At 51.5% G+C, this 113,393-nt stretch overlaps 4 protein-coding genes and 1 non-coding gene across 9 annotated transcripts; 3 read left to right on the top strand and 2 right to left on the bottom strand.

The window, feature by feature from the left end:
* Positions 1 to 15,479: 15,479 nt before the first annotated feature.
* Positions 15,480 to 26,256, bottom strand: LOC128335729 (ras-related GTP-binding protein A). Its single transcript, XM_053274426.1, has 10 exons — positions 26,011 to 26,256; positions 24,128 to 24,161; positions 23,733 to 23,832; positions 22,104 to 22,170; positions 21,177 to 21,399; positions 19,501 to 19,596; positions 18,767 to 18,889; positions 17,113 to 17,204; positions 16,270 to 16,385; positions 15,480 to 15,991 (listed from the first exon to the last, which is right to left on the bottom strand). Exons 2-10 carry the CDS (start codon positions 24,152 to 24,154, stop codon positions 15,894 to 15,896), a joined length of 942 nt encoding a protein of 313 aa, XP_053130401.1. The 5' UTR covers positions 24,155 to 24,161; positions 26,011 to 26,256; the 3' UTR covers positions 15,480 to 15,893.
* Positions 26,257 to 26,651: 395 nt separating this feature from the next.
* TRNAE-UUC (transfer RNA glutamic acid (anticodon UUC)) lies at positions 26,652 to 26,723 on the top strand. The gene has a single exon. It is a non-coding gene; the product is annotated as a tRNA-Glu (tRNA).
* Positions 26,724 to 27,745: 1,022 nt separating this feature from the next.
* On the top strand, positions 27,746 to 35,349 carry LOC128335306 (regulator of cell cycle RGCC-like). Its single transcript, XM_053273326.1, has 5 exons — positions 27,746 to 27,896; positions 32,878 to 33,036; positions 33,311 to 33,391; positions 33,906 to 33,968; positions 34,435 to 35,349. Exons 1-5 carry the CDS (start codon positions 27,869 to 27,871, stop codon positions 34,440 to 34,442), a joined length of 339 nt encoding a protein of 112 aa, XP_053129301.1. The 5' UTR covers positions 27,746 to 27,868; the 3' UTR covers positions 34,443 to 35,349.
* Positions 35,350 to 56,153: 20,804 nt separating this feature from the next.
* On the top strand, positions 56,154 to 97,575 carry CLCN5 (chloride voltage-gated channel 5). 5 transcript variants are annotated; one of them, XM_053273795.1, is made up of 13 exons: positions 56,154 to 56,335; positions 79,463 to 79,616; positions 86,728 to 86,879; positions 88,225 to 88,324; positions 88,512 to 88,699; positions 89,254 to 89,373; positions 90,609 to 90,815; positions 91,765 to 91,845; positions 92,583 to 93,110; positions 93,824 to 94,010; positions 95,141 to 95,539; positions 95,646 to 95,884; positions 97,169 to 97,575. In XM_053273795.1, exons 2-13 carry the CDS (start codon positions 79,481 to 79,483, stop codon positions 97,388 to 97,390), a joined length of 2,559 nt encoding a protein of 852 aa, XP_053129770.1. In that variant the 5' UTR covers positions 56,154 to 56,335; positions 79,463 to 79,480; the 3' UTR covers positions 97,391 to 97,575. The 5 variants fall into 5 exon arrangements, with proteins under 5 accessions (XP_053129770.1, XP_053129769.1, XP_053129771.1 ...); XM_053273794.1 differs by lacking the exon at positions 56,154 to 56,335 and adding an exon at positions 69,298 to 69,432; XM_053273796.1 differs by lacking the exon at positions 56,154 to 56,335 and adding an exon at positions 78,128 to 78,241.
* Positions 96,494 to 112,897, bottom strand: LOC128335472 (tumor necrosis factor ligand superfamily member 10-like). The gene is made up of 5 exons (XM_053273800.1): positions 112,441 to 112,897; positions 105,395 to 105,541; positions 103,751 to 103,787; positions 102,964 to 103,074; positions 96,494 to 101,349 (listed from the first exon to the last, which is right to left on the bottom strand). The coding sequence occupies exons 1-5, from the start codon at positions 112,654 to 112,656 to the stop codon at positions 100,910 to 100,912; spliced, it is 951 nt and encodes a 316-aa protein (XP_053129775.1). The 5' UTR covers positions 112,657 to 112,897; the 3' UTR covers positions 96,494 to 100,909.
* Between the last annotated feature and the right edge of the window lie 496 nt (positions 112,898 to 113,393).

Here is a 113,393-nt window from a genome sequence, read left to right as displayed (position 1 = left end):
CCTGGGCAGGACCCCGCAGGCATCTTGGGATGGAGTGCTGCAGCACAGTCTTGCAGCTTCCTGGCTTTGTTCTCAGGGCTTTCCTTCCAGCCTCTCCCCGGGCATTGTCTTGTGTGCACACACGAGAGACCCTGGCTGGGCAGCTCCTGTGCAGCTGGACGCACAGCATGAAGCTGAAGAGGATCGAGTCCATCCGCCATTCTAGAGGCGGGGGGACCTCGATGCAGAGACCTGCGTCTGCCCCTGCTGCAGGAGTCCCACTGCAGAATCCCAAAGCAGAGGTGCCCGCTTGCATCAGGCACACCAATACAGTGCAAGGAGAAGGCCAGCTAAGCAGTGCATGAGCGAGTGAGTCAAGCCACGCCGCAGGAGAAGGGAGGGGGCAGGAAGGCACCCCACCTTGCACCCGCCCCAGGAGGAAGCCCTTCCTCATCCTCAAGGTGATGCATTCCATTCTGAGCAAAGCCTACACACGCCTCCGGCTGACCCTCCTGCTAGACTGAAAGGCAGCCCACAGGTGCCGGGAGGAGGCCAGGAGGAGAGGGGTGTGTGGGCAGGAACCCCCTGATTCTGGTGGTCCAGCAGGACAGAAAGGTGACATCACCAGCAGCCAATCCAAGGCTTCGGATTCTGTCTAGGGTTGTCATGGCAACAGATGTGCCATTCCAAGTTCTGTACTGCTGGATCACTTGCACGCCAGAGATGGGTCAGGAAGCAAAGCAGCCCATTGGCCAAGTCCTGCTCAAAGCAGGAATGAAAAACACCTGGAAGGCAGGCGGGCCATGGGCGGGCAGCACAGCGCTCCCTGGGAGACAGGGCCTCTGGGAGGCTTGCTGCAAAGAATCGAGGTTCGCCCCAGCTACCCAGAAGCTTCCCCTCCCAGAGCATCCCTGCAGCTGCCACGTCCGTCCCCCCCACCAGTTCCAAACATCCATTTCTCTTATAACTAGGAGAGAGTGAGCATCTGCATCTGCTGCAGACACTCACGGGGCTCTGCTGCCTGTGTTCTCCCCACACAGAGTCCCCCCCCCCACCTGCTCCCATCCCGGCCTCCAGACTCCAACTACCAGCATTCAGCAATTACTCTTCCTGGCCAAGACCGGGGTTGCCGGCTTATAAATCGCCCCTTGTAGCTGTTGCCATTACGGCAGCTTAGCGCAAGGATGTTTAGTTTACTTGGTTGAAACATTTATTTTGTTGACAAGCGGCACATAAATATTCATAGAACTAGCAGGAGTTCCCTGCCCTGGAATTTGCTGGTTGCTGCCCCTCAAGGTGTTGCCAAGGCAGAGGAGCAGGCCGGCCTGTTTTTTTTTCCTGGTTCACTGGCAACCCTGTCCCTGAAGGGCACCAATGCCACCCCTGATCTTTTGCAGGTGGCTACAAAAGCACTTTTGAAGACACTGGGCCATTCTGCATGGGATCTTTGGTCTGGACAGGGGCCCTGCCATTTTTTATGTTTACAGCTACCCCTTGCTATTCTTCGGGGAATTGGGTACCCAAAGGACCACTTCTTCCTACACAAGCCTCCCCACCCTTCATGTTCTGAGATAGCATCAGAGGCCATTTTCCTGGGTGTCCCCTGTCCTGAAGCTGGGGTGTGTGTGACTGGAGAAAGGGCCTTCTCTGAGACCCCCATCAACCCCCCCCCCCACACAGAAGTCTTTTCCGTGCCAGGCAAAGACTTTGTTGTTTCCCTTGGCCTTTTGAACTGTCACCAGAATATTGGGGGCGGGGAGAGAAAATGGGAGAAAATAGCAGCAGGGGTACATGGGGGCAGAAGGCGGCAGGGGGAGAAAACAGCATCAGGTGGGCAAGAAAGAGGCAGCAGTGGGCTGGCAGGCAAAGAAAGCGGTGGTGGCGGTGGGTGGGCAAAACTAGAGTCTCTCATGCTCTGCACCCAGCCCAGCTAGTTGGTTTTATTCTGCCACTGCAATGCTCTCAAGTTTAAATGGCCTCTGCTGTTTTAATACTACTACTACACATTTATAAACTGCTTTTTAACCAAAGTTTTCATAGCAGTTTACATAGAAAAATATACAACAAATAAATAAGATGCTTCGTTCCCTGTCCCCAAAGAGTTCATAATCTTAAAAGCATAAACTCAACGTAAACACCGGCAACAGCCACTGGAGGGATGTTGTGCTGAGGGTGGATAAGGCCAGTTGCTCTCCTCTTGCTAAATATAAAGAGAATCCCCACTTTACAAGATAGGAAAAAAAACCCTAAGAGTTTGCGCACCACACAGGCATCTCCTCTGGTTTCTAGGACATTTGAGGAGGGGGAGAGAGAGGCTGAGATGGTGCATGCATGCAAGAAAGAGAGGAGCAAGACACACATACAGGCAGGCAGCAAGACGGAGAAAACCCCACCTTAAGCACTGGGATCTAGGATCCAGCCAGAAGCGTTGGCTCATCCTTGAGGCCTCTAGTCCTGTTATATCACTTTTACGGCCTCCTACTCAGCCAGCCCTGTGAGCACCAGATGGCCCTGGACACTCTTGGGAGCTTGTGTAGGGGACGAGGAGAGATGTTTAAGTACTTTGTCCTTGCTGCTTTCTTGTATGGACCAGGATTGCAAAAGAAGCTAACGACTCTGCATCTTCCCCGGACCTTGGTCATGCCCCTCAAGACCACTAGATGGCAGTGCTGCTTCAAAAGCAGAGACCGATGCTCATGAAGGGAGTCTTCTGTCTTCCTCTTCCCTCTCCTTCCTTTCACACAACCTTTTTACCTGCAGAGAGGGAATCACATACACCAGGCATGCAAAGACTTCAGGGGGCATTGGGGTCTACTATGGGAGGAAAGCTGGTCTTGTGGTAGCAAGCATGAATTGTCCCCTTTGCTCAGCAGGCTCCACCCTGGTTTGCATTCGGATGGGAGACTACATGTGTGAGCACTGAAAGATATTCTCCTTAGGGCATGGGGCTGCTCTGGGAAGAGCAAGAAGGTCTCGAGTTCCCTCCCTGGCATCTCCAGATAGGGCTGGGAGAGACTCCTGCCTGCAACCTTGGAGAAGCTGCTGCCAGTCTGCATAGACAATACTGAGCTAGATGGACCAAGGGTCTGACTCGGTATATGGCAGCTTCCTATGTCTCTTACACTTGATGGATGGCACAGAGTGTTTCTGAGGAGCGCCCCCCCCATATGTTACTGCCTCCCCCCAGAGGCAAATAGGGCCAGTTCAGGAGAAGCAACCCAAAGTCACCACCAGGCCTGAACACATTTGGGAGGACGATGCAGAAGTTCAGCACCAGAATGCACCAACTGAGCAAGGGCGTCCTGTCATACAGTCCTCGGCTATAACTCAACCAAGTTAAGAAAGAGCAGAGAAGCAAGCTGGGGCGGAGGCAACCGCAGCCCAACAACGCCCTGATCCTGGCTGCACTTGGCCTTTTCCCTCGGTTGCACTGAGCGTTTCAGGTCTTTCCAGCCTCCCACAGCAGGCCAGCAAGTGCAAATCTCCCCAAACCCAGCCGCTCTCAGGCTCAGGGTTGCTGTGACGGAGGGGGAGGAGACCGGAGACAGATGGGCTGGTGGCCTCATGCTGGCTGGGACATGTTGGGCTCATTCACATCACAGAAGGAAGCCTTGCCCATTTTTGCCAGGGTGGCTATAAGAGGCATCGTCTCTTCCTCCATTTGATCATTGCAACCTTGACGGGAAAGAAGTCTGAGCCCTGCCTCAGGGCAAATAGATTCATGCAAACTCCCCGAGTTAAATATGGGCTGGGAGGTCCAGGAAGCCTGCTGCCAGTCAGTGCAGACAATGTTCAGCTAGATAGGCAAATTGCCCGACTAAGAGATAGCAGCTGCCCCAGGGCCGGCCACATCCAAGTCTCCGATGCACAAAGATACAAACTGCAGCCCCCCATCATAGGAACATAGGAAGCTGCCATATACCGAGTCAAACCATCAGTCCATCTATTTATTTATTTATCAAAATCTATTTATTTATTTATCAATACTGCCCCAAACTTTCGTCTCTCAGTATTGTCTTCACAGGCTGGCAGCGGCTTCTCCAAGGTTGCAGGCAGGAAACTCTCTCAGCCCTATCTTGGAGATGCTGCCAGGGAGGGAACTTGGAACCTTCTGCTCTTCCCAGAACGGCTCCATCCCCTAAGAGGGATAGCTTACAGTGCTCACATGTGTAGTCTCCCATTCAAATGCAAACCAGGGTGGACTCTGCTTAGCAAAGAGGACAAGTCATGCTTGCTACCACAAGACCAGATCTTCTCTATATACTTCTCTAGTAGCAGCTGGAGACATGATGCCTGGTTGCTGGCAACTCATGACTATACTGGTCACAAAATGGTGGGGTTCCTGACCCCTATTTTATAGTGATCATACTGCGCGGGAGATGGCAATGGTAAACCCTTCCTGTACTCTACCAAAGACAACCGCAGGGCTCTGTTGGTGCCAGGAGGGGAAGGCTTCCTCACTCTTCCAGAGATAGACAGCTCTAGAATCTATCCAGTGGAAAGAGTCAGTGCATCTCTGCTGTGAGGCTGGTCTTAGGCCAATCCAGGGTAGAGGATTTCCCTCCGAACTGGAAGTTCCTCCTCTTTAATGAGTCTAAACTTACATGTCTAAAGGTGAGTCTGGTTAGAGCCTATAATTCACAATAGTTACCTATTGTGAAAAAGGGCTTTTAGGCCTGCAGCTGGAGGCTGTCCCCTCAATAACAAAAGTAAGAAACTGTCCCCACTTAGTAACAAAAGGGAGGAATGTCCCCCATTCAGAGCATTCAGGAAGTCTCAGGCAATTTTGAGCTAAGATGGAGATAAGAACATAAAAACAGCCCTGCTGGATCAGGCCCAAGGAGGCCCATCTAGTCCAGCATCCTGTTTCACACAGTGGCCCACCAGATGCCGCTGGAAGCCCACAGGCAGGAGCTGAGAGCGTGCCCTCTCTCCTGCTGTTACTCCCCTGCAACTGGTATTCAGAGGCATCCTGCCTTTGAGGCTGGAGGTGGCCTATAGCCCTCCAACTAGTAGCCGTTGATAGACCTCTCCTCCATGAAGTTATCCAAACCCCTCTTAAAGCCATCCAGGTTACTGGCTGTCACCACATCTCGTGGCAGAGAATTCCACAAGTGGATTATGCGTTGTGTGAAAAAGTACTTCCTCTTATTGGTCCTACATTTCCCGATCTTCAGTTTCATGGGGTGACCCCTGGTTCTAGTGTGATGTGAGAGGGAGAAGAATTTCTCTCTATCCACTTTCTCCACACCATGTATTATTTTATAGACCTCTATCATGTCTCCCTGCAGTCATCTTTTTTCTAAACTAAAAAGCCCCAGGTGTTGTAGCCTTGCCTCATAAGAAAGGTGCTCTAGGCTCCTGATCATCCTGGTTGCCCTCTTCTGCACCTTTTCCAGCTCTACAATGTCCTTTTTGAGATGTGGTGACCAGAATTGTACGCAGTGCTCCAGGTGTGGCCACACCATAGTTTTGTATAAGGGCATTATAATATAAGCAGTTTTATTTTCAGTCCCCTTCCTAATGATCCCTAGCATGGAATTGGCCTTCTTTACAGCTGCCGCACATTGAGTCGACACTTTCAACGAGCTGTCCATTACGAGACCCCAAGATCCCTCTCCTAGTAAGGCAGTGACAGCTCAGATCCCATCAATGTATACTTGAAATTGGGGTTTTTTGTCCCAGTGTGCATCACTTTACACTTGCCAACACTGAGATCTGAGTTTTTGTCACACCCTCCTCTCTGAGACCCTCCCATCCAAGGTGGCAGGGGACAGCCAGACACTGCCAGATGTGGCAGTCCAGCTCTCCAGCTCACACACTCACTCTCTCACTCTCTCTCTCTCTATGCTTCTGTGGCTGTGAATATCCCCTCCAGCTGTCAAGGTCAGTCTTTGCTGGGGGAACCGAGAAGCAGTCCCTTCCCAGGCCTGGCAGTGAGAAAATGCCAGTGAACAGAGGTCTTTCAGGAGCTGGTCCAGTGAGGAGGAGGGAGGATGCCTGGGGCTGAGGAACTTCCTCTCCCCACCGCCAGCAGCTGACTGTGACTCCTTTCCGCTGTGAAAGTCCCCAGTGAGACTTCCTGCTACTGCTGGGCACCCACGTGTGTGTCTGTGTGGGGAGGGTAGAGGAGGCTGAGCTGCTCCTCCAAAGCCTCCAGAAGTGCGTGTGGGCCCTGCTTCCACCCCAGAGCCAGCCGAAGAGCACCACCTGCCCCAAAGTGCCGCCCATTGCCATGGAGATGGGACCTTTCCTGATGGTCCAGCCCGGCAGAGAAGAGTCCCTGGTGGATCTGGAGTGGGTGTGGCCCTCTGTGGGCCTCACCCAGGATTTGGGAGATGAGGCCCCCGATGGGCTGGACGTGGAGAATTTGCCCAGGTGAGTTAAAGGGCAGCTCTGGAGGGAAATAGGAGCCAGACCCCGGGAGGAGTCTCCAAAGAAAACTCTCAGGGCTGGACCACCCACTAGGCAGATCTAGGCAGTCACCTACAACACCATTTGGGGGGGGGGGGCGGGTGCTACATGCCTCCCTTTCTCTCTCCAAGCAACCACTCACATATCTGACCTTCTAGGAGTAATCTCCTGTGGGTAGAGTTGCCATGCCCCCTGGAATTTTGGGTTTCACCCGGATTTTAAGCATCTCACCCAGATTGCTTTGCCCACCCAGATTTGCCCGGATTTCAGTTTTCATTAAAAAGAAGAAGGAAGGGATGAGGGAAGCTAAGCTCTAGCCCTTGTAGAAGCAGAGTTATGGAGCAAAACGTGCAGTCACTATTCTGCTCAAGCCAATTTACATAATATGCAACTTAGGCACCCGGATTTGGAAAGCCAGAATATGGCAACCCTAGGAGAGGAGGACACAGGGGGGAGAAGGAGCAAGTGAGTGAGCAAAGCCAAACTTGCCTTTCACTGCTTTGCGCTTGATGATTCTCCCATCCTGGTGAATGAGCAGCCTGCCTTGTGCAGCTCAAGTTAAAGCTAAGGTTCCACATTTCTTGCTGGCAGGATGTGTGTGCTGAAGACAAACTCTGCCCTGGCTACCAAAAACCCTAGGCCAGCCCTGAGAACACCCCTTTATTCCTCTGTATGCGAAAGAGAGATCCCCAAAGGACAAGCCGGTGAAATCCTTTGGGGTGAATCTGGTGATTTCCTGTGCTGCCCATACAGCAAAAGACGGAGGCTTGGCAGCAGTTTGATACTAGAACCCAGGGCCATCCAAAGCCTCATCTTAGGGGGTCTTGCCTGTACTGGTCACTGCAAGATTGTTAGATGTTACCTTAGACTGGGGGGCCCTGTATTCAAATCCCTGATCAGTCACAAAGGTTTGCTGGGAGCCCTTGACCAGCCACTAGAAACCTCAACCTGCCTTGCAGTGCTATACCATCCAAATGGTTCTTTTACTGGGTCAGTGAGCCAAAGAACATCACCAGTGGAGAAGTTTTTAAAAGGCTTTATTTGCTCTGCAGAAGCAAAGGTTCTGGCCGGCTAGTGCCCAAATTCCAGAACCCCGATCATCATTTACAACAGATTTTTATACATTACAGATCACATAGGCAAGTAATCTCTTTAATGCATGATAACAGTATCTTCTCATTTCAGTTCCTGTATAAACTTAATTGTACTTTGTTCCTACTTAAGTAACAGTTTCAGCTAGGGAGGAAATTCCTTCTTAACTTTTTATCATATTGTGTGTTTTAAACCTTTCAGCATGACTAGATTAGTTTTATAAGTTAATCAATTATATCAGCAGGATGTGGCTGTATTCATTTTACTAGCTCGTTAAAACCGAGCTTAGCGGCAGAAGCAAGAGGCAAATGCCCTCATATTTCCCCCGAAAAGTCTCCAGAAGTCCGGGAGAGGCCAATGCCTTTCAGAATGAAATTTGGAGAAAGAACCTGGGAAATGAAGGCTGGGGAATTCCCGGAGACGAGACGGGGAAATGAACACCAGTGATGTCTCTTAGCTTGTTTTGATTATGGTGAGATTTCAGGATGACTTCAAAGCGGACTTTTTTCAACACTGAGCTTAATCCTCTCTGTTTTGAGTCACCCTAGAAGGGAGGGCTGAGAACTGGGCCTCGGGGGTCCTTGGGTACGGGAATCCCGTCGACAGCCCCTCTCCTCTGAAAAATGCCTTGACGCCCTGCCGCACTCATAGGCAGGACCCTCCCCAAGCGCACAGTGGGCCAGCCGTGCTCAAAAGGAATGACTCCAAGGAGATTGTCACCTATATTTCGGAAAGCATGACAGTCACCTCGGCCGACGAGGAGAAGCTGCTCTTGCTCAACAAGAACACAGAGCTGCGGAAGATCAACAAGGAGGTGAGCGCGTTGTGGGGTGCATGGGGAGAAGCAGAGCCCTTCTGGAATGGAGCCAGGCCAGCATGCCCGGGAGCTGACGCTGGGCTTCCTGCATGCCATGCGGGTGCTCGGCTCCCCCTGCATGAAAGCAGCGGTTGCCCCCGGGAGACTGATCCTGGAGTCCTCGCTCCCCCCCCCCCTTCACCAGCTCCTCTTCCTTCCTCTTGTAGCTGATGAAGCTGAACCGGGACTGGGACTACATTTACCACGCCACCAACCTGGGGCTGAAGCACCAACTGGGCTCCCTGCAGGAAGAGGTGGCCATCCTCAAGATGCAAGCCCAGAAGCTCTCTGCTAAGCTTGAGCACGAACGGGTGAGCACGGAGGGGGCTGGCCCAGCACCCTCTCTCGGGGCTGCTGGAGGAAGGGATGGAAGGGGCAGGCAGCTGATAAGCAGGGGTGGAGATGGAGGCCCCGGAGCCAGGAAAGAAGGGCCCCGCGGAGAAGTAGGGCACACCCTACAGAGGGCCAGGGGCAGGAGGAGATCTTATTTTTATTTTTTATTTTATTTTTTATTTTTGCATTTATATACCGCCTTTCATTAAAAAGATAACCCCAAGGCTGATCATATGAAGCTGGACCCTCCTCAGTTATCTATGGAGAAATGAACTGGGGAGGAGACCTGGTCTTCTGGTAAGGTAAAGTGTGCAGTCGAGTCGCTGTGGTAGAATACAGGAGGGGTTGACCATTGCCTCCTCCCGCGCAGCATGAGATGATGCCTTTCAGCATCTTCCTAGATCGCTGCTGCCCGATAGAGGTGTTTCTCATAGTCTGGGAGACACACCCGCGGGGATTCAAACCAGGGACCTCTGGCTTGCTAGTCAAATCATTTCCCCACTGCGCCATTTGGTGCGGCAAGCATGAACTGTCCCTTATGCTAAGCAGGGTCTGCCTTGGTTTGCATTTGGATAGGAGACTACACATGAGGACTGTAAGAGAGGGGGATGGGGCTGTAGCTCAGCTACAGGAAAAGCAGCCCCGGTTCAGCCCCTGGCGGCAGCATCTCCAGACAGGACTGGGAGAGACTCCTGCCTGCAACCTTGGAGAAGCCGCTGCCAGCCAGTGTAGACAAGACTGAGCTGGATGGACCAGTGGTCTGACTAAGACAGCATCCTAAATTCCTAACTTGACTGACTTATCCCAAGACAATCTAGCCTAGATGATTTTACTGGAATTATACAGGAAGCTGCCGAGTCAGAGCCTTGGGCCATCAAGCGCATCGTTGCCAGAACCTAAGGGGTATACTTGTGGGTCAAATGGGCCAGAACCCAAAATTTGGCTTAAAATAAGCATGTCGACACACTGGCTAGCAGTGGCTCTCCAGGGTTACAGGCAGGAGTCTCTCCCAGCCGTACCAGGAGGAGATGCTGCTGCCAGGGAGTGAACCTGGGACCTTCTGCATGCAAGCAGACGCTCCACTGCTGAGCCCCAGCCCCGTCTCCTACAACGCCCCTTCCCCAGAGCTTTGTACCTTAGTAGGAACGGAGGGAAGAGGCGAGAGGGGTGGGGCTGGAATCCAAGGGGAACCAACGAGCCCTTCCCTTGGCTGCTGCAGAGGTAGGTCTCTCTCTCTCTCTCTCTCTCTCTCTCAGGCAGTCCTCTGATGCTTCCTTCCTTCTCCCCGCCCAGAGCAAGAGGGAATATTACGAGCAGAGCCTTTTCCAGGAGCTGAAGCACAGCCAGGCCTTGCAGGAGTACGTGAGGCAGCTGGAAGGCCAAAAGCATCACAACCAGAAGATGCAGCTAACCCCTGTGAGTTCTTGGCCAGGCGGTGGGAGGGGGGCAGGTCTGCTCTTGCAGAGGGGGCTGGGGAGGGGGGGGAGGGGGAGGGGGAGGGAAGGACCCTTCCAGCCAAGTGGTTTGTCCCCCCTCCACACACACACACACACACACACACACACACACACACTCTCCCCTATTTATGAACTCAACAGGATTCATTTCAGTGACAACATACATACATACACGCACAATATTTCTGTACCACCTGATATGTACGTTTCTATATTCTGGATGAGTGTGATAATGTGAAATATACTATTATTTCTGTCTCAGAAACTGAAAATGTGGGAGACACAGCTCACCCACCCAAAAATGCACTTTGCCCCTTCTGTGCCCACTCTCAATTGTTTTCCTGGTGCCACCATTCTGAGACAGAGAGACAGGCAGGCAGGCAGGCAGGCAGGCAGGCAGGCAGAGAGACTTTTGCAGGAACTTCTCAAGAATGAGGCACCTTTCCGGTCTGAAGAAATGGAGAGAGCTACTGGGGGTAGAATGGGGTCGTTACTTGGCTAGTCTAAGGACCCAGAGGACTGCCTTCTTCCCCCTCAGAAGAACCATGGCCCATAGCAGGGGTTCTAAACCTTGATCCCCAGGTGTTGTTGAAATACAACTCCCATCACCGCCAGCCACTATCCAACCACACCTGGGCACCCAAAGGTCCATCTGGTCCAGCAGAGACCGCCCCCTCCCCTCCCCTCCCCTCCCCCTGGAATGTTTTCTAGCTGGCAGCATCAGGGATTTGACCATGTGCAAAGCACAGTTATTGAAGATAATATTCTTCTGCCATACATAGGAACATAGGAACATAGGAAACTGCCATATACTGAGTCAGACCATTGGTCTATCTAGCTCAGGATTGTCTATACAGACTGGTAGCGGCTTCTCCAAGGTTGCAGGCAGGAATCTCTCTCAGCCCTGTCTTGGAGATGCTGCCAGGGATGGAACTGGGAACCTAGATGCTCTTCCCAGAGCGGCTTCATCCCCTAAAGGGAATCTCTTACAGTGCTGACACATGTGGTCTCCCATTCAAATGCAAACCAGGGCAGACCCTGCTTAGGTATGGGGACAAGACATGCTTGCTCTCTCCTCAAGACCAGCTCTCCTCTCCTCCTTCATTCTGGACTATGTTCCAGCCTACGCCAAAGTTCAGGGGACGTGGCACATATATGGGGTGGGGCAGGGCTGCTTCCGGCCTCCTTCATCTACCCGTCAAGAAGCCAGTAACTGCCCAGGGGTCAAGGGGATGTGGAGCGGGGCGCCTGGATTCTTCCCTGAAGGCTTCCTGTCCCTTTCTTAGGAATCCGACGCTCTTGCGCCCCTCCCTTGGGAGGAATTCACAGCCCCACAGCAGCCCATGCTGAGCAGAAGGAGCCTGAAGGAGAAGACGACAACCCAGAAGGAGGTCACAGACCTCAAGGTGCAGCTAGAGGCCCTGAAATGCCAGGTAAAGAGGCAGGATCTTGGCAGCAGCAGATGGAGGGACTTTTCTCCCTGGCTGCAACCTGCTGCATGAAGCCTCAGCCCAATTTCCCGCTTCCCCCAAGGGACAGCCAGAAAGCCCCCAAGCAGGCTCTGAAAGCAACAGCCCTCTCTCCAGCTCTTGCCTCCCAGCAACTAGTATCCAGATATGCTGCCTCTGAACATGGGGGCTCCACTTAAGCCACCATATTAGGTAGCCATGAATAGTCCGTGAACTCCTGTAAGCCCCTTTACAAGTCATCTAAGCTAATGGTCATTCTGGTCATGGTCTTGTGACTATAAACTCCAGAAGTCAATTTCATCTTTGGTGAAGTCCTTTCTTTGGATTATATTGCTGATAGGATCGCTCCGGGAAACCTAAGTTCTTGTCTTGTGTGAGAAGGAGGCCCAGCCAACCAACAGGCCAGGGGATTCCAGTAAAAACTGGGGCCAGGTGTGAAGAGCATTGGGTGGATTTCAGCAGATGTTGCCATGAGGACCTTCCTTATCTGGCCGGGTTCCCATGCTGCTAGCAGCTTGTGACACACCAGTTCAGGAGACAAAGTTTTCCCCAGGCGGAGTAATTTCTATCATGAAGCAGTTAGGGCAGGGCTGCTTAACATTGGCCCTCCTGCAGATGCTGGCCTACAACTCCCATAATGCCCAGCTATTGGCCAGTGTGGCTGGGGAGTATGGGACTTGTAACTTGCCTAGGGAGCAAGAGGTTGCTGGTTCAAATCCCCGCTGGTATGTTTCCCAGACTATGGGAAACTCCTATACTGGGCAGCAGCAACATAGGAAGATGCTGAAAGGCATCATCTCATGCTGCATGGGAGGAGGCAATGGTAAACCCTTCCTGTATTCTACCAAAGGCAACCACAGGGCTCTGTGGTCACCAAGAGCCAATGGCACACTTTACTTTAGTCCAAAACAGCTGGGGGGGGGGGCGCGCTAAGTTGAGCAGGCCTTGGTTAAGGGGGCAGCCTCGCCAGAGACAGCTTCAGCCCCAGGCAACAGTTTAGCTCCTGCCCCAGTGGCAGCACTTGGGCAGAAATCTCGCCCAGGGTGACACTGGCATCACATCTGGCTCTGCTCTGTGCTGTTTGCAGACGGAAATCTACAAGGCAGATTACAGGACTGAGCAAAAGGACCGGCAGCGGGTCAAAGCGGAGAACGCCAAGCTGCGGCAGAAGGAGGAGGAGATGAGGCAGCAGATGGCCTTGCTAGAAGAGCAGGTAGGCCCGCTTCTCCCTGCCCCTGTGAGCAGCAGCTGGGGGCATCTTCAGCGGGGAGAGAAGGACGACCTGGAGACGTCTGGGCCGCGGCCGGGCAGCTTCAGATGGGCCGATGACCACCTGACTGGCAGAAAGCTTCGTGAGAAGCAGCATGCCTCCCCAGGAACACATCAGTGCAACAGCCGGTGGAGAGACAGCTTACGGCAGGGCTTCTCAAACTCAGGCCCCCCAGCTGATGTTGGACTGCAATTCCCATCATTCCCTTTGGCCACTGCAGCTGGGAATGATGGGATTTGTAGTGCAGCAACCTCTGGGGGCCTGAGAACCACCGGTGTCTCCCGAGACAGTAGAGCAGCAGTTGTGGAGAGGCAGACATTCGTTCTAGAGCATTTCTGTACCGTCCAGAGGCTCTGGGCAGTGTACATTACGATGGCTGCAATCCCTGCACATAAGGATGCCCCACAAAGTCGAGTGGGACTCCCTCCCAGGCATTGGCTGCATCCTGCCTCCAGTGCACTGCTTAAGCACAGCTCAAGTTTCCTCTCCTTTCCCCAAGAATAATCAAGGTAGCTGGGCGAGGGCCAACGCAACCCTGCCCAGGAGAAGGAGCCCTGGCTGCATTTTACAGGCCTCCGCTCTGCCCTTTCCTGACTTTTCTTTCCTCCTTCCTGCAGCTGAAGATCTTTGAAGACGACTTCCGGAGGGAGCGTTCAGACAAGCAGGTGCTGCAGCGCCTGCTGAAGAGGAAGCCCGATGCCAGCGGGCCCACCCTGGCCCACCGCTGCAACAACCACAAGAAGCCCTCCGCCCCCAGCCCCGTCTCCCAGAGGCTTGCCTGCTGCAGCTGCCGCTGCAAGCCACAAGAGCTGCACCGGGAGAACCAGCACCGCCCAGGCGCTCCAGAGGCCAAGACATCAGCCTGCCGCTTCTGCAAGGGCTAAGAACCGGAGCAGCAGCTCAGCACAGGCCAGGCAAAGAGGCTGTTCCTTTGCTGGCGCCTCCCTCTTGCTTCTGGCACCCGAAGCAACCAGCACATTCTCCAGGCTACTAAATCGATACCTCCTGCAAGAACTGCATTCCATCCCTGGAGCAATCCACCCCAATCGGCCCCCTTAGAGGGGCACACTCTTGGCCCCATGCAGGCACCCCCCACAAAAGCTACTGCCGGCCATTCAATATTGACTTAGATGAACCAAGGATCTGATGGCACAAGGCAGCTTCGTACATTCAACGAAATAGTTTTAAGCAAGATCGATGCCAAGCAAAGGTCTTGCAATCCCTTACATACGACCAAGGTTGTTTTTATTGCAATAGGTCATGCCTACATCACTGGGGGTTATCCAGAAGATGAAGAGCTTGATGAGAAGTTATTTGTAAAGACTGTATTTTTGTATTTATTTTTCCACTTCTAGACAAGGCTCCCAGCCCCGTTCCTGCTCAGGTTCATATCCACCCAGCCTCGACAGCATCAGGAACTCCTTAAAGAGGAGAGCTGGTCTTGTGGTAGCAAGCATGACTTGTCCCCTTAGCTAAGCAGAGTCCACCCTGGTTGCATATGAACGGGACACTAGAAGTGTGAGCACTGTAAGATATTCCGTTTAGGGAATGGAGCCATCTTGGAAGAGAAGAAGGTTCCAAGTTCCCTCCCTGGCAGCATCTCCAAGATAGGGCTGAGAGAGATTCCTGCCTGCAACCCCGGAGAAGCCGCTGCCGGTCTGTGAAGACAATACTGAGCTAGATAGACCAATGGTCTGACTCGGTATATGGCAGCTTCCTATGTTCTCCTTAGATCCAATATCCTATTTTATCAAATGGTCATACTGTCAAGCTTAATAAAGTGAGCTGTGGATACATATATGTTTTGTCTTATTTTTCTGAATGGAATGGATTTTGTAATAGAACTATGACTGCAACACTAACAAAGAGAGAGAGGTACAACATACAGGATAATCCAGTACTAGCTAAGCCTCGCCAGCCTGGTGTGCTGAAGGGTGAATATTGTTCCTAAAGCCACCTTTGCCAGGGCAAGGGGTCTTCAGCTTAGGTCCCCAGATGTTTTGGACCATGATACGAGTTGTAGTCCCAACAACATTGAAGGACTCCAAGTTGAGAAACCCTGTCCTAAGATCTTCGCCAGGACAGCTGGATGGCTTTTAGAAACACTAGAGTCCCGCCAAGGCAATCCAGTGATCAGCACCTAACCTAGATGGAACAGAGCCCTTTAAGCCCCTGGTGGCGCAGTGGTAAAACTGCCGCCCTGTAACCAGAAGGTTACAAGTTCAATCTTGACCAGGGGCTCAAGGTTGACTCAGCTTTCCAGCCTTCCGAGGTCGGTAAAATGAGTACCCAGAATGTTGGGGGCAATATGCTAAATCATTGTAAACCGCTTAGAGAGCTTCGGCTATAGAGCGGTATATAAATGTAAGTGCTATTGCTATTGCTATTGCTAAGTCATTCCCAACACCCCTGGCAAACTAGCCTTCAACCGCTGGACTCAGAACCACAGTTCCTGCCCTCACTGCCTCTTCAAAGAGGAAAAGGGGTTAGCTACACCATTTGCAGACTCTGCAGGGCAGAACAGGAGTCATTCAAGTCTAAGCCGTGGAAGACCATCGTTACAAGAAGACGCGAAGAGATGCAGGTTTCCAGAACTCTGGAAACTGAAGTCCCTGGTAACAAAATTTATTGTCATGATTGAAGACAAGGAGAAGTTTATAAATGTACTCTAAGCAACTTGTTGATAAAATAGTAAATATCCCATCTTTGTAAGTTTATCATCATTTGGAACAGAGAGGGCGGTTAGGAGAGGCTTTGCAGTCTGCAACTCTCAGACCAAGAGCCGAGGCTGCCCCCCCTCGCAGGAGACCCTCCCCAACGCTCTGGGAAGAAGTTCCGAAAGGTCCACAGTGTATCCCAACGTCGCCTGGCACAGCAGCATCCGACGTTAAGAGAAAAAAGAACAAGATTGCGGTGGAAAGCAGCACACTCATGTCAAAGCCCACAAAATAGACACCCACAATGTTAGAGAGTCTCCTAGGAAAAACAGAGCCGTTCTCGCAGGCGTGCGCAGGGGAGAGGGCTCAGCGCATGAGCAGGCTGTGTTTGGGCCCATCCACCCTCTCCAGCTTCTCAAAGTGCTTCCTGGCATTTCTGATGTTGATCAGCGTTGCTGCCGAAGCTGCAAGAGAGGAGGATGCGAGTTGGGTGAGAGCAACGGCCGGGGGGGGGGGGCACCCAGGGCGGGGCTGTGGTGTACAGAAGCAGGGCTGGTCGAGTTGCCCTGCCTTAAGAAAACCCACTGATGACACCAAACAAAGCCCGCCCTCCCCAGCAGAGCTTCTTAGCAGACTCTGAACTGCTCTGTCAGGCTCCAGTCCCTGCTGAGCTGGCCTGCCCAGACCCGGCACAGCTTTTCATTCCGACCCAGGTCACGCAGAACCTTTGAGAACCACTTACGTATGGAAGGGTCTGACATGACGACCATCACGTAAGTGTTTGATGTAAAGATGTCAATGAAGGCTGCAAAGTTGGAGTTCCTGACCTCCATGCTCTGGAACGATGCGGCCAGTTTACTAGGGAGAGGAAGGCGGTTCGTTAGCTGACAATCCACAAAGGGCCCTTCGCGATTCTCACAGCCTGGAGCCCCCTATGCACCCCTCCCCAGGACTCCTGAGGCAGAAGAGACTGAGCAGCCACTCCACCCCAGGAAAATGCAAGCGCCGTCTGCCCCCCAATTCCAAACACAGCACAGAGTGGCTTTCTGTACAAAGCTTCTCCCTCCTCTCTTCAAGAAGGACTTAGAACAGCCCATCACACTGAGAACAGGAAGTTTGAGCCCGGTCACACAAGGAGCACTTCCCAAATACCTCTTGCCATCTGTGGACTGCAGAATTCCTGGTCCGTTACTGGGACTCACTCAACCCCCAGAAAGGTCTTTAACAGAGACAGCCGCTCCAAGAAGCTGACCTTAGATTTGGCTATGGAAAGGATTTCCGACCTGTGCGGCACTCCTCCTCCACATAAACCATCCCAGGGTAATTCAGGGAGAGATCACACCTTGCACCACACGAGGAGCACAAGGGCCACATTTAGGAGGCCCACTTTCCACACGGTTTGGAAACGAGACCTCCTAAGCAGTCAACAAGTCAACCCGTGGATGAATTTAGGCTGTCGTGGAAGTCAGTCCCCAAGCTAGCTGACGGGGTTAAGCTCCATCTGGGCAGAGCACCCAGCAGCAGTCCCTGACCCGAGGCAGAGCTTTCGCTACGTTCCCATCAGTCCCAGGAAAGACACTCTCACCTGCAGCTCAGCTTGAATTGCTTAATAATGTTGCTGATTTTCTCAAATCTGTGGATATCGCGCTGTTCTTTACACTGGTAGTGGGAAATGACCTGTAGAGGGGAAAGACATTTGCCATGAAAGGGTAGTATTGGACTCCTAGCCAAAAGGGCTGCCTGTATAATATTAGGCCCTTGGCCTGCATGGGGTGACACAAGAAGAAAATGAAACTACAAGTGGCCCTTGCTATCCATGGTTTCAGCAACCACGGTTTTGCGTATCCGTGGTGAGGTCGTAGAGACCAAGTTTCCTCAACCGCAGGGGCAAGAAATAGGTGATTTTCACCTATCGGCAGTTTCAGGGCCACCTGAAATAACTTCCAGTGGCATTTCCAGTCTGGAGACAGCATGGAGCCATTTTGTAACGCTTTAGAAAATTAAAAACTTTACCCCCAATGTTAAATGAAAAGCCAAAGGAACTGGGGGCTTGGGGGGCATTACTGGAGAGCTGGAGACCCGGAGGACAAGGTACAGTACTTTATTTCTCTTATTTCTCTCCCTCTGTCCCACTTTTATAGCCTTTTTTTGTGTGTGCATAGGAACCCAACCCCTGGATTCCCATAGGGGTTAATTCATGGGTGAATGGGGATCTGAACTTGGGTCTCCCCGGTCCTAATCCGGCACTCTAACCACTACACCACACTGGCTCTCAAAGGTTTCTTTAATCCCGGTTTCCATAGTCACGCCTATGACAGAACGGAGCCCCCGTGAATATAGAGGGCCTCCTGTATCTGGACGAATTCTAGGGCATCCAAGAGGGCACTTTCAACAACCTAGCCAGGAAACCTCCGGGGCAAAGACACAGGAAAGTGATGGCCAAGCCCAACTGGTTGCGGTTGCAATCCAAGGGCTGGGTGTGGGGCCTCTGCATTCACCCCAGCATACCACAGGGGACAAGCACTCTGCTGCTCCACAGCTCTGTGGGCACTCAATGCAGCTGTGTACCAAGACTGGGTTCAGGCCCTGTGGGTACTACACAGAAGAGCCAAAGCACCAGGCCTGATTCCAGAAGGAGAGTTCACAACCTGCCGCCACCCTATCTGTAAAAGGGAGAGGTGCAGCGAGGGATTCCCAGATGTTGCTGACTACAACCCCCAGCATCCCCAGCTGCAAAAGCCTTTGCTTGGGGATGATGGGCATTGTAGTCAGCAGCATCTGGGAATCCCCGTTACAGGGAAGACTGGAGAGGAGGCCAAGATTCTGGCTCCTTGCGAGAAGCAACAAGATCAGACCAAGGGATGCAGAGACTTGTGCTCTCTCCTGTGCTACAATGGCACCAGCCAGGGCCTTCTGCAACTAGCATTCAAGCAGTGCTGAAAGAGGGGTGCACCAGAAGCCACCGATTCCTTTAAAAGGCATCTGAAATGAGGCTGGAAAGACCGGACAAGTACTTGGATGGAAGAAGGAGTTATCATTATACTTTAAGACTCCAAACCTGACACATTTTCCCTTTCCCGGCACCCTGGAAACAACTATACTACCTTTTCGCCCAACAGCCCTCAGCCCAAACAGCGTGTGCACTGCCCAAGACTGACTGTGCCCGGGGCTAGAATGACTATGAAGACAGAAGAGAACGAAGGACACCCGTTCTCTTGCGCTCTCGCTCTCCCTCTCACCAGGAAAGTGGCTCTTTCAAACAGAAGAACTTCATCGGCTTCGATGATCTGCGCAAAGTTCCTGAGGTTCATCTCCAGTTGCTGGACATTGGGAATCAGCTGGTAGACTATACTGGACCAAGCCTGCCCAAGAGAAGAGACAGGAAAAAACTCAGTGTCTGGCTCCCTCCTGGATAGGGCAAAAGGTGCGGCAAAAGCCAGACCAAACATCTCAGAGCATGGCAGGGCTCCAGTTAGGCAGTCTGCTGGTGGAGTTGAGAGAGAGAGAGACACAGACAGACAAACTTGCTGCAGCCAAAGCTGTTTTCTTTTCGCTGCTGCTGCACCAGAGATCACAGGCGTTCAGGGCAGAACTCCTAGCAGGGAGCTCCCTATGACCCAAACAACTCCCACAGTTCTGCTCAGCACTGACCAATTCTGCTCTTTTCACCCCAAAAGAGCAGCCTGCTCATGTTGGGCCAGCTGGTCTCACATACATGTCTCACATACGAAGCATAAACTTGGAGAAGACAAAGAAATCCACAACTCTTTAGATGCTCATCCCTTGCTGCAGGCTTGTGAAAGCAGATCAGGCCGAGAGAGCACGTTGGCCCAAAGTCAGCCAGCGAGTTGACCAAACAGGGATTTGAACCCAGATCCTCCTGGAGCAAGTCCAGCAGCAAGACCACACTGGCTTTACAGGGCAAGGGAAAGGAACAGTTCTGACAGACAGAGATGGACACAGATGTACAAACCTTGTAAAGGGTTTCATCCCAGATGGACGTTCTAAAGCAGGCACACTCCAATGGGCGGGAGAGACGCTTCAAATCCTCTTCCCTCTCCTTGAAAATCTGAGGAGGCGGATTTGACACCCCCAGGTGAGGACAAATTTTACTGGTGCTCCAAGGCTGATTATTTTTTAAACTGCTCAATGCCCTTTTGGAAAACCAAGAATACAAAGTCATGCCTGCAGGCTCTGGGGAAGGGGAGAGCAGGTGTGAGGAGACAGTTCCCCTTGCCCAGTGGCCAAGCACAGGAACCCACAGGCCAGCAAATATCCTGCACTAGGAATTCCACACGTGAGCAAGAGGAGCAGGAGTCTCCTAGGAGAAGTCGAGATATCAGCTGCATAGGAACATAGGGACATAGGAAACTGCCATATACTGAATCAGACCATTGGTCCATCTAGCTCAGTATTGTCCACAGACTGGCAGCGGCTTCTCCAATGTTGCAGGCAGGAATCTCTCTCAGCCCTATCTTGGAGATGCTGCCAGGGAGGGAACTTGGAACCTTCTGCTCTTCTCAGAGCGGCTTCATCCCCTGAGGGAAATATCTTGCAGTGCTCACACATCATCTCCCATTCATATGCAACCAGGGCAGACCCTGCTTAGCTATGGGGACAAGTCATGCTTGCTACCACAAGACCAGCTCTCCTCTCCTAAAATCGAACTTGAAACCTTCTGCTCTTCCCAGAGCGGCTCCATCCCCTGAGGGGAATATCTTGCAGTGCTCACACTTCTAGTCTCCCTTTCATATGCAACCAGGGCAGACCCTGCTTGCTCAGGAGACAATTCATGCTTGCTACTACAAGACCAGCTCTCCTCTCCATAAAACTGATCCCATTCAACACAACCGACTTGTGAACCTACAAGAAACCATGTTTTCTGCCAAGATCACTCCCAATTCTGCCATTGAGAAATGTACCTAACCTGTATATCAATGTACCGGTATGTCTGTGTTTCTAGCACACAGGTTTGCAAAGAACACAGAGCTGAAAAGGTCTGGGAGGAGAGGGCAAGGAACAACAGAGGCAGCACTGAATTTTGCACAAGAGGACAATCTCGGTGCCACGTTCCACTTGTGGAAATAAGGCAACTGCTAACCAACAACATGCACCTTTAAAGGGGAGAGTGTTCAGACGGACAAGAAAAAAAAAGGACATCCATAGATTATTAAAAATAGCTACAGTTCCAGAGGCTGCTCTTTGAAATAAAGGCTGTTTCCTCATATTATAGGGTTGTTGTTTTAAAGTTCTTTTAAAAACCTGTGCACTGGGGACAAAAAAATCCATTCTTTGCATCTTTCATAGGACACTGCCTTATACTGAGTCAGACCATGGGTCTTTCTAGCTCAGTATTGTCTACCCAGACTGGCAGCGGCTTCTCCAAGGTTGCAGCAGGCAGGAGTCTCTCTCTCAGCCCTATGATGCCAGGGAGGGAACTTAGAACCTTCTGCATGCAAGCAGGCAGGTGCTCTTCCCAGAGCGGCCCCATTCCGAGGGGCATATCTTTCAGTGCTCACATATGTAGTCTCCCATTCAAATGCAAACCAGAGTGGAGCCTGCTGAGCAAAGGGGGGCCATTCATGCTTGCTATCACTAGACCAGCTCTCCTCCTTTTCCTTTGGGCACCAAGATGCTGCTGCTGCTCACCAGATCGCGCTGGTCCTCCTGCACCAAGTCCATCTTGTGCACGAGGCAGAAAATCTTGGCGTCGGATGAATTCTGGAGAATCGCCTCCAAGCATGACTGGTAGTAGTGCATGTCCTTCTCCAGCTCCCTGCTCTCCACATCAAAGACGTAGATGAGGACCTCCACGTTGCGGAAGATGTTGTCACGCTGGCTGGTGAAGTAGTTCTCCATGAAGGTGTCCTGCCTGGAAGGGAAAGCGGAGCCAAGAAGAGCCCTTTGAGCCACTCGTGCCGAGCTCCGGACCCATCAAGGCAGATCTGGGCATCTGACCAGTCAAGGACTGGCCGAATTCTCTCATCATGAGAGAGCAACAACAAAACAGGATACTTTATTCAAGCAGGTTTGCCATCTATGCAACTTACAAATTGGCTACATGTTTTTGTGAAACAATGAAATTAAAGAAAAATGTAGTGAATCGTCACTGTGAATGAGCCACTGAAATGTTTTCCCCTTTAGCTTTAATCTTGCAACACCACATTAGTCTAGAGGAGGAGGAGGATTTTTTTAATTAAATTAAAAATAAATATTGCAAAGTAACAGCAACTAGTAAAACAGGTTTTGAAGGCAGTGGTACTAAATAGACAGCAGGACAATTCTTGGGATATCATAAAGGGGTATCTGACTGAAGTGCCGTCCTGAGACAGAGTCAAGAAAGCCTCTGTGGAAACCTCAGTTCTCCAGACATTCGCTTCTTGGTAAGGGTGCTGCTTCTGCTCTGTCCCATCAGGTCTGTGGCCTCAGGACTGCCATTTCCAAGGCTACCAAACTGAGGCGAAGCACGTGCTCCGAAAGCATCAGTCTAAGTTCTGTTCAAGATCCAGGTTAGGCCAAGAAAGAGAGACTGGCCCATGGTTACCTGATCAAGGCAAGCAGGAAAGGACTACTCACCCTCCACAGTCCCACAAGTTCAAGACCAAGTTGCCCAGAAATCGAACATGTGAATGTTCCACATCAACTGAAAAAAACCCAGGAGAAACCTGGTCACTGGAGCACTAGAACAAACTTTGAGTAAGCTGCAGACCAACATGATAGCACACACATGCATGTGCTATCATGCATAGCGCATGGTACACACACACACACACACACACGGTTTTTAAAGTCCTGAAGAAAAAGGAGTGGTGCCAACACTTGCCTGGTTGCTAGGCACATGCAAGCACCTAGTGGTGTACACGGAACTGTGCCTCTGCGGTCCGGTGCCAGGCAGGGTGGTTTAAGGGCGGCGGGTGTGTGTGTGTGCACTTATCCCTCCCGCCACTTTCCCCCCACCGGTGCTCCTTTAAAAAAAAAAATCTTGGGGCAGCAGTGTACCTCCCTGCCACCCCTGCCCCTATTTTCAACTGGAAGTGGCCAGAAGTACTGCACCCGCAAGTCTGACGTACGCATGATACTTCCAGCCACTTCTGGGCAAAAATGGGGGCAGGGAGGTACACTGCCACCCCAAAAACCACAAGGTGTTTTTGTTTTTTTTTAAAAAGGCACGCCGGTGGGAGAAAAGTGGTGGGAGGGTTAAGTGCCCCCCCGCCTTTAAAGAACCACCACCACCCCCCGCACCGAACCTTCGAACTGCGCCACATTCTAACCGGTTCGGAGGCCTCTACAATGGCCTTTGGACCGGTTCGTGCACATCCCTACAAGCACCTTTTCATTGGCCCACTTGGAAGAGAGATGGACCAGACGGGAGATCCAGCCAGCCTGCTGACCAACCCTGACCTGTTCACCTACTCCAAAGAAGGCCTTTCCAGCTCCTAACTGTGACTGTGAAGCCCCCATAAAGCCAATGGAAGATCAGGAAGTCTCTCTGGCATGACCTTGAAGCTGTGCCACTTGCAGTTTTTCAGGGCAAGCCCTCTTCAGCCAATCAGGAGGTTTGTCCAGGAGGATTGCCAAAGGACAATCAGGGAGGTTTTCCTACTTCCCAGAAGCAGCCACCAGTTAAAAAAGTCTTGGGGCACTTCTAAGAAATGCTCAGGCTGATCTGCCCTGTCTCCACCACTGTTCCCTCTCACAGGGATTCCCAGATGTTGTTGACTACAACTCCCAACATCCCCAGCTACAGTGGCCTTTGGCTGGGGATTCTGGGAGTTGTAGTCAACAACACCTGGGAATCCCTGTGAGAGGGAACACTGGGTCTCCACTGGGTAGGGTACACACTGGCAGGCAGAGGCTACACTGGGGCACTCCTGTTTAATCTGGGAAGTCTCACTGGGACACAGCAAGGGAATGCTGGGTTATGGCAGGATCCAATGTCAGCCAAAGAGAACTAAGCAACAGAGGTCTCTGGCACCAGGATCCTGCAGGGAGAGCTCCCTTCTCCATCTGCTGAAGGGGCTTCCCAGTCCTTCCTTGCTGTCTCTGCCCAAACTGCCCAGCGAGGGGCTCCAGGAAAAACACACCCTGAGGAGAGATCTCATGTCACATCTTTATGCAAAGAGGGAAGGAAACCAGTTGCCTCTTGCCCTTAACAGCCATATGAGCTGAAAGCAAACCCCCAGGCCCAAGAAGCAGCCATCTTACTTGTCGCTCCGAGGCGCCGCGTGTCTCGTGCAATGTAGTTTGCAAAAATGATTGATCTCATGCTGGTCTTGCCAGACCCGCTTTTCCCCATCAGCAGCACCTGGTTCAGGGAAAGAGCAGAAGCCAACGCAACAAACGAGATTACTTCACAATACCTTTCTGAACAGCCCTTTTTTGGCACTGCTCTGAGAACAGAAAAGGAGCTTGGCTGAGAACCAACTCCAGTCATGCTGTCCCTGATCAAAGCTACAGGCAGCCACTGATTGCACCACTTTCCTGGTACAACACACTCACAGCAATGGTTGTGTGCGTGTGCATCACGAGGCCCTTGAACACCCTGCCAGGAAACCATCTCCCAGCTTTGCCCAAAACTGAAGCAGAGCTCCTGCTCTTACCTTCTTCTTCATGGCCGTGTTCGGCATCCCACACCTGTAAAGAAAGAGCAAGAGACAGTGTGCAGGGTGTCGGCCATTTGTTCAAAGTTCCTCAGTCACAAGGCTGGACTCTACACCCACGGCTGGGAAAATGCTAGCATGGCCCTTCCCTTTCATCCCAGGCAACACAAGAGAAAACTGTTGGGGCAAGAGCAGCCGTGCAAAATTGACCAACAGATCCTCTTAGACCAGGGGCTGGCAAACTTGGCCCTCCAGCTGTCATTGAACGACAACTCCCATAACTCCCAGCCACAATTTACTGTGGCTAGGAATTATAGGAGCTGTCGTTCAACAACAGCTGGAGGGCCAAGTTTGCCCACCCCTGCCTTAGACTTCCCTTAACTCACCGATTCAACTTGGAAGAGGGCCAATGAGAGGACCAAGAAGTTTACTCACCGTATTCCCAACAGGACACCTAAAAAAATGTTAAATAGGTATATCTGTCCCTCAATACAGTCACAAATATGGTGATGAAAGGATGAGTTCCCTGGCCATTCTTTCAAGGAATATTAAGCTTTCAAAGTGCATTTCCTTATCCAGATGTAATTAATTCAAACTGAATAAGGGGTGCAACCTGGAAATGCAAGTTGAAGGCTAGCCCCATTCGACAGACACACTTCCTCTGCCACCGGCTATCACCTCTTGAGACTCGCAAAGAGATGTGGCCACACAAACAGGGGAGCTGGGCCCTTTTGCATCTGAACCAGCAGAGCCATCCTGATGTTTGAGGCTTTGGGGGGTGGGCTTTTCAGCAGCATGCAGGTCGAGGCAGTTATTATGGGTCACTTATAACACATGGCTCAGTGGTCACCACGAGTCAACACTGTCTCGAGGACACAATCTAACCGTATCTATCTAGCTATCACATTTATATACCACCCCCATATACAAATCTCTGGACAGTTTACACATTAAAACACAAACAACTGAAACAACAGATCATTTAAAACCATTTAAAATAACTATCAACCAAACTTTAAAAAATGTTTAAGTTGGCATCCCAGGAGGTGTCCTGGGTGCAAATGCACATCTGGGGACCACCTGCAGCCCACATGAAGGCCAGTCTCCCAAATCCAAGCCTGTTTCAGGCTTGAGGGCATGTTCTCAGGACCAGGATTGAACTCTGAAGCACCTACAGCTGAGGTTCTTAGCCTTTTACGGACCCCCTAGATCCTCCTGTATACACATGGATGGGAATTATCCCTTTAATCATTAAAAATTATAACTGTATAATTGAAATGTAAGAAGGAAACACACACTCCCTATTTTCAAGTTTTGGGGAAGCTACCTATATATAACTACAGATTTAGCTTTCCATGGACCGTCTGGACCTACCCTATGGTGGTAGATCCCCTAATCACGCTACAGTATCAGAGAGATGGAGGAAGGGGAGCACCTTTTCCTCCACCCCTAGGGAGGGCCACTCGGCTCCTGCGCAGGGACGTTTACACGCACCCCAGGGGCATTCGGTACGCGCTGCGGGGTACCCACGGGCAAGGCAACCCGCATCTTACACGCGCACAGACCCTCCACACATGCCCCATCCGTCCCGACACGCGGAGACCGGGAGGAGCCCAGGCAAAGCCTGCCTGCACTAGTGGGGACCCGGTGAGGCTCCCCACGCACCCCGTCTTCCAAGGAAGCGAAGCCGGGCCCAGTCCCTGAGCAACCAGTCCCATGGCACCGCTTTTCACACCCAAGCGTGCCCCTGAGCAGGTGCAGAGTGCAGCAGAGAGAACAGCGGGGGCGCTCAGGCAGGCGTAAGCCCAGGCACATATCCCACCCTCACCCCCATAGAAGTTAAAGCCCCAGGGACGCCAGCGAGCCCGCCACCTCCGCCTCACCCCTGGTCCTGAGCGGGCAGCGACAGCTAGGAGGGCGGTCTCCGCACGCTACCCCTCCCTCCTCTTCCTGGGCCCCGAAGCCTCGGCCTCGCTTAATCCGCTCGCCCAAGGCGGGGGGTCCCCTGCTCCGGCTTGGCTGCGCGCGACAGCCCGGCCCCCAACAGCGCCTCGCAAAATCACGTGAACAGCCGCTCCCGCGGCTCCTGGGCGTGGCCTGCACTTCCCGGCCCTCTCTTCACGTGACTGAAAAGCCGCCGCGGTCATAGAGGCCTGGACGCCCAGAGCGGCCCCGCGACCGAAGCCAGAGAAGCCATGTTCCTTGAGGGCAGATTTCCAGCCTGCCCATACTGCCGGAGGCATAGGATTGCGTTGTGTCTGCGCGCTGAGCCGGTCGTTGCAAAAGCTCTGGGAGGGGGTGATGTGTTCTGCTTCCTCCCCTTTTTAGGGTTGCCAACTCCCCCCACCATCTGGCGGTTTGTCGTCATCATTCTCTTGAGTAACCTTGGCAGTCATTTGAAGTCCAGGTTGTTTCCACTGAGCTGATAGGTTTGGGAGTGTTTTTAAATGCCAGGTGTGAAGGACCGAATAGTTCAATCAATGCGTATGAGAAGAGCTCTAAATGAGAGGCTTGCATCACAGCCTCCCATATGGTCTAGCGGTTAGGATTCCTGGTTTTCACCCAGGCGGCCCGGGTTCGACTCCCGGTATGGGAAGCAATAATCATTTTTCCCCCCAAATTCCATTCAGTGCAAAATTTTGCAGATTTCTGTGGTTTTCTTTAGAAATATCGCCTGATGCACTCCAGCACCTTCCTGCTCGATATGAGGAAGGAAACCGGGAGAGCAGTCAACGCTGCAAAATGAAGGGCACGCTTGCGAAACAGAGAGCAAGGCAGCCGCGAGGAAATCTTCGGCCGCCAGGAGATGCTCCTGCTGCGTCCCGACCAAGCCCTTGATTCCCTATAAACTAGTGACTGGTCCTGTCGAGCCGGTCTTTCTCTCCTCTCCTGCTCTGCATGCAAGCCGGCTATTCGTCAGTTAGAGCTCTACCTGAGGACTGGCCAGCCTGCAGCCAACGCAGGAGAGAAAGGCACAAGCCGAGCTGGCTGCCGCGCTAAAGGACTTAGGACGAGCCGCTACTGAAAGCGCTCTTTAATCTACTGTTTTCCTAAATTGCAGGCTCAAGGCGGCTGCCTGCCATGGAAGCCCTTCGCCTTCATCCCTGCCTTGGGCGCTACGCTCTGCCCAGCACAACAGCGCCGGGAGCTGGTCTTGTTCAAGCATGCATTGAACCTTTGCTAAGCAGAGTCCACCCTGGTTCGCATTTGAATGAGACGACATGTGTGAGCACTGCGAGATATTGGGGCCGCTCTGGGAAGAGCAACTAGGTTCCAAGTTCCCTCTCTGGCGGCACCTCCAAGAGAGGGTTGAGAGAGACTCCTGCCTGCTGCAACCTTGGAGAAGTCGCTGCCAGCCTGGGTAGAAGATGACACTGAGCTAGATGGACCGGTGGTGCTGCTGGGTAGAAGGCAGCTTCCTATGGTCCTTGCTTCCTACGTCCCTCTCGCAGTGAAGCTCTACCGCCCTGGCAAGGGGGTACCGGCAGGAGCTACCACTTCTCAGCGGCCTTTCGGCCCGAGGGCGCTTCCCCTCCATTCACAAAAAAAAGTCCCCGCGAGAGACGCGTTGACAGTTGCAGAACCCGCCCACCTCGCCCAGCGATTGGCTGAGCCGGCTCCCGAAGGGGCGTGGCCTCAATAACAAAATGTCCCGCGCCGGAGATTTTCGCTACTTTGTAACAGAGGACGTTTCTCCGGCCTTTGAAGATCCTCGCGAGCGAGCTCAAGACACGAGCCAGGATGGACCGAGACGCGGCCAGCCAGACAGGTGAGTGCTGCCTTCCTTAACGGGCTCTCCGTGCTGAACATTTACCACGGTGTGTGCAATTAATGCGGATGCTTTTGTTCTTAAGTGTCTGTCCCCGCATGGGCGAATTGCACGGCGTGGCGGGGCTGAGGCAGGAATTCGTGCTCGTGGGAAAACGGTGTTTATTGTGTGTATGTTGTGCACTTATATCCTGACTCGTCCTCAGTGCTGTATATGGCTTTGTTTAGCCTCACAACAACCCTGTAAGGTAGAGTAGGCTGAGAGAGAAGTGACCGGCCCAAAGTCGCCCAGTTATTTTCAGGGCTGAATGGGGATTTGAACTGGGATGTCCCTGGCCCTAGTCCAGCACTCTCTCTAACCACTGAACCATGTTGGCTGCTCCCTAAGGAGGAACCCTCTCTGAAGAGGACTTCCCTCTGGAGAGGGGACGGACACGCTGCTGATCTCTCTGGTTTCCTTCTGGTTGTCTTATTAGAGGTGGCTCCGCTCGGTGAGCATCTCGCCCGTCGGCTTAAGACGGGTCTTCGCCGTCTTTGAGCACCCTCGTGGGCTTCCTTGACATTCGAAACCTATTCATTGCTCTTGCACTTATTTAGATATTTCTCATTTAATACGGTTCTCTTATCTCATCAGTATGCTCCGTATGTGTATGGGGCCCCGTTTTGTTACATTAAGGATATTTGTATGCTTACTTTACAAGGATTAAAAAAAAAGTTCACAAAACAGTCTATACCGCAAAAAGAGTGAGAAAATTGTTCCAAGGGACTCCTGGTCCCGAAAAAAAAGCTCAAGGGAGAAGGCGGCAGCAGCCACGGGGTGGCGGGGAGGGGAGCGCTGGTTGAATGCGGCAGTCAGTTCCTCGCCCCCTACTAAGGAAAAGAGAGCCCGCCCGCGAGAAGGGACTCCCTTGCCCAGCTAGCCAGCAGACAATTCATCGTACTTCATCAAGATAGCCGCAATTCAGCCCTTCAACTCTGGAGCTTTTTAAAAAAAATAAAATAAAATAAAGGGGTCTATTTGCAAGCCAAATCTAGCGTCGCTTTGAGAGAATTCGGTTTGTGAATGCAGACGAGCCTTCACAGAGGCATTCCTAGCCAGAATGGGCTGGTGGCGGCTGCTACTGCCACCTGGGAACTTTGCCCCCCCTTCCCTCCAGCTCCTCCAGCTTCTCCCCCAGTTGCATTGCTGACACACAGGCCCATAGCCAGACTAAATGTTTTGTGGCGGGGCAGGTCTTACCGCCCTAGTTACTTTCTGTCACATTACAATATAGCACTTCTACAATTATTTGTGAAAAGTGTAGAGGAGCAGATGAAAGGTTTAAGGGGGCCTGCCCAAAGGGCCACCGCCCCCCCCCCCCGGCTATTCCAGGGCTTCCTTTCTGACCTTCCAAGACTGGAAGAAAAACCATCCCTAGAACTGGAGCCTTGGCTTCCATGTGGACTGTGCGGCCATCCCGCCCTTGATGCCCAAGTTCTTCTGGGGAGGGGGATCCTGTGTAAGTTCACAAGAGGGTGCCAACCAAGGGTTGCCCCACAGAAGGTCCGTAGCGGGCCTCCTGCCCTCTGAGGCACCTACTCCATATCCTGACAGTCGTCTTGCAAAGAAGTGTGGGCTGGCTCCTCTGCATCACACCCCTGAGAGAGACAGAGGAACCATTCTCTGCAGGGACCAAAGGTACTCTTACCCCTGGACTTCAGGTCCAAAGTCCAAGGCCTCCCCACCCCCTGGGGGCCTCCAAATCATTTTTAGTCTGTCCTGGGTGGTGTGGTTTGTGCCCTCAAGAACCTACATGTTAAAAGAATGATGCTTAAATTGCGGGGGGGGGGGGCTCCAAAGGCCTTTAGGTCCAGGCTCCAAAATTACCTAGGTGGACCTCTGGCAGGGACAGTCAGTGGGCATGACACCCATCATGTTTTCGCTCTTGGCCTCTCTGACATTAACACGGGAGAGGCTGGGAAAACTCCTCTTCTCAGAAGCTGGGAAACTTCTTTTCAGTTCCCCCACCTGAGAAGGATGCAATGAATAAATGAAGAACTTTTGCCCTGTCCTTATTTCATGCCTTTGGGGGGTTGATAAATACAGGTTAGAGGATGGGTTTGTAGAGTGTGTGTGTGTGTGTGTGTGTGTGTGTGTGAGAGAGAGAGAGAGAGAGAGAGAGAGAGAGAGAGAGATCACCTGGTCATCGTTTTCTATGTGTCTGTTTCTAAACCCCTGTACAAAAAGAATTGCACCCAGTATTTCTACATGATGGTGTCCCTGGGGAGTGGAAAAGGAGACTGTACACCCCTCTCATGGGTGAGATGGAATAAAAGCCTCTGCAGTGAACAGTTTACCTATTTATTTTGCATTGTGGCTTGTGCAGAACAGTGTCTTTCCACAGTACCCAATGAAGATATTCATTCTTGGGCAGTATTTAAGATCTACAATATTGAAAGGAAATTGGCAGGGCAAATGGACAAGCTGTGTGCCTTTCTCTAGTACAGGGTTCTCAATTCTTGGGTCCCCAAATGTTGGACTACCAAAGGCCACTGTGGCTGGGGATGATGGGAGTTGTAGTCCAACAACATCTGGGGACCCAACTTTGAGAACCCCAGCTCTAGTCCATTCCCAAAAAGGTGCCTCTAACATTCCTTGCTGGGAGGAGGAGAGAGCCTGTCCACTGGCTCAGGTCGGTCCAGAAGGGCCGTCTTGACCCAACGGCTGCTGCTTCTCGCCCTCTTCAGAAGCACGCCAGGAGATGACTGCGTACACACACACCTCCCCAAAGGGAAATGAGCACATAAAGGCCCCATTGTTTTGGTGCACATCCACACTGTGCAGCCAACAAAACAAAGAGATGGAAAGATAAGCAGTGGGGGGGGGGCCTCCTTCCTTAGCATGTCTCTGGAAAGGGCTGGTATTCTGCTCAAGCTCCACTCTGCCCCGTGGAAGGGAGGCGGGATACCTCGCCCGACTGGGAGGTCCACAGACATGTCCCTCCTGGGTAGATCTGGTTTGGGTGGCTCACAAATTGGGCTGAGGCTGCCAGGCCCCACTCTACTACTACTACTACAACAAATATTTATATTTGGGAGCTTTTCAACAAAAGTTCACACAGCAGTTTACCGAGAGAAATAAAAATAAATAAATAAAGATGGCTTACAATTAAAAAAAAGAAACCTAAGATAGACACCAGACACCAGTTGCAGGGGAGTAACAGCAGGCAAGTGGGCCCTCAACTCCTGCCTGTGGGCTTCCCAGAAGAATCTGGTGGGCCACGGTGTGAAACAGGATGCTGGACTAGATGGGCATCCTTGGGCCTGATCCAGCAGGGCTGTTATGTTCTTATGTAACAGCCACTGGGGGGATGCTGTGCTGGGGTTGGATAGGGCCAGTTGCTCTCCCCTTGCTCAATAAAGGAAAAAGGTAAAGTGTGCCGTCAAGTCAGTATCGACTCCTGGCAAACACAGAGCCATGTGGTTTTCTTTGGCAGAATACAAGAGCGGGGTTTTTTGTTTTTTTTACATTTTACATTTTTTAACATTTTATATCCCACTCTTCCTCCAAGGAGCCCAGAGCTGTGTATTACATACTTGGGTTCCTCTTCACAACAACCCTGTGAAGTAGGTTAGGGTGAGAGAAAAGTGACTGGCCCAGAGTCACCCAGTTAGTATCATGGCTGAATGGGAATTTGAACTCAGGTCTCCCTGGTCCTAATCCAGCACTCTAACCACTACACCACGCTGGCTCTGGTTTACCATTTACCATTGCCATCTCCCACTCAGTATGAGATGATGCCTTTCAGCATTTTCCTATATCACTCCTGCCTGATATAGGTGTGTCCCATAGTCTGGGAAACATACCATTCAAACCAGCAACCTCTGGCTTGCTAGTCAAGTCGTTTCCCAGAAAATTACCACTTTAAAAAGGTGCCTCTTGGCTCAGTTAGCAGGGGAACCTCTGCCACTGGATTGCTCTGTGCGCTCCATGAAGCCACTTGTTCTCTTTGGCTGAAGGCCTCCTAGCCTCTGACAACCAAGCTGAGCTGGTACTGATGGTCTTCCCTTGTCCCTGTCCAGACCTGCAAAACTTGGTGGGTGAGCAGGTGTGGTCCTTGTTGGAGGCCCCTGTTGCTTGAAGATCTAGTTTAGAAGCTGTGGCAGCACCAGGGGGAAAAATGGAGGGGGGACATAGGAAGCTGCCATATACTGAGTCAGGCCATTGCACCATATCGCTCAGTATTGTCTACACAGACTGGCAGCAGCTTCTCCAAGGCTGCAGGCAGGAGTCTCTCTCAGCCCTATCTTGGAGATGCTGCCAGGGAGGGAACTTGGAACCTTCTGTATGCAAGCATGCCGGTGTTCTTTCCCCAGCTCCATCCCCTGAGGAGAATGCCTTATAGTGCTCACACATGTAGTCTCCATCCAAATGCAAACCAGAGTGGCCCCTGCTTAGCAATGGGGGCAACTGATGCTTGCTACCACAAGATCCGCTCTCCAGAGGCAAAGTGCATTTCTGGGTGAGCAATCTCTGTCCCACATGCTAGATGTCTGAAACAGAAAGGGGAGGCGGGCGGCAAACTTTGTCTGAGGGGTCCTTGCCCACCCACCCTTCCTAGAAGAGCTTCAAAGTCCCCCCCCCCGAGGGAGCTGGCAAGGAGGCTGCTCTCTTCTCTGAAGCCCTTTGACTCAAGAGCCCTTTGACTCAAAGGGCCGCCCAAGTCACCCTCCTGTTTCCCACCTTGGCCGCACAGATGCTTCTGGGATGCCCCAGGCAAGACATGAAGAGTCAAGAGCCCTCCCCTGCCTGTGGAAAGTGTCCCAAGCATTTTTGGAGGCTCTCTTCATCCCCGAGGAAGGCAGCACTGCTCATGAGAGACCAGCCAGGCAGAAGCAGTTGGGGTTGGGCACACTCCAAGCTTCCTAGTGAGTGTTGGGGGAGGCGTTCAAGGGCCTTCCTTCTGCTGAGCTCAGCCTGGGTATGTCTGTCCCCTCTGCAGCCTTGCCCACGGACGACCTCGACAACTTCCTGGCGGAGTTTGACCAAGTGGTGCAGGACTTTGACAAGGGCGAGCCCTGCCAGTATCAGCAGCACCTGGAGGAGCTGAAGAGGAGGACCCTGCCCAGCATCTATGACAGCGGCATCGACGACTCGGAAAGTGAGCCTGGCCGCAGATTGTTCCATTGGGAGGGAGGGTGGGGGGAGGCCTTGGCAGAGAGAGTGTGGTGTACGACTCCTTTGCATGCTGTCAGTGCTAAGCAGGTGGAAACCACAAGCAGCTGTGGTTAGCATGAGCTGCAGGGGGTGAAAAGGGGAGAAACGCTCAGGGAGCTGAGAAGTCTTTTGTGAGTTGTTGCTTCTCTCTCTCTTGCAACATACCTGTGGGATAGCCAGGTTGGGTTGAGCCTTACTGGGTTGTCTTCCTGCTGCAGGCAACAGCACCTCCCCTGGCAGCAGCCTGAACACCAGCGAGGAGGACCTCAACACTCCAGCTTCCGTGTCCTACTCCACAGGTAAGCTGAGAAGATGGGACAGCAGGTAAATTCCATGAAGCCACCCACATCCATCTGCTCAACATGCATTTTTAAGCTGACGTTCCTTAAGAAAAGTACACTTATGAGATCCCCCCGTTTTCTGTCCATGACCCTATCAAATTTGTAGTGCCTGGACCCATTTGGACCTGATTTGGTACTGTTGTAGGGACACATCAGGGCCCCTCAGCAGCGTAGTTTGTGATGATGTCATCCACCCTGATCCAAGATGGTGGATGTGTGAACATTTGAGGCACAAGTGGGCTACCTCGTGAGGATGGTAATTATCAGTTGAGATTCTAGTGGAAGGAAAGAGGAAGAACTTCTTGTTAAGAACTCGCATTGCCTTACTGGCAAGGCTTAAGATGTGCCTTCAAAATGGAATTTCAGGCCTGACCATGCAACTTCATTGACTTCCCCCCAGAAATGTAAGCTGGCTGGGCCTGGAGTGAGGGAAGCTGTCAAGTTCACAACATTGTGCTTCTTTGTCTTTTAGCCAAGCTTGGAGACACCCAAGAGCTAGAGGACTTCATTGCAGACCTGGACAGAGTCCTGGAGGGTACGTATGGCCACACGGTCTCTGTGGGCCTTCGGGAGCCCAGTGGAGCATCCTGCGTTTACTTCAAAGCCAACTGACCTGGCTTGTTGTCGTCAAAGATCCTGGTGTGCTGGGAGCAGTTCCTACTGGAAGAACGCTCTCCTCATGCACACACCCTTTGTTCTTTTGCCTTCTGGTATGAAATATGCCAGAGTGTCGGCATTCAAGCTAGCAACTGTGAATCTGGAATGCTGTGAACTTACTGCAAGACTCTGGGGATCCCACCTCTGAATAGGAATCTACAAGCTTTTCAGTCACACCACACTCTTCATCTGTCAAGAGTTTAGTGTAATACAAAAGCTTGTTTTAGGCACCAACGTCCTGCAAAGCAGGCATGGAAATAGGAGGGAGGATTGTTGTGCTTGCTCTGTATTTGTGTGGATTTTTTTCCTGACCACTTTATTTCCTCTCCTTTTTTGTCTTGCAGAGCTATGAGTTTCTGTCTTTTCATGAGGACTGTCCCAATTGAAGTATCTCCCGATGGCACCTTCTCAGGACAAATGGAGTAAAAGCAGGAAGACAGGAGGACTATTCTCATGACTCACCACTGGCTAGGACTCTTATTTGTCATCTGGCTATTTTTAAAACTCTGCCTTCGTAAGCCACAGACTATTCTTGAAATCTGCATGGTCTTCAAAGGAACTTGCATGTGAAAATGAGCCACAGGCCTTCCTCTCTTCCTCCACCCCCAGGAACATGGGTCCAAGCAGAAGTCTCTTGTTTCAGTTCAGGGGAGGCTCTGCAGGGAAGGACGGACAGTGGTCAGTGTGGCATTGTGGGATGCCCACCTTCGGCAGAGAGTGGCTCAACTGCACATCGCATGGCACTGATATTATCACATTCACTTGGCATATGGAAATTGTGGGATGAAGCTGCCAATGTTCAGCTGTTCAGTCCATAAAACTCAAGAATGGCTTCAAAACTAGATTTAGGGGTGTGTGCTCTAATGCACACTTGAGATACTTCAGAGTCTCATTCTTCATTCTCAGGGGAGTGTGTATGTGAGAGGGGATTCTAGTGGAGTGGGGACACACAGGAATGGAGTGCCAATGCTCTTCAGCTTCTCTGTCTGGCAGCATGGCTATGGCCATAGGGGCTATCATAGAGAATACCTGCACTTCTGAATTTGCAACGACACCACTGGGGTGTGTGCGCACACATATGCAGGCTCCCTCCACTTCATTCTTTGTAACCCCCCATGCCTGGCTGACAGGTGCTGTATTGGGGCAAGTGCTACCCCCACTCCTCCACTGTAACTATATTCCAATGTAAATACTGTAAAATCAAGTTATTTCTTTCTGGTTTTGTTCTTGTATGTTAATATTAAACAAGTGGAGCTTTTGCTGGTGGCTCTTGATTCTTGTGTATCTCGTCAGCTTCTATCCAGGATGCATCTGCTGCTCTATACGTCAAAACAGGATCTGAACTCCTCAGGACAGAGGTTCTCAACCTGTGGTACTCTAGATGTTGCTTGAACTACAGCTCCCACCGCACCATCCACAATGAATTGTAGTTGGATGATGGAGTATGTTGCTGTAGATCAGGGATTCTCAAGGTTGGGTCCTCAGATGTTATTGGACTTCAACTCCCATAATCTAAAACCAAAGGCCACTGGGGCTGGGGATTATGGGGGTTGAAGTCTATAACATCTACAGACCCAACATTGAGAATCCCTGCTGTAGCTGTTTGGCAACATCTGGAGTACCACACGTACTCAGTGTCATACCGTGGGAGCATTGTGGGGGGAGAAATGCAAAAGGCACAGCCAAGAGAAGAGCATGCAGGCCTTTCATTTAAGGAAGCTTAGCTAGAGAGGAGGGGCAAAGTCTGAACCTGGTCTTCCGCTTCCCACTTTCTGGCTTATTCTCAGTTTAGATTTAGCTCAGGACTGGCTAAATTTCCTCTGGTGGGTAACTGCTCTCCAGAGTCTCAGGCAAGGCTCTCTCCTAACCCAGACCTGCAATCTGCGATCTTTGGGGCCAGGGAGCAGTGTGAGGTCCCCTTCCACTGTGCTAGGACCATCTGTGGATGGACATCCTATGCCTGGGCAGCTGGGCACTCCAGGCCCTTCTCTGATCAGCACCATGAAATTACACTCATTATTAACTTCTCAGGAACCTTTCTGTTAGATACCCAAGGTGATTTGCAGTCACATGACCCAACATCAAAAGAAGAGGCAAAAACTACAATCGAACAAAAAGGCACCTATGAACAAAACCCCATTTTAGTGCAACATCAACACAGAGGCAGCTGGTCCGGCTGCCCTAAGAAGCTGGTTCTAAAGCTGCAGCATCACTAGAAGAGACCCTGTCTGGCTTGGGTGTGTTGCTGCCTCTAGGGAAGGAGCCCAGCAGGCAAAGGCTGCAGGCTTGTAGCCTTAAATCATTTACACAGCCAGCAGTGGCAGTATGCGCTCCGTTCCTCCCTGTGCTGGGATGCTTCCAGACTTCTCCCTGGTTATTGGAAGGCCAGGCTTCCGAGTTCAGCTCAGAAAGTGCAGACCCCTGAAGCAAAAGCTGTCCAGAACGGGACACCTTATCCCTAGCTGGAATGCACAATAGAAAAGACGGCTCCCTCTCCGAGATGACCATTCAGACAAAACCAGCTCTGTGTGCCAGCTGGCATTTTGGAGCCAGGGAGGCACCTGCTCCTAGTAACGTGGCTTCTCCCACATGCCACGTGGTTGATGCAGGATTTCAAAAGTGGCTTGTGATGGGTGTGGGGAAGGGGAGCTGCTGTAAGAAAAGAAAAAAAGGTCACATGCCACTGGTTGAGTGAGTGCCTAAAATAACTCTTTGGATTTGCCCATGACTGCTTTCTTTGATGGCTTTGAAGCAAGCTGGGCGCTCGATGGGCTCAGAGGCGTAACTATAGGGGGGCAGGGGGGGCACGTGCCCCGGGCGCCATCTTTTCTGGTCACGTGGGGGGGCGCCGCCATGACCAATTTTTTTAAATTTTTTTTTAAAATTTTTCTTAATACAAATGTTTCCTGCTCAGTGCAGCAACGCTGCAGCAGTCAAGGGAGCACGTCGGTGCCCCCTTCCCCACGAGCGGACCCTTCCATGCCGCCTGTGCCCCCCCCATTGCTTTGCTGGCACCTGGCAGCCTGTCAGTGGCCTGGCTTGGCGGCGGCGGCGGGCGCTTGTGAGGAAAAACCTAAGTATAATGTAGTATGTGGGGGGGCGGGGGGGGGGCAGGCGGTGGGGGGCGCCATTTCAGTGCTTGCCCCGGGCGCCATTTTCCCTAGTTACACCTCTGGATGGGTGACATAATCCAGAGTGGACTAGAGGGAGCAAAGGTCCCGGAGCAGCAAGCGAGAGTCAGGATCCCTGCCATGGAGCGGAGAGTGAGGAAATCAGCTGAGCAGGGTCCAAGGAAGCCCTCTGGTGCAGCTTGGAGGAGGAGGAGGGGGATTAGCAGGCAAAGACGTGGGGGGTGAGGTCTGCTCTTGTCAACGCAAGAAACAACTTGCTACTTGGGCATGGGTGGAAGCGTTGGGGGCCCCCCAAGAAAGCTGGGGGTGGGGAGCAGCTTTGATCTCAACTCATCTCTGGAAAGAAGCTGCTTTGCTCCTGCTTCACAGTTGAGCACACGGACTCCTCGCTTGCAAGTTTGGGTGCTCCGCAGTGCCGTGTGGTTAGCCGCTTCCTCTTCATGCAGCCATCACGGATGATGTCAGCCTTTCCAGGAGACATCTGCTACCCACGAGAATGGCAACGTGAGCAGAGCTGTTGCCAAGCAACTGCCTCAGCTTACAAATACACCCAAACCCCAAATCTGGTGAGGGCTGGTCGTCCTCCTCCCTCCGCTGTTACCACAGTAGCCCACAGCAGAATGTGGAGGCCAGCGGGGAGGAGGTTGGCTGGCTCTGTTGCAGGAATGCCTGGAGGCCAAGTGGGAAGAACCGCAGGTCAAGGCCATCCACTGTGGGTCTGTTCAGGATTCAGAAAACACTCCTCCAGGGGTCTCTAGCCCTCCGAGCCAGCCAGTTCCTGTGTTCAGCCGGCCCTGGGCTCACCTCTTGCCCATCTAGGTGGGAGGGCACAGGCCACCAGACACCGCTTCCAAAGAACCATGTCAGCAAGAGGTCCTCTGAGCTCTCGTGGGGTTTGCAGCTTCAGATGGGCTGGCATTTTCAGTGGGGGCTAATCTGAAAGGTCTGGAAGTAAGAACTTGTGTGGAACTAGCAGCCCCTGGCTTCCCGCTGAGGCTGCAGATCAGTCTAGATCAGGGATTCTCAACATTGGGTCCCCAGATGTTATTGGACTTCAACTCCCATAATCCCCAGCCCCAGTGGCCTTTGGTTGGGCATTATGGGAGTTGAAGTCCAATAACATCTGGGGACCCAACGTTGAGAATCCCTGGACTCTAGATGGCCTCCTGGGTCACCAGAGGGAGAGGCAAAAGCGAGTGTAGACTCCTGCCCAGGTTGGTCTTACTGGGATGGGGGTGAGCCTCTCCCACTGCCCACCACTCTCCTTTGTCAGGCGGCAGATCAATTGTTAATGGCCCAGGATGGTGGCTGGATCTTTCCTTAATTGCAACTTGATTGTTAGGAGACTCTGCCTTAATGCCCAGCCCTGAATTTGGAATAAGCCATCTAAATCTGGGGAAGTGACACATCATCCCACCTGCCCAGTGAAGGGAAGGGGGCTGTGGATAGTATTTATAATTTATTTTCCCATTTCTACTCCACCTTTCAGAACAGTCCCAAGGCAACAAACATTTAAAAAAATTAATCACAATTAACATTCACAAAATGCACGTAAAACGGGAACTTCTTCAAATCAGGGCAAAAACATATCAAGAGCAGCCTGGAAAATATCACCCAAGGGGCTTCCCCTAAGCAGCTATAAAAAGCCTGGCAGAACAGGCTAGGCTTTAAAACCCTTCATGCAAGGTGGGAGTGTCACAAACCCGCCCCCACCACCACAGCAGGCAGTTCCGCAGTCTGGGGGCCACAAGAAAATGCCCAACTAGGGCTATCCCAGGCCATCTCAGTGCCCGGGAAAATGGGGCATGTGCAACATTCTCTGCATTCTTGATTCATCAGGTAAGGCCTTGGTTCAGCTGCTAGACACCTGCAAGAGGCCTGCACATTCTGACTGGAGAAGCTATTCCCGGAGATGTCTTTTTCTAAGTAGCCCCCCTTTTTTGCACCATATCAGGCCAATGAACACCTCCAGAGGAGTCACCTGGAGACTGAGGCTCATGCCTGGAGATGCCAGGCCCACCCAAGGGGGCTGGCAACCTTAAATGGAGACCTTGTGAACCCGTTAAATGACTACACATGCAGAGGAAAAAGGGCACCAGAAGGTCAAGGGGGGCAAAAACAATGCAGAAGAGGGGCTGCTGGTATTGGTCACAGGAGAATATTTATGGAAGGGTCCCAACACGTTTTGACCTGTGTCTCTTCAGCAGGGGAAGAAGGAGATCAGTCACAATATCCTTGAAAACTTGGAGGTGCCTCTTATGCAGAGGTAAAGGTAACGTGTGCCGTGGAGTCCTGGTGTCCACAGAGCCCTGTCGATGTCTTTGGTAAGACAGGAGGGGTCGACCATTGCCTCCTCTTGCACAGAATGAGATGATGCCTTTCAGCACCTTCCTATATCACTGCTGCCCGATATAGGACTATGCATACTGTTCTGATATAAGCGTTTCCCATAGTCTGGGAAACACACCAGTGGGGATTTGAACTGGCAACCTCTGGCTTGATAATCAAGTCATTTCCTCACTGAGCCATTAGGTGCCTTATGCATCTAGGTAATTTTGGAGCCTAATTGGAGGTAATTTGGGGGGATGGAGCCGCTCTGGGAAGAGCAGAAGGTTCCCAGTCCCCTCCCTGGCAGAGAGGGCTGAGAGAGACTCCTGCCTGCAACCTTGGAGAAGCCGCTGCCAGTCTGTGAAGACAATACTGAGCTAGATAGACCAATGGTCTGACCCAGTATATGGCAGCTTCCTATGTTCCTATGAGCCTGGACCTAAAGGCCTTTGGAGCCCCCCACTTAACTTGCTGCAAGTTAAGCATCATTTTTTAACATGTAGGTTCTTGAGGGCACAAACCACACCACCCAGGACAGACTAAAGACCATTTGGGGGCCCTCAGGGGGTGGGGAAGCCCTGGACTTTGGCCCCGAATTCCAGGGGGAAGAGTGCCTCTGCTGCTATGACAGCTGCACTGAAAAGGGCCCTGGAAAATGAACAGAGTTCTTGGAACGCCCTGCGACAGTGCTGGGAGTGAGGGAGCTGGCTGGGCTTCCCTGGGAAGGAAAGCTGCCTCTAAGAATGCAGCATCCACCCTGAGTGGGAAGCCTAGGCTTGTAGTCAGCCGGCCACCAGGCAGGACGACTGGCCCGTCGTTCTGCTCCACGTGGGGGGCGGCAGGGTTGAGCGCAGTCCTCGGAGGGAGGGGAGGGACTGGGAGGCAGTCTGAGCTGCTTGCTCCAGGCAGGCCGGCTCAGCCATCGTCAGCTTTCGTGGTTTGACTCCCTCCCTGTCTGAGTCTGTTCTGGAGCGTCTGGTTCTTGGCTGGAGGCTGTTGTGCTCTCTGCCCTGCTCTGCGGTGAAGACGCTTCAGGAAGGAAAAAGAGGCCCCTGGTTCTTTCTTGGCAGGCTCCTGTGCTCTTCGTAGCTGCCTGATGTAGGGGCCCTGCTTGGGGCAGTGGGAGAGTATAGATGGCACCCAGGGGCGTAGCCACCATTGGGCGACCGGGTTCAAAGAACCCAGGCTGCTGCCCTCAGGGGCCACGCCTTGTGGCCCTGACCCCCCCGCCTCTGACGTTAGATGTGGGGGGCGTGGTTTAGCTCCCGAACGGGGCCCCATGGCCAAGAGCGGCTCTCCATGCCTTAGAGCCGCTCCTGGCCGCACTGCAAATGCAGTGCCGACCTCGATCTAACTCCCGAATTGGGGCCGTGCTAGACCACGCCCCCTGTGACAGACATCAGATGCGGGGGCGTGGCTAACCACCCGCATCTGACGTCAGACATAGGGGACGGCGGGGGGGGGGGGCAACCTTCTCCAGTGATGGTGCCCCTACTCACTCATGGGAGACACTCCTGATTAATTGTGCTGCAGGCAGAGATGCAGCTAGGTCATTTTGGAGCCTGGACCTCAAGGCCTTGCTCCCCTCTCACTCTCAGCAAGTTAAGCATCATCCCCCTACACAGACACAGACACACACCCCGTGACACACAAAGTATTTTTAACACATGGTTCCTGAGGGCACAAACCACGGCTGATCTCACAGGAATATAAAACAGGTAGATTTATGCCAAGACCGTTAGCAGAAGCATTCCAACACGTAACTTAGATTCCCATCCTACATATTTCTTTCCCCACTCGGTCTCTAAAGCAGAGGTCACGCTCGGCCACCCGACACAGCAGCACAGGCTGGTGGCATGACGTGGCATAGTGACCACACTGTCCAGGACAGACTAAAGAGGATTTGGGAGGGGGGCCCAGGGGGTGTGGAGGCCAGGAAGACCAGGGGTAAGAGCAGCTTTGGCAGCAGGCCCCACTCACTCAAGTGTCTTGGAGAGCTGTGCAATCTTGGGAATGCTCCCCATGGTTGACAGAAACCAGATAATGAAGGAACTAACTGGGGCAACAACTATGTGGCACCCCGGGCCACACAGAGAGGACAAAGGGAATCCCAGGGATGAGACCAGCTGAGCCCTCCCGGGTGTTCCGAAGCGGTCCGGAAAAAGGAAAAGGCAGGTCCGGATTAAGCTAGTGCGGGGCCTGCAGCAAAGGGGCCCTAAATTTTAAAAAATGCACAGAAATATTAAAATATACATTATTTACTTGCTTAGTAAAGTAATTCAGTTTTTCATTTGCTATATTTTGGAGTCTGGGAGACCAAGCCACAAACTCACACTGACTACAACAGGGAACATTTATATACCATTTTGCAATAAAAATTCTCAAAGTGGTTTACATAGAAAAATAAAGAGTGGATAGATGATTCTGTCTCCAAACGGCTCACACTCTAAAAAGAAAAAATGTGGTAGGCTCCAGCAACAGCCCCTGGACAGATACTGTGCTGGGCCTTCTCTTAAAAGGCACATTGAGGAGAAAAGGGATATTTCATCTAACATGGACCAAATAAAACAGGTAAAGTTTTAACTTTCATTCCCAGTTGGAAGCTGGGCATGTGGCCCTCGAAAACGTGGGGCCCGTAGCAAATGCTACACTTGCTGCTACATTAATCTGCCATAGGGAAAAGGATGCCGTTTGGGCAGTGGTTTAAGGACCTCAACAACCCTAAAGGGAGGAAGGTGTTTGTGGGAACCTCCAGTGAGAACCAACTCCAGTCAGTCTAAGGAAAGTCATTGTGGCTGACTCTAGAGAAGCATGTGCATGGCTTGTGCAATGGGGTTATCGGGGGTGCATTTCCTACTCTGGATGGGGAAAATCTCTGTTTTCTATCGGCTGGGCATTTAGCAGGCTCCTGAGACCTGGGTCAGATGATACAAGCGCTGCAGGCCATGAGTCACGCTGCTGTGGTGACCTCCTCTCTAACCTTGATGGGACCTTGGTCAGAGGTGTGTGTGTGTGTGTGTGTGATGCAGCTGGGCAGGCTTTTGTCCAGAGCACCACCATGGGATTCCTAAGAGATATCCCTAAGAGAATGCGTGTAAGGGATTTTGAAAGCGGCAGTTTGAGGAAAGAGGCTTGGGGGGAAAGGCTTGGGGAAAGAGGACAGGTGTTGCTTTGGGACTGGCACAGCCTGCTGTGAGCTTGCTTCTGCACCTGGAAATAATATTGTGAAGAAGCAACATCATTACAAAACCAGCCTGTGCCCCTTTGCCTTAAAGGAAGTTGCAAGCCTCCCACTGCTAGCCTTGAAAATGCCACTGTTGTATTCTACCTAGTCATCTTTTGTGTTCTGTTGTTTGGAAGTTTGTCCCAGAGGGGATCCATCCTGTAGAGTGTGTGTGTGGGGGGGGGGGGGTGGAGTCAGGAAGAAAAGGGAGGGGAAGGAGAAGGAGAAAACTGATTCCCCCCCCCCCCGGAATAAAGTCTTAGCTAAATCCTCAGAAGACCGAGAAAGCAGTTATAAAAGCCATGGGAAGCAAGCAGTAACACAGAAAGGGGAAAGCTATGCTCCAGCCCAGTGGAGCTGCACTGCAGCCTGTGCATGAGTGCATTGAAGCCTCTGATCTACAGAAAGCACGAGTCCACGGCTGCAGATACTGTACCTTTCCTAGCAAGCACTTTGGAGAAGGGCAAGCAACTTCTCTTGCTGTGCTAAGAAGGAGAAGAGAAACCGGCCACAGGAATCTTCCCCCTCTGTGCCCAGCTTTTCTCCTTTCACTCAGCATCGTGGGCGTCACTTTCTCTTTGTGTCAGCATTCAGTACATCCCCTGTGACAGAGGAGGCCGTGACCAGGCAGGCAGGGGAGTTCTGCACAGGAATTACAGACTAGTTCTGCAATGAGTCCCTAGAAGAAGTGACAGTTTTCTGAAAGAGGCAGCCGTTCCAGGGAATTCCACAGACAGCTTACTCAGGGCTGGTTCACGCCAGAAAGCCCTTCTATCTAATCTTATCTATCTATCTATCTATCAGATTTCTATACTGCCACATAGCAGCATCTCATGGCAGTTTACAATAAAACCAGAATTAAAACCAAATTAAAGCAATGATAAAAATGTGAGAGCAACTTAAAACAGCATAACAATAAAAACCAATGTACAGCTAAACAAAGGCTTGGTGAAATAAATGGGTCCTGAGAGTTCTAGAGATGGGGACGCTCTTAAAGCAACAGGGAGCTCATTCCAGAGCCTTGGAGTGGCTGTAGAAAAGGTGATTTTTATCTCGATTTTATCCATGAATCACGTCTGTGGATTCCCAAGACAAGAGATATATGGAGACAGAGAGGAGAGCTGGTCTTGTAATATTAAGCACAAATTGTCCCTTTGCTATGCAAGGTCTACCCTGGTTGCATATGAATGGGAGACTTGATGTGTGAGCACTGCAAGATATTCCCCTTAAGGGTTGGAGCCACTCTGGGAGGAAGAGCATCTAGGTTCCAAATTCCCTCCCTGGCAGCATCTCCAAGATAGGACAAGATTTTTTTTTTATAGGACAAGATTTTTTTATTGAACCAACAAACAATGCCAAAGCACAATTATATACAAAGTGGTTGTTTGTACATGATATATCTACAAAGATTTACACACAAGGATTTGGAAACCCACAAGGTTATGAAGTATATGCAGACAGGGCCAAGAGAGATTCCTGCCTGCAACCTTGAAGAAGCCACTGCCAGTCTGTGTAGACAATACTGAGCTAGATGGAGCTATGGTCTGGCTCTGTATATGGCAGCTAGGAACCTATGTTCCAGCTTGTGAACGCTTTCCCCACCCCCACCACAAACCCAGGTGTTGCTGTGGCTCTCCCTGTTCCCCAAGACTGACTCTGCCACTGTGAAATCACTGCAGCATTTTCTGCATTGTCCTGCTATTTCCGTGGTGGTTTTTTTGTTTTTGTTTTGTTTTAAGTTTGCTATAAAATGCAATTGCGAATAACGATTGAGGCTTTGGAAGGTCCCTGTCCCTTGAATTCCACCTCCTAGCCTGGCTGGGCACCCTGCTGACCCCATTTAGGGTCATATGGACAAGCCTAAGGAGTGCCTGTGTTTTTGCTGACCACGCAGGCTCACGGAGGCCTAAATGCTACTATGCATGTCATATTCCTTAACAGGCAGATATGACAAATATTGGGTTGTCGGAATGGTTATTCTCTGATTACAGTGTAATTGATGTGGTGAGAATCTGAAATGTCATTGATGGCACCACAGTTAGATCACACTTCTCAGGTGACAGAGTTTGGGGAGAAGAATAGGGATGGGGCACCCAGCAGGGTCATCCTGTCGGTCCTTTCCCCAGCCCCCCTCCATAGCTCACACAGAGCGTTCTAATTCCAGAAGGCGAAAGATCTTTTTTCCTGGGAAGCTGCCCCACGGCGCGCGGGGTGTGTGTGGTGGATCCTCTTCTCAGGCCCAGACAGTTGTCTGTTTGCGGCGACCTTCCGGCCCACTGCAGGAAGAGATGGAGGGGAAAGGTCAGCAATTCGAGGCTGCCGCTTCTTCCCCGGGAGGCGACTTCCCCTCCAAAGCAGCCACAGATGGATGGACACCCCTCCGGCCGCCACCTTACAGCCGCCTGCTACCTCTGCATCCGGCCCCCTCGCCCAGCTGGGCCACACTTCCGGGCATTGTCTGTCTGCCATTGTTGTGCAGAGCGCTGTGGGAGCTGGCGCTGCTGCCGGGAATCCGCCGTAAAGATGGACCCAGCAGTGGCCAGGAGTGGGATGTGCCCCAGCCCCCACCTGGGCTGGAAGGGCTGCTTCTCCAAACTTGCTGTCCCCAGAAAGTCACACCAGGGGCTCCTTTTCAGGCAGAGGCACTCTTACCCCTGGGCGTCTGGGCTGAAGTCCGAGGCCTCCACAGCCCCTAAAGGGAAAGTTGTGCCATCGAGTCAGTGTCGACTCCTGGCAACCACAGAGCCCTGCGGTGGTTGTTGGTAGAATACAGGAGGGGTTTGCCATTGCCTCCTCCCGCGCAGTATGAGATGATGCCTTTCAGCACCTTCCTCCATCGCTGCTGCCCGATATAGGTGTTACCCATTGCCTGGGAAACAGACCAGCGGGGATTCAAACCAGCAGCCTCTTGCTTCCTGGGCAAGTTAGTTCCTCGCTGCACCATTAGGTGGCTCTGCAGACCCTTGCCCCCCCCATCCTCTTCAGTCTGTCCCAGGTGGTGTTTTTACCCCGCCGAGCATGATGATGCATAATTTGCAGGGCGGGGGCCCCTCCAAAGGCCTTTAGGTCCAGGCTCCAAAATTACCTAGGTGCACCTCTGCTTTCAGACACAGGGTGAGGGGACGCACCAGCCAGCTGCCCCTGCTGCTCTCTCTCTCTCCTCTTGGGTTACCACTGACTGCCCTCTTGCTGTCTCTGCAGTGCAGGTGTCTTGGCTGGGGAGGTGGTCTTATCTCTCAGCAGGAGGGCCACCCCCCCCATTGGCTTCTTTAACAGGGGCAGAGGTGGAGCTATAACTGAGCAAGTGGGAGGGGGGACCAATGTTCCTAAGCCCTTGAGGGAGGGGCCCCCGGTGACTGGGAAGCTGCCTGGTGTTTGGTTTTTTTGCTCCAGCCTCCGTTCCTCATTGGCAAGCTGCTGGCTTCTGATCGGCGTGCACAATATTTGCGTAGGAGCGAGAGAAAGGGCAGCAGGCCCAGAATGTTTTGTTTTTCACCATGTCATGGGAACATAGGAAGCTGCCATATACTGAGTCAGACCCTTGGTCCATCTAGCTCAGTACTGTCTACCCAGGCTGGCAGCGGCTCCTCTAAGGTTGCAGGCAGGAGTCTCTCTCAGCTCTATCTTGGAGATGCCAGGGAAGGAATTTGGAGCCCCATCCCTGGTGTTCGCTACTCCATCACTACTCCAGAAGTTGCTTTCACCTTGAAAAGCCTTTAACATGAGAATGTCAGAAGAGCTCAGCTGGATCAGCCTCAATGTCTTCTGCAGAGCTCTCAGGCTTGAGTCCCCGGATGTTGCTGGACTACAACCCCCATCATCCCCTGCCATGGCATGGGGATGCGAGGAGTTGTAGTCCAACATCCTCCGGGGACTCAAGCTTGAGAGCCCCTGAGTTGACTCCTGCATCCCTATTCCTACAGCTGCCAGGTAAGTATCTCACTCACAAGCCAGCATGAAAGAGAGTGTCCTCCACCCAGTTACTGGAATTGGGAATTATCCTGTCTCTATATACAAAGAGCTATGGTGGCTGGTAGCTCCATCCTCCATGGGTTTTTCAAAAATCTTTGAAAAGCCTTCTCAGCTAGCAGCCACCTCTGTATCTTGTGGCAGGGAATTCCATTAAGTAGGGCTGGCATTGGGTTCCCACTCATTATTACAGAAGTTGCCATGCTTTGGGCAAGGAGGAAGGCAACTTCTGTGGGACTTCCCCACCGGGGCTGATGTCTCCATTTCTCTGCGTGCCTCGCCACCACATTTCTATTTTGGTCTTTCCCTTTTTGCCACTGGGCTTCCCGGCAACTTTTCAAGCGTGGGTGTGGCACCAGGCACGACTTTGTTCTCTCAAAGCTGGGGGTGGGGGGGATTGGGTTCAACTTGAACTTCTGAGCATCATCACTGGTGTGTTTCCTAGAATGCAAAGGTGGCCAAGGAAATGGAATGAATCAGCTGAGGGGCTTCCTTGTTATTTCACAGGAATGGGAGGTCTGGACAAGAAAACTCCAGCCAGGCCTTTTTAGGCTAGGGGACGAAGAAGAGTAATGGGGATATAGGAACATGGGAAGCTGCCATATACTGAGTCAGACCCTTGGTCCACCTAGCTCAGTATTGTCTACCCAGACTGGAAGCAGCTTTTCCAAGGTTTTAGGCAGGAATCTCTCTCAGCCCTATCTGGAAAGGCCAGGGAGGGAACTTGGAACCTTCTGCTCTTCCCAGAGCGGCCCCATTATCCCCTAAGCATGGCATAGTGGTTGGACTAGGACCGGGCAGACCTGAGTTCAAATCCCCATTCAACCATGAAGCTCACTGGGTGACTCTGGGCCGGTCATGTATCTCAGCCTAGCCCACCTCACAGATCCGTTGTGAGGATAAAAATAACCATGTACTCTGCTCTGAGCTCCTCAGAAGAAAAGCGGGATATAAATGTAAAAATGAATGAATGGGAAATAAACGAATCTTACAGTGCTCATGCACCAAGTCTCCCATTCATATGGAACCAGGGTGGACCCTGCTTAGCTAAGAGGACAGGTTGCTACCACAAGACCAGCTCTCCTCTAATCCACACTGCCAGCCAGCAGCACTGCATTGCCAAGACGAGCTTAAAGGCGGCTGCTGTGAATGAAGGGGCAGATCACCTAGCTGCCCTTGGGGGCTCTGTTCGCAGAAGCAGAAATTCAAGAACCAGGGAGGCAGCATCACAGGACAAGGAAGCACAAATAACGCCTCCGCTGCCGCCATCCCTGTTGTGGACTAAGTGGAAAGCCATTTGGGTGATCTAATCATGGAAGAACATGGGCGAGAGAACTGGGGAATGTAGAGCCCAAAGGAAATAAAAGGAAGGGAGAGGAGGGCATACCCATTAGCCTTGGGACTTCTGCAAGGACAGCAAAGAGAAGGTCGCAAACAATCCCCCTAAGATAAGAGAAGCGGCAACAATGGTCTTCAGCCAGAGAAAAGCATTGCGGTTAGGCATCTCTGGCAAACTAACTGCAAGAGGAGTTCAGCATTGGGGGGTAGGGGTGGGGAGAAGAGGCCATTCACAAATCCAGGGAGGCATGTGATGCTGTTATATAGCCTTCTCCTGGGTGGATCTCTAGTCCCAGCTCAGAAGAATGCCTGCCTGCAGGGAATTGTTGATTTGGAAGTGTCCTTGAGCATGGAAGGAGGAGCCTCCCAGCGAGAAAGCATCATCGGGTCTAGCTTTGTGCCAACCTTGGCAATCCTGGGTGCAGGAAGCCTGTTGCTTCAGCTGCTGCCTTCTCAAGAACTTGGGACGTCTGTCACACCCTCCACGACCCCTGGAGTCACAGAGCCAGTGCTCCATATTTGGGCTGTCTTGAGATGACATCCCTATGACGTAATCAGCACCCAGACTGGTGATGTCAGCCACCATGCAATGATGAACCTGGATGTTGCCAGAAAGTTACAAAACAGGACGAGGAAGACAAGGGCTTCATTCACTCCACCAAGGAGCCCTCACAGAACAGCTGACATAAAGCTGGGATGGGAGGGTATGGACATCTTTGGGCCACTCACAGTGCAACCTCACACCTTCTGGCTGTCCTTGTAATCATTCATATGCACAGATCGCTTTTCCAGCCTTCAGTGGGCAGCTTTTATCTGGAAATATTCCTGGAGTTGGGCATCTCAGATTTCCCCAGTCCTCACTTGCAGGGCTCAGTTAAGGACCTAGTGGTTAGGAAAGGAAGGCCCCGTTTCAAGGGCAGAGCAAACGGGTTCGAACTTCTGTCCGCAAACGGGTTCGAAGTGTCTGCAAAAATGGGTTCGAAGAACCCGGCCCGCCACACTCAGGGGCTGTGCCTCATGCCCCAGCCACGCCCCCAGCACCTGACATCAGATGAAGGGGGTGTGGTTTCCCTCACAAATGGGGCCGTGCAGCTCAATTTTTCAGAAGCGTAGCCAGCGCCAGGTTCCCAGGCTGGCTTTTAAAGAAGGAAGAGCTGATTTGGCCGCGCTGTGAACGCAGCAGTGGCTGGAATTTTCTCGCAAATGGGGCACTTGGCCCCAGTTGTGAAATAAACCATGCCCCCTGTGTTGGAGATCAGATGCATGGGGTGTGGCTAATGGGGCCAGCTCCAGCCTCCCTACACCACCGCCCAGTTTAGTTTACCAAAAAGGCAACTAAGGGGAGACATCAGAGAGCTTTATAAAAGCATGCATGGTGTGGAGAGAGATAAATGTTTTCCTCACGCACAGCATTAGAACCAGGGGTCATCCCATGAAAGTGACTGCCAGGAAGTTTAGGACCAACAGCAGGAAGTCGTTTTTCACACAGGGCATAATTAATCTATGGAATTCTCTGCCACGGGATGAGGGTCACCAGCTTGGATGGCTTTAAGCGAGGCTTAGACAAATTAATGGGCTATCAATGGCTACTAGTCTTGATGGCTATAGGCCGCCTCCAGTTTGGGATGCCTCTGTATCCCAGTTTTAGGGGAGCAACAGCAGGAGAGAGGGCATGCCTTCATCTCCTGCCTGTGGGCTTCCCAGAGGCATCAAATGAGATGCTGGGCTAGATAGATTTGGGACGTGATCCAGAAGGGCTGTGCTCTTATCACCTGGGAAAACCCAGCATAGCTTTCTGAAAGCATTTCCACAATGCTAGGAACTGGTGTGGATTCTTCACATGCTACTATCATTGCTGGATGTTGTTGTTTCATGAGAACGTAGGAATTTCCCTGCTTCATCAGCTCAAAGGTCCATCAAGTTCAGTTTCCAGTTTCCACCAGTGGCCAATCAGAGACCATTGGGAAGCTCACAAGCAGGAACTGAAGGCAGTAATTCTTTATTTCCCTCCAGCAATTGTTCAGAGATACACTGCCTCTGAATATGGAGGCTCCACATACCATCATGGCTAATGGCCGATAGACCTCCTCCCACCTCCTCCATGAATCTGCCTAACCCTCTTTTAAAGCAAGCTAAGCCAGTTGTGAAATCTTGCAGCTGTGGATTGTTTTAATTATTTGTTGGGGGGGGGGGTAGAAATGTCTTAAACTGCCTTTCTGTGGGTGTCCTCAAGATGGTGTCGGACATAAATTATGTATTGCATGAAGAAAGCATTATTTTGTCTTGATTCTGCTGTCAGCTGAGCCTCCCCATCTCAGGGTGCTTTCCAGACTAGACCCTTCAGTGGGGTCAAACCACATCTCTGAAGTGTGCTTCTACACTTCCTGTGTCAGGACACCGCAGTCCCGAAGAAAGTGCCAGGGTGCCGTGCCTATGTCGGATGCCTTGTTTCAAATCTGATCGCTGCGGCTTAGTGCTATGACATTGTTTATCCGGCATAAAAAGGGTATTGTTTTTTCGGGTGGTTCGTTTTCGCAAGACTGCTCCCCCTTCAGGCTTTACGTGTTGAAAGTGATTTGCCGCTTTTGAGCAGCTAGTCTGGAAAGCGCCCTGGCAGCTTTTTAAAAAAGTGCTGAAGACACATATATTCACCCAGGCTTTTAATGAGATTTATGGTTTACAGGGCCGGACTGAAGGCACTGAGAGGGCAGTGGAATGTATGTGGGGAGGGCGCCGAGTTTTGAGCAGAAGAGATCATTAATGGTGGGAGTTGGGGCGCAGGGGTGCCGCGTGGGTAGGGCGCACCGGGGATATGCCCTAGTCCGAGCCTGATGGTTTACAAGTTTAATGCTGGTTTTAAATTATTTTAATGTTAATGTTTTTAATTTATAAATGATTTTAATTGTTGAATTGATTTAGCTTTGATTTTAACTGTTAATTGATTTTAATTGTTTTTATTTGTCGTAAACCACCCTGAGCCATTTTTGGAGGGGCGGTATATCAATCCAATCCAATCCAATCCATCAGTAAATGTAGTTTCTCCTCCGACTCCTCCCTGCACAACAGCTTCACTGCCTCTCATTAGCCGTTTCCATGCCTGGTGCACCAGCTGCCACTGGAAAACCAGAGGTCGGGCCATGAGCAAAAAGTATTCCCGAGTCCGGCAAAGCCAACAAAGAAGCCACTAAGTAGCCAGTCAGGTTGTGAGTTCTCGAGAACTCTTCTTCAGGGTGGAGGTTAGAGAAAACAGATGGGCAGGGAGCAGCTGTGCCACCATCCCAACCCCATCCTCTGCTGAACGCCATGTTCGGGACAGAATCGCAAGCCAGTCTTTTTGTGCCAGCGCAGGAGTCCCCAAGCTTGCCTCTCCAGATGCTGTTGGACTACAATGCCCATCACCCCCAGCCAGCCACAAGGACTCAATGCCATTATGGCTGGGAGTGGTAGTAGTTGTATGGAATGGAATCTTGATCACAGTCATCGGCCAGGCAGGAATATAAAACAATAAGTAATAAGCAACTGCGATTTGACCGGTACTTTCTTACAGTTCAGAATATAACGATATAGAATACAACTGACACTCAGGATTTTACCAATTGCTTCCTTACACAAACTTGCGATGCAACAACATTTTGCCACCGGGACAGAAACATTATTACTGTCAGACAAAAGAAGAGACATATAAAAGGCTGATGGCCTACCTGGGAATTTAGTCAAGGTAGGTAACAAAAGTGCCAACCAAATATCCCTATAAAATAAACAATGGAGCAGCACGCGATCGATCATCTCAACCTCTCCTAACTGACATGGGCATAGTCATACCCACTGAGAGAGAGAGAGAAGCACCAAGACAGCAGCCCTCTAAAAGAGCTGAGGGCAACACATTCCAGCATGCCAAGGTGAATGCCCTTCTCAGTTTGGAGACAGGAGTTTAGTCCAACCACATCGGGCAACCCAAGGTTGGAATTGCCTGGGATGGTGCAGTCAGCTGGTGGCTGGGTCTGGTAGCCAACCAGAAGTTGTGCCAGGAGCACAAGACTATTCTCAGCATGATGACTAGTTTGGGTTCCGGGCGTGCTCCTCCTGGAACCTAGGAAGCTGCCTTCTACTGAGTCAGACCCTTGGCCCATCTAGCTCAGTATCATCTGCACAGACTGGCAGCGGCTTCTTCAAGGTTGCAGGCAGGAGTCTCTCCCAGCCCTATCTTGGAGATGCTGCCAGGGAGGGGACCAGTAACCTTCTGCGTGCAAGCATGCAGACGCTCTTCCCAGAGCAGCCCCATTCCTTAAGGGGAATATCTGCTCACACAAGTAGTCCCCCATTCAAATGAAAACCAGGGCAGACCCTGCTTAGCAAAGGGGTCCATTCATGCTTGCTGCCACAAGACCAGCTGTCCTCCCTGATTGGCCACCGTGAGAATTCTTCAAGCAAGGTCGGAGAAGGGGGAAATGATCAGCTGTGAGCTGGGTACAGAGGCTGGTGGCAGCAGTGAGTCCAGAACTTGTACCCAGGTCCAGAGGGAGTGTGGAGGGAAAGCACTCCCCGTGCCTCCCACATCCATGCTCAATGGCAGCCAGAGATGGGGAAGCTCTTATTGTGATGGGGAGGGAGCGTTTCAAAGTCCCAGCAGCCGCAGAGAAGTCTTGGCCATCCAAGTGACAGAAGCTCCCGCTCTTACCTCTCTGAAGAAGCTTGGGGTGGGTGGGGCAGGGGCCCATCGTAATTTCTTCTCCCATCCAGAGGTGCACCTAGGTAATTTTGGAGCCTGGACCTTGAGGCTTTTGGAGCGCCCCCCCCAACACACACACCTCCCCTGGCTGCAAGTTAAGCAACATCCCCCTACATACACACACTCACTGTGATACACGCCGTATTTTCAAAGTGTGGATTCTTGAGGGCGCACACAGCAACTGAACTCACAAGAGCGTAAGACTATAAAACAGGTCTATTGATGCAAATCTGCATTAGCAAAAACGAAAGGAGCAGAAATGCAACTTAACACATTCCCACCCCGCATATTTTCATTCCCCTCTCCCCCCTCTGGTTCTAGAGCAGAGGTCACGCCCGGCCACCCGGTGCAGCGCGGGCCAGCAGCACAGCAACCACACCACCCACAGACTAAAGAGGATCCCCCCCCCGCCGTGTGTGTGTGTGGAGGCCCTGGACTTTGGCCCGGAAGTCTGGTGGAGGGGGAGCGCCCCTGCTCCCGTCCCAGGGCACACTCCAGCCTTGCCAGGGCCCTGAGTAGGGCAACACCTTCATGAGTCACGAACTGGAATGTCACACCGAGTCACCGGCCAATGTGTTCCGAACCTGAAAGCCTGCTCATCGCACTTGTGTCACAAAAAGGTGTTACCCTCCTGTACTTTTCAGACTCCCCCCCCCCCAAAGGATCTGTGACTGTTGTGGGTTTGGGAACAACCATCCCAGCAGGGCAGAGGCAAGCGGGCAGCTGGTCCTGAGACCGGTTCTTCTTCCAAGTCTGGGGAGGCAGCCTCCCTCTGGGGCTCATCATGACGAGACAGGAGACTGGGCTCCATCTAGTGGCAGCAGATAGGGGTTACTAGGGAACTGGAACGTTCCCCTTCTGGTAATCAGGTTAGTAAACCTGTATGTCATTTATGCAATGCTCCTGCATAGGGATAGGGAGGGAAGACGCGACCAAGAGGTTCACACAGATGAGACAGTAAATCTCTTCTGGAAAAGTGTGTATGGTTATGTGCAAAAAGACAAGAGTATCTCTTCTAAACAGCAATGGGACAAATTGTGGAAATGGACATCGGACGTAAACCCCCCGCCCCCCAATTACCTGATGTGCCTTGAAATCCCCCACCCCCGAGTTACAGTACTGCCTGCATATACTTCATAACCTTGTGGGTTTCCAAATCCTTGTGTGTAAATCTTTGTAGATATATCATGTACAAACAACCACTTTGTATATAATTGTGCTTTGGAAACATACTGTATGCTTTGGTAGTTTAGTTTGTTGGTTCAATAAAAAAATATTGTCCTATCTTGGAGATGCTGCCAGGGAGGGAACTTGGAATCTTCTGCTCTTCCCAGAGAGGCTCCATCCCCTGAGGGGAAGATCTTCCAGGGCTCACACATCAAGTCTCCCATTCATATGCAACCAGGGCAGACCCTGCTTAGGTAAGGGGACAAGTCATGCTTGCTACCATAAGACCAGTTCTCCTCTCCTAAGTCCAAGACCTGCTGCTCTCTCCTGCCCCAGAAGGCAGGGCTAGGTCTAATAGGCTTGGGTCACAGGAGGGCAGATCTCAGCTGAACAGGAAGAGAGGCTTCTCAACAACTGTTCAACACGCTTACTGGAGATCTTCATGCAGAAGCTGGGCAGCCTCTCTCAGCCTTAGTCTCTTTCCTGTAAAATGAGAAGAGCAGTGATCTACCTCACAGGGTTGTTTTGCTAGCAAGACCTAATAAAGACTGGAAACCACTCTGCACTTTAGAGGCAGTATTACTAGTTTTAATATGTTGCCTAGGTGGGGCCCGTCAGAGACTTCCATCGCCAGAATCTGGATATCGGAGGTGAGCACAACATTTGCTCTTGAAACATTAAAAGGAAATGCAAAAAATGTAAAAAGGAAAACAAGTGGGGGACACTCATTTTACTTTCACTGTATACAAAGTGCTTTTGCAAAACTGAGCCCATTCAGCCAGCTGCAATTTAGCACACAGTTGACCCACATCCAGGGATAGGGGATGGGCCTAGGATTGGCCTGCCCCCCATAATTTTTCCTGGGGGCCCCCCAGGGTTTAAAAACAACAACAAAGTAATTTTTAAATAACTGAATGCTGAGTGCACTGCACACAACACTCAACCTACCTTTTTAGCATTCTCCCATAAACGGTGAGGCTGGCTATGAGCCAGCCAGATGGTGCCAGCCAGCATGGTATAGTGGTTAAGAGTGCTGGACTAGGACCAGGGAGACCCGAGTTCAAATCCCCATTCAGCCATGAGACTTGCTGGGTGACTCTGGGCCAGTCACCTCTCTCTCAGCCTAACCTACTTCACAGGGTTGTTGAGGAGAAACTCAAGTATGTAGTACACCGCTCTGGGCTCCTTGGAGGAAGAGCGGGATATAAAATGAAAATAATAATACCATCTTGCACCAACACACCAGTGGGTTGTCAGTGAAGATGTTGCAGGGTGGTTGATATTTGAAGAGTGAGCCCGGTAGATCTTACCTGCTTCTCAGGTGCTTCTAATTAGCATTGTATGCTTATGGGGAAGAGAACAGTAAGCCCACCTCCCACGTTTATTTCTGCTCTGGCTATCCTTTACAAAACACAGCTGTATGCAAGTGAATAGATCCCTTACAAGATAAAGGTGCAATCCCTTCCAGAGGGTATCAGGCATCGTCGCCCCTCCCATTGAAAATGGGGGGACAGAAGGGCACAGCTCTAAGCCAGAGTCCCATCCCATAAATGATCTATTATTGCTGTTCTGTCTAATATAATGTAGATATTACGTTCATGCATACTTAGGCTAGTCAGGATCATGGCTACGGCCCAGCTTGCCCATAGAGTGATGCGGAGCGCCTGATGCTGGAGCACTGGTAGAAGGGCTCGCTGTCTGGGCCTGATCCCACCCAGACACCCCCGCAGTGTGGAAGCCCCCTAGGAGCTGCCTGCGCTCCTGAAAAGTAAAAGCAGCCGCCGCAGACTCCGGATGCTGCGAATTCCTCCATTCGTCGGTCTAAGTGCGGACTTTCTTTGCAGGATTGGCGCAGCAGAAGCAGCAGTTACTGGGTTGTGAAGCCTTCCGAGTTCACAAGCCTATGGATGTTTGCTCAGAGGGAAATCCTGCTGCTGGGCTCCGCGGCTTTGACTTGACTTGACTCTCTCTCTCTCTCTCTCTCTTCCTCGGGGAACAAGCTTCCCGGAGCACAGCACCGCGCGGCTTACGGCGGAGCGAAGCAAGCGCGCGCGCGGAAAACGCCTTTCCCTTCCTCGCCAGGAGAGGGCGCGAGCAGCCCGTGGGGACTCAGCGCGTAAGCCCAAGTCAAAAATGGCTGCTCGGGCGACGTACCGCGGCGCAGACTGTGGCTGAGCCGGCCTCCGCGGGAGCTGTGCGCAGGCGTGGACTGGAGGCGGAGCAGCCTCCCCCCCCCGCGCGCTCAGTTCCTAGTAAGTCACATGACGCGCTGCGCGGACGTCTGAATGCGCCGCCCTCGACTCGCAGGTGGCTGAGGAGGAGGAGGAGGAGGAGGCGCCCCCGCCCCCCCGACAGCACAGGTGAGGAGGGGGCTCCGAGCCCCACGGAGAGGCAGGGAAGGGGCCGGCACCTGGTCCACACTGACCCCCTCCCGGCTTCTGGTTCCCCCCGGGGCTGTCCCAGAAGGCCGCCCCTGTGCTCTCTGCCCCCCACTCCCGAAGCCCCTCGGTGCTCCCTCCAGCCGCACACGTGGGGCGCCTTCCCTGTTCCCCAGGGCTGGCAGGAGGGACCCCCGAAGGGCTCCAGAGGCTGCTGCAAGACCGGCAGCTCCCGCCCCCCCCCCCAGCAGGCTTGCACTGTGGCTTGACAGCCTCCGCTCCCCACACCGGCTCAAAAGAGACCTAGACGAGCCCCCCCCCGCAGCATCCCCAGGAAGGAAGCGCTCAGCCAGCCTGTGGCTTCTTCCCGACAAACTCAGTTCACAGAGGAGGGCAGACCTCTCGGTCTCCTAAGCGGGGTAGTGAGGAATGGAGCCTCTCTGTTCCGAGGCAGTGTACCGCCAGATTCCAGATCCTGGGGGGGACACATGATGAGGGAGGGCTGGTCCTGTTTTCCTGCCTGCTTTCGGAAGGCATCTGGCTGGTTGCTTTTGGAAACAGGGTGCAGGGTCTGAGCCGGAGGACGAGGTGGTGGTTCTTCTTAATGTCCCTCTTCCTTGCAGGCTTTTGCAGTCTGGTGGGGAAAGGGTAGTTAATCTGTGGGATCCACCCCTGTCTCCCTGGACTTCCCTCTTAGATCTTGGGAACGCTGCTGCCCCCTTGGACTGTGTGCTTCTCTCAGGCACCTGCTCCAGAACTTTCTGAGCGGGCCGAGGCTGTGGCAGCCGACTGTCAAACTGAAGACAGGGTGTCCTGCCCAGAAACGTGGGTTGCCCACTCTTTTGCAGGGCCCGCCTGCTGCGTCCTGTGGCAAATGCTTGGCTTCCATGGGGCAGCACAGTCTATCCCTGGTGAGCGAGTCACACTTGGCCTTTGTGTTTGTGGTGACCTGGGAGCTGCTTTGCCTGGACTCAGCGCTGCTGCTTTTATAGGCGCACAGGTGCGATTCTTCCACAATTCTTGGAGGATTGGCCCATGATGTAGGAAGTGATATGATACAGAGCACATTGGGAGAAGTGTTGTGAGAGGCATGGGGGTGTGAGTTGATTTGTTTTAACTTTTATACGTGTTTTAATTGTTTTATGTTAACCACCCAGAGATGAAAGTTTGGGCAGTATATAAGTTTAATGAATGAATGAATGAATAAATAAATAAATAATAAATATAGAAAATGGTGTTCCTTGCAGTGTTTCCCCTTGAATTGGGGGTCCTAGGCAAGTGGCAGAGATCCCAGTGAGATACCCTATTTTGGGTTTTGGGGTGAAAGTTACCAGAGGATGGCTGTCAGTGTTTGGGGCATGGGAACCAGTGTTCCCTCTAAGAGGGGTTTCCAGGTGCTGTTGACTATAACTCCCAGAATCCCCAGCTGCAATGGCTTTTGCTTGGGGATACTGGGAGATCTGGGAGTCCCTCTCTGGTGGGAGCTCTTCAGAAGCGGGACATTGCAGACAAGATTTGCATGCTTCCTAAAGAGAAAGGACCTGGTTCTTGAGCGTGAGCCTCCCCCTTCTCAACACGACATTTATTTTTATGGCAATGTCTGATGGTGCAGAAGAGCTGAGGGGAGGCCTTCCGTTCCTCCCCGCCACAACGCTGGGAATGCTCAGACTTCTTTCATATATTTATTCAACTCTGTTTTGAACGTGCAAAGGCTCCCATGACTTTTGGCAAGGCAGCTGTGGCATTCATAGATTGCTGCTGCTGCTGCTGCTACTACTACTGCTACTAAAAATACTTATATGCCGCTTTTCAATGAAAAGTTCTCTAAGTGGGTTACATAGAAAAATAATAAATACTAGCTGACCTGGCACAGAGCATCTGCACCCCTAGTTCTCCCTGCCTCTCCCCCCGCCCCATTTCTCCCCGGCGGCCAGCCAGCCTGGTTGCCACTTCTCCTTTTTGCTGCTTTTCCCAGCAGGGCAGACTGGGCCATTCTTCATTTTGTTCAGCAGGCGGACTGGAGAGGGAGTGCACTGCCCTCTGCCACCCGCCCACTGCCATATTTTTCTCGCCCGCCGGACAGCCGCTTTCTCTGCCTGGTGGTGGCCATTCACCACCATTCTTTCCCCCACCAGCTGGCCGTACCACCACCACCACCACCACCATTTTCTTGCTGTACCCGTGGCTATCTGGCAGCTGCTTGCAAACTCTCATGAGAGCTGCCACACATGGGATTAGCCATGGGTACATCTTAGAGAAATCAATATATAGATAGATAGAAGATAGATAGATGATGGTCTTGTGTCCCAAAAGGGCTTGCAGTCTCAAAGAACCACAAGAACCACTGGAGGGGTGCTGGGGTTCAATAGGAACAGTTGCTCTCCCCCTGCTAAATATAAGATAAGGTTCTCAAAGGCGGGTCCCCAGATGATGTTAGACTACAACTCCCATCATCCCCAGCTACAGTGACCAAAGGCATTTACCAAAGGCCACTGTAGTGGGGGGGTGATGAGAGTTGTAGTCAAACAACATCTGGGGACCCACCTTTGAGAACCCCTGATATAAGAGAATCACACCTTCTTAAAAGGTGCCTCTTTGCTCAGTTAGCAAATTACCCCATCAAAGTGAGGGCGGTGGAGGTATTTGGGTTAGGGGTGTATGGAGCTTGTCACAGGTGATGATGGCTGGTTGTTTCTGCAAGTTGGGGGCTGGGGGCAGTTTGGTTTCACGCTCTCAGGTTGCAGCCCCAGTGCAGTAGCAGCTTGTCCTAAGTGTGCTATATGAAGGAGTGTGCATGTGTGTGTCAGTCAGTCAGTCACATGAAGTGTGTGTGTGTGTGTGTGTGTCATATGAAGGTCTCTGGTTCCCGGCAACTCCATTTAATGAGAGCCTTGCGGCCTGCAGCCTGGCCATTTGTTGGGCAGAGCTATGGGGGCTCTTGGGGGTGGGATGGGGTAGAGCAAGAGGCACAAAGGGAGCTGTGGGGAGCGAGAGGCCGCTGTGCCTCGTTTGGCACCCACCCATCCCCGTTAGGACAGACCGCAGCTGCATCAGTGTCACGGGGCATTGTGGGGAGTTTCTTCTCCCCATGCAGGTGGGGGAAAGCCTCTCATGGGAGGTCTGGCCATTCCCCCCCAGAGCCCGATGACTGGTTTGCTTTTTGCTTTTGCTTTGTGTCCTGTGGTGTGTCTTTGTGGCCCTGTGCTGCCTTGGAGAGGATGCTGGGCAGGGGTAACTTCAAGCCGCCTGTCTTAGCAGACAGCCTTTTCCCCATTTGTTTTGATGTGTCTGAAGATCTGTTTGCACAGCAGCCGAGATTTATTACAGGCACGGAGTAAATATAGAATCTCATTTGCCAACTGTGTTAGCTTATAAATCTAAGGGAAAGAGAGATGAGGCTATTTGGAAACCCGAGGCCAGAAGGAAGCTTGATCTCGGGCGATGAGGATCTTTGCTCCTTGCTAGAGTCAAATACGTGAAAAAGGATGCAGGGAGATGGCCGTAGCTGAGATGGTTCCATCATGACTGACCCCAGAATTCCTGGCAAAATCTCTGCAAAACTCTGCTTATGCCACAACTGGAATACTAGGCTGGAATCCTATCGGAAGCAGTAACCAAGAGAGTGCAGGGCGATCTGGAGGGAATTTTCATGAAGGAAAGGAGCACTGAAATGCCAAGTCCCTCAAGAAAAGCTGAAATCAAAATGCAAGGGGCTTTTCACTTAAAGAACAAAATCCCACAAGAATAAGCTTTTTGGCTTAGTACCAGCTTGAGCCTTGCTTGCTCTGCTCAGAGCTTTCCTTTTTCTGGGGCTGGCCTTCCTCCAATTCTTATTTTGGGCCATTGTTGCAGAGAATATGGAGCATTTTAGAGGAGACTGTGTGTGTATGATCGGCGACTAGTGGGCCTTGGCCATTACCTGCCCCCTCCCTCAAAGGGTGCTGCCAGGTGATGTGATGGGAGTGTTTCTGAAGCCATCGGATTTATTTGTCAGGTTATCCTGATAGGTATTTGGGGTCTCAGATCGTGGCCCTTGCCCTGGAGTAGCTCTCCAGCAAAACTAGCTGCTGACGAGTGGATGTGTGTCGACATCCACTGTCTAATATATGTTTGATGTGGAAGGAATAATAGGTGTGTTGGAGAGGTGGGTGTGTTGCCATGACCTGCTTGTGGCTGTGTGATGTGTTGGCGTGCCTCCTGCCGTCTCTGTAGGCCAACAGCTCTTCTGCCTACCATGTGGGACCAGGCAATGGAGTGAGGGCGCGCAGGCCCGGGTGTGAGTGGCAAGCACAGCTTCCCAGTTTCTTGGTGTCGAGTGTGAGGAGCTCCAGGTGTGATGTTGTCCTACAGGCTGGGCTGGAGTTGCTTATAGCTTCTTCTCCTACGTGTGTGCCCCCAGCCATTCCTACGCACCAGTATTCCCTCTAAGGTGTGTGTGTGTGTGTGTGTGTGTGTGTGTGTGTGTGTGTGTGTGTGTGTGTGCCGCCCAGAACAAAACTCATTCCGCACACAGATGAAAAAAAATTATAGAGAACCGTGCAGCCCACCATGAGTGACTTTTGCTGCTTGCCAGTGTGGGAAGGATGGGGTTGTGAGGTGCGCTATAAATACACCAGGAAAGGAGGAAGAATCGTGGTGGCGTTGTGCTCAAAAGCGTTGAGGTTTCTCATTTTCAATTGATTTTGGTCTTGGAAAATCAATCGGACAGACGCGAGGCTCCTGCTTCAAGCAGCGCTGCGAGACTCCTGGTGCTTAGAGGTCTGAAGCTGGTGCTTGGAAACTTGGAATATTTCCACCCCCAGTCCTGTGCAGGGCTGGCATCGAGATGCTTAGCCAGAGTTGAAAATGTTTTCCATTCCTGGTCATTTCTGATATTTTCCTTCCAAGGCTTGGAATGTGGCTCGCCAAGCAAATCCCTGAAAGGTCAGTGGGGAAGAAAAACCTGAAATGTGGTGCCCCTGGGAGCAATCCAGCATGGGCACCTCTTTACTCTTCACTGCCCCGTCATTCTCCAGCAAGCCCCAATCTCAGCCTCTGTTCACCTTCACACCATGGCAATATGGGATGAATAAGACTGACCTAACTTGCAGATAGGCAGGGACCTACACATTTAGGCATAGCTCACTAGCCAGCCATTATTATTATTATTATTACATTTATATCCCGCTTTTCCTCCAAGGAGCCCAGAGCGGTATACTATATACTTGAGTTTCTCCTCACAACAACCCTGTGAAGTAGGTTAGGCTGAGAGAGACGTGACTGGCCCAGAGTCACCCAGCAAGTCTCATGGCTGAATGGGGATTTGAACTCGGGTCTCCCTGGTCCTAGTCCAGCACTCTAACCACTACACCACGCTGGCTCCATTATCTGTGGTTGCCACCAATCCCCCCTCCTCCCCAACCCCTTCCTAGCACACAGTCAGAGGATTTGGGAGAGAAGCGGGTCTTCTGTCATTTGCACTGGGATATGAAGAGGGTAAGACACAGGGGAAGCCCTCTCCTGCCGCTCAGAAGAGATTACTACTGTTCCCTACTTTCTCAAAAATGGAAGTGGAAATGACATCTCTGAGGAGGAGATTTGTGTGGAACTGGGTAGGATGCTCGCCAGAGGGCTGGGGCAGGTAAGGGTTGTTAAAGTGATGTTTAGGGAGGACTTTGAACTTCAGAAATGTGTAGGGATGTGCAAAATGTTTTGATGTCAAAACATTTCAGCACAAAACATGCCTTTTTAAGCTCAAAATGAAACCACCCTATTTTGATGGAAATGTTTTGACCTTTTGAGCACTATTTTGGAGGCCTGTTTTTTTCCTTGCTGATTGCTTTTCTGGCCCTGGCTTCCAATTGGCTTGTGATCTCCTTGCTTCTTGGTTGTCATGAGCAACTGTGCCCCCATTGGCTAGGGGAGGAGGAAGGGAGAGGGAGCCCAAAAGGAGGGAATTTCCAAAATGTTTTCAAAGGGACTGGGAGGCAGGGAACACCCTTATAATGTGTGGCTTTCTTGAAGAGTTTACATCAGGAGAGGACAACGGAAGGCTTGATTTTGTGGTTTTCTTTTCTCAGCACTGAGTATAATATACTGTGCTATTGTTCCTATAACTATCTGGTTTTGACAAAGGCAAAACTTGGGTGCCTGCCTTCCTTGAGTTGTGATTTGGTTTGTTTGTGAGATAGTGTTGTGGCAAGAAATTGAGTGTAAGCGCTGTGTGTGTGTGTGTGAGAGAGAGAGAGAGAGAGAGAGAGAGAGAGAGAGAGAGAGAGAGAGAGATCTCAGTGAGTGCTGTGATGAGCTTCATGTCTGGCCTTGAGACTAACTTGAGCTTCACTCACTACTCTGCATTGCAAGGTGTACTCATCAAACTGTGGCTGAAGTTGCCCTAGTTGAGTGCATGGCTATGCTTGTTGCTAAGGGTGCTGTTGTGGCAGTTGCAATTCTAGGAGGCTTGTGCCAGTGATGTTCTTGTGTGGACTTCCTTGGAGCCTGGCAGGCTGCTTCTCGGCAGCTTGTACCACCCAGCAGGAGGATCTTGCTGTCTCTGAAATGATGAGGCAAAAGGTTTTTTCCATGCCCAAAAAGGAGCCCAAGGGGTCACTTAAGAGACACGGGCAGGAGTTATGACACCCCACCGGAAACCTTTGTGTCTGCATATCATTGTTTTTATGAAAGCAGGAGATAAAGTGATGGAGCCATCATCTGTGGACACTTCTGTTCTTTAATCCCAGTCATTTGAGAAGCACTGTGAAAACCTGTTTGGCCAGAGAAGATTAAAAACCAAAGCTGTGTGCACGCCTGGGCCACAGTGGACACTGTGTCCCCCTTTCTACAGAGCTCTTGTCTGTAGGGAATTACTGGGAGAGTCTCTTTGAGCTCCTTGAGAAGCCATCTCCTTTGGGAACGATTATTTGAAGAAATCCATAGAGGTTGGAAGTCCCCTGGGGCTGATCTCATTCTCCTGTTGAAGCTCTTAAACATTTAAGAATGTAAGAATAGACCTGCTGGATCAGGCCCAAGGCCTATCTAGTCCAGCATCCTGTTTCACACAGTGGTCCACCAGATGCTTCTGGGAAGCCCACAGGCAAGAAATGAAGGCATGACTTCTCTCTTGCTGTTGCTCTTCTGCAACTGGTATTTGGTGGCACCCTGCTTTTTTGAGCCAGGAGGTAGCCTCTAGCCATCAAGACTAGTAGCCATTGATAGACTTGTCCTCCATGAATTTGTCTAAACCCCGTTTAAAGCCTTGCAAGGTGGTGGTCACTACCACATCCCATGGCAGAGAATTCCACAGATTCATTATGTGCCGTAGCACTTCCTTTGGTCAGTCCTAAATTTCCTGGCAGTCAGCTGCATGGTTCTAGTGTTGTGAGAGAGGGAGAAAATTTTATCCCTCCATACCATTTGCCTTCCACTAGGGGTTCTGGGGTCAGGGGGAAGCTAGGCAACCTCCACTGCCAAAATCCAAGGCACCAGAAATGGCATGCAGACCTAAAAGCATGTTTATCTCTGAATGAGGAGGAAGGAGAGAGTCTCTCTGGCAATTTCACCTGCCCTATCATGTCATTGTATGAGACAATCTGTGGAGTGCTGCTTGGTCAATGAGAAGGAGTTGCACCACCCCGGCTGTCCTGTGGTGTGTTCACTGCGGAAGTGTTGCTGTGCAATTCCCCAGTCTCCTTTGCTAGTTCCAGTTTCCCTTGCCATCTCACAAGCCACAAACTGTCAGTAGGGAAGTTCGCAGAAGTTGCTAATTGCTAATGCTTTGAGCCTGAGAGAACCTGTGTTAAGAGTATGTTTGTTCCGGGCATGTTGTCTTGTCTTCTTTGGTCTACCTTGGTTCATTTTGATCTGCCGCCTGGATTAGCCCCCATTTATTTTGCTCAGCTCTTTTTCTCTCGGTCATCCTGGAATTCTGATTTGGTTGCAGCATCAGTTGAGCTCCAAGCTGAATGCTGCTTGTGTAATTACCCAACTGGGTGCCTCATTTCCTGTACATCTATGGAGTGGGAGGGAGGACTGTAATTGCTCATAAGAGGCAGAAAGGAAATAATAGAGCAGAAGGATCTGTTGTGAAATATAGGTTTCACATACTTGCATGCAGAAGATTCCAAGTTCCCTCCCTGGCATCTTCAGGATAGAGTTCAGAGAGACTCCTGCATGAAACCTTGGAGAAGCCGCTGCTGGTCTGTGTAGACAACACTGAGCTAGATGGACCAATGGACTGGTTTGGTATAAGGCAGCTTGTGCAACTTTGCCCAAAGGAATCTTCTCCAGTCAACAAGGAAAAGCCTGTTTGGGCTTGTTGGCATCTTGTTTACCAACATTCCTCCTTCCGGGTCAAGATCCTAGGCTGAGATTGCAAGGCCTACGTGAGGTGGTGCCACCAGGGGCTCCTGCGTCCCAGTAAAATAATCTCTTGACTTCTTTGAGTGGCAGGCCACCATGCCATCTCAACAGGCTGGAGCATTTTCCCTATGAAGAAAGGCTTTCTGGTTTGCTAGGGTCTTGCAAAACTCTGAGCAGTGTGGAGAGACTTTCCTCCCACTCTCCGAATATTAGAACCCTGGGTCACCCAATATTAGAACCCTGATTGGTGGTAGGTTCAGGACAGATGAAAGACAATACTATGTCGCCTAAGGCACAATTGGCTTGCAACGGGGGTCTCGATCTTGGGTCCCTAGATGTTGCTGGACTACAACTCCCATCAGCGGCTTGTGGCTGGGGGTAATCCAACAACTGCAGGAGAGCGTCAGGTTGACAGTCCCAAGCTAGGCCCTTTAGGTGAGCATCAGTAGCTGCTGTGTGTGCTTTCTGGTCATTCCTGTAACTTCCTCCAGAGGAGACAGCCAATTGAGGCTGCCTGCCATGTGCTTGACTGACAATCCCAGCACTTCCAACTAAGGTTCAGGCTTACTCAGCAGAGAGGAAGGAACTCAGAGCAACCACTGCATTTGTTGAGAAGGCAGCAAAACAGTTTGGAGGAAAAAGCAATCAGCACTGTTGTTTGCCTCGGCAGTGATGCAATCTTTCTGATTAGCAAGCTTCCTGGAAAACTGATTCACCCCTTCTCATATTTAGGGATTTCATTCTAGCTCTTCTACAGGCTGAGTTGGTTTAGAATCACGGCTGTTTGGGAGGGGGCCAGAACTTGCCCACCCCTCTTGTCTGCATCTAGCAGTACCTACCTGGTGAGGACAGAGAGAGACATTGTTCTCTTTCTCTTGCAATACTACAAATTGGAGCCATTGGTTGAAATTAATTGGCAAGAGAGCCAGGACAGATCAAAGAAAGCCTTTCTTCACACAATGCAGAATGAACTTTGGTCTGATCCATCAGGGTTTATGTTCTCAGAGGACCCCCACCAGTTTCTGTATTTACCTGAATCCAAGCCTAGGTTTCCCCACATGTTTTTGGATGTTAGAAACTGGGGGGTTGTCTTAAATTCATAGACCACTTCCTTATGGATAAATACAGATTAAACCTGTATTTAACCTGCCTTTTAAGGGGGTTGTCTTAAATTCAGAGTAGTCTTCTATTTGGGTAGATATGGTACTTCAGGATTAGATTTTGCTGCAGAGCAGAGGCTTTCAAAAAGAGCTTGCACGTGGCCAATTCAGTGTTTCCTCCGCCTTTTTAGCAACATTGCAACCCCTCCCCACCACATTCTTTGCAGCTGCCTGCTGTGGATTTAACGCAAACTGAGTCTCGGGCACTGGCCTAGGCTGTGTTTGGACTGCGATGACAACGGATGAAATGTCGAGTCAGGTGTGCTTCTGCTCAGAGCCAGGACAGTTTTGCGTGGAGGAAGAGACGGCTGGATTTCCACCCAGGTCTCCAAGTCAAGGAGTCTTTGCAGGCCCGTTTATTTTTAGGCTGGGTACATGCACAATTTGGTGTGCAAGTTGCAGATGGCTCCTTGATCTGGCTGCAGAATGCAGCTTGTGGGAAGTGTCTGTGATTGGCTTGACTGGTTGTGACAAGGTCTGGTGTCCTTGTGGAGGGATCTTGAACTCCTTCTCACCTGCCCAATCCTTGGCCACAGTGGCCTTTGGTCCCGAGTGTCTCTCCTTTTCTGGTAGTCAAAGGAGGTAAACATCCCTGCCACCCAAAGCACTGGTCTCTCCTCTCTCCCTGCTCCTTCCTCTGCCCTGCAGCTTCCTTGTCCCAGCATGGCTGCCTATGGTTGAACCTTGGATCTTTGGGCCCCTGATGTCTCTGTCTAGCTGTCGTGATGACTTTCATCACCTTGGCCCTTTGGCTCCAAGGTTTGCTTCAGTGTCTCTCCTTGGTTTCATCTAACATCTGCAAGTTTGGGGTAGCTTGAGGTGAATATTTGCCTGCAGAGCTTGATCAACAATCTCCAACCGGGGTGGCCGACCTGAGGCTCTCCGGCAGTGTCGCCTGTAAGAAGGATTCCCAAATGTTGACTATATTTCCCATAACCCCCAGCTGCAATGGCCAACAGCCATTATGGGAGTTGTAGCCAACAACATCAGGGAATCTCCCTTCCAGGGAAAACTGCTTTCCACCTGTTGGACCACGACTCCCATTATCCCCAGCTGCAATCAAATCTGGGGTCTGCCATCTTGGCCTTCACTTTAGTGTTGCTGGCATTAATGAACCTGTGATGCACTGCAAGTGAAGGTTTATTCTTCAACACAGAGATGTGGAGGCCTGGAGAAAAACTGGGGGGGGGGAGTGTGTGTGTGTGTGTGTGTGTGCGCTTCCCCACCACCACCACAAGGCCGGAGATGGAAAATTTGGGAATTCAGAGAAAATGGGGGAAACCTCTTTTGAATTTTTTTTATCAATCAATCTTTATTATTTCGGTCATAAACCAGCATAAAGTGTAAGGGATGATTACATATGGTAAAGGAAATGATAATAGAAATTAAAGTACATAAAAATGCTAACTGGGCAAAGAGGCACCATTTACCGTGGTGATTCTCTTTATTTAGCAAGGGGAAAGTAACTGGCCCTATCCACCCCCAGCACAGCATCCTTCCAGTGACTGTTGCTGGTGTCTATCTTGTGTTCTTTTTAGAATGTGAGCCCTTTGGGGACAGGGATCCATCTTATTTGTTTGTTATTTCTCTTTGTAAACCGCCCTGAGCCATTTTTGGAAGGGCGGTATAGAAATTGAATTACTACTACTACTACTACTACTACTACTAATAATAATAATAATAATATACAAGAAACATAATGGCATAAAAAGCCTAAAAAGGCATAGAAGTCATATAAAAGCACAAAAGGCATTAAAGGATGGAGGGCATTAAAAGGGATGTAAAAAGGTTAGAAGACATAAAAAGACAAAAATGCATAAAAGCGTAAGTAATAAAACTAGATAACGGCCAGGCTATAAGGGGCAGTAAGAGAAGAGCCTAGGGCACACAGTATTGAGTGAATGAAGTGTAGAGCCCATTCTAAGTCGCTGGTGGCAATACTTTATCTGTTAGAATGATGTATGGAATGCTTACAAGGCATGGCTTTAACACTTTTTTCTCTTAATTGCTCTTTTAAAACACTCTCTTTCATCATGTAAAATGATGAAAAACATCAGATAATTACAATTCTGTTTCAAAGAAGGCAATGAAAAATGTTGAATACAATCAGTAATGGCTTGTCCTAATGAAGGGGGGAGGCGGCAAAGGAGATGCAGCTGCCTCTGGCTCCCAGCAGCTCTGGTTGCTCATCTCTCTCCCGCTCCACCCAAGAGCTGTGCTGCCTGCAGGCTGGTCATCCATCAGGTAGAGCTGCATGGTCTACCTGACAAATGGTCAGCCTGAAGGCAGTGCAGCTCTTGGGTGGGAGAGAGAGGAGCAACCTGCAAGTGTCTCCTTTGCACTCCCTGGCTCGTTAGCAGGGAACTGCTGCTGAATATAACTCTAATCCTGTATAATATAGATATCCTAGGTGCATTTAGGTTTCGCCCCTTACTGAATGGACTGTTACCTTTACTAGAGGAACACACAGACTGCCTCTGCTTGTGGGTTGTTGCTCCGGCCTGTCTTCCTCTCTGATCTGGAGTGTGGTGAATTTGGCCCGATTCATCTGAGAGATCTTCTTGCACTTCAAATAACGGTGACTCCATGTTCCACCCTCTGACAGGGAAGAAAGCAGCCACTTGTCCTACCAGCTTGTGTACAGAGAGTTAATTAATTTATTTGTTTAGCCATAGCCATAACAAAGGGACCAATGGTCTGACTCAGTATATGGCAGTTTCCTATGTTCCTAAAGAGATTTCCCTCAAAATTAGGTTAAAACAGTGACAAAGTGGAGAGAGTCCAAGCTACAAGGGGCTGGGTGTGGGTCAAAAAGCCCCAGGATAAACCTGTTCAGATCCTGGGAGACAGAAATGAGGCTGCTTGACCAGGAACATGGTATATATTGTATCTTTCCCTTCCATAGAACTTTCTTTTTTACTGCTTGCAAGCTTTGTAGTTGAACACTTTTTTAAAAATGGCACTTCAAGGGTAGTAAGAAGAGGAACAAAAAACCCAAACAGGCTAGTTTACAACTAGGCTGACAGATGTGTTGGGTCCTGTGAAACGTTTCCTTATACGTGTACCTTGCGAATGCAGTTTCAAAAGTGTAATGTCACGCTGTCCTGTTGCTGTTCTAGTTAAAAGGCTGAGTTTACTGAACAGGAAGAGGATGTTTTAACTGAATGTTTAGTTGAGGCATGCATTGCAAGTTCTTCAAACTTCTCTATACTTCAAGCATAACCCCCAAAAAATGGATTTTCAGAGAATGGCCTCTTGGTCAACCCAGAGCATTAGGGAAGATCTGTCTGATGCTCCTCCCAAAGTGGCAGCTCCTCCTTCTCCTTCATTTTCAAAGTTAAAGCTGACTGCTAAAATCCTGGGGGCTTGACTGGGACCAGCATGGACTTTAGAAAGAGACTGAGGCCTTGTTCTTGTCACTGGGGTTTTTTGGGCTTGTGTGATGTCCTGTTACTTTAAAGAGCAGGGTGCCAAGAGTGCATCTGCAGATGTAGCCAGAGTGAAGACTGTTGAGTTTGGAGTCTTTTGCAAGGAGGAGAGCAAGTTCAAGGTAGTACAGCCATGTATTGCCTTTGGAATTGGGTAAGCAGGCATTGTCTGAGAATTGACTTGTCTGTAACTGTTCAGGTGTGTGTGTTTGGAGTAGATATTTGGTTGTGGCCAAGGCGGGTCTGCTGAGGAATGCATAACAAAAGCTACCCATGATAGAGTTTTAAAGATTAAATCTTGTATTTGTGTGAATATCATGTGTCCTGCATGTGTAATGTACAAAGTGATTCAGTCTCGTCTTGTTTATCCTTGCAACAAAGCTTGAGAGACATCACGATTACTTAAAAGGGGAAGAAGAACTAATAAGAACCAGATGGTGAGCTTTTTAAAAAGCACTTGAAACCCTACCTCTTCACCCAAGCTTTCTCCGCTTTTTAAATTTTTAGGTTTTAATCTCTGGTTTATTTTTAAATTGTTAAATTGTTTTACGTTTTTGTATATGTTTTAAACTTGTTTAATGCTATTGTTAACTGCCCAGAAATGAAAGTTTGGGGTGGTGTAAAATTTGATAGATAAATAAATAAAAATAATAAATAGTGCTGAGAGTAGCTTGCTGAGGCCTTTCCAGTGAATCTGGGAGCTGAATTTTGGAGGTCTGGGTACAGATCTAAGCCTGTGGCTCACTCTTGTGGGAACCTGGAGACAAATGGCAATTTCCAAGCACCCAAGCAAAATGTTTCAGGTAATTGTAGAAAGCCTGTAGAAGTGTGGGGCAGGCATTTACCAGGTAGCAATGATGCTGGGAGGGATGTTTTTAAGATTGCAGACTGATTAGGTTTTTAAGTTGGTTGACACTTGGTGGATTCCAGCATTACCTGCAGTCTGAATTTCTGACCCTGGGTTCCCAACTCAATTTCAGGAAGAAAGTAGTCCTTTATGTGCATGCAGACCAAGCCAGGGGACTTGCATTTCTTTTCTGTGGCGTTGTAACAAGTATTGGTGTATTTAAATTTGCAAGATGTGGGAAGTAACAGAACAGCTCCATTTGACACCAGTGAGGCTTTTCTGGCCTGCCTGGGTACTGGTCTAACTTTAGGTGCCCATGTTTTCACTAGAAAAGCCTGTAAGTGACGTGCTGCCGGAAGGCATGGTCACAGTTTCCAAAAACCTTAACTGCTGTAATAAAGAGGAAGATGGGTAATGGTGGCCAGAGGCGGCTGACTAGCACAGAACTATCATATGCAGCTGAGGAGATGGGCAGTAGAAGAAGTTGCCTGAGTCCTATGCAAAGTTGCCCTCCTGAGTATGACATTTCAAGTTTGGCTGCACATGGGAAGGGAAATGCTCCTTTCCTTTGCTCAGGATTGGGATCAGATCGGTGCTCCCTTTAAGGCGTGCACATGTGTGCACTCAAGTTTTTTGATGTATGCTCACATTCAGTTAATTTTAGATCCCGCTCAGGTTGAATCAGGAAGGCCCCATTCTGAATGCACGTGTGCATACACTGCCTTGATACTGCCACCCAGAACAAAACTCATTCCACACACAAGGCGGGAGGGGGGGATTAGAGGGAACATATGGATCAGCCTTTCTTTCTGCCGTGGTTCGATGTGTGAATGCTCACTGGGGTCTGGAGATACTGTACAAGAGGTTTTCCTCCTGAAATGGGGTGAGCTGCAAAATTCTGAATGGATTCCATCGGGGGGATGGAAGTTATTTTCTTGGTAGGACTGTGATGGGCTCATGGCTTAAGTATCCTCTTTTTTGGCTTGCATCAGTCCACAGAATTCCTGTGCAACAGCTTTGCTGCACAATTCCAGCTGATTTTGATGAATTAACTTCTCTGGCTTTTGTTACCTTCATCTCAGAATCAGAACTGATAACTGCTTAGAGTGGGCTGACTAGTGAAAAATATTCTAAATGTAGAGTGGCAGCCTGCTAGTCATCTGGGAGAAGAAATCTCCCAAAGGGTCAAAGGAGGGATTCCTCACGCTCCAGAAGAGCCCTGGCTTTCATTGAAGAGGCAGGATCTGGGATCTGAGGGCTGCATCTACTGTTGCTGAAAACTTTAGAATCTGTGCTGTGGCTTGCAGCTGTCCTGAAAAATGCTCCATTGAACAAGGCGCAACCCAGAGTCGTAAGTGTGCCTTTTGCACAATAGCTGTTACCGGAACAGAGTGTCCTCTGTTTATGGATCCTGGCTGGTGTGGGGGCAGGCAAACCAAAGGGAATTCGGCATGTGAAAGGGGGAAGCGGGAAATAATGGTACTTCCCAATGTTTTCTGTGCTTGGCAGCAAACCCCACAGATGTCTTGCAAAAGGCTGTAATTAAAGAGGGCTGAGTAAAGGCTTGGGGCCTGTCCTACTGTCCCTAGCCTTGGGGTGGGTCTGATGTTAGGGGCAGGTCTCATGGGGAATCAAACAGCATTGTATATTTCTGATGCAGGGCGGTGGGGGGTGGGGGGACACTCATTGGGTGCTCTTCCATCTTCTCCCTGCCTTCCCACACAGGTAATTGGCCTATCTCCTTCTCTTGTTTTTGTGAATGTTGTTTACTCCAGAGTTCCCCCTTGATTTTTATTTAAGTGCTCTCATTCCTGTGGATTATGAAGCAGCCCACACAGAGGGCTCGTGGCCGAGAGAATTATTATTATTTATTTATTCGATTTCTATGCCGCCCTTCCAAAAATGTCTTAGGGTGGTTTACACAGAGAAATAACAAATAAATAAGATGGATCCCTGTACCCAAAGGGCTCACAATCTAAAAAGAAACACAAGCTAGGCACCAGCAACAGTCACTGGAGGTACTGTGCTGGGGGTGGATAGGGAATGAACCACAAGTTCATTCCTGGGCCTCTCCATTAGCAGGGCTGTGAAAGACTTTTCTCTGCCAGAGAATTGCCAGCACTTTTCTTACAGACATCTTTGTGAGCTGGTAGGTGGTTGGTGCTCCATTCTTGCAAAGACACTGAGTTCTCCACGTGGCAAATGCTAGCCAATCTCGAACTGTGTTGCACAGACATTCCGGCCTGCGGAGAGTGGCAACCATGGGTGGGAGAGGGGGGCTGTATTCTTGTGCTGGCTTTAAGAAACTTGTGCTGCTTGTGTGTGTGTGTTTTGTTCAACAACTGTAAACATAACATGAGAGGGGATACATGCAGCCCTAGGGCTTTCAATCTTGGGTCCCCAGATGTTGTTGGACAACAACTCAAATCATCCCCAGCCGCAATGGCTCTTCAGCCAATGATGACCCCTGATGTAGCATAAAGGACAACTCTGTTCAAGTATCAAATGTCCCAAAACACAATTTAAACCAACGTTAACAGTTCATGCTTCGGATTTTCTCTAGACACACAGTCTGTGTTTTAAAAAAATCTTTTATCTGTAATCTCCCTTCCCAGAGGGTTTGTCGGAACTAAAGGGCTTGTAGGAAGTGAATTTATTCATTAGCGTGATACTTCATACCTTACGCTTCTAAATTCCTCTAGACGCAACGATTCACTTCTCCAAGGTTTTGCCAGCAAGATCCAACCTGCTGTTAACACCTGGAGAACCTTTCTTGCATGTCCTTGTGAATATTCCAAAAAGGCAATAGGAGGGTAGTTGGTATCTCCTCTCCAATGGCAGCTTTCTTATCCTGCAAAACGTCACTGGTAAAGGACGTTTAAAGGTCCTGCCTTTAAGGCAAGTGTGCAAGTTATCCATCATGATGGATGATGGAAACGATGACCTTCCACATATCCCCATATAGCATGGCAAGATGGTCAGCTCTTCTTCAAGGAGATGATAAAATCAACATACGGGCATTAGGGGTGGTGACATGCACCTTCTCCTGCATGATCCTGTGCAGGTGCCGAGATCTGTGTTTGAGGCTTTTATCTGGGTCTCATTGTGACTGGAGGTGCAGGAGGTGAGCATGATATAAGACAGCCTTCTTTGTAGCAGCACCTTAAAAGTGTAACACTTCCTTCCTTGAGAGGCACCCCCACCCCCGGCTCCTTTTCTGCTTGCATTCGGGTGGTCAGTCACACTGTTTTTGTTCTGATGGGCTATTTTAATTAAGTTGTAAGCCACTCTGAATATATAATGCATAGAAAAGCAGGATACAAGTACAGTGAAATAACCACAAGTTCATTCTCGGGCATCTCCATTAGCAGGGCTGTGAAAGGCTTTTCCCTGCCAGAGACCTTCTGAGCTGCTGCCAGTAAGAGTAGACTGTACTGGCCTAGATGTACCAATGGCTTGACTCTTGAAAGTGGCTTCAGATGTTCAGCAGGGGCAGTGCACAGCTTTGCCTGGTAGTGGTGAGGCTTGGTGTGATATTTCCACCCATATCAATATAGTAATTTTGTTAGGAGTTAAAAATATACTATAAAATTACTATAAAAATATAGTAATTTTGTTAGGAGTTAAAACAGGACTTTTCATACAGTCATGTTCAGCACTTGGTGTCTGCAGTAGCAATTTGCCCATGTGAATGAGATTGCCTCTTGGAGCAAGCAGTGCAGGTGCAACATTTTTATTGCCTGACATCACCTCAGATCAAAGGCATGTGTTTTTTCAAAGGGCTCTGTTCAGATGCCAGGCCACCAGGCACCTGTTGTAGTGAGTGTGAATCCATCCCTTTAAAAAAAAATTCACCTTCTTGTAGGCTTGGCACTGAGCAGTGTGGCAGGGTGCATATGGAGAAGAGTGACACCTGGCTGTTGCACAGGGAAAGGCTGCAGAGCTGCACCATGGAAGAATCTTCTCCTGGATTCTGGAAGGAAGCCTTTGGAGCTTGTCTGGCCAGGTTTTTTGGGGGGCGGGGAAGAGTTGCCCTCTCCTGAGGTGTGATGTCCTGTCTGAGGTTGGTGCCACATCTTATTGATGCCTCCCTTCCAACTGCAAACCAGATTACTTTTAACCATTTTAATACTGAGCCATTTGGTTTTGATGATGTTGTTATAGGCGTCTAAGTTTGGCTCTTTTATGCATTAGTATTTGGCAGCCTGCCGAGAGCAATTGGGAAATGTGGACTATGAGACCGGTCACCGACAAGACCAGCGAGGGCCTGTATTTCCAAGCTGGGGCCCTGATAGACCTTCCCATGGCTCTCTGACCTGTTGTGTCAAGGGCTTCCTAGTTGCGTTCGTGGCGGTAAAAAGGATGGCCGTTGGCTGCAGATGCAGTCTGGAGGGGCAGAGAACCGCTGAGGCTGCAGAGTGCTTTTGGCACTCAGGTGTGTGTCTCTCTGACTGTAGTTACATTTCTGTTTAGAACTGCAGGCAGCTCACCCAAGGCAGCAGCTCAAGTCCTCTTCCCCAGACAGCCCTAGGCTGAATGGAAGCTCTGGAGGTTCTGTGGCCCGAAATGGAGTGTTTCGATGTGGTTCTCAGAGACTCCTGCTCCAAATCCTGCCCCATAACCTCACTGTTTCTAGGTTCTAGGAACAGCTCCTGGTGCTAGGAACAGCTCAGAAAGATGATGTTTTAGCACCACATACTGAAGTCCCAGAAACCAGAGGCTGGCCGCCTAGGATTGCCAGTGGTGCAGGGCTAAGCTGCAGACCTCCCTGGCCATTCCCCTTTCCCCCTCTGACTGCACGCTCTGTGCCCCTTGTCTAAAAAGCCCTGCCTGAATTTTGGAGACGGAATAAATCGTGCTCATGAAAGTGCGTGCAGGTGAGGCTACCTGTATGTGTCTTCTATCTCTCTAGTACAGCAGCTCTCAAACTTGGGTTCCCAGATGTTGTTGGACTACAACTCCCATGGCCTTTGACCATTGTGGCTGTGGATGATGGGAGTTGAAGTCCAGCAACATCTGGGGACCCAAGTTTGAGAATCCCTGCCTTAATAAGAAGCCAAAGGAGCTCTCTGTCTTAAGTACAAAATAGTACCTCTTTGCTGCAGGATTATCTTTAAAACAGAAAACAACCCAGTAACTTATTTGAAGTCTGATGTTCTCACTTTGTGACCAAGCCCACCCACCCTCACCTCTGTGCGAGGACTTGTGCCTGAGACGGCTTCCCTTTTGCAGCCTGGTGTTACTCCGCTGGCATCTGGCCAAGGCCTGAAGGTGTCGACACAACAGCCCAGTCGCTTATGTTGCCTTTTTTCAAAATAGCTGTTTGCAGTCAGACCAGATTGCAGGGCTTTAGCTGAGTGTTTACAGAACATGCAAGGTAATCCTTCAGAGCGTGTCAGTTTCTGCCGGCCACTCTCTTTGCCAGGCTCCCACAGATCTCCATAGCCTCATGACTCTGCAACCCGCCTTGACCCTGCAGACCCAAAGGAGATCCTAGCAGCCCACCGGTTGCTATTCACTTGCTGCTACACATGGAATACTTCAGGGAGGGCAGCTGTGTGTTTCTGCCTTGCTTGTGGGTCGGCCATCCTACCCACTCCCTGCTCTGGGAATCGCAGGCCCCACACGGGCTGAGCTGAAGCCTGGTCCGCCTCCTGTTCTGCATTTCAGTGTTCTCAACTGACCTGAATGATTCTTGGCTGCCTTTCCAGCCTGCCAGGGAGGAGAGTTTAAATCGAGAGCAGGCTTGTACTTCTGGCATGGCTTCCTGAGAGTTGTCTGGGCCCCACACACAGTCTGGGCAATCTGCTTCTCCTTCTGTACTGAAGAGCCTACATAAAACTTTGTTCTTCGGGGAGGTTTCATGACCCAGCAAGTGTGGATTATCTTCTTTGCTAAGCAGATTTTGCCCTGGTTTGCATTTGAATGGGAGACTACAGTGCTCACACACATATGAGATATTCCCCTTAAGGAATGGGGCCACTCTAGGAAGAGCATTTGCATGCCTGCATGCAGAAGGTTCCAAGTTCCCTCCCTGGTGGCATCTTCAAGATAGGGCTGAGAGAGACTCCTACCTGCAACCTTGGAGAAGCCGTTGCCAGGCTGTGTAGATTGGTGTTTCTCAACTGCTGATCCATGCTGATCCATGAGGAATTCACACACACACACACACACACACCCAAAAAACCCAATTTCGAGCCATTGGGGGCCACCGCTGCTGGGAGCTCTCCAGAGCTCATTTCTAAGCAGGCAGCCCTTGCTGCTGAGATAATGTTCATTTCGAAGAAGTGAAGGGCTGCCTACCTAGAAATAAACTCTGGAAAGCTCCTGGTGGCAGCAGCCCCCACCAGCTTGAAATTGATTTTGGGGGATGGGGGCGAGGGGGTCTAGATGGGCCAATGGTCTTACATGGTCGAAGGCATCTTCCTATGTGCTGACATCTTTTCCTCCTTCTCACAGCCACAGTGGCTGGTGCAAAACTGCAACTCCATTGGTGTTGGGATGCTCACAGATAAGTTCCTGACTGTCCCCTATTTGACCTCTACCCCCTGCTGCAGCTTCTCGCATCAAGCATTTCACGCACAGGGCTTGCAGTCTCTAGGTTTTCACCTCTGGGTGCTGTCCCTGAGATTTGCACCATGAGCACACTGGAAGTTTTTCTGTGGTTGTGATGGGAGAGACCTCTGTAGCTCGTGGCAGCTCTGTAGCTGGACATAGTGTGCCGTTGGACATCGTGTGCTTGGTTTTTCCCTAAAGATGCCCCTCCAGTTTCTTGCATCTCGATTATTTGTCTTGCCTTTCTGTGGTCAGGTCAGGATACTTGACAGCCCATGAGCATTGGAAAACCCCTTCTGCTGAGTCAGATCTCTGGTCCACCTTGCTCGGTATTGTCTACTCTAGTGGTTTTGTACAATTCAAAATATCTTTCCCCAGACCCTACCTACCTAAGGCAGGTAAGCAGTTTCCCCCCAGACTCATCCATCCATCCATCCATCCATCCATTCATTCATTCATTCAATTTCTATACTGCTCTTCCAAAAAATGGCTCAGGGTGGTTTACACAGAGAAATAACAAATAAACAATATGGATCCCTGTCCCCGAAGGGCTCACAGTCTAAAAAGGCCCTGCTGTCAGAAGGAGAAGTGAGAGAAGAGAAAGCAGAAAAGGGCAGCTAAAACTGTCCTGGGTTTGGAACAACTTTCCTGTGAGGAAAGTCAGAAGTGTTTGGAGCTCTTTAGTTTTGAAAGGGTAGGGTGGGGGTGGGGGGCTAAGCAGGGGCCACAGTTATAAAATTGTGTGTGGTCTGGAGAAAGCGGAGGGGGAGAGAGGTTTTTCCCCTCAAGGTCATCCCATAAAATTGACTTGCAGGAGATGAGGGCAGACAAAGGAACGGCCTTCTTAACACCATGAATAATTGAATGTACGGACTTCACTGCGACAAGATGTGATGATGGCTTCGCCTTCGATGGCTTTCCAAGGGGACAAGATGAATGCAGGGAGGAGGCTGATGGATCTGTCAGGCAATTAGCCATGGCAGCTGAATGGGACCACCATGTTCAGAGGCCACAGAATGGGGAGCAGCATGGCGTCCCTCTGTGTGACCCAGCTGGACTCTCCTTGTAGGTGGAGGGCAGGAGCTGTGTGGGGCACAGAGGCCGCTGAAAGCCCTTCTTGAGGCTCCCTTTCTCTTTAGCACAGGGGTGGGTAAACTTGGCCCCCCAGCTGTTGCTGAACTACAACTCCCATCATCCCTTGTGTGAAGGCATGGCTCCTTCCCATTATTTTATGGCTCATTTAGTTTGTTCTGTGTCCCCTCCAGGCTCTGCAGGACTTTAAAAATAGCAACCTCCAACAGTCAAGTCTGAGGTAAAAGTCGTCTGCTGCCAGGTTTTGGAGGGAAAGTTGCCATGTGTTGTGATTGGTTGTCTCCAGTAGGAGCCGGAAGGTTCTGGCTGCCTGAGGGAAGAAACTCCCTGATTGGTTAATGCATCCCTTTGAAGATGGATAAAAGGGAGGGGGGTTGCGTGTGGAGAAGAGTTCTCTGTGTGTGTGTGTGTGTGAGAGAGAGTGTGGCTGAGTGTTGTGTGTGAGCCGGAAGGCTGGAGCACCAGCAGGGTAGGGTCAGTCTGAAACTGCTAGGGAAGGTAGCAGTGAGGGAGCTGGCCAGGGGCGTATCTAGGGTAGGGCAGGCAGGGCACATGCCCCGGGCGCCACTTGAAGGGGGGGGCACCATTCTTAAAAATGAAAAATAATTTAAATTGCTGCCGAAAACAAAATGGCCACCATGCATGCTTAAATGGCCTCTGTGAGGCCCTAGGCCATGCCAGAACTTGCAGAGGCCATTTGAGCATGCGCAGTGGCCATTTTGTTTTCGGCAGCAATTTAAATTATTTTTCATTTTTAAGAATGGTGCCCCCCCCTTCAAGTGCCCCCCCTTCAAGCTACCAGACAAGCTGGTGGCAACTGCAGATGAACACAGGAATATAGGAAGCTGTCATATACCGAATCATCTACACAGGCTGGCAGGAGCTTCTCCAGGGATGCAGGCAGGAGTCTATCTCAGCTCTATGTGGAGATGCCAGGGAGGGAACTTGAAATCTTTTGCGTGCAAGCACGCAGGTGCTCTACCCAGAGCGGACCCATCCCTTGAGGGGAAGATCTTACAGTGCTCATATATAGTCTCCAATTCAAATCCAAACCTGGGCAGACCCTGCTTAGCAAAGGGGGCAATTCATGCTTGCTGCCATAAGACCAAGTCTCCTTCCATAAGAAGAGAGGTCCCAAAGATCATCTAGGACCTCGCCAGATGATATCATTAAGCGCGGGGCTCATAATGTAGAAGGCATTCTCTTAAATACCCATGATCTAAGCCAGGGCTGCTCAACTTCAGCCCTCCTGCAGATGTTGGCGTACAACTTGCATAATCCCTGGCTATTGGCCACTGTGTCTGGGGATTATGGGAGTTGTAGTCCAAAAACAGCTGGCAGAGGGTGCTAAGTTGAGCAGGCCTGGCCTACGCTGTTCAGGGCTTTATAGGTTATAACCAGCACTTTGTATTTTGCCTGGAAACATAATTGGTAGCCAGATGTAGTCTCCTTGAGATAACCTGGAGACCAACCTGGTTGCTGTATCTTGCACCAATTGCAATTTCCAGACTACTTACAAAGGCAGCCCTACGTAGAGCGTGTCGCAGTAAGTCTGCTTCTTACTCAATGGACCTGGCCTCAGCTTTCCTTTTCCAGCTGCTCAACATGGCTTGCTAGCTTGTCTTTGCTCTGCTTGACAGGAGTAAAACCCGTCTCTCTCTCCCCCCCTCCTCCCCCCACCCCACTGCAGGGCCCAGGCCTCTTGGCTATGGACAACAAACACTATCGGCGAGGGAGTTTCCAGAGCAGCACCAGCGATGAAGACATGGTGGAGGTGGCAGGGGGGACGCTGGACTTCTCCATGGTGGACGACGTTCCTCCTCTGGACAGGGAGATGGCTGAAGGTAAGGCTGAGCCTGCCTGCTGACCCTCTTTACCTCCTGGGCGTAGCTCTTCTATAGCTGCTTGCTCTCCAGTCCAAGTATAATTAGTATTGGGCTTTACTACTGTGTCAGGGAGCCACCTGATGGTGCAGCAGGGAAATGACTTGGCTAGCAAGCCAGAGGTTGCCGGTAGGGGTGTGCACAGAAACGGTTGGCCCAGTTCGGTTCGAGTCCGGACCAGACTCAAACCGGATCGGGCCAATTCAGTCTGTCACCCCCTTGAATCCCCCCCCCCGTTCAGTTCGGTCCGATGGTGGGGGGGTCGTGAACATTTTTAAAAAAATTGTTACTTACCCCCTTGGGGGAGTTGTTGAAGGCGGCGGCGGGGGGTGTGTGTCCACAGAGGTTCCCCCTCCCCCGGCCATGCAGAGGCCAATTGCAGATGTGGCAGCCTCCAAAATGGCTACCACGCCGGAGGGGAAAGGCCTGAATGGGCTGAAGAGCTGGCCGAACGGGCCAGTTTGGGCTGCAAGGGAGGCCGGCAGGGGGAGGGGGGACCTCTGCGGACCCCTATCCCCGCCTCCAGCAACTCCCCCAAAAGAGAAAAAAAGTCTGCAACACTCCCCCCACAGACAGTCGGGGTGTGTGTGTGTGTGTTCTGTCCAAGGTCAGACCAAACGGGATGGTTCGGTTCAACCCTGAACTGTCGAACCGAACAGGTTCGACATAGAACACATTTGCACATCCCTAGTTGCCGGTTCGAATCCCCGCTGGTATGTTTCCCAGACTATGGGAAACTCCTATATCGGGCAGCAGCGATCTAGGAAGATGCTGAAAGGCATCATCTCATACTGCACGGAAGGAGGCAATGGTAAACCCCTCCTGTATTCTGCCAAAAGACAACCACAGGGGTCTGTGGTTGCCAGGAGATGACACCGACTCGACGGCACACTTTTCTTTACTGTAGCAGGGAAGAAGCCAGTTCTCAAAGCTTTGGAGGCTGTTCTGGTATCGTTTCAAACATCACTCTTATGCCGGTGGTGCACCCTAGTGAGAGCTGTCGCAATCCCACCATGCCTGACGCTGGCAAGTACCTGCATGCAAGTGTGGGGGCACTGGCTGGCTTGCCGCTCTGCTGCCCTGTCTAGCTGGGTAGCAGCTTCAGCCACAGAATGAGAAGACACTCAAGAACTACTGGAAGCATAACCTGGAGGCTCTTCTCCTCCAGAGATTTTCAAACAGAGGCTGGATGGCCATAAGGGAGGCTGCAGTAGATTCCTGCCCTGAACAGGGAGTTGGACCAGAAGACTTTCACAATCCCTTCCCAACCTGAAAGTCTGACGGGACCTGTTTGCATTTCCTCATGAGTGGTGACTGGGGACATGCTGCTAACCTGGAACGTTTCTAATCCACATGGGCCTCTTTGCCCTAATAAAGCAGCAGCCTGTGATTGTACATCAAAGGAGGCAGGCTGTTGAGGGGTTATGAGGTCCAAACTCTGGTGAGAATCTTTGCCCCACTGACTTCTGGGCGGGCGGTGGGGAGGGTTGCACAGGGGACTTCTATATGTGCAAAGCAGGTGCTCTGCCACTGAGCTGTGGCCCCTCTTGTTCTGGGCATGGGGGCTACACATGGTTCATGTTTAGGAAGCAGCATTCCCCACCTGCCTGGGGATTCCCCCACCTGCCTGCTGGCAGCCCCCCAGGAGAGTGCAGCTTGCAAAGGGCGTCATCTTTCTGAAGGCTCCTGCTTTCCTATGCCTCTGGTGGCTGTGCTACAGCAGTGAATAAGAAGCATGCATAATCACCATGTCTTTGAACCAAAAATCAGGTGGTGCAAAGCTGTTTATTGTAGATGAACAAGTCCCTATGCGTTTTGAGGAACAAACCTCTTTTTCAGGGGATATTCGTTTTCTGCAAAGTACAAATAACTTGTCTTTTTACAATGACAAGTTATTTGTTCTTTGTACTTTTTCAGGGGATATATATTCATTTTCTGCAAAGAGGTTTGTTCCTCGAAATCCATAAGGACTTGTTCATCTTTAAAAAAAAAAAAACAACAACAACGTTACAACAACCCCCCTCCCTTTTTTTAAAAGTTCATTGTCTGTGCTGGTGGGTTGCCTTCCCTTCTTGTGTGTCTAATCACCATGCTCTAAAATAAATGGGATTCCAGGAAGTGTTATGTAGTGGATGCAGATAGGGAGTGGGACAGAACTGGCTCTGCCTTGATATCCTGGTGCGTCGATGGCAAATCCCTTGTCCCTTTGGAAGCTGCTTCGTCAGAAGAGCTTCTCTCCTTTCCTTCCTTTGCCCCACTCTCTAGGCTGCAAGAGTGGTCCAGGTTCCTTACTGTATTATAGTCCTACTGAGCATGTCTCTCTTGCCCTTCACTTAAGGGGGCAAAGCATTTCACAGGGGCTACCGTGGTAGTCCTTAGCAGGACTGTATTACCCTCCTCATTACAAATGGGACTGATGGTAAGAGAAGGGTACTTCCCTCCAGTCCTCCAAGGAGCTGAGCTGAGACTGAACAGGGGGATGCCAGCTCATGTTCTTCTCTGCTCCTGTTAGAAGAGGTCATGTTATGAACAAGAGGCAAAGTAGTTCATTGAAAACTTGACTTTCTATACAAACCTTTGGAGCAAAATATTACAAGTCCATATCTGGCCACATGCCTGTGTGTGTGTCCTTTAATTAAAGCATCTGGAATATTGGGAACCACCTTGGATCCACTGGGTGACAAAATAGAGCAAGTGGGGCATTAGCTCAACGGTAGAGCATCTGCTTTGCTTGCAGAAGGTCCCAGGTTCAGTCCCAGCAGTATCTCGAGGTAGGACTGCGAGAGACTGCTGCCTGCAGTCTTAGAGAGCCACTACGTCAGTGTTCTGAGCTGGATGGACCAATGCTCTGACTCGGTATAAGGCAGCTTCCTATGTTCCCTAATGGCATAACTACTACAGGATTGAAACTGAACAGATAAGCCTGTTTCACCTGTACTAAGTGTGAATCTAGGAAGTACAGTTTGTCACTTTCCCCAAATAATGACAATAGGCAAAGATGTACATATAATATGCAGAAGCCACAGTTTTGGAGGTACAACCTGCTCAGCATGCAGAAGGTCCCAGGTTCAATCCCTGGTGACATTTCCAGGTAGGGCTGGGAGATGCTCCTGCCTGAAACCATGCAGAGCCACTGCTAGTCAGTGTAGACAGTTAACTAGATGGACCAGTGGTCTGACTCGGTATAAGGCAGCTTCCTATGTTTCTAGACTCATTAACTTTCCAGTGTAATAAGAATGAGTTTGTTACACAGAGCTCTTCTTCAGGCATAGGTGTTAAGAAAATAAAAAGTAAAAAACTAAATTAACAAGCTTAGGCTGGTCTTAACCTGTACCCATCTCCTCCACCCCCACTGAACATATTACAGTCTCATGTAGGATGAGAGTCTATGCAGAAATATATAAGTATCAAAATGCAAAAGCATGTTTTCAGCTCTAGTGCCCCAGGATCTACGCTGAATATCTGCACTGAATCCCACCCACAAAGAGTCCTGCAGAACCTGAAAGCTCACTGCTATTACACTTGAACATGAGAAGGTCCTGTGGAAAGTCTGGGTAGCCTCATTTGCTCACCCTGTTCCACCCTGAGTGGTTGCAAGAGAGAAGCAGAGTGAATTACTGGGATTAGTGGCAAAAGGTTCTGTGACTCAGCCCCCATACATTTCCAACTTTCTCTGTACCTTGAGCCCTGCTGCTTCCACAAGAGGGCAGCTTCCAATCAGCTTGGCTCATGTGACTGCCAGTGGAGGAAGATGGCTGCACTGGCAGTGCCGGGACTAGGATGGGACTCTGGCTGGCAGTGGTGGAGACAGGCGTGCTCTGGCCTTTGGGAGAAAGGAAAGCAGAGCAGAAAGTGACCCTCTAATGGAGGGCAGCTGTCTTCCGTCCCCAGGACTCCCCAGGCTGGTCTGTAGGAAGCTGCCTGCTGCAGAGTGGGGAGAAAGGTAAGGTGGCTTCCTCTGAGGGAGCCCCAGTCCACTGCCGGGTGACTCCGCTTGAGAACGCTGGGAATGGCACTTCCATCCTGCCTTGGGAAGAAGGAGGAGCAAAGAGTCTGGCTGTGTGGCTCCTTTCTGCCTGCTGCTCCCGAGGACATCATGCCGATTGCCATAAGCAAGGCTGGCTCCTTCAGGGACCAGCAGCTTCTCTCCCAGGCTCCACATTCCTTGCAGACAGAAGATGGGGAGCAGCATGAGAGATTGCTGCCTGGACAGCCTTCCCGGGGAGGAAGGCTCATTCTTGCAACACATAGGTCTGCTGCCTTCAGCAGTTGGCTTCTTATTAGCAGCCTTACCTACAAGACTCCCAACTGCAGAGGGAAGGACTCTGTGTTGGAAGACAGGCAGCGGGGAGAGAGCACACTGTGCCATTTCTGGGAGCAGGGACGTTGCATTTCGGAACTAAATGCCACTGGAAGAGCTGGCCAAATCCGCCTTAATCCTCTGCCACCGAGGACCCCTAGCGGCTGTTTCAAAGCTGCTTTTAACCTGTATTTGTGAAGAGCCCAAGTGGGGCAAGCGACTGCTAGCCAACACTGCAGCCATTTTGTCTTTCGGCCCACCTCTCCCTTCCAGCGGGGAGCTGCTTAAAGATTAACCTGGCCCCGTCGTCACCTTGTGGAAACGACTTTGCGCTCTGGGGACTTTGTGTTCCTTTCTGTGGCTTAAAGAAGAGCGTTTCTGGGACACCCTTGCTTGCCGCAGCAGCGGGCTAGGTGTGTTGGCGGCTGCAGGGCTTCACAACTCTGCATGGAGAAGCGGAGGCCCCATGCCCTCCAGCTCAGCGACCTTGATTTGGACACGAGCAGCAGCACCGTCTCTCCAGGTCTGTTAGCATGGTGGGGGGGGGGAGCCTCTCACTGCCCCTGCCTCTAGGAAGTGACTGTAGGGGTCCAGGCCAAACAGGGCACCCCCCCCCCACATTCTTTACCAGACTTTCAGTGGGCAGGGAACTTCTTGCAGTCAGCTGGCTGTGGGTCACCCCCCGACTGCCCAGCCTCCGAGGCTGTGTGTGTGTGTGTTTCCTTTTAGCTCTCTGTGCTTCGTCACTTCCCTTGTGACCGTGGGGGCTTCTTCCAGAGAGAAGGGCAGAGCATAGCACAAATCTTTCTTCTGCCTCCTCCTGGCTTTTACATGGGACATCCTCTCTAGACAAATGTCTGTCCAGCCCTGCAGCATGTGTGCATTGGTGCCCCCGCCATCTGCACTGCAGAAGGATCAGGACGGAGTACAGAGCCGGGTTCTTCATTGCAAGGCCCTGGGGCCGGTGGCAGGCCCATCAGCCCGAAGTGCAGCTCTCTGGCTAAGTGTTTGTTGGGCCTGTGTGAAGCTTTTACTAAAGCTGAATTCTCTGCATGGCCCCACTGGCACCCTGCAGAGATGACCATTCTCACCATGCAGTGCTGAAGTTTGCCCAGGGCCTCCAGAGGGCTCTGCCTTTAGGGGAAACGGAGCCCTCAGGAGCTCCTGCACCTGTAAGGGGAAAGTGTTAACATATTGAACATGGGCAGCCTCCCTAGTCCTGCCGGTACTGACCACTCGCTTCCCCCCCCCATTCGCCTCCCCCCCATCTGGCTGCCCACCTGGTGCCCCAGCCACCTGCTGTCACCCAGCTCCCACGCCCACCCTCCTTCCATCAGGAGCACATGCGCACCCTGCTTCCACTGGCCACCCAACTCCCAGGCCCATCCTCTTTCCATTGGGAGCATGAGCTTGGCTGGAGCACGTGCGCACCCTCTTTGCATTGGCCCATTGGGAGCATGTGTGCCCTCCTTCCATCAGCTGGGGCTGAAGTGGCTGAAAGAGGTGGCTGGTGGCAGCTGCAGGAGCCCCGGTCAGCCGGAGGGGGGAGACGGAGCTTGGCAGCTTCTCCCCGGAGCTTGGCAACTTGGATTCTTTGAACCCGTCCACCCTATTATAGCTCCGTCCCTGCCTGCATCATCTTAGAAAGCATGCACAGAGTGCTGGGGAAAGAGCAGCACTGTGCGGAGGACAGCACGTTGGGAAATGGCTCTCACACTGAAGGTTTTTTGCCCAAGCAGCTCCCGCTTGAAAAATAATGAAGACCACTGGTGTAGACAGTCTTGGTGGGAAGATTCCCCTTTGAACCCGGGCCTCCTCTGCCCCAACTAACTCCCCCCTCCCTTTTAATCATTCAGTTTTTATATTGCTTTTCATAAGGCATCCCAAGGCAGTTTATAAAAGTTAAAATACACTAAAACTCCATAAAAATGACATTTAAAACCTTAAAATCAGTTAAACAATAAAAGCCATAAAACAAACACACACACACACAAAAGATAAGCAGGAGCAGGAAATCTGAGAAACCTGGCAGTCCCCAAGGTGTAAAAGCCTGAACAAATAAAAAGGTCTTTAGTTTTTTAAAAGCAGCCACAGATGTCAAAGAGTGGGCATTCACTGGGAGAACCTCCCAGAGCCTCTGGAGCTCTAGGAGGTGTACAACTATTTTAAAAAACCATAAAAACACACAATTCAAAACACAGTGCTAAAAACAATATAAAAACAATTAAAACCATTTAAAACCAATTAAAATACTTTTTTAAAAAAACTACCCCACCTTTCTGTGCACAGAGCGCTGTGCAATAAAAGCAACAATAATGGTTTAAAATAAAACAATAAAATGTGGCACAGCAGATGAGGACAGCATTCAAACAATTGCTTCTAAGAGGCCTGGGAGAACAAAAAACTCTTTGCAGCTCTATCTTGGAGATGTCAGGGAAGGAACTTGAAACCTAGATGATCTTCCCAGAGCGGCTCCATCCCCTTAGGAGAATATCTTTCAGTGCTTACACTTCTAGTCTCCCTTTCATATGCAACCAGGGCAGACCCTGCTTAGCTAAAGGGACAAGTCATGCTTGCTACCACAAGACCAGCCCAGGTAGGAACACATCAGATCAGGCAGCAATCCTTCAGGCCCACAGACACCATCCTGCTCCCTGGCCACTGCTGGAGACAGGCTGACCTCTTCTCCTTCCCCTTCCACCTTCATCATCAAGCAGACCTTTGGTGTTTTCATTAGTTAAACCTTGTGCGTCCTTTCCCTTTGCTCTGCAGGCTTCTCCTCATACAATGGAGGTGGGATGAATGGTGCAAGCAAGATGATGGATTTTCTGGAAGAGCCGCTCCCTGGCGTGGGGACCTATGAAGACTTCAACACGATAGACTGGGTGCGCGAAAAGTCTCGTGACCGTGACCGGCACAGAGAGGTCAGTCGGTGCTTCCGGAGGATGACTTGAATATTAATTATTTAATTACTACATTTTTATACCAACTTTCTGCCTTTACAAAGGCACCCAAAGCAGTTTACAATATTAAATAAAAGATGCAAATTACAGAAGACTTAAAAAGGTTGTCTCGTAGCATTGGGTGCTTCCTTATTGGAGGCCTCGGGATGGGCATGCTTGCAGTGGAAGGCACTTTTGCACTCTTTCAGTGGAGATCTTAAAATATCAGTAGCTACAGAGCAGGGCTGGAAACACTATTTCAGATCCGGAGGAGCTGATATTAGGAATCAGGGTTGAGAAAATATGTAAATACTAGCAGGTGAGGCCTGTTGTTCACCAGGCAAAGTCATTTTGCATAATTATACTTATAGGAAAGTTCAAGAAATTAAATATATGTGATAGAATTTTTTTTAATTGATGTGCTTGCAGAAGGAAAGTAAAAGAACAGTTTTAAATTTGTAGGATTTCAACCTGAAACATTCATTTTATTGAATAATCATCATACATAGTAAATCTGAATCTGAGAAACATCTTCTGCTTCTTTTGGGCATGATGTCATTTTTGAATTATTGATCTGATTGAATGTTAAAAATCTGAGGACAATAACAGTTAAAATATGATGATTATATTCATAATTTCTTCTTTAAAACAAAAAAGTATTTCAACTTCCACCAACCATATTTCCAGTGTGTGAAGTAGTACATTCAGCTGACATCAGTGGCAGGATTATTTATGCAAAATTTGCTATCTGTAAGTAATGGGGAGCCACCAATTAGAGGAGAAGGGTGTATCTTTGTGAGTGTTGGTGCTCTCCAGCCTTGATCCCCACGCTTTCGCAAGGGGAGCTTTCTCATTCGATCTCATAAAAAGTGATAGGAGCACAGGAACATGGGAAGCTGCCTTGTACCAAGTAAGACCACTGATCCATCTAATTCAGTATTGCCTACACAGACTGACAGCAGCTTCTCCAAGGAATTTCTCTCAGCCCTCTCGTGGATATACCAGGGAGGGAACTTGGAACCTTCCGTAGGCAAGCATGCAGGTGCTCTTCCCAGAGCAGCCCCATCCCCTGAGGGGAATATCTTACAGTGCTCACACATCCAAATGCAAGCCAAGGTGGACCCTGCTTAGCAAAGGGCACAATTCATGCTCACTAACACAAGACCAGATCTCCTCCCTGCGATCCCCAGCAGTCTCCAATATCTGGCAAAATTGCTGCCTCAGTGTCTTCTCTCTTATTAAAACCCCTGCACAAATTGGGGTGAGCTGGGAGTGCTGATCTGCCCTATGCAAAATATTTAACTTCTTCTCAAATCCGTTTTTTCAGATCACCAATAAAAGCAAAGAGTCTACCTGGGCCCTGATCCACAGTGTCAGCGATGCTTTCTCAGGATGGCTACTAATGCTGCTAGTAGGCTTGTGGGCAGGTGAGAGGCCAGACGTGGTGTCCACCCCGCTCCCAGCCCTTGAGAGGAAAATTGGGCATAGAAGATTCTTCCCTTTGGTCCCCCGAACATCGTTTGGCTGGAGCAGGCTGGGAGAGTCCCTGGTTGGCTGTCCCGGCCATACTCTTCCCCCCACTCCACTTACTGAAGTCCTGGTTTTCAACTGCAGGTGCACTTGCTGGCTTGATTGACATCTCCACCCACTGGATGACGGACCTGAAGGAAGGGGTGTGCTCGGAGGGCTTTTGGTTCAACCGCGAACATTGTTGCTGGAAATCAGACGTGACGTTCGAGGACAGGAACAACTGCTCAGAGTGGAAGACCTGGGCACACCTTCTGACTGTCGAGGGAGAAGGGGTGTGTAATGGGAGCAATGGGATTCCCTTCAGCGGTTTGCCTTTGAATGCATGCCTAGAAAGTCCACGTGTGTTCCCAAAGCCTGTCAGTTAGGAACATAGGAAGCTGCCTTCTACCAAGTCAGACCATTGGTTCGTCTCGCTCAGTATTGTCTACACAGACTGGCAGCGGCTTCTCCAAGGTGGCAGGCAGGAGTCTCTCTCAGCCCTGTCTTGGAGATGCCAGGGAGGAAACCTGGAACCTTCTGTATGCAGGTGCTCTTCCCAGAGCGGCCCCATCCCTGAAGGGGAATATCTTACGGTGCTCACATGTAGTCTCCCATTCAAATGCAAACCAGGGTGGAGCCTGCTTAGCAAAGGGGACAATTCATACTTGCTACCACAAGACCAGCTCTCCTCCCTGGTTTGTTCTGGTTTGACCTGAGCAGAGCAGGAAAGAACGGAGCATGTGTAGACGAGGCTACCTGCTGATGGCTTGGTCCTCCGGCCTTTGAATCTCTGGAAAGCATCTTCTGCACAGCAGCAGCCTGACAGGATCCTTCTTTTTCTCTGCAGGCTTTTGCTTACATCCTCAACTACTTCATGTACGTCCTCTGGGCACTGCTCTTCTCTCTGCTGGCCGTGCTGCTGGTCAGGGGCTTTGCTCCATATGCGTGTGGCTCAGGGATCCCAGAGGTAAGTCTGGCTGTCGGTTTCCTCCAGTCAGTCTCTCTTTGCCTTTGATTCAAGCAAACTGAAAGAGATGCCTGAAGGGATCACTCAGGAAGATGCACCCCAGAATATATCCCTCTTAACATTGGAAGAGCTCTGGTGAGTTATACCAGAGGGCCAAGAACTCCAGGGAAGCCCACAGTGCCGACAAATGCCCCAGTGCCAAGCCCACAAGCAGAATATGAAGGCAATAGCGTGTGTGTGCACGCGTGTGCGCGCACACACAGAGCACCTGCTATTCAGAGGTAGACTACCTCTGAACTTGGAGGTTCTACATAGCCATGGTGATTAACAGCCAGGGACAGGCCTCTCCCCTGTGAATATTTCTAATCCCTTTCTAAAGCCACTTCTTTTATCTCCCTTCTTCTCCCCCGCCCCCTGGGATAAAGTCCTGTAAACATATCCAGCACAGTAAGCAGGTGGAGAAGAACAAGCCCTGTGCTGGTGACAAACTAGTTCAGAAATGAGGATCTGTACTTTCTCTAAAAGTATTGACGCTTTTGAACTTTGATACTGGAGAAGACTTTTGAGGAGACCATGGACAGCCAGGAAAACAAACAAATGGATCATAAAACCAATCAGTCCAGAATTTTCACTCCAGGCATAAATGACCAGGCTCAAACTATCATATTTCAAACACATTATGTGAAGACCCAGCTCCCTTGAGAAGTCCATAATGCTGGGGAAAGTTGATGGGAAAAGAACAAGAGGACGACCAGCAGCAAGGTGGATGGACTCCATTATGAAAGCAACGAATGCACCGCTGTGAGACCTTAAAAGCCAAGTTGGAGACAGATCATCCTGGAGCGAATCTTCACTAGACTAGAATCGAATTGGTCACTAATGGTCGGCACCGCACTTAATCAATCAATCTCTCTAAAGTGGGGTCCCAACTTTTACTGCCCCTTCACTTTTTAATGCTTCCCTTGCCAAGAAGAGGAGTTAAAAATGGGCAGAGGGTGGGAGTGGGGAGTGGTGTAAAATGCCCAGAAGGCTCTTGGTTCACATCCCAGGTCTTGACCTCACCACCCCCGTCTTGAGAATGGGTGTGATGTACCTCGCAGGGCTTTGGCAGGCAGGATGATATTTCGTGGAGTTTCTTCCTGACCTGCAGCCCTGGGAATCCTGCCCGTGGCCTGCCTGTCCAGCAGAACATGTCTCATGCTGGTACCACAGCTCCTCTGCGTTTGCCTTTTCAGATCAAAACCATCTTAAGTGGGTTCATCATTCGGGGCTACCTGGGCAAGTGGACGCTGCTCATCAAGACCATGACGCTGGTGCTGGCCGTTTCCTCGGGCCTGAGTCTAGGCAAGGAGGGGCCCTTAGTGCATGTGGCCTGCTGCTGCGGGAACATCCTTTGCCACTTCATTGCCAAGTACAGGAAGAACGAGGCCAAGCGCCGAGAGGTAATACCTGGGGGCTGCCCAAGGCGCTCTTGAGTCCTGGAGGGCCAGGGTGAGGAGTCCATGGCTTGTGCTTCTGAGGCCTTGAAAGCAATTTAATAACTTGGCTTGCCCATCATCAGTAGGTTAACTCAGGGGTCCCAGACTCGGGTCCCCAGATGCTTTTGAACTACAACTTCCATCTTTCCCAGTCCTAATGGCCATTGAGAGGCGTAGGGAGCTCACCCGTGGCCGCAGGACAAGCTCTTGCTGGTAGCTCCCTTCTTCCAGTTGTTTCTCTTGTGCAAGCAGGTTGGTGCGTGCTGACCACTCCCCTGCATGACATCATACACAGGAGGCATGGCCACTATATGCAAGATGGGTTGCACGGCTTTTCTGCTGCTCCCGTTCAGCACATGGTTCAAGCGCTGTTTGGGTGCATCTTCCTTTGCTCCCAGTGAGGCAGGGAAAGAAGCATGCAGTCCGCGCTGGAACAAAGCCTCAACTGGGAGCAGCAGAGGGGCCACGTGGCTACCATGGAGCATGGGCCATGGGGAGAGCGGACAGATGGGTCCAGCGGCCCTGGAGGGAGTGAGCAGGGGCGATGTGAGAGCCTTTGGTGGCTCCTGGAGCTGCTGGTGGGAGCAGGGGGGCAAGCCTCTGGTGGCCCCCAGAAGTGCTCAGGGCGGCAGCCTGAGGACAGTCATCCCCCGCATGCTCCATGGTAGCCATGTGGCCTGGTGGCTGGGGATGAAGGGAGTTGAAGTCCAGCAACATCTGGGGACCCCGGTTCCCTACACTTCCATTCATGCAGCTGGCGACTAGGGACGAAAGGAATCGGTTGGTTGCAAGAGCAAGCTGTAACGGGGGTGACAGGTTTGGGGGCCCTGGGCAGCTTCTAAATTAGGAGTGTCTTCAGGAGGGTCAGCTATTCCACTGGGGCTGATGGACTCTGCTACTCTCCTCCTCCTAGGTATTATCGGCTGCTGCAGCGGCTGGCGTGTCAGTGGCATTTGGTGCTCCCATCGGTGGTGTCCTTTTCAGTCTAGAAGAGGTAACGTAAGCCCTGGATTTGCCCTTGACCTGCTTGCTTAGTCAGTTAATCTGCTACTGCAGCAAAGTTTAAGTGCATGCAGATGGAATCCTTGCATATCCCCCCACTTTGACCGCTGCCTCCCCTTGTGTCCATTTCTAGACTGTGAGCCACCTAAGGCAAGGATCCTCTGTTGTAGAGTACCATGTGCACAGGTGGTGCTGCATACATCTGTGAATGCAGTCATCATCATGCTCTGTCCCATCCTGGGACTTCTCACCCAGGCGCAGCCTGTGTAGCTTCTGCCTGAGCGATGCCTACTGCATGGTCTCTGGTGTCTGGAGCAGCTCTGCTTGCCCCGTGTGCCTTCCGTCTGTGGATGGAGTCACCGGCCCCTGGGCCTCCTGTGCACATCCTAGAGCACAAGCAGCCCTCTGGGTTGGGGCTGACGTACCCGCTCATGTGCCTCTTACTCATTGCATTTGTGTGGTGTTGCATAATTGGTGTAGAAAACCAGGGTGAAAATGGAGTAAATAAATACACAAAGCCCTGTGCAAGGTGTGGCTCTTCCGCTGGGCAGGGACATAACTGAAGGAGCCTTGGTGCATGCTTCTTCCTCCCTCTCAGGCTGAAAAGCAAGAAACAGACTGTGACTTCACACCCCACTTTACTGAGGGCATAAGCCGTTGTGGGCCAAGGGACACACGCTGGCCTCTGCCTGCGGGGCTGAGCCTTCCCCTCTCTCTGTCCCTCCACAGGTCAGCTACTACTTCCCCCTCAAGACTTTGTGGCGCTCCTTCTTTGCCGCACTGGTGGCGGCCTTCACTTTGCGCTCCATCAACCCCTTTGGGAACAGCCGCCTGGTCCTCTTCTACGTGGAGTTCCACACCCAGTGGCATCTGCTGGAGCTGGTGCCCTTCATCCTCTTGGGCATCTTCGGGGGCCTCTGGGGGGCCTTCTTCATTCGCAGCAATATCGCCTGGTGCCGGAGGCGCAAGACCACCAAGCTGGGCAAGTACCCCGTGGTGGAGGTGCTGGTGGTGACGGCCATCACAGCCGTCCTGGCCTTCCCCAACGAGTACACCCGCATGAGCACCAGCGAGCTCATCTCTGAGCTCTTCAATGACTGCAGCATTCTGGACTCCTCCGAGCTCTGCGACTACTACAACGCCAGCAATCCCAACAGCACCAAGGCTGCGGGCCCAGGAGTCTACAAGGCCATGTGGAAGCTGGCCCTGGCCCTCCTCCTGAAAGTCTTCATCACGATATTCACGTTTGGCATGAAGGTGAGATGGGGAGCTTGAATCGCCACGTTATGTGCAGCATCTACACACACTGGACATGCACGGTCCAAGAAGGCAGCTTTGCCCTCATGCTTGCAGTCTAAATGGGAGGAAGCACAGAAGGGAAGTGGGGTGGGAAAGGTCCAGTTGGGTTTGGACGGAGGGGAACGTGTGTCCGGCATTTAGATGCACCAAGGAGGAGCCAGGTGGGTGTTGGGAGCCGCGTTTGGAGAGTGAAGGATGCAAGTTTGGGTCTGCAGGCTACAAGAGCACCAGAGAGGAGTAGGAGAGGGAAAGAGAAGGTAGGTAGGTAGGTGGGAGCGAAAGGATGAGGAGACCAAAAGCCAGGCTGCTCCAAGTCGTCCTGCACGGACAACGCACAAATCCTTCATGGGGGTGGGACATGCCTGCATTTTGCTGCCATGTGACCATCTGCATGCAGAATGGGCCCCATTTCTTGCACTAATATGAGCATCCCTTTCCCCAGGCCCCAGAATTTTAGAGATGGGGTGTGGCTCAATGGCCGCAGTCTCCCCCTCTGCAGTGCTGTTGGTGCAACTCGGGGGGCATGGGCTCAGGGTCTGCTTTCCTCCAGAGCTGCTCTTCCTGCAGGTTCTGTGCTCAGCTGCTGCAGCAGAAAGCCTGCTTTCCTGGGGCTGGGGGGCAGGGCAGAGGGCGCCCCTGTGCCTGCGGCTACGACCTTGTTTCCCTTGCAGGTGCCTTCAGGACTCTTCATTCCTAGCATGGCTGTTGGGGCCATCGTCGGCCGGCTGCTGGGGGTAGGGATGGAGCAGCTAGCTTTCCACCACACTGAATGGGGTATTTTCAAGCACTGGTGCAGCCCAGGGGCCGACTGCATCACTCCCGGCCTCTATGCAATGGTCGGGGCTGCAGCCTGCCTAGGTGAGTGGCGGCAAGCAAGTTTCCTTGCATAGATGTAAGCGCCCATGTTCCCAGAGGATGGGTCTGTCGATGGCTATTAATGGCCAATGCCTGTTGATGACTTTCAGAGCCTCCCCATCTCTGGACATTCTTAAGAAAAATCTGGAAACATACCTGTTGAATCAGGCTTTTGGTTCACGAGTTTTAAGTTTATTTTTATTTATATTTTGAACTGTTTTAATTTATCCATTGTTTTAATGGTTTGTATGTTTGAAACTGTAACCCACTCAAAGATGTGTATATGGGGTGGTAAAGAAATGCGCTAATAAATATTGGGCAGGACACTTGAATAGAACCTCCAGGCCCCAAGGCAGTACACTCTGATATCAGATGTTTGAGACAGGTTGATGCCTTGATTGTAGGCTTCCAGGAGGCATCTGGCTGGAAACAGGAGCCTGATGGACTCTGTGTCAGTCCCAGCAGGCTGTTCCAATGGCCTATGGTAGCCTGCAGCCATCAAGACTAGTAGCCAATAAGAAAATAATGGCCTCTGGCTGTTGTGGCTGGGAATGATGGGAGCTGTAGTTCCACAACATGTGGAACCCACGTTTGGTAAGCCCTGCCTTAAGGAAAGGATGCTCAGTATAAAAAAACCATTTGCTTTCTTTGGGCTGCCAGGGATGAGGCTGTAGCTCAGTGGTAGAGCATCTGCTTTGCATGCAGAAGGTCCCATGTCCAATCCCTGGCAGTATCTCCAAGCAGGGCTGGGAGAGACTCCTGTCTGAAACCTTGGAGAAGTCGCTGCCGGTCAGTGTAGACAATACTGAGCTAGATGGACCCTGGTCCATGGTCTGACTTGGAATAAGGCAGCTTCCTATATGCCCAGAGTGCCTTAGGATTAAGGAAAGATTGCTATGGCCACTGGAGGCCTCCTCCTCCTAACGCCCCCATGTGCTGCCTCGAGCTTGCAGTTGCCCCTGCCTGTGTTCCTAGGCTTTCTTCTGTGGCCACAAAAACTAGAAGCTCGCTCTTTCTTTGACTTCTGGGGTGAAGTGGGGCACAGTCTGTATTCTACGTACTTGATGTACAGACGGGAGTCTGCGTGTCAGAGGGGTGAGGTCTTCCTCACGGGCAAGTTGTCTGTCTTGCAGGAGGCGTGACTCGCATGACCGTATCTCTCGTGGTCATCATGTTTGAACTCACGGGGGGGCTGGAGTACATCGTGCCCCTGATGGCTGCTGCCATGACCAGCAAGTGGGTAGCAGACGCCATTGGCCGGGAGGGCATCTATGATGCCCACATCCGCCTGAATGGATACCCTTTCCTGGAGGCCAAGGAGGAGTTTTCGCACAAGACGCTGGCCATGGACGTCATGAGGCCGCGGCGCAGCGACCCCCCCTTGACAGTCCTCACACAGGACAGCATGACGGTTGAGGATGTGGAGGCCATTATCAACGAGACTACCTACAGCGGCTACCCAGTTGTGGTGTCCAGGGAGTCCCAGCGTCTTGTCGGGTTCGTCCTCCGGCGAGACCTCATCATCTCCATCGGTGAGTGAGCAGTGGCAGTAGCCATGCGCTCTGGGGATGTACCCAGGCGGGTGAGTGAGTGAGTGAGTGAGGGAGTGATCTCCTTGTGGCATTCGCTTCCCAATAGCTCCCAATTTTTCTTCCCCAAGAAAATGCCCGGAAGAAGCAAGATGGAATTGTGAGCAGCTCCATTATTTATTTCACCGACCACTCCCCACCGCTGCCTCCCAGTTCCCCATCTGCACTCAAACTCCGGAGCATCCTGGACCTCAGTCCTTTCACTGTGACGGATCAAACGCCCATGGAGATTGTGGTGGACATTTTCCGCAAACTTGGGCTTCGCCAGTGCCTGGTTACGCACAACGGGTGAGAAGACCACACAAGGGGGAGGGGGAGTGCAGGGGGAAGATAAAAGTAAGGCAGTCTGTCCCTTAATGCCAGCTGCAGGGGGTAGGGAAGGGAATGGTCACATCAGGGAAGGGCTGCGTGTGGGCTTCTGCTGGACCCCTGTGGGGAGAAACAGGGTGCTGGACTGGATGGGCCAGCTCTGCTCCAGAAGCAGGCCTGTTCTTCTGAAGTTCTTACCTATCAAGCACCTTCTTGGTTTCTCACAAATAGCTTAAATGTGTTGTTGCACTAGCTGCCCTTTGAGTGCCACTCTTCTGCCCACAAAGTACTCCACCTTCCCTAAAATAGGACAAAAACTCCTCCCTGCCCCGGGGCACCTGCCGGAAACAGGTGTGGCAGCAGCACAGAAGACACCATGCGCCTGTCAGTGACTCCCTCTTCCCCAAGCAGCAGGGCACAAGCGGCACGGCTGACATTCCCAGCAAGCATGAGGAGCAGCTTGGTGGCCGAGGACCCTGCCTGCTTGGCGCAAGAGTGGCTTCTGCCTTGGCTGGCCACGTGGGCTTAGGGGCGCTTTAAGCGTGTCCTGTCTGTCTGGGAAAAAAGACACCAAGAAGGAGAGGCATATTGGATAAATGACAAAGAAGAAGAAAAAATTTATTGTATATACAAATCACACACAAAAAAATGAAATGTACCAAAACACTGGCAGCAGAATTACCATGAGCAAGAATGCTCAGCTAGAGAGAGAGAGAGAGAGAGAGAGTGTGTGTGTGTGTTTTTAAAGTGCCATTTCCTTAACTGAGCGAAAAAAGGCAAAGAGATCTGTGACACCTTGAGGCTAACTCAACGTAACAGCTCATGAAGTCCACTCTTGTCTACAAAGGCCCAGGCTAAGGCAGAATTAGTCTTTGATTTCTTGTGGCTTTCATCTTTGCTACAAATGAAAAGAGTGTCTGGACCTCTTGAACTGATGTCAGTCCCCACTGAAGAACCCTGGGAGCTGCAGTTCTGTGGGAGGGGCTGTAGCCAAGAGTCGGGGTGCTCTAGCTGGTTTGGTTTCAGTATGGAGAGGTCTGCTGTTCGGCTACTTTGCTGAACTCTTGCATGGATCCTTTTTCTGCCATTTTGTTGACAGAAATAAGTATGAATGGGGTGCCACTGTTCGTGGACACTTGAGTCTAAGTCTCTTTGGAGTCGGAAGCCTTTGGGTTGGCATCAGGGGAGAGGCAAAGGTGTTGTGGGGAGGGCATTCTCCTGTACTAACCCCTTCTGTGACGTGGGGGGGCCCTCTTTTTTCAGGAAGCTTCTGGGGATCATTACCAAAAAGGACGTATTAAAGCACATCGCACAGATGGCAAACCAGGATCCAAACTCCATTTTGTTCAATTGAACATGGGGGAGGGGTGCTTCTCATCCCTCCTGCCAAGGAACTTTATTCTACGGACTCCTAAAGTGTTGCTTCTCGTTTTCACTGAGAACCCGGAGCTGTCTTCAGAGTTTTTTTTTCCTGTATGGAGCTAACGATAATCATGTTTTATTTTTTCTACAAGATAACCAATTGCACTATATAATCTGTGGAAATTTAATCTTAGGAGAAAAGACTTTATGATATAATCCTCTTTGAAGTGGCATTGGGAAAGGAAAGTCCTTGAGGGAGTAAAAGAAACATTGAGAACCGAATAAACCTCCTGCTTTATTTAATTTAATTCTTCTCTAACAAGTTTTGGGGGGGAGGGAAGTGGTGGGGTGTGGGGAGATGACCCTCTCTCAAACTGCAGAAACCATGGTGGTGGGTGGGTGAGACTTTGCATACCAGGCTGAGGGACGCCTCCAACCCCGCCCCCCACCGCTGCAGAAATCAATTTGCTCGACTGAGTCTCAAAATCTTTGTTCAGAGTCCCTCTGCCAAGAGAATCTCATTTTAATGCAAGTTAAGGAGCAAAAACCCTTTCTCCACGATTCTCTTGAACTCCTGCCCTGAAATGGATAAGCAGTTTTCTTGTGAATTACAGTGAATGCGCCCCCAGGGTTTGCCTACCCAGCTCTACCCAAGAGGACTGACAGATGTGGCTATTCCTAAAAGTCATTTAGCCAGAAGTTGTTTAGGCTACAGTTGCTCTCCCAAAGTGGATGTCTCCATTATTCCTCTTGGTTGCGCCCTCCACCCCAAGCGTGTGAGCTGGCTCAGTTCATGCCCGGAAATCTTTCAGTGTGCTTGACTTCCTGAGATTCTTCCTGGGGCAACCTCCAAGCACACACACTGCTGACACCCACAGCCCTGCCATTCCCAGGTTCCCACTGCTCTGCCTGCTTTCATACATTTTCCCGAGTGGGTGCAGATAAATCTGAAAAACTGACTCTCTCTGAAGCTTTGCTATCTTGGTGTTGTCTGCAGTGTTGCTCGTCTCCCTGTGCAAAGCAAATCAACTGCCAGACAGCTTGGCTGGCATCGCTAACCCTCCATCTTCATGTCTGCTTTCACTCTTGAGTGTCCTGTCCTGTTCCTGGTTCCTGGCCCGGTGCTGTCTTGAAACAGGCAGCTAGGTTGGAGCCTGGTTTCCGTTCTCTGTTGAGATTATAGCTTCCTCCTTCTGGCCCACGTTTCTGGGGGAAGGCAGATCCCCTAACTCCTAGCCCAAGGTAACTGGCTATCGGGAAGGCGAGCCCCCCCTCGGGCAGAATCGACCGCTCCAGGGCTTCTGCTTCAGCCTGGGCCCAGCTGCAACACGCAAAGCAGAGCCATGGGCTGGAATGCCAGGAAGGCAAGTTCACGCACCAACTCCTAGGAAAAATGTCCAAGCTGCGGTTCACCCCGCGAGCAAGCTGCTGGGGAGGCTGGGTGTGTGCCCTTGGTTGAAGGAAAGACTGAAGAGGCAACCGTGGCTTTCAGAGTGTGCAGGATATTCTGCCTAAGGCAGCTTTAACAGGCTCAGGGTGGAATGCTGAGCGTGCCTGCAGCTAGGTGCCATTTACCCAGTAGAGTTGCATCCACTGCTGCAGTCAAGCAGACTGAAATGGTGGGGGCGGCAGTGGTTAAGCCGAAATCACAGCACAAGGGGGCTCACGTTTGTTCTGATGCAAACTGAGTTTAGATCATGAATAAGGCCAAGCACACAAGAGGGAAGTGAGGGTTGCTGTCTCTCCCCCGACCCCGGATCCTCCTTGGGGGAGACGTGTCTTTGGAAGTGGTGAGGGGGAAAGAAGCTGCAGCTGCTTTGATTTCTGCATGCCAGCAGCCGTTTAAGGCACAAGAGCAGAGCCACTACACAAGGGTGGCAACCCAGCACCTATTCCAGGGGCTCACTGTCCCCCGATTCCTGCCTGCTGGGTCCCACTCTGGAACCCCAACTGCCGGGAAGGAAAAGACAGAGCTGGTTGTGTGCTCTTTCTGTCCTCCGCTGCAAATAGTTCAATTGAGGGAGGAGGCAGAGTTGCACTCCTGTGGGTAAGGACAGCTGGGAGCTTCCTCCTTGCTAGAGCGAGGGGAGACGGCAGAAGGCCTGACAGGTGGCTCTTTCCACCCGCGAGGTGATGGGTTTGGGACTGCAGAGCCAAAGCAGAGGGCCTGACGGGACGGAAAGAGGGCAGAAAGGTGCTCTGCACCGCTTGCCCTCAAGATGGGGTGCGTCCTCTTGGCACTGCAGGTTGATCTTGCTCAGGACTAAGTTCTCTTGGGCAACGTTTGCCTCTGAACAGACAGCCAGGCACAGGGATGACGGGTGTCGTCTTTGATTCACTTCCTGCACCCGAGAGGAGGAAATGTTGGCTGGCATTTCTCACATTCCTGCAAAACCCGATTTGCTCTTGTGCCTCGGCCTGTCCAGACTCCTGAGCTCATGGCATTTAGGAGCTGTGAGTCTTTACCCCGTCAAAATCAGAGCTCCTGATGATGTGGACACCTGCATCTTCCATCTTTTAAATGCCCAGAATTCCATCTTTTGGGTGCTGGTGCGAAGTTCCCAGGAAGAAGGCAAAGCCAGCCAGCCACTCCGCTTCCCAGGCACTTCAGCTGCCAGGGCGACTTCTGCCCCCTCCAACGTCTGGTCACTGGAAAAGGCTTTGAGGCCAGGCTCTGGGCTTCTTCGCCATCCTCCCCACCCGCCCAGGTCATCCAGCCACAGCAGTTTCGGCCTAGGTGATTGGAGCAAACTGGACACTCCCCTCAGTGGCACACCCTGGGTGACATATGGAGGATTTCTCTGTGTGCACCTGAGCCCAGACGCTACGGGGAGAGCAAGTCAGTGGGCACCTGGGGCTCCCCGCTCTGCGCACTCTGGGATGGCCGCAGGAGTGACACACTGGCCTACATTCCTGGCAAGGCTGCTAGCTGTGAATCCTGACTCCGTGACTCGCTCCAATACAATGCGAGTCAAGAGGGCAGAGAAGGTCGGCAAGTGAAGAACCCCAAAGCAGCCGAACCTGCAGGAACAGACTGACTTCTTCCACCTGGGGGAACACCTGGGTTAGTGAGGCAGTCGGGGGCCCCGATCCCCTGAAAGCTCTTCGATGCTGCTCTCCCCAGGCCCACACCAGGCGCTAGCCTGAACTTAACAGTGCCAAAGGCTTGTTTCTCCACCTGTGTGCCTGTTGGAGGCCTGATGAGTACCCTAATCCTGCTACCCAATTGCAGATTCCTACCTGCTATATCCCCCCTGGGGCAACAGATGACAAAAGGAAGCTCATCTCTGAAGTCTAGCGGTGTCCACAAAAGAGGAGATGCTTGCCGTCCATCCTGGAGTTTCTTCCACAGCATATTCTTCTGGCTGGAGAGCTTTAGCCCCCAAAGGCCTCTAATTCCGGCTCTTGCCTTTGGGGAACAGTCTTTAGGGTGGCCACTGGCAAAGAATGTTGATGCAGCTTCTGAGCATCCCCCCCAGCAACAGACCTAGGAGGTCTGGGGTGTTGCCGCAAAACAGCACAGCCTGCCAGCTGGAAGTCGGAATCAGGAGTCCAAGGAGTCACTGGCTAACCGAAACCCACCCCAATGTTGCGTCTGGGGTCTCCCTGCAGGCGGCAGCTGCGGAAAGTGTCCCCCTCGCTTCATGCACCAAGGTAGAAGGCTCCAAAGTAACTGCCCGACTCACTGTTGTCAATGTCCAGCGAGGAGACGGAGACGAAGAGCTGGTCGCCTGCCTTGAGGTCAAAGACGCCCCCTTGGTAAAGGGCGTGGAGCCCGTAGGTGGCATTCTGCATCCAGCACTTGGTGCCCACGCCTTTCAGCAACAGGATGGCTTGCCCGGGAGAGCTCTGGAGGTTGATGCACTGTACCAGCGGGTGGCGCAAGGCCTGGGCGTCACTGGCCTCGGTGGGGTAGCGGAAGTAGATCTGGGCATAGATGTAGTACTTGCCTGCCCGGACGATGTGCAGCTTGCCCTCCTGGTAGCTGATGTGCTGGAGGTGCGTGTGGATGGTCCGGTTGGCCCAGTGGAGAAGGGGGTACTTGCAGGACTGCTGGAGCTCCCCAGAGGCTCCCGGGCTTCCTGGAGGAGAAAGGCAAGGAAGGTGTGGCAGAGAGGCTGAGCAGGGAGGAGGCCCCCCAGCTGCCGAGGGGGCTGGGCTTGTGCAAAGGGCGCTGCGAGGATGATGGGGCAGTGAAGCTGTTGGGAGGGCTGCCCAGAGGTCTCGCCAGAACCATCTCTGGTGAACGGAGGCACCCAGGGAAGAGTTCGGGGGGGATCTGCTCTGGCAGCCTGCATGGGAATCAGCAACATGGAGAACATGCCCTCCTCTCCGACCAGTGATTCTCAAACTTGGGTCCTCAGGTGTTATTGGACTTCAGCTCCCATAATCCCCAACCAAAGGCCACTGAGGCTGGGGATTATGGGAGTTGAAGTCCAATAACACCTGAGGACCCAAGTTTGAGAATCCCTGGTCCAGACCAGCCCTCCAGTGCCACCAACTTTGGCAGTGGCTATGATGCTGCATCTTGACAAATTTGTGGATTTTTAACCAGATTGCTATCTAGGTGGGACATAGGAAGCTGCCTTCTACCGAGTCAAAATACTGGTCCATCTAGCTCAGGATTGTCTACACAGACTGGCAGTAGCTTCTCCAAGGTTGCAGGCAGGAGTCTCGGCCAGTGTTCCCTCTAAGAGGGATTCCCAGATGTTGTTGACTACAACTCCCATAATCCTTAAGCAAAGACGATTGTAGTTGGGGATGCTGGGAGTCATAGGAACATAGGAAGCTGCCATATACTGAGTCAGACCATCAGTCTATCTAGCTCAGTATTGTCTTCCCAGACTGGCAGTGGCTTCTCCAAGGCTGCAGGCAGGAAACTCTCTCAGCCCGATCTTGGAGATGCTGCCAGGGAGGGAACTTGAAACCTTCTGCTCTTCCCAGAGTGGATCCTTCTGCTCTTCCCAGAGTGGATCCATCCCCTAAGGGGAGTCAACAACATCTGGGAATCCCTCTTAGAGGGAACACTGGTCTTGGCCCTATCTTGAAGATGTCAGGGAGGGATCTCAGAACCTTTTGCATGCAGGTGCTCTTCCCAGAGCGGCCCCATCCCCCTAAGGGGAATCTCTTACAGTGCTCACATGTAGTCTCTCATTCAAATGCAAACCAGAGCAGACCCTATTTAGCAAAGGGGACAACTCATGCTTGCTACTGCAAGGCCAGTTCTCCTCCCCTGGTGCACAGGGGAGGAGCTATTGCTTGGGGGTGGAGCCTCTGCTTTGCATGTAGGAGGTCAGCCCCTGGGGAAAGTCTCTTGCCCGGAGCCGTTGGAAGACAATGCTGGGCAGAAGGCAGCCCTGCAGTTCATGCCAAGGCCTCTGATGATGAGCAGCAGGAGATGGCCACCTCCTCCAGCATATTGGCAGGTGGTCCTATGCTGCCTCTGGTGGCCACGGGTGGGGGGAGCAGCAGAGCAAAGGGATCCATCAGCTGTTAAATGCCCATGTGGCTAAATCCAGATGACCTCTAGTGTCTCCAGGTGGGGGCGCTGCAATAGCTCTTTTTGGACAGCCTGAAGATCTCCCTCAAGCCAAGGAGATCACCAACCTCTCAAGAGGTAGCACTTGTATGCATACCACCCCTCTTCAGGTGGGACTTCCACCAGGCCACGAGGAGGTTCCTAGGGCCAGGCTCACCTGTCCGCGATGACCTCTGTCCCCAGAGGGTGAGGTGAGCCGAAGGCTTGTCTTTGGACTGGCTGCTCACCAGCCGCTCAGCGGAGGAGTTGGTGTGCTTCCTGGAGGCCTCTGCAGCAAAGGAAAGGAGACAGCCCGGTCAGCCTGTGGGGGGCAGGTGGCCTTTGGGGCAGGGAGGACTGGGAGCTGTCCAGGGTATTGAAGACAGGCCTTCCCTTGTCACCCTCTGGCTGCTGAGATTTCACCCCACTGTCTCTATTAGGGGTTTGGGCTGCAAGTCCTGCAGGGAAAGGGCTGTTAAGTTGCAGCTTCTGCTCAGTAGCCAAAACTCCCCAAGTGCTGTGGCCAGACTGTGCTTTCCTTGAGACAGAGTCCAGTTGTTCCTTTTGGCAGGGGGTGGGGTGCTCAGACTTGGGTCCCCAGATGCTGTTGGACTTCAACTCCCATACCCCCCACCCCGCCCAAAGGAACAACTCAGCTCTCTCTCAAGGGAACCCATATTCTGCCGCACTGTCATTTGGATGGGAAGGTACTTGCTGAGCAGTGCTGGCTCCCGTGTTTACCAGCCCGTGCCAGAGCGTGAAATGTGCCAGTCAGAAAAAGGCCCTTGGCATGGCCACGTGGAGAGCAGCACCTTCCCCTGAGCTGCTGCATTCTGGGAAACCCTGGCCAGGCAGTCTCCGTTTTGGAGAAACAGGCCGTTCTGCTCGAGCATGCTCCCTTTAGTTTACACAGGGATGTATTATCCTGTCCCCAAATGCATGGAGCCCTCATGTTTCAGACTCACCGCTCTCGACGCTCTGCCGAATAACATTCTCCGTCACCTGCAAAAAGAGAGAGCGAGAGAGAGCAGTCATTCACGTGGCCTCCCCCTCGGTTTCTCGCAATCCCCAGCCGGCCAGCAAGCACCACGGTTGTGCTCCTCAGCCGACCAGGGCCCTCTTGCACTGGTGCACAGCCTCAAAAGCCCAACTCTCTGGAACAGGATCTGTGTAGGTTAGGGGAATGAGGCTTTCACCACTACATCTGGAGTGTCTGGCCCAGAGATGTGGGGTGGACGTTTCCCCTGTACTCTGTTTTTCTAGTGGAAATTCTTTCACTTCTGACATGTCATTGGCTGATGTCAGGACCAGCATTGCGCATGTGCAGCAGTGGGAGTTGCAGACCACTGGTGCGCTGTCACATTATTTATTTGATTTCTCTGTCGCCCTTCCAAAAACGGCTTACATGACCCTAAGGACAGTAGCAGCTGGTCCTATTGAGCCAGAGAAGTGCCAAAGGAGACACCTCAGATTGCTCCTCTCCCTCCCATGCTGCCTGCAGACTGGCCATTCATCAGGTAGAGCTGCACAGCCAACTATGAAGCTCTACCTGATGAATGGCCAACCTGCAGGCAGCATGGGAGAGAGAGGAGCAACCCAACCTGCCTCCTTTGGCACTCCCCAGGTTCATTAGGACCAGCCACTCCTGCCTGAGGGGTATAGTTTGATATCATACGGTGGGCTTCTCTCTTTCCCACACTTGAGCACAGCGGTGGTCTGGAACCCACAATGCTAGTCCCGATGTCCAGCACTGTTTCATAATTGTTTCATCAGTAACAACAATTGGGTGCCAATATAATATATGCAAGTTCAGGCATTTCAAAGTTGCAATTCAGGTTTCTCAGGTGAGTATATCTAGGAAGTGTGTGAGCATACGTTTTACAGCCCCTTTTGAGTATGTTTGAATAAAGAAAGGTTACTTCGACAGATGGCTTTGAATTTGTTTCAGTATAACAATTACAGCACGTGACACATCTTGATTCACCTTCCCCTCTCAAATACTTCAGTTCAATTACCTGGCTCCTTGAAAAACTTTTGAGATACAATATGGGAAACCAATATGGTAGAGGTGAGGGTTGTTGTGTTTTTGCTGTATAAATGTGTCAAATAACATGTGAAATCAGATCAAAATCTAGAGCAGCAGGAAAATTTGTATAGGTTTGGTGGGGGGGGAAGCAAATTTCACACAAATGAGGGGAAAATTTCCATGGAAAAGCTTTCTAATTCAAAACCTTCCCCAAAAGCCCACACCTCTGGTCTGGTCACTTCCACTCAAGTTACTTTAAAAGGGAATAAACTCTCACAGGTATGAAGATGTGTGCCTGTATTTATGAGGGTGACAGACCCACCTTGCTTCCTGGGACCATCAGTGAGCATGAAATACACTCCCCTGCCCCCCGGTACAGGCAGGTGATGGTTATAGTGACATCTGGGGTAGCAGCCCTGCATGAGTCTGGCCTGGCTGGCCTCTCCAGCGCTGCCGAGTCAGAGTTTTCCCTCTCCAGAAAGCAAGTGGGAGGATGCTGATGCCAAGCCACCAACAGCAGGGGGGGGGCAACGAAGGCAATCTTTGGGCCCTGTTCCCCCTCCCGCTGCCCGCCTGAGCTCACCATGGCCACGTAGTCCTTGATGTTTCCGGCCAGCTTGAGGCACGCCTGGTTGCCCATCAACTCCTCGAGGTCCGTGAGTTCCTGCAGTCTGTTGAGGAGCAGGAGGCATCTCAGGTCCTCGGAGCTGCCCTGGGCCTGGGATTTGAGCTGAGACAGGAGAGAGGGGCAGCAGGGGCCTCATTATGTACAGACTGCTTTTCAACAGGAAAGTACAGAGAGAAAAAGACAGCCCTCGGTCCTTAGAAAGGCTCACATTCTATAAAATACGGGGGGGGTGGCACTGGGAGGGATGCTGTGCTGGGCCTGAACAGGGACGGTTGCCACACACACCGCCCCCCAAAAGGCAGGCATCACTTTTAGAAAGGGGCCTTGAGCCCAGTTCGTGGGGGGCAGGTGTGCTGTGTGCCTGAGAAAGGGCTGCTGCCTTGCATGGGAAGAAACTCCTCTGTGGTCGTCCTTTCTGGGGTGTGCAGTTTCCGTAGGCGGCAATGTACACGCAGGGAGGACTACTGCCTGCTGCGCCCGCTGCGTGTGGGAATAGCACCGCTTCCTCCTCCCGGTTTCCTGCTCCCTGCAGGCCAAGACACTGTGCATACTGTCCACGCACATTCGACTGCCAGCCCTGCCAAGACCGACAGCCCAAAGGAAACAAACCGGACTCTGAACAGACCGCAGCAGCTGCGGCTTTTTTTTTGGCCTGACCGCCGTGAGGTCAGCCAAGCGCTGCCTGCGACCCCTTCCCCCGCTCCTCTCTCCCCACACTGCCCTTCCCCAAGAAGAGTCTGGAGCTTCTCTTCCCTCAAGGTCCTCCCCACACAATCCTTCCGGGAACTTGCCCCCCAGAAGCGGCTCGTCCTAATAAGCCAGGGGGGCCACCAAACAAGGCAGCTTTGGCTTGCTCCTCTCTCCCCCACCCCATGCAAGAACTGCGCTGTCTGCAGGCTGTCATTCACCAGGTAGAGCTGCACAGTTCTCAGGTGGGGCCGGAGAGAGAAGAGCAATCGAAGCTGCTGCTGGGAATCAGAGGCAGCTGTGCCTCCTTTGGGGCGCACACACACACCCACACACACACACACCCTGGCTCATTAGGATGAGCTGCTACTGCTTGCCACCCCTTCCTCTGTGCATGCCGCAGGAGGCAGCTCCTGAGGGGAGAGGGTCTGTTTTTGCCACGCAAATGAAGAAGGCGGCAGCCAAGGGGAAGAAGCTTTGGAGTGCCAAGCCAGATGCCCAGAGAGTGATTCATTCTGGTTAATAAAACTGGGCATCAAGCCCACAGCTTCAGTGATCACCAAGGAACTGGGTCAGGTGTTGTAAAATGAGCACTGGCTGTAAACAGAAAGCACGCACGCAGCAGTATACACACGCACACACACACACACACCCCAGCAGCTTAAGAGATGCTGGGTCAGCAAACTGCATTATTTTTATGTTGTTTTATTTTTTACATTCATATCCTGCTCTTCCTCCAAGGAGCCCAGAGCGGTGTGCTACATACTGACATTTCTCCTCACAACAACCCCATGAAGTAGTTTTGTTTTTGTTTTTCAAATTCAATTTTTATTGATTTTAACAACAGTAATATTTATCATTAACAAATAAACAAACGTGGACTTCCCGCACACATCTCTTCGTGAATCATCAGCTATGAAATTTACCCTTGCTATAATAATAATTCAAAACATAAATTTAAACCCTTACAAACACAGTTAATCTACCCAACCTGCATTTTTTACTAAATTTCAAACCCTGCTGTAAAGTCCATAGTAGGAAAATAGTTCATGAAGTAGTTTAGGCTGAGAGAGCAGTGACTGGCCCGGAGTCCCCCAGCAAGTATCCGAGAGGGGCAGTGCGATCTGAGTGGGATCGCTGGTCTACTGAACTGCCTGCCGGCTTCTCTCCTACGTGCATCTGGAAGGATGGCCTTCCTCAGCCTCACAAGAAGACAGCAGGAGAGATTTGGGGACTCTGCCCACCAGGACACAGGATCCACACCTTGCCAAAGAAATACGCGATTCTCCAACAAAAGTTGCTCTCCACCACCAGCAACCAAGGACCGGGAGGATGCCCACTTTGAGAGCTGGTGTAGCAGAGCAACTGAACTACGAGGCAAAAAGATCCCAGTTCAGCTCTTGCCAAGCGGCCTCTGGCCAGCCACATTTATCCAGCATCAGCCTCTTCTATCTTCAATATTTGGGGAGTAGCCCCAGCGTTGCCTGTTTAAAAAAATAAAATAAAACCCACTTTTGTCGCATAAGGAAGACCCTGATCTGCCTGAGGCATCCGAGAGCTGCTGCCAGCCTGGGTAGACAAGCCTGAGCTAAGTAAGCCAATGGTGGGTCTCAGTATATGGCAGCCTCAGATGGCCATATTAAATGTTTGCAGAAGACTCCTGCTTGCTTTTCTCTTTGGCCTCCTATATGCAACCCAAGGATGCTTGTAGTGACTTGGCAGGGGCAGAAGTGTAGAGGGAAGGAAGCTGCCATATACTGAGACCCTTGGTCCATCTAGCTCAGTATTGTCTTCACAGACTGGCAACAGCTTCTCCAAAGTTGCAGGCAGGAATCCCTTTCAGCCCTATCTTGGAGATGCTGCCAGGGAGGGAACTTGGAACCTAGGTGCTCTTCCCAGAGAGGCTCCATCCCCTGAGGGGAATATCTCACAGTGCTCACACATCAAGTCTCCCATTCATATGCAACCAGGGTGGACCCTGCTTAGCTAAGGGGACAAGTCATGCTTGCGACCACAAGACCAGCTCTGCTCTCCCTAAGGCAGTGTGGCTGAAGGAGACAGAACAGAAGCCAGAGGCCAGGTCTCGAAGGGGAGTGGTTGATGCGGAGACTTCATTCCTCTCCCCCAGACTGGACATTCAGCGTTGCCCCCTTTCCCCCCCTAGCAGCAATCTTGTGCTTTTAAAAGCCACAAGTCTGGCTCTCGTGCACAGGACTGCAGAAAGGCCAAAGGCTAAGCCAACTGTGATTATCCCGGCTAACTGGGCAGAAAGCGACTCTCTTTTACTTAGCAAGGGGAGAGTGACAGTTGCTCTTCATCCCAGCAGAGTGTCGCTTGGCGGGCTGTTGCTAGTCTTCTCCCTGTGCTCCTTTTCCGAGGGCCAGGCCTTTCGAGGACAGGGAGCCCCTTGCCAGCCTTCCGTGGGCACCGTCCACCCTTCGGAGGCTTCCCTCCCCCTCCTGCCTGCTCAAGGCAAACTTGGAAATTTGATGTCGCAACTGACAGGAAAATGAAACCCAAACCTAAGCCGAGATGTTGCTGAAAACTCCGAGGAAACGTAACTAAAATGGCCACACCCATCCTTCCTTGGCTGCAAAACACACACCTATTTGCCAATGATCTCCCAGAGCGTCAGGACCTGGACGTATCAGTCACACTGCCTGATAAGCAGAGTTTAAGCAGCAAGGAAGAAGCTGCCAGCAACGGTTGACTGTTTACCACAAAGATGGTCAACTGGAGTCCATTCTTCAGGACGCCCCTAATGCTGTGGAGTGCTCAGTGCCTCGGCACTTGTGAAGAAACCACTGGGCAAAACTGCCCCCTTTCTTCTGTGACCCCTTGCTGAATGAGAAGTGTAAGCTTCCAAGGCCTCATGGGGTTTCTGTCCTCTCTCTATGGGGCCACAGAGCAAGCAACCACCCCAGAAATTGGTCCTTTGGGAACCAAAGCAATGGAGCCACGCCTCAAGCAGAGGGTCAACTTTTTAGGGACAGAGGCTCTATGTGTTACATAAGGAGACTTTGCCTGCCAAGAACGTATATTTATCTTAACTAGGCTTATCCTCTAATGCAAAACAGACCCCCGTGGAATTGTTTCATTCCAGGGATCAACCGGAACAATATAAGTGTGGGCTCCCTTCCACTTTTCTGCACAGCTTTTATTGTCTAAGAAAATCTGCTATAAACATTATAATGCAGATATTTGATATCAAAGGATCTTCTTGAAAAAGGAGGAATCTGCACTAACAAGGCTTGCATCAAAAAGATTAACTTGGCACCACAAAAGTCTTGCTTTAGAGTTCTTGCTTTTCAATCAGGCAGCCTGGCAAAAGTAAATAGGTGAAGTGTTTCTAATCACTGCATCTCCAAACTGGGGGAAGCTTTAGCTCTTGATTTTTGCCTGCCACACTGTTGTCAAAGGCACAAAGGCTCTGTCCTGTAAAAAAAGGCGGCAACTCTCACAAACAACACAATGTCCAGTTGCACTTCGTAAAGCAAGCACAGCTCTCTCTGTCCGAAAGTTGAGTGGCAGATTGTTTCATAAAAGTAGCAAGGGACAGTTCCAAGAAAATGCATTACAAGGAAATGCATTTCCCAGCATTGGTTAATCATTGCCCAGAAGGGCAGCACGCAAGACCCTGCTTCTGAAGATGCTTCTTCAGCATCTTACCTACTGCAGCTACTACTGCTACTGCAGCTATGTATATACCACTTTTCAACAACAGTTCTCAAAGCAGCTTACACAGAAAAATAATATATAATAAGAAAAATAATATTATAATAAAAATATGGCTCCAAAAGGGCTCACTAAGAAGCAGAAAGCAGACACCAGCAATAGCCACTAGAGGGATGCCGTGCTGGGTCGGACAGGGCCAGCTGCTCTCCCCCTAGCCTCTTTGCTCAGTTAGTAGGGGCTAATTGTTTGTCGGGGAGGAGGGGCCGCTCAGCCCAAACCTGGCTCTCTCTAGGAAGTGCTGCAAGACCTTTTCACCTGGCCTGCCTTTGGGCAATCCTGGCCATTTGTTGGCAAAGGGTTGCAGGACAGGTTTTTGTTTAGCTCAGTTTTTCACCGATGCTTGAAGTGCTGCATACCTAACTCTGGAGGTGAGTTAGAGGCTGGAGGTGCCTTAGAGACTGGGCAGGACAGACATCCAGCTAGACGCAGAGGGCACAGGCCACCTTCTCCTCAGCCTCCTGGATTCCATCCTCCTCACTCTCTCCTGCTCTGAACCTCTTCACCAGCCCGCCCCCCTTGCTCCCAGGCAATGCAAACAGCCAGTCTCAGAGAGCGCCCCCCGCCCCCCACCACCACTCCAGCAGCCATAGAGGTGCCAGGAGCCCACACTCCTCTCCCGCGGGAGTGCTTTGCTTGCTCCCCTCTTCAGACCACTGACTTAGGAACATAGGAAGCTGCCATATACTGAGTCAGACCATCGGTCCATCTAGCTCAATATTGTCTTCACAGACTGGCAGCGGCTTCTCCATGGTTGCAGTCAGGAATCTCTCTCAGCCCTATCTTGGAGATGCTGCCAGGGAGAGAACCTGGAACCTTCTGCTCTTCCCAGAGTGGCTCCATCCCCTGAGGGGAATATTTTACAGAGCTCACACATCCAAGTCTCCCATTCATATGCAACCAGGGTGGACCCTGCTTAGCTAGGGGGACAAGTCATGCTCGCTACCACAAGACCAGCTCTCCTCTCCAGGGGTCTCTCTCTTGCTTTGATCCTATGCAAGGTTTGCAGTGGCTTAGCTATAATTAAGCAAGAGGGTTCAAAGAACATGGTCCCCAGCTCCTGAGGGCCCTATTTTCTTCATTATCTCCCTCACTGGAGGAGGGGGGGCACCAGAGAGAGGGATGAGCATGGGCCCCTTCTTCCCTAGCTACACCCCTGACGGTTTGCCTCCCACAGCACAGAGAAGGCTCAGCCAGGCTTCTCCAGCTTCCCTTCCGATTGTGCAAGGCCACTCTTGAAGGGAAGGCAAAATCCCATCCTCCCTGGCCCTTGTAAGGATAAACCGCCGCCTGCAATTCACGGTGCTCCTTATCTCAGCTTGTTCGACCACTGGAGTTCCCATGCAGCAAGCTGCACAATCCTACTGACACTCTTATCAGCCTGTTTGGGTATTATTGGAGCAACATGTTTGATTACAGCAAGGACAAAATAAGCAAGCTACGTGGTCTACTGAATCCTGGTGTTGCTGAAAAGCAGGGCGGTGGGGAGAGAGAAGCCAATGAGGTTTGGTTTTAACTGCTGCATAGTTAGCAAGAGCAAGTTTGGGGAGAGAGCTCAGTGACAATGCATTAGGCATTGCATGTAGCAGAAACCAGGTTGGTATCTTCAGGTAGGGCTGGGAAAGACACCTCCCCACTTACCCTCAAACCTCAGAGAGCTGCTGCCAATCAGTGCAAACAATCTTGAGCTAGATCTTGGACCAAGGGCTGGACCCTGTAGGTAGCAGCTTCAGCTGCCTGTTCATAGGCGGATTTAGGCGCATATTCCTCTTGTTTAGGGAGGCTGCCATTCTGAGCCTAATGAGCACGGTGGGGCTTACTCCCGAGTAGGCGTGCCTAGACAGGACTGCAGCTTCAGTTTGAGAATGTTGCTCCGGTACTTCTCTGGTTCCTGGCAGCCCGACTGCGCTCTCCCATCCCGCCCCCGTTCACGACAGCCGCGCTGCCTGCAGGCTAGCCGTCCTTCAGGTAGAACTGCGCAGGCTCAGCTCTACCTGATGCACGACCAGCCTGCAGGCAGCGGCTCAGGGCGGGATGGGAGAAGCAGGCAACCGGGGGCTGCCCAAGCCGAGAGGCAGCCGCGCGTCGTTTGGCGCCCCGCTGGCTCGTTAGGAGGAGCCAGGTTACCCCGGGGTGCTCACACCAAGTGTGTGTGCGAGGGCAGGCAAGCAGACTGGCTAGCAAATGCGCTTTGTGGGCGGCTAATGGCTTCCTCGAGGGATTTCAGCAAAGATGCGCCCCCCCCCCCCGCCAAACGCTCTTCCTAAGTTGTGGGTCCGGCGGCGGGGGGGGGGGGGGGCTTCCTTCCGACCCCCTGCAAGGAAGAAGGCTCCATGCAAGGCACGGCAGATACTTGTCTTGGAAGGGAGCCCGGGGGGCAACCCGTGGCGCTGCCGGCCCCGTCGAAAAGGCGACTCGGGTCGGGTTGCACTCAGAAATCCAGAGCTGGGGGCCGGGCGGGGGAGGGGGCGACAGGGGCGGGAGGCCAGGCGCAGCAGCCGGGCTGGGGACGGGCGGAGGGGAGGCGCGCGACGGCACCACGCCAAGCCTCCCCGCAAGGCGCCCGGCCCGCCGGGGCTCACCTTGGCGATGGACATGGAGAAGTAGACGAAGAGGCCGGTGGCGGAGGCGATCTGCAGCGCCACGATGCCCATGGCGGCCACGGCCAGCCAGAGGGGGCTGCAGCGCTGAGCCGGCCGGCGGCACCGCTTCTCGGGCGGCTCTGCCCCGGCCAGCATGCGGGCGGCGGAGTCGCTGCTGTCCGAGCGGAAGTACGGCTGCTGCGGGTTGGGCGACATCGCGGGCGGCGGCGGGCGGGCCAGGGAGCCAGCGCTGCCTGCAGACGGGCTCACCGCGGAGGCTCTGCCTGGCGGCTGCAGCAGCAGCAGCAACAACAACAACACAGGCGACCAAAGCAGAGCGAAGCCCGCCCTTGTGGCCCGAGGGGGCGGGCGGAGGGCCAGGCAGGCGGGTCGACAAAGGGGGCTGCCCGGCCACGCGGAGCCCCAGGAGGGGAAAGGGGGAGGCGCCTCTCGCTCACCCCGCTCGCCCGCCCCTCCGCGGGAGGGACGCGCCCCCTTGGCGCTCCGGCCCCAATGGACGGGCGAGGGAGGAGGTGGAGACACCCGCGCCCACGCCCCCGTCTCCAGCCTGCAGGGCAGCCTGCTTCCAAGGGGTTCTTCGACTGCCCTCCCTGCAGGGTCACTTGGCAGACGCCCGTCTGGAAAGGGAGAGGCTCGTCAAGGGAAGGGGCCATTTGGCAGAGGCTCGTCTGGATGGGTCCTACGAGAGGGCCAAAGAGCGAGAGACCTTCGGCGGGGTGGGGGGGCAGCTCTTGAAGTCGTCCTCTGCCCCCAACCGAACTTTGCTGGGAGGGGGTGGCTCGTCATCCCCTCCCCACGTGACCTCTGGCTGTTGTTAGTGTGTGACTGTAGTGCCACCAGGGTGTCCGTGATGCGTTCCAGAGGACAAGAAGTCAACCGCAGCAGGGTTGCCAACAATTCCAACTGAAGTCGGAGAGGCTATTCCGCCCCGC

The sequence above is a fragment of the Hemicordylus capensis genome, chromosome 11, assembly GCF_027244095.1.
Source record: "Hemicordylus capensis ecotype Gifberg chromosome 11, rHemCap1.1.pri, whole genome shotgun sequence".
NCBI lineage: Eukaryota > Metazoa > Chordata > Lepidosauria > Squamata > Cordylidae > Hemicordylus > Hemicordylus capensis.
The sequence above is the reverse complement of the archived record's forward strand: the minus strand, read 5'-3'. Positions and strand labels throughout refer to the sequence as shown.

Coding starts and splice junctions, on each gene's coding strand:
- LOC128335729 (XM_053274426.1), bottom strand. CDS start 24,154: ATGCCGAACACGGCCATGAAGAAGAAG. Junction 18,890..19,500: donor GGGATGAAACCCTTTACAAG/GTTTGTACATCT, acceptor TCTCTTGGGCAG/GCTTGGTCCAGTATAGTCTA. Junction 15,992..16,269: donor CATGTCAGACCCTTCCATAC/GTAAGTGGTTCT, acceptor CCTCTCTTGCAG/CTTCGGCAGCAACGCTGATC.
- LOC128335306 (XM_053273326.1), top strand. CDS start 27,869: ATGGACCGAGACGCGGCCAGCCAGACAG. Junction 27,897..32,877: donor AGACGCGGCCAGCCAGACAG/GTGAGTGCTGCC, acceptor TCCCCTCTGCAG/CCTTGCCCACGGACGACCTC. Junction 33,037..33,310: donor CGGCATCGACGACTCGGAAA/GTGAGCCTGGCC, acceptor TTCCTGCTGCAG/GCAACAGCACCTCCCCTGGC.
- CLCN5 (XM_053273794.1), top strand. CDS start 69,412: ATGTATTGCCTTTGGAATTGG. Junction 86,880..88,224: donor ACCGTGACCGGCACAGAGAG/GTCAGTCGGTGC, acceptor CCGTTTTTTCAG/ATCACCAATAAAAGCAAAGA. Junction 90,816..91,764: donor ACGAGGCCAAGCGCCGAGAG/GTAATACCTGGG, acceptor TCCTCCTCCTAG/GTATTATCGGCTGCTGCAGC.
- LOC128335472 (XM_053273800.1), bottom strand. CDS start 112,656: ATGTCGCCCAACCCGCAGCAGCCGTACTTCCGCTCGGACAGCAGCGAC. Junction 103,075..103,750: donor TCGGCAGAGCGTCGAGAGCG/GTGAGTCTGAAA, acceptor CCTTTGCTGCAG/AGGCCTCCAGGAAGCACACC. Junction 101,350..102,963: donor ACAGAGGTCATCGCGGACAG/GTGAGCCTGGCC, acceptor TTTCTCCTCCAG/GAAGCCCGGGAGCCTCTGGG.